This window comes from Mustela erminea, chromosome 12 (assembly GCF_009829155.1).
Source record: "Mustela erminea isolate mMusErm1 chromosome 12, mMusErm1.Pri, whole genome shotgun sequence".
In the NCBI taxonomy this organism is placed as follows: domain Eukaryota; kingdom Metazoa; phylum Chordata; class Mammalia; order Carnivora; family Mustelidae; genus Mustela; species Mustela erminea.
In genome coordinates this window covers 18,661,110-18,805,288 of record NC_045625.1, presented here as the reverse complement: position 1 = coordinate 18,805,288, position 144,179 = coordinate 18,661,110, and the positions used below count along the sequence as shown (strand labels likewise).

The window sequence follows — 144,179 nt, the reverse complement described above, 5'->3', positions numbered from 1 at the left end:
TCCTCATCATTCCCAGTGGGATGACAGCAATAGGACCACGTGTTATGCAGAGTCAATGACACAAGGCTCCTAAAGTGCTGGCTATGTTGTGTAACAGATATCCCTCATCCCTCTCTTTAACTGGGACACACACGGCTGGATTGGGTTGTGGCCACCAGGGGGACTGAGCCAGGATGCCCTCAACCAAGGCACCCCTCATTGGACCATCCTTTCTCCTTTTGAAGAGGCTAGAAAGGAATTGTCCCAACACTGTCCCAAAACAGGATGGCAGGAAAGGTATGGGGACATTCTCACAGTGAAAATTCTAGACATCCAACTCTGTCGACAGTGCTTTCTGCATCTTCCTTCAATCCCCCTCCAGGACATGAGTCCCTTTCCCCTTCTGGTTTCAATTTTTTCTTTGGTGAAATCCACAAGTGAGATTAGGTCATTCATAATTGAATGCATTTTGTCCCACCCCAGTTTAGGTAATTTGTGTTAAATTAAAGCAGGATTCCTCAACCTTAGCATTATTGATGTTATAGGCAGGTAAGTCTTTATTGTCCTGTACATTATAGAACATTTAGCAACAGCCCTGGGCTCTACCCAGTAGAGGCCAGGAGCAGCTCTCCTCCAAGCTGTGGCAACCAAAATGCCTCCAGACATTGCCAGATGTCCTGGGGCTGGGGAGAGCAAAATTGCCCTGGGTACTTAAGGCATAATAATAAGAATCACATTTATTGAGTACTTTTTTATGTTAGCCACAGTGCTAAGAGATTCCCATATAAGTATCCAAAGGATGTGCATGTCTTCTGCTTTGCAAATGGGGATGTTGAGATACTAAAAAATGATGAAGCTGGGATTTGAACCCATGTTTTCCCAACATCAGAGCCTGTAATGCCTCACTGCTTTAAAGGTTTCTAAATACAAGGGGGTCTTTTGAACAGCGAACAATACAGTTGATTTAATGAGAACACAGGACTCCAAAACAAGCAGACCTGTTTGGAATGTCAGCTCCACAATGATTAACTGGTCACTGTGTCCTCCTGAGCATCATTTCTGCATTGTTAAATTGAAGGTAATACCAATCTTGTAAGTTGCTGGAGGTCAAGATGAGGTAGAGAGATGCTTGGCACACCAGGTCCTTCTCTGGCTAAATAATGCGTTGGACAACATGAAGAACACTGCTGACATGCCTTTCATTCCTTCCCCTCAGCCCTGGGTGTGGCGTAGTGCTCCCGGGGTGGATGGAAATCTCATACCACAGTGTATCACCTCATCCCTGTCCCATACTGTCCGGGTTCCTGGGGATTTCTTTAAAGCTTCAGACCAACAGAGAGAGTGGTTGGTGGGAAAATCCATAGTCAGTACAACCAGAACTGAAACATGTTGCCCCTAATTGGCTCCACACTCTGTCACCTTTCTTAGTGACCCCAGTCACCCAAGTTGGGTGTCTGGGAGTCATTCTTGACTTCTCCCTCCTCACTTCCCACAGCCAAGAGGTAGCCAGGAGCCTGCCATTACACTCACCATGCATTTGTTTGTTTCTCTTCCTCTCTCTGCCTTGCCCTGGGCCAGTCACCGTACCTCTCCCCTGGGTGTCAAAAGATGCTCTCTGCTTCCACTCTTGACCTTCACAGTCTGACAGGGAGGCCAGAATGATCCTTCTCAGCTGTGCCTCTGACCAGGTCTCTACATCCTCCTTCCCAGAAAAAAGCCCTGTTCTTTAACCTGCCCTGGAGCATTTCTCATCTGGGCTCCAGCTTCTCTTCGTCCTCACCTTGGGCTTTTCTTCCCTTCTTTTTCTTGGTTTTAGCCATACTGAACCACTCAGAATTTCTGGAAGGCAATCCCCATGCTCTCCCTTCTCTTAACCATCTGAATATGTTTTCTCTTGGTTCCGAACACTGCCACTTTGACTCTGGCCTTGGTAACTCTAGCCAGCTTCAGCTTAGAGTTCACTCTGGGCCCCCCCCCCCCCCCCCCCGGGAAACTTCTCTCATCCCTAACCCTGGTCAAGCATCTTCTGGAGCTTCCCACTAAGGCAGTTACTCTGCTGTGCTGTGAGCATCTGTGGACAGGTCTGCCTCTCCCACTAGAATATGATTTTTTTTTGGGGCAGCAAATGTGTCTTTTCCTGCAACCCCCAGTCAGTGCCCAGTGTGGACCTTGTTACACTAGGAGTTTGTAGCACCAATGAATGATATGCTGTGTTGCCTCAGTATGCTGTGTTGCCTCAGTCAGAGAGTAGATGTGAGAAAGTGTGAAGAAACCAAGACAGTGACTTAGAGAAACTGACATATGAACAGTCCATGGCCAGTCCTGAACTGGCTTGGGCTCATCTTTCCATCTTGAATCTCTAGGAATTCAACAGGAAGATGATCTGATTCAGTAGAAATGTGGCTCCAGGTGACTTTGTCTTTGACATTAAGGTAGAGAAGAGACCATCTCTGCACCCAACAAGGAGCCTATATTGTTTGTGAAGAAATGTCCAATGAAGAGAGTCAAAGAACCAGGAACTGTATGACCTGCACGTCTCTTTTAGCTTAGCCATTAGGTAATTTATTAAGGAGGTTTCCTGATGATGTAACTTGAAAAGCCAGCTGAGCCTTTGGTGGGCACTAGAGCAGGATTTCTCCACCATAGATTTACTGGTGTTTTGGGCCAGGGACATCTCTGTTGTGGGCATTATTCTGTGCATGTTCGGGTGTTTCGCAGTACCCCCTGGCTTCTACTCACCTCAACCATGAGCAGTACTCCTCTCTCCTCAACTGGGATAACAGAAGTGTCTCCAGACATTGCCAGATGTTACCTGTTAGGACACAGTTGGCCAGGCGGAGAACCACTGCTTCAGAGGAATCGGAATTGGAGTCTCTCTGGTAAAGCTGAAGGAGCACTTGGATGAGGGTTTGAAGTTCATCTCCAACTTGGCAACTGACAAAAGATATTTTTTTGGGTAAGTTCTCTATAAATTCAATTTCAGGATGTTTGACTTGGGGAAATCAGCTTGACCTCTCTTTTCAGCCAAAGTAATAGAATAATGTAAGCCCAAGATGTTTTGGATACTTCTGAGTTGAGTGTCAATCTTAGGAGTGATCCAGGAAATGGGATGGGGATTGATGGCCCTGTATCTATAGTCAGACAATGAGAGTCAGGCCTCTTCTTGCTCAGGAAAGCCTGTTTCCAGAGGCCATCCCAGGTCTCTCCTTAACTTCTCCTTATCTTCTCAAGATACCCCAGGGAGCACCTACCCCATTCAGTCTCCTCTTGGCTGCTCTCCGGTGGCTTAGACTGTCAGTGCTTAGAAATATTTGACCTAAGCCCTTTGTTACAGAGGGGGAAACTGAGGCCTGAAAGAGGGAATAGACTTAGCCAAGATGATCCAGTGAGTTAGGGTAAGAGCACTTACTGACCCACGTTTCTTTCTTTCTTTTTAAAAACTGGGGGACGCCTGGGTGGCTTAGTTGGTTAAGCATCTGACTCTTGGTCTTAGCTCAGGTCATGATCTCAGTCTCATGGAATCGAGTACCGTATCCTGCTCTGTGCAGAGTGGGGAGTCTGCTTGCCTTCATCCTTTCCCTCTTCCCCTCTCCCTGCTCACCTCTGCCCCTTGCTCCTCTCTCTCTCTCTAAAATAAGTAAATTAAAATCTTTATTGAGGTGTGACTGACATGTGAAAAACGGTACATAGTTCATGTATATAACTCAACGAGTTTGGGATTGAGAGGTCATCACCACCACCAAGGCCACGAAAATGTCCCAAAGTTTCCTTCCATCCTCTTTATTATTATAATTATAATCATCATAGTAATAATAATGTTAAGAACACTTAGCATAAGATCTATCTTCTTAGCAAATTTAAAGTATACGGCACAGTGTTGTTAGCGTGGGCACTATGCTGTATAGCTTTTCTCTAGAACTTATTTATCAGTTATGACCCATGTCTCTTGACTAAGAGTCTCATTTTCTCTCTCCTGCTCTGTGCTGTCTCACTCTGGGAGCCTACCCCCATGTCTGTTCAACCAGTGGTGGAAGTCTTTATGGTAGTCTTTTCCTGATGTTTCTGTTTATTTTGTTCAAGTGTATGCCTTTGGTTTTCTACTTCCTGTATCCCACTTTTAGCTTGGTGATGGCCTTCAAATGCAAAGGGAGGTCCATAACACATTAGCAAGAACTAACATGCTTACCTTACCTCTCAAGGGAAACATTTGACTTTTCATTGAACTCTGCCCCAATGAAACGAAACTAGTAGTAAGAATTTGAAGCACTGAGATAGGTTTAAAAAGACTTTTTGGAGCAGCTAGATCCCTTTGGGAAATTCCCCATCTTTAGAGGTCATGTAGCCTACCATTGGGTACAGAGTTGCACACTGGGGTTGCTTCCCCATCATGTGATTTAGAGGAAAGAACCTGAGCTTTGGACATAGGTCCAAACTCCAGCTCCACCACTTCATAGTCCTGCACATTCACCACCAGGCCAACGTCATTTCTGAATGGGGGCTGGCGCCACGTTGCATTATGACATCTCATCAATTCTTTACACAACTAGGGGCAGTAGGTCTACACTTTATATGGGAACACTGAGTTTCAGCTGAAGACACGAAAACTACATTATATAACAAAGATTAAAGTAGTGGAATTAAGAGTTGAATCCAAGGCAATCAGGCTCCAGATTATGAATGAGCGAAATGACATTGGCGGGGGGAAGAAAAGATTAGGTATAATAACAAAACCTCAATTTCAGTTTCTTAGGTTGCTAAATTAGGATGCTAGTAACTCCTTGGAAGAACCATCGTGAGAACTAAAGAAAATAATTCCTTTTCAGCACCTGGTACTCACTGAGTGTCTAACACTTGCTCAGTCTTCCTCTTCACACAAATTGCTCATTTTAGTTGAATGTCAGCTACCATTTATTAAGTGTTAACCGGGTGTGGGCAAACTGCTAAATCAGTTCACATGCACAATTTCACTTGCTTTTTTTTTTTTTTTTTAGGATTTTATTATTTATTTGAGAGAGAGAGCATGTGTGTGTGCGCTCACGCGCGTGCACCCGTGCGTGAGAGATAGAGGGAAGGAGCACAAACAGGGAAGAGGGGCAGAGGGAGAAGCACACTTCCTGCTGAGCAGGGAGTCCGATGTGGGACTTGATCCCTGGACCCCAAGATCATGACCTGAGCTGAAGGCAGACGCTTAACCAACTGAGCCACCCAGGCACCTGCGATTTCACTTACTTTTGCAAAAGCTACATGAGGGAGGCCAATAATATTTTCCCCCTATTTCCACCAAAGAAATCAAGGCCCGGAGAGATGAAGGACATTGTAGAGCTCAACAGTGAGAAAGTGAGTCAAGATTTGCATTCATGCTGTGGCAGAGCTCTTGCCCCTTTGGCTGTGTTCACCCCTCTGCTACTCTAAGCCACATATGAACTTCAGAAACTCTCAGAGGCCCCAAGCCATCTCCTTGGCATGCTTTTAATCTTTTGAGACTAAAATAAACTAATTTTTCATCTTAATCAGTAGATCTTTTCCTGTCCTGGAGGTTGGTGCCTGGAGGACAATCTGAGTTCGAGTCAGCCTTGAGGATACTGGAGTCAATTCTTGCTTATCCCTTGTGAATTTCTTCAGACTCCTATTCATCTCTCTTCCTTCTTACCCAATACAGCCTTAGGGACTTCAGAATAGTCTTCAGACAAATTGTGGTAAAGCTGAGCATGGCTTGCTTCCAAAGCATCCAGCAAACCTCTCTTCCTTGGGTAACCCCCTTTGAATTACAGTTTTCTGGACCGTTTGCTTCCTTTAATCTTTCATGTCTCTATTCCTCTGTCTAGCACAACCCTATCTTCATCTGACTGGAATTTCTTCATTCCAAAGCCATGCCTGCAAGTATGAAAAATTTGTCTGGGTCAGAGTCATATTTTTTTCAGACCAAACTGATGAGATTGGAAACAAATTTCCTCTTCATTCTCTATCTCAAGAGCTCAACAGGGTGCCTAAACTGTAGGCCCTAATAGGGTGCCTGGTGATAAGACAGGAAACTTCACAGGTATAAAAGCAGGGGTGATGGAAGCAGACAGACTTGAATGTGAATCCCAGTACTTTAGTGGCTTTCTGGTCTTGACCAAGCTACCCTGAAGCTCTCTGAGACTCAGTTTCCTTATTGGCAATCTGGGGACAGCAATGTGGTTGTTGTGAAGATTCAAAGAGGCCATGTCTTTAAAAGCACTTAGCACTACTGAGTTTGGGCTAAGTAGATATTTGCTAAAGCACAGTGGACCCATAAGTTGCTTTCCTCTGATCTGATCTCTCATGACATTTTCGTCGTGTCTCTTCAATTCATTTATCCCTTTCTACCGTGGTTGTGATGAATTGGGTATGTACATATGTATGTACATAGTTCTCCTACTAATCTGAGCATCTTGGAAAGAGGTCTCATAACAGACTCAGTTTTGGATTCCCAGTTTACTAGGGCCATGCTTCATACAGAATGAATGAAAGAATAGTTGTTGCATTAAGGAACAGAATGAACAACCCATGTGAGAAATGTATAAGACAGAAATGCATGCTTCAAAGAGAAATGTGTAAGAATCAGCCCATGTAGGTAGGGACTGGGTCTGCCTCAGTCTCCTGACCACTTGGCCAGCTGATAACCAGTGTCAAATGAATCCCTATTGAATAAGCGAATGTGGGGTCCAGGAGTATTTAACTTATCAGAGTCCATAAAGCCTCCTTGGGCTGATGTCCAACTGGTCTCAGCAAGAGAAACTGAGGCTCAGGGAAAGGGAAGGACTGCCTATTTTGACACAGGGACTCAGCAGCAGGTATTCTATATTATCTAGTATAATTTTTTTTTAATAACCTGGTATAACCATAACCTTTGCTTGACAAAGACTGACTTGGTGTGGTTAGTCACAGCTGAATCTAGCCCTATTCTTTTGCCCTTAGTGACTGGCAGGAGCCCAAACAATGATAGAATGAAAGGAGCTAAAGCCGTCAAGGGGAATAAGCACCTGTACAGTAATCCATTCATATTTGTGTTCTTTTGTGCTGAAATTCAACACATTCCTAAATCAGGTGATGTGGTTTGGGAGGAAAACGAGTTTTGGTTATTTTTACATTGCACACCTTGACTTTTACCATGTGGAGTTTTACAGCCAAATTCTGCCTCTCTTTTTCCAAAGTTGTGCCAAGCCAACTAGTTATGTCTTCCTGGGAGGAATTCTCCATGGGAAGCAAAGTCTTGCTTTATAAAGCACCAGCATGTGTTGTGTGGCCTAGAACAATTGTTGGAATCAAATTCTCTTTGGTTTCCTGACTCTATATTCATTGCGTTTCCTTTTGCTCAAGGCTTCTTTGAAAAGTAAGTCTTTCCTGTGATTCAGATGAATTCATAAAAAATAAGACTAGGGACTACAGGGTGAGCTTCATGAGGACAGAGACTTCATTTTTTTACTGCCGTATCCTCAGGACCTAGAATAGTGCCCTGTTTATGGTAAGAACTGAATGAGTGAATGAATGAATGGTTGAATGAATGAATGAATGTTTGAATGAATTGGCTTTTCTTAGAACCTTGGGGGCTCATGAGGAGACCCTGAAGCCATCTCTAGTCTTAGCTATGACCAGCTATACAACTTTGGGTAAGTCCCCCATTCTCTCTGAATTACTGACTTGTCTGGAAGATGAAGTGGGATGAATGGATGTGAAGAGGGTTGAATTCAATAATGAATATGAAAGTATTTTGGGGAAAAAACTGGCTTCCATCTTTTTCCTTTCTTCGAAATCTCTCTGGGAGAATCTCCAGATGTGTTTGTTTTGGATCATAGTTCATAACCAGATGGAAAGGCAGAGAGAGCAGCACAGATGTTAGTAGTGTTGCTTTGGATGACTCAATCAGGGAAGCTTAAAGGTGAAAATTAGGGTTTTTGGGGTCAGTTCTCTGTGTTACAGAAAGATGGAAAGAAAAATGAGGAAAGATAAACAAAACAATCAGATCTGAGGGATTGAGGGAAAGCAAGAGAGGAAATGAGTTTACTAGGAACTAGTTCACACTTGACCTCTTTCAGTGTGGTGGCCTTGGGCAAGTCATTTCTAAAAGATCTATGTATTGTTTTATGCTCCTGGGGGATAGAGATGAATATGAATATAACTCAGTCTGCACAGCTCTGGGAGAGACATATAGGTAACACTGATGAATGAAAGATGAGAGTTATGAGAGCTGAGATGAAGGATGTACCAGATTCTATGGGAATGTGTAAGGGAGAGGGGTTTGAATCTGTTGGAGTGTCTCTGGGAAGGTATTCAAGGGGAGGTGGTGTTTGAGATGGGCATTAAGAGGAGAAGAGGTCTTTCCTTGGTGGAGTAGAAGTGATGAAGGATCAAGTGGCACTGTTCTCAGAGGAGAAGTAACTCGCACAAAACCTGGAGGCATGAGGCTGCATGGTGTCTTCAATTAATGAATTGTGATCTGCACCACCAAAGCATGGGCTATATGGTGAAGAAAGGGAGGGCACAGATCATAAAGACCTAATAAGTCAAGCTCACTAAGACTTTCAAGCCAGTGGACAATGATAAGCCATGGAAAAATTGTAGGCAGAGGAAGAACATGGTCACTTTTGCATTTCAGAATAGTCATTCCAGAGCTGTTAAGGGGATGAGCTGGAGGGGAGAGAGGCTGGTATAGGGTCTCCAGCAGAAGCCTAGTGCCCTTGTCCAACTGAGAGATGATTAAGGCAGGGGCCAGCAAGATAGGATAGAGCGACAGATACAAATAAAATTAAGAGGTGATCCTCAGGGCCTCAGATTTCATATCTATAAAGTTAAATATTTCTGAACCCAAGTTTCTATGATGGTCTCAAAGACTACTAAGGAGTGTAAGTATGGCTGGGATTTGGGGACACTGTGGGAAAGAAGTAGCCTCATGAAGAATACTGTTTTGTAGACTCCCTGTAATTTTATTGGCTGGGTGTGTTGAGTGGGAGAAGGGTTAACAATAGCCCTGCCAAAGGGTGAAAAAACCCTGCTATGAAACTTGAAGAACGGGACCTGAGGAAGGGTGTATGTGAATAGTAGCAAGACAATCTCAGGATTAGAAGAACCTTGAGAAGCCAGTGTATTGGGTGCTTCCAACACCTCTGCCACATGCACACTAAAAGATTGCCCAGTCTCTTCTGCATCCCTCCTGTCATGAGGAGCCATCCACTTCCTGTATAGCCTGTGTCATTCCTGAAATGTCTCAGCACTGAACTTCATCCCATCTGTTTACTTTCTGTCCCTCCTTGACCAGAGAAGGTAGTCTTTGAAAGAGACCATCAGGAGTCCTTGCACCACAAAAAAAAAAAAAAAAAAAAAAAACCTGATTAATGCAGGCATTATAGAAGCAAGCCATTGCCTTGATTAAAATTGATTTTTATTTTTTCTCATTTGAGGCTCAGCAGTATTTCAAGCCCCATGCCAGACATAGACAGAAAGATGGTTGAGTTCAAAAAGGATTTTTTTTTTTTTTTTTTTTTTTTTTAGTCAAATCGAGCACTGGAAGCCAGAGAATTCCAAGGCCAACAATGCCGTTGAGATGGCTCCATTGCGATGAGGAGTCCCTATGGACAGCAGGGGCACATGGTATATAGGCTGAGGAGGCATGAGGCATGAGAATCTATTCTTGGTGGTAGGGATGGTGTAAAAATCTTATCCTAGGATGATACAGGAACTGTTAAGAAATAAGGAAGAACCGACTGTAGTGAGTGTGACCAGAGGGCTGGACAAACACTGAGGCAATGCCTACAGACGCAATGGGCTACTCACTGCCCTCTCTCGCCCACTTCCCTTATCCTCCTCCTACTCCCAAACTCTTCTTCCTGGTTTCTTCCATTGTCTTCTTGAAATTGGCTACCTCCTTCCTCTTGTCTTCCCCACCCATCTCATTCTGACTCTAGGTTTCTGTATAATTCCCCACATAGGAGCAATGCCTTACATTTTTATGATGCTTCACAGTTCACAAGGACAATTGGAATACATGATCTCATCAGCCACATGTATAGGTAGGTGCTGTCCCCATTCTGCAGATGATGAAAATGAGGCCATGGGAGATGAAGTCACTTGCCCAAAGCTACAGTCACGTGACAACAGAGGCAGGTGATGGCCTGTGCCCTTTTCTCCAAATATTGTTCCGTCACTCCAACTTGACAGGTTAAGTGTCCGGTATTCCCGTGTCCTGACTTGCACTGAACTAGGGGAACTGAATGATCTCCTCATTGAAGGAGATTCTTCACTGAAGAAAGGATTCTTTCTCCTGGAGGTATTTTTAGAGGAGGTCCAAGGAGAATTTATTGCCCTGAAACTTTTCTTGAATTCTAGAGAAGTCTTGTTCTAAGTCATTGGAGTCTTTTAGTGTCCAAGCTTACTGCATAAGCCTGACTCCATTCTGATGACACTGATAATCGGGCAGATGTAGCTAGAATCAACAGTGTGCTGGAACAAGGTCATACCAGCTTGTTTGTTAAATTTTCAAGAATTTTGCAAGCTGGTTGTGAAACATAGCCATTATCGGACTTTATATAAACTTAGAGTCAACCGAACTATGATGAAAGCAAAGGTATATTCAAGATATCCTTTTAAATTATTTCACTGCATGTTATTATTACAATCATTTCCTTACTATTTATATCTATTGTATTGAGATTATTTACAGCTATTGTATCAGAATGGTGAAAATACACGTGAGGAAGTGTTAGTACTTGTCTCCTACTCCCTCTGTGTTCATGACATCATACTGGCTTGAAATTGGCCCCTGGGGGATTACACCATGGAAATTGGCAAAAGCTACAAATAAAGTCTCTTTTTTCCCTTTACCTTCGAATAGCCTAACACTGGCTAAGATAGAAAAAGGTTTGTGGTGAATGGACCTCTAGAATACTGAATTGCGTGGTCTTCCTTCTTGCCGGCATGAACTTGGGCAGAGGGAAAAATGTGTCTGGAAAGGGATGAAGATAATAGACATTGGGAAGTCACTCACTATTTGTCCTTGGTAGTGATGATCACACCAGCCATGCTATCTAACATTTAATACAGATTATGGGCTTGGTACTGTATTAGACATTTGACATGCCCTATTTGTTTCATTCTCACAAAAGCCATACAAAATAAGTATTACTGTTCCCATTTGACAGATGGACACCCAAAACGCAAAGAAGTAGAATGGCTTGCCCAACTTTACCCAGAGAAAAAGTAGTAGGGCCAGGTTTTGAGTCCAGTTCTATCTGATCCCAAATCAGTGCTTTTTCTGAAATGTTAGTGGAAAGTCAAGTCCCTGGAACCCTGTGGGCCATCCTACACATCTGTTCTCACCTTCAGAAGCTCTTTTGTTGGTGTGGACCAGTGATATGCCAGGTGTCTTTTGTTTAAAGTAATCACTAATTCTAAATAGAAACCAAACTTGAGGCATCTATTCATTCATTCAACTGATTTTTTTTTTTTTTGAGTGCATATTGTGTGCTAGATATTATCCATCGAGGGACAAGACAGATAAAATCTGTGCTTTTAAGGAGCTTTGGGACTAGCAAGGGATCAATTTTAGGCCTGGTGTGACACCAATAAGACACCTTTCCAGTGCATCCCAGAGCATATTCTGAGGTTAATATGCTCAGAGAACTGGGTGATAATCATATGCTCTCCTGCATCAGCAGGCCTTGCCCAGGCTTGGCAATCTCTGCTTCTGGGGTTAGCAAAAGTCCCTCTTCCTTCTTGTAAAACAAGATTGGTCACCAACCACTTCAGAGAAGGAAAAATAGCCTTGGACTCTGTCCATAGATGGTTTCCCCTTCCAGGGGCAAAAGGACTAGGGAAAAGGTATGCACATGGTTTCCTCAAATTGTGGTTTTGTATTTGGGTTTGTGGTTCAAATCCCTATTTTTGGCAGTCACCTCTGCTATAGACCAGCCAGTCACAAGGGTGGGTCTGTTCCACACCCTATGGGATAGATTTTGATGTTAGAGGGGAAATATCTGATTCATTATTATTCCATCCTCCTTTTGGAGGGAGGGAAAGCAAAGCTAGTAATTAGGGATTTTTGTTTTGGTTTGGTTTTGTTTCTCCAAGGGCAAGGTTAGCCGATTCTGAATGCTTTACTATAGCCAAACTCAGGTTGCCTAAGGGGGATATTGCCGGAAGCCCCTCTTTTGACTTGGCATCACACAATAGAACTCTTCGGGAGACTGAAGATGTGCAGTGCTTTTGATCTTTGTAGAGCTGATTTCCTTAGGCCATCTAGAGTTATTCCCTCTGGCACGATGGTGGTAGAAATGTCTTGCAAAGCCTGTCTGATCATAGCCTCATTCAAATGTGGTGGTTTTCAGTTATCTGAATTTTGGGCTTTTCATGGCTACCTTCTCTCTCCCTCTTGCTGTTTGTAAAGAGAGGTGAGTACTGATTCCACTTGAAAAGCGTGCCTGGAGGATGGCATTCATTCCAGTTGGGTGATGAGAGTGACGCAGGCACGGAAATATGGTAGCCTGTGAGTCTAGAATGAAACAGAGGAAAGTACCCAGCAGGGCTGGTGAGGTGTGAGCAAGCACAGTCCCAACCTGGCGGGGAGGGACTGCACAAACAGAGGTGGTCTGAGCCACATTGGTCTTCCAACTGGGACTGCCTTTCTCTCCCTTCCATCAGGGACATGGTTAGATCCCCTTCTACAGAGCACTGGCCCCCGCAAGCCCCAACCCCCAAAGAGGGTCCTGTTTGGGTCATTCAGGCAAATGGTGCTGAATCAAACACCTTTTTGTTCTCCAGAATTCTTGACCTTTATATTGTTTTTGACTGCCTCTATCCCCTCTCCTTTGAAAGCCCTGCCCATAGCAGCTTCATCTCTTCCCCATCACAGGTGGTCTTACCATTTTACAATTCTGCTGCCTGACAAAACTGTTTTGAAAGAGATTTCCTACTAGTAATTAATTTGCCTAGTTTACAAGAAACAAAGACATAGGAGGGGATGATTAGAGCTTCCGAAGTGCAATAGATAATCAGATTGACCATAGTAAGTTCATTACTTAATAACTGCAAAATCTTGGGCATCTCTTTCCAATTTAAGCTTCTGTTATTTAGGCGAACATAATAACAACATAATGATATACAGCTCAAAGAGTTGTTTGAGTGGATTTTAAAGACAATAAATGTAAGATGTTTAGTATCAAACCCAAAATTGCTGTGGTCTCTGATTATCTCAAACATGATGGATGAGTAGAACAATATTCTGGGAGAGCCTACTCTGAGCCTAACCCTGAGCTTGGCTTTGAAGATTCAGTGCTAAGCATTCCTGTTCGCAGGTTCTCTGCACTCTTGGAGCTTTGAGTCGAGCAGGGAAGGAAATAAAATCAGAATAAAATCAGTGTGTAAGAGTGCCTTCCCCATGGACTCAATGTGATGTGGCTCATGTGTCCCATCCCCCACCCCCTATCCTTGTGGACAATGGAAGACTTTCCAAAGTCTCTTTTTCTTACTGTGACTTATCTACTGAGAGTTTTATGCTTTCAACTTCCTAGTAAACATGTGCCAACATTTTCCTTAGCTGTGCTACCATCATTTTAATCTCAATGTGTTTAAAGGCAAGGTTTTTTTTTTTTTTAAGATTTTATTTATTTATTCGACACAGAGAGAAACAGTGAGAGAGGGAACACAAGCAAGTTTATCCTTTTCTTTCCCCTGTCTTGACATTCCTTCAGAATAGCACTTACGTTCCCCTGTTTAGCTCATTAGCTGGGCTCTTTGGGTTATCTTTAGTGCTTTTATCCTTTTTTTCTCTTTCTGTCCCAACATTCCTTCTGGAAGGCACTAACGTTCCCTGGTTTAGACGACTAGTTGGTTAACTATCTTGGTCATGTTTAGTCCATCCTCTGTCTTGTCCCAAATGTTCTCTTAATCACCAAATCTTGTAGGATTCCAAGCCATTAACCCAAACTTCCTGTATATTGTAATCATCTCTTTGCTTCTAATCTATCATGTGTACCCACTTCTAACAGATTACTTTTACCCAAACATGACTTTGTAATATGACTTGACAGCTACCATTTATTGAGTACCTATTATATGCCAAGTTCTATGCTAAGCATTATATACTCATTGTCTTTTAAATTTCGCTCTAATCTCTGAAGTGTATGTTATTATGTTCACCTAAATAACAGAAGTTTATGGGAAATGAGATACCTAAGATCCTGTGGTTATTAAGCAAACATATTTAATGTAATGTTTTCTTCGATTCCAAAGACTGTGTTCTTAATGTTCATGTTAAGTGGCCTGTAGATTTTTTTTTTATGTCTGTTATCAGCTAAAAAATATTCAGAGGCTTCCCATTGCCTGAAATTAATGTTCAAATATCTGGTCAGGTTCTCTTTTTGTACATTCTCTTGCACCATTTTATGGCATGAGTTTTCTGCTAGGGCAGGCCAGTGTCCTGAATTCCCCTTCAATGTCTGGTTCATTCCAGCCTTTCCATTTTTGGTCATGCTGAGAGCTATCTGAAAAGTCAAGAGATTGATAAAGGAAACTGATTTAAGCACCATTTGGAAAGCAAGGGAAACAACCCAACTCTACTTAAATTAGAATAAGAAATAACTAAGTTTAATGAAGATGATCAGAATGAATTGGCATCACATGCCATCGGCTTGTGGCCACATGAGGCTGGTCTGTCTTTTGAGGTTTGTGAGCTAATAAGATACTAAGGAGTACAGGGGCTTGTGACATATTACTTGAATGAACAAATAAATTTCAGTGTTGCTTGAGAGAATGAGAAAGCAAAAAGTCAAGACAAGAAAGATGGAGATGTGTATGGGGAAGAGGGGCTGATGTGGTAGGCTTTATTTACATGTTGGGGAATTTACTATTCAATTAAAGATTAAAAAACAAAAATACAGAACTTGTGTTATTTTAAATGTAAAGATAAATGTAAAGATTTAACAACTTAGAATTTGTAACACCATAGATACATTACAATATGTTTGTGCTATTCATAGGATGAAATAGATTTTATAAAAAGTGTTACTGTGTATGTCCCGATAATAAGGCAAGGTCTTTACCCACTCACACCCTGATGACCTCTAAGAAAAGGGTGTTTCTTCATCCTCAACTCCTCTTCTCATGGAGTGTAATAGATTATGGGGTGCTTTCACAATGTATTTTATTCCATCACCAATATAATAGTGGAGGAAGACAATTAGTCTGAAATGACCTCAAACAATGCAAATTTCAGGTGCTTACTGAGCTCTTTTAATGTAGTTAGTTAGAATCCAACCTAGATTCAAAAAGTTTTCTTGGATTCTCTTTGTCCAATGTAAATGATAGGAGAAAGTGCAAATGAGCTTTAAACAGAAGACCTCATAAAATAATAGAACTGAGAGGTTATGCTTTGAGTAACACAAATACACACCAGAAGACTGACAAACAAAATTTTTGAATGTTTGGAACACGGGAACTGTTGCTGTGGTTACATTTTCTATGTGACTATGATTTGTGGATTAACTCATAGCCCTTAAGCAGAAGTGTAGATGATATGCTCTGGAAAACTGAGTAAGGTAACTCCAAAAAATGGCTCTAGTAATAACAAAGACACTGATGTTGAAGATGCATGTGGGAGAAAACAGTCTTTCCACATTAATGGAATTTTATATATGAGACTATTTTAGATATATTGGTATAACTTAATTGTAATAATAAATATTGAGAACAGAGCTATGAGTCTTTCTTGTGTACCCCTAAAAGGTTATATATTCATTTTGGCTAAAATTATGTTTTTATTGGTATTTTGTTAGGAAAAATGGGGCTTCTCCCTGCACGTATGGTTGCCTTTTATTTCAACTTACACAGCATTCACCAAACTCTCTAAAAAGTGTGGTTTGGTTACTAGCACAAGTGAAAAGTTGTATAATGAACACCTTCTTTCAATCCCTACTGCACCAGCTTGTGATGTATAACTGTAATTGGAATTAAGGTCAAAGAGTCTACATGGGGGCATCCTTGGTGAAACTGGGGCCTTGATGTGATTTTCTGAAAGAAGAGAAACCATAGAAGAGAGTCAGGTGAGGAGATCACAAAGATCTTCTACTATTTAAAGTTCTAGATCATTCTTTTCCTTCCAGGCTTCAAATATCCAAGAAACCTTCCTTCTTATACCGTGTATCTAGGAATCAAGCTCTTCTGTTCTGCCTCTCTCAATTCCAGCCTTTCTCAACTGGGAGCCTCATCTGAGCCAAGGAACACAGAAAATGATTTGAGTAACTACTTTCTCATTTCTTCCAAGGGTGCTTCATTACAAGCACCATCTGGATGTAGAGGAGAGAAGTTAATGGATTATGTATAATGGATACCTTAGAGGGATTTCCTTCTTTCCTAGGATGTATGAAGACCCCAAATCCTCTTTAGATGAGAGATACTGCTCATGCAGCTCTTATTGTGGTCTAGGGTTATGGAGACATTTCACATATATCTCATTTAATCTTTCCAATGAGACTATGACTTATGTACTATAAATTGCATTTTGTGACTAAAGAGACTGGGCCCAAAGAAATTAAATAATTTGATGATGGTAATGGTTAGTTACAGAGCCAGATTTTGGTTTAGGGTTATCTAGACTCCAAAGAGAGTTTTTAACTATGGCTCTATCTTGTCTGTAACTTGATATTTTTATTGATATCTTTATTAATGATAAGAGTTTAAGAAGACTAAAGCTTATAAGAATCATAAGCAAACTCTCAGTCCATTGCTTGGTCTTCATTGTCTGTCTCTTATCTCTTATCTGAGTTCCTTCTTACCCAAATCTATCTACATGTCTCCTGAAAATTTGACTTAATTTGATGCCTACAGGTACTGGTCATGAGCTGGGTGTTGTGGTGGCTAGTAGTATAAAAGCAATAAAAACCAGTCCTGAAATTACCCCTAGGGAAGGCACTCCCTTTAAGAAGTATCACTTGGGGGATGCCTGGGTGGCTCAGTTGGTTAAGCGGCTGCCTTCGGCTCAGGTCATGATCCCAGCATCCTGGGATCGAGTCCCACATTGGGCTCCTTGCTCAGCAGGAAGCCTGCTTCTCCCTCTGCCTCTGCCTGCCACTCTGTCTGCCTGTGCTCACTCTCTCTGACAAAAATAAATAAATATACAAACAAAGAAACAAACAAATAAATAAATAATAAAAATTAAAAAAAAATGTTTAAAGAAGTATCACTTGTGGTTGTGAGTTAGCCCTCCCCAAAGGGTCTAGTTAAAGATAAGGGAAAAGTTAGGAAAAGGTTTATGTGTAAGAAATCAGCAGGAATTTGAGCATGGAGGGTGAGAAGAGAAAAGAGGGATAAAGGCTGGTGCTGTGAGAGAAGCAGCAGCTGAGGAATTTTTTGAAAATCAGGCTTGCCCACTATAGAATTCTAGCATGCTTAGGCCGCTGTACTATAATACCATCTTCACTGCCATAATCTCCATAAACCTCTCATAAGTCGTCTTTCTGTACCAAGTGAGTTCATGCATTGCAAGTAAGATTCATCAAATTCCAGATCTGAACCAAATTTTAAGGAAGAGAGAAAGCATGTATTAGAAGAGAGGACAAAGTATAAAAGGAATTGACTCAGTTGGTAGAAGCTGGGACTCAGAGGTTTCAATTTCCCACTTTCCTGGGAATTGTCCCCACACTTTCCTCAAGATGAGTGTTGGAAGGTCAAGACAATCTCATCTAGATCTTAAGAGGCATAGTGCCTATAGCTCTGAAGCTGCTATTTGAGTTACTCAGAGGACAGCGAGGTGGGATTCTGTCCTCAAGAAACTTATGGTCTAGAAGGAAAGGCAATTACATAGAGAGATCATCTCAAAGTCATGTCCCAAGGCTGAGGGGAATGGAAAAGTACTGGGTCCTAATAGTGCAAAGGACGGACACAAAGATTGGCTGTCCTAGGGCCAAGAAAGTCTCCTTGGAGGAGATAACAAGAGTCTTAAGGAAGAATTAAAAATTATCCAGGTGAAGAAGAGTTCTTTTTTTTTTTTTTTTTTTTTGGAAGAAGTGTTCATTTAGCATTCTGGGTGGACAGGTTAGTCTGAGAATACCACCATCACCACCACTAGGTATGACTACAATGACTACTACTACTGCTACTTCTACTACTACCCAAACTACTAGTTAACATTTACTGAGGGTATACTGTATGTACCCGCCCCTGTTTAAAGCAATTTATACCTCATTGGAACCTCTCGACCTTATGAGATAGGTACTACCCTTGTCACCATTTTACATATGAAGGAGCTAATCAGGTGATTTGCCAAGTCAGGGATGGTGAGTTGAACCCACACAGTCTGACATGAGAGCCTGACAGTGAAGAGTAACTGCCTATACTGATAGGGAAATTTAGGGAGTATGGTAACACTGAGAGTAAGGATAAATGCTGGAAGTGGTCAGAGATGAAGCTGGAGTTGGTAATTAAAGTCCAAGTCATGATGTCCTATGGTTTTTTTCTGTTGGGGGTAGGGGTTCCCAGGACTTTTCTTTCCATCTCTACCAAGAGATTTCTATTCAGTCGAGATGGACTAATATTTGTGTATTAGTTGGGTGTTGTATCAGTCTTCTATTGCCACAAAAGTTCAGTGTAACCACCAACCATTGAATACTACTTTAGCTCAGGAGTCAATGGGATTCAGATGATCTGGGTTAGACTTGATCTTGCCTGGACTTGCGCATACATTTGTGGTCAGCTGTGAGTCAGGTAGTAGCTCTGCTGATCTTGGATAAGTTTGCTCACATGTCTGGGAGTAAGACGACTGTTAGTTGATCAAGGGTGGGTGCCTCTGCTTGCTTCCACTCCACATGATTTTCATCCTCCAGCAAGCTAGCTCAGACCAGGTCACATGGCAACAGCAGATGTTACAGAAACAAGTTGAAATGCTCAAGCCCTTTCTCAAGCCTCTGATGGCATCCTGTTTGCTAACATCTCCTTAGCCAAAGCATGTAACTAGGCCAACCCAAATTCAAGGGGTGGGGAAATAAACTGAGAAGCACGTGACCAAGGGCTCAGTCAGTATATGAATGCAGGAAGAATTGGATCATGAATCCAACCGGTCTACCATATATACTCTCCTGTCATCTTTCTGCTACAAGACATTTGCATGATCACTTACAGGAGTTGCTTGAAGACTGTGCTTATTAAAGCAAAGAAAGGAAAAAAGAGTGGAGAAAAAAAAAACAGTATAGCATTCATTTTGAGAGAAGAGGGAAAGAAAGGACATATTATGGAAAGAAGTTATGATTCTACATTGTTTTTTTTAAATAAACCTTTTATTTTAGAGATTTTAGAATGGTTTTGATTTATAGGAAAATTACAAAGCTAGAATAGAGAGTTCCCACATACCTATAACCAATTTCCCCCCATTATTAACATCTGACATTAGTATGGTATATTAATCATAATTAATGAACCAGTATTGTTACAATATTATCGAATTCTACATGGATTTCCTCAGTTTTTCTCTAACGTGCTCTTTCTCTTCCAGGGTCCTACCCAGGGGGTCCCATTACATTTAGTCATTTTGTGTTAGGCTCCTCTTGGCTATGACAGTTTTTTGGACTTTCTTGTTTTTGATAACCTTGACAGTTTTGAGGTGGATTGGTCAGATGTTCTGCAGAATACTCCCCAGTCACAGTTTGTTGACATTTTCCTCATGATTAGCTTAGAGTTATGGGTCTGGGGGAGGAAGGCCACAGAGGGAAAGCATCATTTTCACCCTGTGATGTCAAGGAAGTACAAGGAGACTCTCAACCATTTCAGTAAGACTAAATACAACCAGGAATGTGAGATCTCAGGTCAGTGAGTTTAAATATTATATGCGTGATAAATCAGTTTAATTTCTCTTAACAAGTATAAGGTGAGTCAAGACAATTTCCCAAAGTGAACAAAGTATTTCAGCGTCAAGGTGATTGTTGAACCATTGTAGTGGAGGGAGTAAGTAGCTCATGCAGAAGTTTCCTGTAAATAAACAACTTCTCATGATGACTTTGTATAGTAGCAGGGCTTCAATTTTCAGGAAGATCTTTCTTTCCTTCTCTTGACTAATGCTTCCCTCCGCCCCAAGTTACTTCTTATTGTTAGAAACACAGTATCGTCTAGCCAGCATGTTTCATTCTCCCATCCAAGTACTAACCAGGCCCGACCCTGCTTAGCTTCCGAGATCAGACGAGATCGGGCGCGTTCAGGGTGGTATGGCCGTAGACAGCATGTTTCATTCTCAAAAGCACCTCTGGCAAGGATTTCTTTATATTCTTCCAGGATTCTTCATTTCCTGCCATGAAAGCATGGGACCTCCTGTTTTAAGACAATACTAACCAAAGCTGAAACAACACGTTAGAACGCATAATTCTCAAGTTCCTTAGTCTAGGGGCACAGACCAAGAAGGATGCAGGCAGGGTGAACATTCACTGATTTAACAAGTATTTATTGAACATCTCTTATGTGACTGGCTCTGACCCAAGGGACAATGAGACAGTCACCACCCTGACAAAGTTTGATCAGGATGTGGAAGTAAAGACAAACCAGTATGAAGTGTGATAGGAAGGAAGCCCTTGTGTTGGGGCTACGAAGCAGAGAAGCCACCCTCTGGGGAGGGGGCTCTAGGCACCTAACAGGGACGCTTTCTTAGAACACTTGACCTCTAAGATACCTGAAGGATGAGTAATATTAGGGGAAAGAGGCATTGGTGTGCACCTGTGTGAGTATCTATGTATATGCATGTTTGTGCCTGAGTGTGTGCCTGTGAATAAAGAATATTTTCAGTGGATGGAAAACCGTATTCGTAAAACCGAGAAATAAGTATGGTTGTGGCACATTCAGAGAAGGGCAACCATATCTCTGTGTTTAATTTTACCCAAAGAGCCTGAGGTTTAGGAGGTTTTCCTGGAGGCAGTAACTGCTGAGCTGGCCTTAAATGATGGGCAGGAATGCAGGGAGCCCAACAAGGGGGTGGGAGGGCAGGGCTCTCTGAGCAGGGACCACGGCTTCAACAAAGACGCAGAGAAAAGAAATGCCTGGTGTCTTCAGCAAAACCTGCAAATAGCTCAGCCAGACTAGAAAATAGATTGGGGGTAGGGAGGAATGTCCCAAAAGAGAGACTGGGGAGGTGGCAAGGATCCCAGGTCTGCCACTCACTAGCCTTGAGGTCTTGCATGACATCACTGAGGCTTGGGTTTTTTATCTTGAAGTGGAGATAACAATAACCACAACAGCAGCAGACCTGCTGCCCACCGTAGTTGTAAGGATGAAATGAGATAAGCCTGCAGACCACCTAACAAGGTGCAGACCACCTAGCCAGGTACTGGCCCCTAGAGCCGAGAAAGGGCAGACTGGATTGTCATTCATTGCCTTTGAATTGCTAATACACTGATTAGTGACCACTGCTTGCAGTTGAAGTTTTCTGAAATTCTCTGCATTTCCCCAGGGTCCTCCTTGGAGAGAGCCTCAGCTGGGCTGAGCACAGTGCCTGGCACATTGTTGGCAGTGAAGGGCAAGGCATAGAAGTAAAGTAAAATTATTCTTTGGGTTTCAACCACAGGAAAAAACTGCAGCCCTACCCAGGCTCGAGTTAAATACACGGAAAGGGCCCTCCTCCATAGGGTTTTTGTTCTTTCTCACTGCAAAATTCCTCATTCTTCACAGAAATTTCAAGCAGATGTGACTCCTTGAATGCCACTCTGGGTTCTTGTACACAGTTTAATCCCCTCTTCCTGAGTTTTTACCCCCTGAAATAAAAATCTGCACGTTAAGGGTGATGGAGGTAGGAAGCAGTGTTACGCACCACTTTTTCATTTGGCACATTACTGCTCTGCCAAAGATTCTAATTGTGGTTTTCCTCTTTTCGATCAAGTGGCTGACTCTGGCTGTGCAGCATGTTTAATGAAACAGAAAATTTCGTGCTTTTTAATCTTTACAAGAGCGAAGGAACCTCTGGAGGGAACTTATCTCCAGTGGACTGAATGGAATAATGTTTGGGTCCCTCCAAATTTCATGTTGGAATCCTAAATCCTAACCCATAATGTAATGATTTGGGGGTGCTTAGGGGGTGATTGGGTCCTGAGGGTGGAGTCTTGTGATTGGGATCAGTGCTCTTATAGAAGGAATCTCAGAATGCTCTGGCCCTCTTTCCCTCATAGGAAGACATGGTTAAGTCTGAAACACAGAGGATCCTATGCTACGTATCCTGTATTATGCTGGAGTCTGTGTAACTGTATATACTGCCAAATGAAAAATCTTTTAATCCCCCTTGCTAGTTCATGACAATGTTTCCTGCCATCAAATATTTTTTTTGTAATAGCTGCACTATACTAAAGATGAATTACAATTTATTTAATGCTTCCCCTGGATGCTGATCTTTTAGATGGCTTCTATTTTTTTCTTTCTGTTTTGTTTTTTTTTTTCTATTTTGACTAGTGCCCTAATGAGCATTTATAAAGAAAAATAGTTGTGTATGTTTATGTTTTTCTTTCCTTCTTTAGGATACATTCTCAGAAATAAAATAGTGGGGTCAAAGAGTATGCATATAATTTTTAAGATTTTTGTCATATCTTATCTCTTTGCTATTGAGGAAGTTCATACTATTTATACTATCTTTGAAGCAACCTCTTGTCAACACTGGGCATTGCCATTATTTTTAATATTTGGCAGTTAAATAAGTAGAAATGGATCTTATTTTAAGATGCATTTCTTTGATGATTGATGAGGTTCAACAGCTTATTTTGCTGGTTGATCATTTGCTTTTCTTCCTTCCTGTTTTACCTGTTAAATGATCCCTTTCTTCTTTCCAACTGCTGGGTTCATCTTTTTTTTCCCCCTAGTTATCGATCATGATACTAATATTTGATTGGAGTCCACTATTTGCTAAATGTCTTACAGCAGTTCTCTTAGAACTCTGGGGGAGGTGAGAGGCATTTTCCTCCTGGCACCAGATAGTGTCTTTTCCAACACCATTTCTCGAACTTTCCACACCAACCAGGTGTCGTAAAATTCAATTCAGTTCTGACACTAAGCATCAGAGTTAGCATCAGACTTAGTAGGTTTGAAAGCTTAGTTCCAGATGAGCACCTTCACTTCTGGCACTAGTCACAAGTATCGAGTCAACTGGTAGACCTACTATAATTGGGGCCTCCCACTACTACCTCCTCAGGTTTGACGATTTGCTAGAATGGCTCACAAAACTCAGGGAAGCCCTTTACTTACAGTTACTGGTTTATTATAAAGGATATGAGTGAGCAGCCAGATATAGAAGTGCATAGGGTGAGGTTCAGAGGGGTCTGGAGTGCAGGAGCCCCTGTTCCTGTGGAGTTTTTTAAGTGGGTGTTCCTGTGGGTGTTTTAGGCTCCCAGCACCTTGATGTGTCCACCAACTGTGAAGCTTTCAGAACTTTATCATTTAGGAGTTTTCATTACTACACGTGATTGATTAACTTATTGCGCATTGGTAATTAACTCTGTCTCTAGCTCCCTCCCCTCCCTAGAGACTAGAGGCTGGGGCTGATAGCTCCAAGCTTTGAATCAAGACTTGGTCTTTGTAGGGACCAGCTCCCATCCTGAAACTATCGAGGAGCCCACCAAGAGTTGCCTCATTAAGACAAAAGATGCTCCTATTACCCTCATTACTCAGGGTTTTAAGGAGCTCTGTACCAAGAGTTGGGGACAAAGACCAAATATTTTTCTTATTATACCACAGAAGAGCATCATCCTTATTTTTCAGAGAAAGAAACTGAGGCAAAGAGAGAATATGGGGAAGTCATACATTTGGCAAGAGGTGACTTGACCTCTCTGTCTGTAAAGTCCATTTTTTGAGCCAAAGTCTATGTGGAATTATTAATATTCATTAGCTTTTCATAAACTAAATACAATAGCTTATGTATGTAGTAAATGTTGCTAAATATATTTTCCTTTTGGTATATTATTTGTATCTTACTCTTTTGAGTATAAAAGTTTAAATTTTTGAACTATTATTTTCTTATTTCCAAAGCTAGCCTACAGACATTAAAAAGCACAATTACAAGTTATTTGCATTCTTACTCCTGGCCTCCAGTTCAGTTTTCTACTCCAGAAGTTAATTTTTTTTTTTCAGCAAATCCATTTGTCTTTTCTTTTGTGGCTACTACTTTAAAAAGTTCCATATTTAGAAAATATCTCATTACTCTAAGATGTTATGAATATTCATTTATTTTTCTCACAGCTTTTATAGTTTTCTAAGATCTAAATTTTCAATCTTAGGGAATTTATTTTTACTTATGGCATGAAATAAGGTCCTTTTTTTTTTTTTCTGAGTAGTTAACCAACATTTGAATTTTAAATTTGGAGAGAAGACAGAGCATATTTCATATCTGATTGCAGAACCCAAGGGAATTAATGATGCAGCAACAAAAAGAGCAGATGCTTCATCTAGAGGGAATGAGAAGGAGCTGCTTCTGTGAGAGAAAGTGAATGTCCTCATGATCTCACCAGCAGAATCCACAACTTTTAGCAGGACTAGTTTGAACAAACTTATGTGTTGAAAGAGGAATCCACAGGGCCACTCCCAGCAAACTCGCCCACTTGGACTTCTGCCACCATGTTCTACTGCAACACCCAGGGAAGAACGAAAGAAGGGATTCTCCTGTGCATACCAAATTTGGGGAATTTCTCAGTTCTCCTGGGTGGAGATCCATCCCCTCTCAGGATTAATGTCATTGCATCCTTTGGTGAAGAGCCAATCCTGAGAGTCATTAGGGGAGACCTTGACTTTGTAACCTTACGTGGTTCAGCCCATGTCAAATGAGAGCCAGGACTTGGGGGAGCAATACTCTTGGAAGAGAGTGATGAGTTAGTTGGAGACTGGTCTGGAAGTCCCAAAACTGTTCTAGTTTCCATTTTCTCACTGATTCCTTGGGTGAATTTGAACATACTAAAAAATCTGTGGGATCTCCAAGAACTTCCCAATTTGAAGTTTATGATCCTTCTGGGAACTTCCTATTGTCATTCTCATAGGCTTCAGGCATTCATTCATTCACTCACCAAATACTAATTAAGTAGCTACAGTGTAGGTAGAAATTTGTTGTTACAAGTAGCTCAAATAGTATTGAGAACCATTGAGAACGGAGTTTCTTTTCAAGAAACCAAGACTCCCAAATAAAAATGACTTAAATATTAACACCAAAAAAAAAAAATTCTTACAAGATATCCCAAGATAAGAAATTTCTGAGATAGGTTAATTCTGATGCTGAATGATAGCAAATACTAGGTTCCTCCATGTCCTTCTCAGCATGTTCCTTTGTCTCCTCATTTTCTCAGCACAGCTGCAGCAACTCCAGCCATTGTTGGATCCTCAGGGTTGTAGGGGCAAATAGAGTGGGGATTGAAATGCCTTCAGCTCTCTTTTTAAGATTTAAGAGACTATTTTTAAGACCTTTCTCATCCACCTCAATATGTTTCTGTCACACACCATTACCTAGAATTAAAATATATATCCTCTCTCAAGCTAGTCACCAATAGAGAATGGACTCATCAATTTTGGCTCAGACTAATCAAAGTTTTTCCCTATTGGGGGAGGGGGATTGGATTAGGGCCTAGAAAAATAGAGCTAACTGGAAGAGCCTGGATAAATGAAAAAAAAAAATCTAGAGTTTTGTTGGCAAGGAAGGATGCTGTTGTGTAGTCTACCTTACCAAATATTAGAGGTAAAAAGTGATAGCTCATATTTTTCTTTGCTCTTCAATCCAGCTAGACATTTTCTTCCATATTTCTTGACCATTTTTTATTTTTTCATTAATGAATTCCTGTTTCTGTCCATGACACATTTTTCTATTGATACATTCCTTTTTCTTATTGATCAGTAAATTTGTTTATTATTTTTCTAGTGGAATTATTTCCTTCCCTATTCCTTTACTCCAAATCAGGTAATCCTGAGTTCTTGCTTTTCCTCAGTCCAAAGTACTTTCCAAATTTACCTTTTTGGAGATATCTAAAAAATTTTTTTTATAACACAGCCCTGGTCCAGCATAGCGTAGCTTCCCACCCACATCTACTTAGTCCCTAGTCTTCTGGATTCTTCTTTTAAAATAAATGTCATATTCCCCTCTCCTCTTCCCATCACAAATGGCTCCAACCACTTCTCCCTTTGGACTGTTGTCATGGCTTCATAATTGGTTTCCTTTCCCTTAGTGCCTTCCTTTTCACCCATCGTGCAGTAATTAATGATAAAACACCAAGGCGTAGATGACATAGTTTTATACCTATTGTTGCCCAGGCTGCTTTTTTGCCTGTTGAGTGAAGTCTAGACCCCATAGCCTAGCATGTAACACCTGCTTCATTCAGTTTCACTCTGGCCTTATGCTCTTATTAAATCCATCTGCCATGCCCACTCTTGCTTTCTGTTAGCATGGTTTCCCTTTCTTTCACACGTTTTTGGTGAAATAGCATCCATCTTTCAACACCCACCTCAAAAGCTATCACCTTCGCAAAGTCTTCCCAGATTCCTCAAGTCAGAATGACCTTCTCTTTCCTCTTTCATAAGAATTTTTGTTGTCTGTGCTTGAGTATTTAGGACATCTTGTTTGTATCACTGTTCGATACACATGGAGCTCTCCACCAGTTCCTAAGCACAGGACTCTTGTCTGCTGCTCTAAGGTGTCCTCATTACCTTCTGGGGTTTATAGGGAGTGATGTTCAATGTGTGCTTGTTGAATCTGTTAGTGCTCAGTAAATGCTTGGCATTAACAATTTTTCTTTGTGTACAATTTAAGTTAACCCAAGGGTTAACTTAAATTTAATTGCCATTTAGCATTTGCTAGAGCAAGGCTGATTGCTAATGTAAACACAGATGCTTTGGGGAAAGACAGTATTTTTCCATTGTTTGTTTATAGTAGTATGGATTTTCTAGCCCCCTTTTTTTATTTGTTAGCATATGACTCCATAATGGTGCCTCAATTAATTGATCTTTTTAGGGTAAGGTTATTTCAAGTGCGAATTCAGCCTTAAAATTACTACTACAAACAAATCTTTTTAAAAGTTACACTGAATTGGGGCGCCTGGGTGGCTCAGTGGGTTAAAGGGTTAAAGCCTCTGCCTTCAGCTCAGATCATGATCTCAGAGTCCTGGGATTGAGCCCCACGTCAGGCGCTCTGATCAGCGGGGAGCCTGCTTCTCTTCCTCTCTCTCTGCCTGCCTCTCTGCCTACTTGTGATCAATGTCTGTCAAATAAATAAATTTAAAAATCTAAAAAAAAAAGTTACGCTGAATTATGGAGAAAGAAGTTAACCACAGAAATTTACTTTTCTTGTTCTTTTTAAGAAAATTTAAAAGACATCTAATAACCAATAGTTATTGACAATTTGCTATTTGTCATGGTCTGTTCTGAGCACTCTACATGTATTAATTTATTTAATCCTCCTAACACTTACAGGAAATAGCTATCAAGACCATTTTCATCTTAGATGGGGGAAACTGAGGCAAGAGAGCTTAAATAGTTTGCTTTAATTCAAGCAGTTAGTAAGTGGAGAAACCAGGATTTAAATTCAGGCAGTTAGATTTCTGAACTTCCATTATGTGGTGAGCTCCAAGCTGTATTTTTACTGACTACCAAGGAGACAAGTAGTCAGTTCGAGGCCATTCAATATAAATTACCTTTTCAACAACCTTAGGCTGCAAGGGACAGGATGACAAAAAGGAGAGGAGCTAGATGGTGAAAGCTTTAGGCTTCATCTATAGCTATGGGAATGAAAAATCATATTCATTTACCATTTTAGGCCATACTTGCTTTCCTTGCTAGAACACCTGCTGATTTGGGAGCCCCAGGAAAAGATGCAGAAAGATGATAAAGTATAAATTAGAAGGGCATTACAGAATCTGTGGTTTTGTGCTGCTGCTATAAATATTCTGTTTCATGAAGTTAAGCTTTTTGTGAATTTTATCATCTATGGTATTTTTGTCATTTAATGAGAATGTTCATTTGAATCTCTCTGCTATGACATGCTCATATATAAGGATTTATCCTAGTAGAATAAACAGATCCTTTGATTTATTTTCCCTCCTGTGTGTAGACCTTATATTATGAAATGTGTGGGGCAATGGTTCTCCAAGTATGGTCTGGGGATCCCTGGGGGTCCCTAAGACGCTATTGGAGAGGCCAAGAGGTCAAGGCTATTTCCATAATGGCATTAAGATGTCATTTTCATTTTCCTTTGTCACTCTCATTTTCTTACAAATAACTAGTGGAGTTTTCCAGAGGCAACAGATTGAATGCAGAAACAGACCTGAAAATCCAGTTAACTTCCATTACATGGAACATTAAAGAGATTTGCAAAATGTAAAACAGTGCCACTCATCTCATTAAATTATTTTTGTTTTTGAAAAATAGCTCTCTTTTCATAGAAATACGTTATTTGTGTTAATCCATTAACATGTAATGGGTTTATTACTGTTATTTTGAAAGAAATAAATATTCCTAAATGATCGGTTTTAATTTTTAACACAGCCCATATCAACAGGTATAATCCACATAAGCAAAAGTTCTTTAAGATCCTCCATAATTTTCATTCTTAAAATTGAAACCCTTAAAAACAGGTTCTGAGAACAGAGGGTGAGGATTGCTAGTGTAGAGAGACTAGAACAAACCCAAATCACAAGTTATACCTAGGTTAGCTTCTAAGATCTCAATTTCAACTCTGTATGTGCTGAAGTATTTATAGCTTGAAATGTAGTCATTTATTTATTCGTGCATTCAAAGGGTATTTATTGAAGAGCTGTATGAAGCATTGGGGAGCAAGACACCCTGCCTTCCCAGAGCCTAACCTTGGCATTCATTCCTGTAGATTTCCCTTTAGCAGTTACACTCAGGGTCCACTTTAGTCCTTGCACAGCCCCCAAGGAGCTTGTAATTCAGGGAGGCAAGAGACATGTATGGAATCTTTAAGCAAATCAGAGTGAATGGAGTTAAGATGTCACCATTGGCCATTCTCATGAGCAGGAGCTCAGAGAAGGGATCCATCGCTTGAGATGGTAAGATAAAGGATTCTGGGACTTGACTTTAATCCAGAAACACAGGCGTTTAGGACAGCCAAGTAGAGTGGAAGGGGGCAGGCTGGGTGGGGAAGAGATGAGCAGGCTTGTGGAGTTAGGTCATTCATTGCTTACTGCATAGGGTGTAGGGAAGGGCAAGGGCCTGGCTCCATGCAGAAAGATGCTTATGGCTAGAATCTCCTGGTCTAAGACAGAGTTTTATTCTGTACTGACAAAGAGCTCCTATGTGTTCTAAACTATTGGTAAGTGAATGTCTCTCTTGGGTGTGATTTAAAGCCCATGCCATCATTCCGTGTTTCCCAAACTTGCCAGATCCTAGATTTCCCCAAATAGCCAGAATTATCTGGAAATACTTGTTAAGGACACAGATTTCAGGGTTCCATCCAAAATATACTGATCTGGGGAGGGGCCTGAGGTTCTGTACCTTTAAGTCATGTCGGGTGATTTTCTTTTCTTTTTTCATTATAGGTAAGTTTGGGAAATACAACTCAACCCATTACTGATCGTTTCAATCCTAAAGCTGCATAATGGAAAACTCAAACAAACAAACAAACAAAACAATAACAACAAAAACCCACTGCTCAGGCTTATTCATAATGACCTAATTTAATTTAAAAAATGATAAAAATGAAGATAACTAACAGTAATCAGAATGCAATTATGAGCAATTTTGGTCCACAGTTATTCCTTCAATTGTACCGTATTCTCCAAAGCCCCAGAATTAGCTAAGAAAATAACATCTAGCTCCATTAACAGTATTTTTCTTGTTCTAAGATGTTAAAGACTATGGCATTGCAAACTAAGGGTATGATTGCTGGTGCTGATATAGGTGGGGAGTGACATAGCTTGCTTTGGAGAAAAAGAAAAGAACATTTATGGTTATTCTGGGCTCTCACTACCTGTTCAGGTCAGAGCAAATGTTAAGAGCAGCCCACTGGGACCACATGGGAAATCATCCTCTTGTTTCCACTATAGGAGGAACCTAGAGGAGGAAGCAGAGAAACAAAAATCACACTAGAATTCTCATTGTTACTGAGAACTTTCTGAGTAAATTCAAAGCATGTGCTGTTTCATCCCACAGGAAAATCAATTCTGTTTTTACTGGGAAAGAGTTTATGTTTTTCCATTTATGAAATCATGGACTCCCAAGTTTTGGGAAGTTGAGAGCCAGAAGACATTTCAGAGGCCACTTGGCTCTACTGCTTACATACTCTCTGTCTTTCCTTGTGTAGGCTGGATTGGGTACCAGGAGATGCGAACTTTGAATTGCATCTAGCACTGGCTTGCTGCGGGATTTTGGGCAAGCCTCTTGCCCTTTCTGGGCCTCAGCTTCCCCATCTGTTTGAAGAAAGATGTGCTTCAGTTTGTTGATCTCTTCTAGCTGGAAACTTGCAAAAATACAAGACTCTGTCATGGCTTTGTTTTTGCACTTTCCTAGACAAAGGACACCTAGTTTATAGAGGTTCTACCGCATCTAGAAAGAGCTATATTTGTTATGTGGCCAAACTGAACAGGGTCTGCTCGGGGACTTAGAAAACACTTTCATTATTCAGGAAACTTTGTCTGATACTCTTAAGAAAGAAAAGGTCTGAAGTTTGGTCTTCTTTTTTTTTTTTAATTTTTAATTTTTTCAGCGTAGCAGTATTCATTATTTTTGTACCACACCCCGTGCTCCATGCAATCCATGCCCTCTCCAATACCCACCACCTGGATGCCCCAACCTCCCCACCCCTGCCCCTTCAAAACCCTCAGATTGTTTTTCAGAGTCCATAGTCTCTCAGGGTTCACCTCCCCTTCCAATTTCCCTCAACTCCCTTCTCCTCTCCATCTCCCCTTGTCCTCCATGCTATTTGTTATGCTCCACAAATAAGTGAAACCATATGATAATTGACTCTCTCTGCTTGACTTATTTCACTCAGCATAATCTCTTCCAGTCCCATCCATGTTGCTACAAAAGTTGGGTATTTATCCTTTCTGATGGAGGCATAATACTCCATAGTGTATATGGACCACATCTTCCTTATCCATTCGTCCGTTGAAGGGCATCTTGGTTCTTTCAGCAGTTTGGCGACCGTGGCCATTGCTGCTATAAACATTGGGGTACAGATGGCACTTCTTTTCACTACATCTGTATCTTTGGGGTAAATAGCCAGTAGTGCAATGGCAGGGTCATAGGGAAGCTCTATTTTTAATTTCTTGAGTAATCTCCACATTGTTCTCCAAAGTGGCTGCACCAACTTGCATTCCCACCAACAGTGTAAGAGGGTTCCCCTTTCTCCACATCCTCTCCGACACATGTTGTTTCCTGTCTTGCTAATTTTGGCCATTCTAACTGGTGTAAGGTGATATCTCAATGTGGTTTTAATTTGAATCTCCCTGATGGCTAGTGATGATGAACATTTTTTCATGTGTCTGATAGCCATTTGTATGTCTTCATTGGAGAAGTGTCTGTTCATATCTTCTGCCCATTTTTTGATATGATTGTCTGTTTTGTGTGTGTTGAGTTTCAGGAGTTCTTTATAGATCCTGGATATCAACCTTTTATCTGTACTGTCATTTGCAAATATCTTCTCCCATTCCATGGGTTGCCTCTGTTTTTTAGACTGTTTCCTTTGCTGTGCAGAAGCTTTTGATCTTGATGAACTCCCAAAAGTTCATCTTCGCTTTTGTTTCCTTTGCCTTTGGAGACATATCTTGAAAGAAGTTGCTGTGGTGATATCAAAGAGGTTACTGCCTATGTTCTCCTCTAGGATTCTGATGGATTCCTGTCTCATGTTGAGATCTTTTATCCATTTTGAGTTTATCTTTGTGTACGTGTAAGAGAATGGTCCAGTTTCATTCTTCTGCATATAGCTGTCCAGTTTTCCCAGCATCATTTATTGAAGAGACTGTCTTTTTTTCACCATATTTTTTCCTGTTTTGTCAAAGATTAATTGACCGTAGAGTTGAGGGTCCATATCTGGGCTCTCTACTCTGTTCCACTGGTCTATGTGTCTGTTTTTAATGCCAGTACCATGCTGTCTTGGTGATTACAGCTTTGTAGTAAAGCTTGAAATCAGGTAACGTGATGCCCCCAGTTATATTTTTGTTTTTCAACATTTCCTTAGCAATTTGGGGTCTCTTCTGATTCCATACAAATTTTAGGATTATTTGCTCCAGCTCTTTGAAAAATACCGGTGGAATTTTGATAGGAATGAAATTAAAAGTATATGAGGTAGAAACCAGAGATACAGTAGAACGTATCAATGAAATTAGAAGCTGGTTTTTTGAAAGAATCAATAAGATTGATAAGCCATTGGCCACACTAGTCCAAAAGAAAAGAGAGAAAGCCCAAATTCATAAAATTATGAATGAAAAGGGAGAGATCACAACACCAAGGAAGTAGAAACAATCATCAGAAGTTATTATCATCAGTTATATGCCAATAAGCTAAGCAACCTAGATGAAATGGATGCATTCCTGGAAAACTATAAACTCCCAAAATTGAACCAGGAAGAAATGGACAACCTGAATAGACCAATATCTAGTAACCAGATTGAAGCAGTGATCAAAAACCTACCAAAAAACAAGAGCCCAGGACCTGACGGATTCCCTGGGGCATTCTACCAAACTTTCAAAGAAGAAATAACACCTATTCTCCTGAAACTGTTTCAAGAAATTGAAGCAGAAGGAAAACTTCCAGACTCTTTCTATGAAGCCAGCATTACCCTGATCCCCAAACCAGGCAAAGACCCTCAGAAAGGAGAATTTCAGACCAATATCACTGATGACTATGGATGCTAAGATTCTAAACAAGATCCTAGCAAACAGGATCCAACAGCACATTAAAAAGATTATCCACCATGACCAGGTGGGATTCATCCCTGGGCTACAAGGATGGTTCAACATTCTGCAAATCAATCAATATGATAGAACAAATCAATAAGAGAAGAGAGAAGAACCACATGGTCCTCTCAATTGATGCAGAAAAAGCATTTGACAAAATCCACCATCTGTTCCTGATTAAAACGCTTCAAAGTATAGGGATAGAGGGAACATTCCTGAACTTCATCAAATATATCTATGAAAGACCCACAGCAAATATCATCCTCAATGGGAAAAAGCTTGCAGCCTTCCCGTTGAGATCAGGAACATGACAAGGATGCCCACTCTCACCACTCTTGTTCAACATAGTATTAGAAGTCCTAGCAACAGCAATCAGACAACAAAGAGAAATAAAAGGTATCCAAATTGGCAATGAAGAAGTCAAACTCTCTCTCTTCACAGATGACATGATTCTTTATATGGAAAACCAAAAGACTCCACCCCCAAACTACTAGAACTCATACAGCAATTCAGTAACGTGGCAGGATACAAAGTCAATGTACAGAAATCAGTGGCTTTCTTATACACTAACAATGAAAATACAGAAAGGGAAATTAGAGAATCGATTCCATTTACTATAGCACCAAGAACCATAATATACCTGGGAATAAACCTAACCAAGAGGTAAAGGAACTGTACTCGAGGAACTACAGAACACTCATGAAAGAAATTGAAGAAGACACAAAAAGATGGAAGACCATTCCATGCTCTTGGATCGGAAGAAAGTTTGGCCTTCTTGATTCAACTCTCTGTTGGGTTATATTGTCTTGGGCTTTGGAATTATTCTCATGAAATCCATCTTCTTCATTCATGAAATGGGAATAAAGATAATAATATCTGTCTCATGAGGCTGTTCTGAAAAGTAGATAAAATAATATACTTAAGATTTCAATAAAAATTTGATGTCATTATTTTCCCCTTATAATTTTTGTCCCCATGGTTGTTTTCTCCTTTCCTTGGTATATCTCTTAGTACTGTTCTAGCTTCATTGTGTTAAAGTATCTTTATTGCCTTTCTATTCTGTTATTATTTAGGCTTGGTTTACCTAAGGGAAAGAAGAAGGGAAATGTTTTTTAAAGAGTCAGTTGTTAAAAAAAAAAATAACTAAGAGTCAAAGCAGGTGACAAATCACCAGTATTTTATTCTGTCAAACAAAGACAGAGGTGAAGTCCAAGATATGTGTGGGGGAGCAGATTTCTGGATGAAGGCACTATACTTTATGACCATCATTTTCTGAGTAAGAACTTCCTGTTTAAACCACTGGCATGAGTTAAAGGACATTCAGGTTCTCTCCAAAGTGGCTTCCTAGAGCAAGGCAGCAATCAAAACTTTCCGGTCTTTCCCTTCCACCTCTCATCTCCCCAGCACAGTCCTTTGGAGAGGAACAGTGCTGATGATGAGTCCACAGCTGGAACACAGCTGCCAGGTCTGGAAGTCCAGATTTGGGATCTTGTTCTAGTTCTTCTGCTGCTTATTCACCGTGGGTCCTTGAAGGGGTCTCTTGCCACATCAGCCTCACTCAGGATCTGCACCTATGAATGGGCAGGTTAGACTGGATGCACAGAAGTACCTGAAGGCATTTTGTTAAAAATACACAGGTCCAGACCTCACTCTCAGAGGTTACAGTTCAGAAAAGCCAAAGGTGAGTTGTTCTTATGAATCACTACTGCTACCCTTGATCTTAGCCAAAAGGCTGAGATCACGACTTCTGGCCAAAAGGCTGAGATCACGACTTCTGGCCCAAAGCACCTGCACATAAAATCCTAGATGTCTTCCATTTGTGGTATGTGTGACAAGACTCACCCACCTATTGGAATATGAGAGAACTCAAGTAAATTTTCTTTTTCACAGGATTGTCACCCAGGCTGTGGCTCTGGAAGTGTGGTCTATAGGTCTCCAGTGAGCCACGAGGATCTGTCTGAATGTCTCAGAGAGAAACAAATGTGAGTCCTTTCTTTATGTTAAGGAAGTTAATGAAGATGTACATTTCTACAGGTTGATATCTTTATATATGATCCAGGGCTACTTTCCAAGAAATCAGTATTTGAGTTTGGGCTCTTCCTGAAAGCAAAGCCCAAGGCAAAGGCAGGTGAGTTTATTTGGTACTACCATTCCTTCTTTGGTTTCATGATGTGTGGGTGGCGAGCAAAGATGGCAGAACTTAGAGAAATGAATTTTGGTTCCAGGCTGAGTTTTGTCGTTCACTGGTTGTACATTTGGAAAACCACTTTTCCTTTCATTTTTCACATTTATGAAGTGAATATAACAAAGTCTTGACTCACTGTGTTGTTATGAGAATTATATGGAGTGGTAAAAGCAAAAATGTTGTAGGAATTGCTAAGTATGCTAATAGTTTATTGTTTTACTAGAATGTCCAGTGTTCTCAACTCCATTTGGGACTATGGAGCTTTAGAACATTAGATTTCTGGGTCTTAGACTATGATTGTTGGGTGTGCCAAGGGAATCTGTAATAAAATTCTTTCTAGTCAATTGTGATAATCGGCCAAATTTGAGAACTAAACTACACCATAAATACCATGGAGCAGAGATTATGTATTATTCAACTTCATATTCCTACTGCTTGACATAGTTCCTAGTATACAGTGTAATCAATAAATGTTTTTGAATGGATAAAAGGCCAAACCTTTATACTTAACCAAAAAATGAGCAAAAGTACAGCTCTACAGAAGACACCTTGGTCCCCTGATCTGCATGTCTGCCTGACCTACCTTCCTCCGCTGAATTAGTCTGTTTGCCCCAGAAATACCTGGGCTAATTTATACCCATTACTATAATACTTGAGCAGCTTGTACTACCTTATACGTAGATTTACCATGGGTGACAGTATCTTCTTTTACTATTTCAAAGGTGGTTGTGAAGTGTAAGTGGATAATATATTAAAAAGTGATTTTCAGGTTGCAGTGCTATGAATATATAGGGAATTAATGTTATTAAGAGGAATATGCTAAGTAACTTCATCGTTCTTCAAAGCTCAATAGATAATATGGCTATAGAAGAGAAGATTCTTTCATCAGAGTGTCTAGGCCCACAGATTCACTATTGAGCTCACTTTCAAGTAATTTAAAGAGAACAGATTTAAAATAAGGAAACATGGGGAATTGAAATTATAAGACTAAGTGGAGATATACAAGCCAAGGCAATCCAAAAAAATACAGGAGGATCTCAGTATTAATAATAATAATAAGTGTAATTCAAAGCAAAAGATACTTAATAGGTCAAAAAGGAACCCTTTATAGCAATGGAGTATGTGATCCATAGGGGAATATATTGTCATTAATAGTTATGCACCAAAGAACATAATACTAAGATGTAGGAAGAAAGATCTTCAGAAAATACAAGGAAGAAGAAGAAGAGGAAGAAAGAGGAGGAGGAGTAAGAAAGGAGAAGGAGGGGGAAAGAAGAAGGAGGGAAGGAGAATGAGAAAGAGAGATGGAGAGGGAGAGGCAGAAGAAGTTGAAGAAGAAGGAAGAAGGAAGGATGGAAGGAAGGGAGGAAAGGAAAGGAAAGGAAGGGGGGAAGCAAGGGAGGGAGAAAGGAGGGACCCTGACAATCAAACTTGTAGTGGGAAAATTGTTACACCTCTTTGGAACATGGGCAGATCCAGCAGATACAAAGGTAGGATAAAGAGTGTGAACATAATTTACAAGCTATTTTTAGTACAAGTGTATTGAACACTACAAAGAACAAATTCTTTATGAAAACATCCATGGAGAAAAACCTCACCATATTTTTAAACCTAAAAAGACCCTAATAATTTCTTCAAAGTAAAAGAATATTGACCCGGGCTATCCAATAAAGATAGCCTGATTCATATCTGGCTATTGAATACTTACATTAGAAAATAAAGTAGAAAGTAGAAAATAAAGAAATTCAAAAAAATAAAAAAAAAACCTATGCTGTCCTCAAGATCTACAGTCAAACTGGAGAAAGACACCTACCACTGTACAATAAATATCTAATCATTCTTAGTATTGATCACCCACTGTGGGCCCAGCAGCAGGATCTCCCCTATATCACCTGTAATCCTTTCAAACACACTACAAGTTTGGCATAATTATACCCACTTCTCAGATGACCAAACAAACTCAGCCAGGTTAGATGGCTTTAAGGCCTCAAAGCAAAATAGTAAATGTGTGATTGGAATTCTTGTTGTAATGCCCATGCCACTTCCAGGCCCTCACACTGGTCCCATAAAATGGGCAGCTACGTGATTGAAAGTCCACAGGTTATAGGATAGACATTGGGAGGTGAGATAATTGAAGAACCCAAAACATTACATTTGCCTTGACTTGGTTGGCATATCTTGGTTTAGTTGGAGGAACTTCAGTCTTCTGCTTTAGGAGACAATAACAATAGGTGATTGTTTAAGTCCCCTTTCAGAAGGTGGCAATGAGAAGCACTTTGGGCAGGTCAGCTTTTCTAGCATGTGATGGCTACCACTGGTTACTGCTAGAAAAGTCCTCTTGTCATGGTTACAGCATGCACTTGCATGGAAGAGGCAGTCCTCACATGTGTCCCATTAAGTTTCTTTGAGTTTGGGTTGTATGTCCAAGGAAGACTCTACTAGTGACTTCACATTTGTATATTTTGCAGTTAAATCTTCATTAGCTACAAAATAAATGTTGCCAGAATTTATTCCCTCTTATTTTAAGAAAAGGGGGGAAATCATACAAAAATCCAGAACTAATCAATTCCTTGGAACTTTCTGGTCAGTCGAATTCATTTCAACATAGCTTTCCAAGATCCTGGAGTGTGTTGGCCCCAGGGACAGAGTTATGAATGGAACAGAACAGTCACTCAGGGAGGGACCATATAGACTCTATCAGTGTGTTATTTTTCCAGCTGTAAGAATAGGTTAACTCAGGAGATAGTCAAGATTAGGGTACTCCTTGGATAGACAACCCAAATTCAGTAAACTCAGAAGATCCTTCAGCCTGCTATAGGAACATGCATAGAAATCAGGAAGAATAGAATCTAAGTCACATAGCTGACTCCTAAAAGACTGGCTCATCATGAAAGTACTGGAAAGGTCAGGAGCTTCCCAGAACAGCACTTGACCACCTCTGCTGTTTCAGCTACCATGTACAAATTTTTCTTGAATCATAATCTTGTCTGCTAAGGGTCAGGCACTATGCCAAACACTTTCTAATTCTGATGATTTCTCTTTTTCAGCTTGTTTGCTCGTTCTTGGTTGTGACTTTCCTTTACATATGTGTTTTGGTTTCTGGTTCTATTGTAAATTTCTCAGTTCACTGTGCCTGGGTTTCAGATGATCATAGAATTCCTTAATAACTTCACTTCACTGCTTTGTCTAACCAATATTTATGGCCCTCCTGTTAAGTGCCAGTACGGAGCTGGGTTCTGGAATTTCCAAATTTAATGGTCCAGTGGTGGGTCCTAAAGTGTGTGTGTGTGTGTGTGTAAGAGAGAAAGAGAGAGGAAGAGAGAGACCAATAAGCCCACATGATCCAATTTTTATTTTGTTTTATTATTATTATTATTATTATTATTATTATTTTTTAAAGAGGGAGGTGGGGAGGAACAGAGGGAGAGAGAGAGAGAGAGAAACTTAAGGAGCTCCTTCTCACAACCCTGAGATCATGACCTGAGCCAAAATCAAGAGCTGGATACTTAACCGATGGAGACACGTAGTCACCCCGGATCCAATTTTTATCTTAAAAATATCCTTTTTCTTAAGTGGAGGATGCCTCAGGGCTCGGGAGGAGGCAGCAAGGAAGAGGTGAGAACAGGCAGGAGCCTATTCTAATAATCCAGGTGAGAATGATGGCTTGGATTACAGTGCTGACAGTAGAGATGAAGAAAAATGTAATGACTCACTATGGGATTAGTGGGTAGCACGAGCCACTTATTGGTTGCTTGGATGTCGAATATTAGTGAAAAGGTGATTTTTTTGTTTGAACAATTTTGCTGACAGGATAACTGAAGAAGTCTAGAGAATGGGAGTTGAGGTGGGGAAAAGAAGATGTGGAGGAATTTGGTACATTTTATATTTGAAATATCAGGGAGAAGCTGTTAACTAGTCAGTTGAATTTGTAAGAGTGGATCTCAGAGGAGTTATCTAGAGTGGAGATATAAAGTTAGTAGTCTTAGCATATAGATGGCACTTGTAGCCATTGTCATAAAAGACATAACAGAGGGAAGGACTATAGATGAAAATTATCTTCTGAAGAATGACAAGGTCAGGGAGTTGAGGTGAATCCAACCAGGTATCTGAATAAATGGAATAGTTGCCAGAACCTGAGTGTTTCTCCCAGGGAAGTGGGAGAAAAAACCTAGGTGATTGGTGGTATTATGGAAGGTGAGAGAGGAGCCATCGGATGGAATTCAGAACAAAAGAGGACGGTTTAGCCACCATGGTAGGCTAAAAGAAGGAGAAAATGATCATAAATACTGTAGGCTTGAGCATGGGTGGTGAGAAGTTGAGAGAGTTTGCTTCTGGTAATTTATATTTTTCTCAACTAAGTATGAGGCAAGGTCATCAGAGGAAATTGTGGATTGAGGAGGAGGTGTGGGAAGCATGAGGAGAGAGAAATCATTCACCTCAGTGAGTGGGAAAGTTAGCCTGTGAGAGAAAAATGGTCAGCCCTCTGGGCCATTGTGAAAGCCTATTCTTACCTGGGATTGTTACATTAATGTGAACCCTGTCAGCTCAGTTGTGTGATTGTTTTCTCCAGCAACATACAGCTTCTTGGGCACACCATAGAGAGAGGGATGGCTGGTGTGTGCAGGCCAGAACAGTGGAGGCGGTTATGGGAAAGGAAGTTGAGGAGATTTGCCAGGAAGTAACTAAAACAAATGATGTACTCTAGGATGAGCAAAGAGAGAAGTCAGGGTGGTCAGAAAATGGTAAGGATTAAAGGATAAGGTCAAAGAATTATGGTGAGGGGAGGGGGCTGCTGTGAAACATGTGATTTGGAATGTTGGGAAGTGGGTGGCCAGGGTATGGGGTGTATACATTGGTATTTTACATATGATATCATTTCTGTTGGTGGTAGAATCCAGGATGTGACCATGGCTGTGGGTAGACTAGATAAAAGGGAGGAAATGGTGAAGGACTATAGGAGACCAAAGTGCTGAGTGGGCTCGTGTATGGATGTTGAGACCAGTGAAAATGATATAGGAATTGGTGTGAAGAGGAAAGCAGTCCGGGGCTCAGGTCTTTAAGGATTAAGGGAGTGATTTGGAGGTCAGTCAATAACAATAAGGTGGTGTGAGTTCACCAGAACCTGAGTGTTTTGTAAGAGTAAGGAGAAGAAACGATATGGAAGAAGAAATGGGGAGCAAGGAGGACACCTACTCCACCTTAAGACTCTGATGGTGTGAGGTATGAGAAAACAAGGCACCTTTCATTCAAGAAGCTATAGGAGAAATGGTGTCTCAGAGAATAGCCTGATTTCAGCTAAGGCAAAAGGCAAAAAGAACTTACTAAGAAAAGTGGAGATTTACAGATATCTGTTGGCCCCAGAGTGGGATTTTTATAGGGTTGTCGTGGAAGAGTTTGTTGGGGAGAGATTGAGTGAGATTGAGAGATGTACAAAGCAGCATAGAGATGTATACCCAGTCAAACTTGCAAACCGTAGGTAACCAACTATTCCGTAACCATATGCAAACCATAGGTAACCAACTATTCTGTGGTTGGCTCAATAAAGGGTAACCTGTCCCTAGTCAAATCCCCTAAAGCCAAATGGCAATGAACTGGGTACAGAATATGGCTTCCTGTGCTTAAGAAGCTACCAAGAACTATGTTCCTCAGCAAAGGCTAATGACAGGACAGATACTGTGAGGGCAATGAATTCCCATAGAAAACCTTATCTAATCCCAACTGCTTTTCAAAACAGAAGCCTTCTCTATAGCATGGTCAGTAGCTTATGCTTAAGCATGTTTCATTAATATGGTAATATTTCTAGAGTCTAGTTTGTATTAGCATAGATATGTGACTAAGCTATTTTTAAATGCCAAATAAAATGTCAGTGAAAGGTCATATAAACCCTCTTATATTAGCAAAAATAATACAGATTGGTTGTACTCGCAGCTGGTGTAAGTGAGGGAGGTGGGCACCATTCTATACTATTGGGTGGAGAGAGCTGGTTTAAAATTTGTGAATGATAATTTATGATATCTTAAAATCTTAAATGCCCATATCCATTGACATTAAATTCCACTTTCAGGAATCTAATCTATGTGGGACACCTGGGTGGCTTGGTCAGTGAAGCATCTGCCTTCAGTTCAGATAATGATCCTGGAGTAATTTATATTTTTCGCAACTGTCTGGCTCCCCATTCAGTGGGGAGTCTGATTTTCCCTCTGCCCCTCCCCCCACTCGTGCTCTCCCTTTCTCTCTCTCCCAAATAACTAATTAACTGAACTCTTTAAAAAATTCTTACTGTAGTTTAGGTAGATAGTGATATATTTTTCAAGGATGTTGATGGCAGGTCTGTTGAAATAGCAAAAGCCATAAAGAAGGTATTCATCAATGGAGAAACGGTTTGAAAATTACCTTTTCACAAAGAAATACTAGATAGTCAATTTACAAGAATAAAGAACAATGACAGCAAGGACAGATCTGTCAGCACGGCTGTGAAAGGATGTCTTTGCTATATTCTTAAGCAAACAAAGTAAATTGCAGACCAGTATGCGTGGCACGATTGCATTTTTGTAAAAGAAAATGTATATGTGCCATATATATATATACAAACACACACACACACACACACACAAATGTGTTTATGTATATATGTGGATACGTATGTTTATACGTATATTACCAATTCTAAGACTTAACTTTTCATATTTTTCATGTCTCTGAAATCGAGATGTATCTTATAATGTGTGCTATGTTACAGTTTAATTGATAGTGATATTCCTTTCTTTCTTTCTTGGTGGTACAGAAATTGGTGGCACACTTTACAATTGACAGAGATTTGAGTGTTATGAAATATGGCAGGTTAAATAGATGAATATAGAGAAAGAAAGATAAAATTGTATAAGCATAGGAAAAAGAATACACATCAGATAATTACTAGAGTTATCTTTAGGGATGGGGTTAAAATGATGGTAGGTGGGGTTTTTTCCTTTCCTCTTTTTACAAATATTTCTAAATTTAATTAAAATTTTCACTTGTGGTAAAAATGCCTAAATTTTAATTGAACACTTTGATGAGTTTTCATAGATGCATATGACCTGTATAACCATTACTCAGAATAGATTTAGACTATCTTCAACTCTCCAGAAGTTTCTTTCATACCCAAGCAATCAATACTCACCCCTTCTCTCCACAAACTCTATTTTGTCTTTTGTCCACACAGATTAGTTCACCAATTCTGAATATTATATAAATGCAATCATACATGAGTGCATTCCATTCGTCAAATGCAATAAAATGAAATATACTCTTTTGTGTCTGGTTTCTTTTCGCTTAATGTAATGTCTTTGAGATTCATTCATGTTATTTGTTGGCAGTTTCTTTCCTTCATTGATGCCTAGGATTACATTGTACGAGTATACTGCTATTTATTTATCCATCATTCTGTTGAAGGACATTTGAGTTATTTTTGCTTTTTTGGGACTATTACAAATTAGGCTAATGCATTCATGAACCTTTTTCTGGACATACTATATGACCTTAATTCCCTTAGGAATGACTATGCCTAGGAATAGAATCATAGGATCATAGGATCATAGGACAAACATATGTTTAGCTTTCGTAGATATTGCCAAATAATTTTTCCAAAGTGATTTTACCACTTTTACTTTCCCCCTGTAATCAGATTTCCAGTTACTTCACACCATCACCAACACTTGATATTGTCCACCATCCTAATCTTAGCAATTCTGGTGCATGTATAGTGATATCTCATGGTGGTTTTAGTTTCCGTTTCTCTGACTATTAATGATATCAAACACATTTCATATCCTTATTGGCCATACAGATATTCTTTTTTCTGAAGTTCTGTTCCATTCTTTTGCCCATTTAAAGATTAGATTGGTTTGTTTTTTTCAGTTGATTTATTGAAGTTTTTATATATTGTGGATGTGAATCCTTTGTCATATATACATAACAAACATCTTCCCAAATATCTGTGGCTTTTCTTTTCAATTTTCTTTTCTTTTTCAATATATAATTTTATTTCAATCAGAATGCTTTAGGTATATACAGCTTATTTTCCAAATTAGTTTTTAAGCTCTATAAAAGCAAATCTGAGTCTTGTGCTTTTCATTTCCTTTGTGCTAATCAAATTTACCGTCTCCAATAGCACAGCAAAATCAAAGTATTGGGATTTTTTTTTCTATGTGTATTTCTGAAATAGCACTGTCCTGATCTTTGTTGAAGTGGTGATATTTTGGGTATCATAGTTACCCAATCTCTAATATGCAGAGATTTTACTTTCTGTAAGTATTCAGAGAAAGAAATGAAGAATACTTTCAAGAAATAGAATAAAACTAATTCATTTGCTGAAAATCTGGATTAGAGTCTTGGTTTTTCCATTTATTTATTAGCTAGGTGATTTCCATCTCTGAGTCCCAATTTCTCTGTATCAATAAGATGTGCCTAGTGATACCTCCTTCTTAGTGCAACACTGAGCTTTCTTCCATATTTCAATATTAAGATTAAAATACCAAAATAATAATATTTCTTCAATAAAAATATTACTTAAAAGTGGCTGAGCCACTAGAGTACTATAAATCTGTACTGCAAACGTGTGTGTGTGTGTGTGTGTGTGTGTGTGTGTGTGTATCTGGCATTGTTGAATTAATTGCAGAGAAGGGTATAGCCCAATGTTCATCAAAGAAGTTTCTCTGGAGATGCTAATAGATGCTCCTGGGTTGGGGAGAGAGTTACAAATAGATGAAAAACTTGCAAAAGTGGTCAATAACCACAGAATGATAATCAGTTACAGTGCATGGGAACCAATTTGCATCTTTATGGATGAGAATTATTTGCATTACTATCAATTTTTGCCAATTTCAGGGTAGTAAAATATCTCAGACACAATGAAAACTTAAAATAGTCTGAATTCATAAACTAGTCAGTAGTCTCTCTAAATTTCAGTTTTTCACAATTTTTCCCTATACCACATCTTCTCAAACAGAATGCTATTCCTTCTAATCTTTCATTTAAAAGGAGCCTGGCATTAATTAACTTAAAAATACATGTACATATAACTCATTTAATGAGTATTTGGATAGAACATCTTCAGTTGGAAAGATACTGAACTAAAAGGGAAAAATTCAACATAGCAATTTTTTAAAAAGGTGATTTTAGCTTCTATTCAAATCAACAAATTTTTCATAAGTACTACTTTGTGATTCAAAGAAGAATAATGGTACCTTGTCTTTCAAGGGAACTTACAATGTCCTACCATCCGTGGTATTGGGTTTCACCCCATATTTGCATAGGAACCCCCATGCCTGATAGTATATTTATGGAAGTATAGATTGTTCAGGCTAGAAAACATCCAGGAAGAGGGTTCCATAATTCAAGGAGAGGTCATTTAAGTCCCCTTTACTAAAATAAATGGAAGACCCTCCACCTATCATCTTGCCTTTGCTTCCAAACTCCCCTGGCAGGCTGATGGAAGAAAAATAGACAAATCTAAAGGCAGACGATTGTCCTGGAACAGTACATTCCAAATCCATAATTTAGAAAGATACGTCTTCATTAAAAATATGTTCATTATTATAAAGAAGCTCAGCTCCTCACATCTCAAACCACTTTTAATTAAAACATGGTCTTTGTTTTTGTGTAACTAAAAGGTCAATTAATGTTTTTTTTTAAATTTGTATTCAACTAGCCAACATATAATAGTATAACATTGGTTTCTGGTGTAGTGCTCAGTGAATCATCAGTTGCATATAATACCCAGTACTCATCACATCACGTGTCCTCCTTAATGCCCACCACTCCGTTACTTCATCTTCCCACTCACCTCCCCTTCTGCAACCCTCTGTTTGTTTCCTAGAGTCAGGAGTCTGTCATGGTTTGGCTTTTTTCCTAACAACAACAACAACAAAAACCCCCTTTTGTCCTCAAAGTTTAACTTAAACTTCTGATATCAGGAAGCTCTTGGCAGGTTTAATCATCAAGATTAAATAATAATAATAATAATAATAATAATAATACAAGACCTTGTTTCAAGTTCAGCTACTCTATTATGTATAATTAGACTGCATTGGGTTATTATAATGGTGTGCAGTAATTTGCTGGAGCTAAGGGGTCCAAGTTGTGATTTTAAAATATTCTGTTTTATTGGAAGTGATATCTTCTCATTGCTTTTGGCGGACTTGAATCTAAGACCTTTTTTGTGTGTGCCACTTCTTTATACTGTTAGGGTAGATACTACCATGGCCAAAGCCCATGCATTAGTCCATGAATCTATTGCTTGGCACTTACGGACATGGTCTTTACATGATTCCAAAACACTTCACATTCATTTCTCACAGACAACATTGAAAGGTTCAGGTCAAGGCAGTGGCCAAATGTTTCTTTTTGTGGGTGAGTTTAGGATGTATGGTATGTAAGTGTGTACGTCTGAACATATATGGAGCCATCAGTAATATATAGTAGAGTCTACAAACATTTTAAACAGTAAACATTTTAGGCATGGCAGGCTATGGGGACTGCTCTGAATTCTGGCACAATTGCTTCACTTGTTGTCATCATAGCACAAAAGCAGCCATAGACTGTAAGTACATGAATGGACACAGTTGTGTTCCAATAAAACCTCATTTATCAAAACATGCAGACGCCCCAGAGGCTATAGGTTGGTGACCCCCAAATATAGTAGAATCTGGACAAGAAATCATAATGCCAGGGGATCCTAGCTTTGCCCCTTACCAGCCTAGTGAACAGCTTAATTCTCTCATGTCACTTGAAATCATCATTTTTGTAAGATCTAAAATACTATACCAGCATCTAAGATGGTATTCACTCAATCATTCATTTATTCAACAAATATATATCAAATGCCCACTGTGCGTCCAGAACTGCCCTAGAACAACAAAGTGGTAGTAGGTAAGAATGAGTCACATAAATTTTGGGAAGGGTACCAATATCAAGCTGTTGGGTGATTGTCAGGTTGAGGTCATAGGGTAAGATGACAGCCTGGTGGGAGTGGGGGGATTCATGTTCACACAGTCACTCATTTTGGGAAGTGGTTCATTCTGGGCAGGAAATGAGTTGGCACTTTGGGTTAGGGGAAGAGTTAGCCAAAGAGTCTCTTTGGGCCTGGGAAGAGTTGGGCCAGATCCTAAGTACAGAAAGTCTTAATTAAATCTCACTGGGAAATGAGATGTTTCTTAGCTATGTGGAGTTAGGCCTCTACTGATTGGTATCATCAAGTTCATGATTTTTTACTTAATGGAGCCTGCGACCAATGGGAGAAACAACCAGAACTTCTGGAGTAGCCAGTGTGAAGGCTCAGGGTTGGAGAGTTGTTGGCCTCCAAAAAGCAATATCCCATCCAGTATCCAGGATAGGGTGTATATGGTGCAGGACCAAACCAAAATAACTGGGAAGCGAGAATCACTTTATTTTATAGATACTGGCAGAAAGTGAACAATGTGTAAACATTTTTCCTACAATCAAACAATTTTGGTACAGGGTGGTAAGTGTTTAGATAGAAGAGAGATGTCAAGGCAGAAATCGGATGCTTAGATTAGCCTGGGAATGATTCTTGAGCCGTAAGGTCTGAGTTGAGATTTCATGAATGGGGTCAGGTTAACCAAGCAGAGAAGGGAGGGCAAGGATGGGGCAGACAGAGGGATCAACATGTGCAAAGTCAAGTGGCTTTGGAGGGAACAGTGCAACGTCATTAGGCATGTGAATCTGGAGTCAGACAATGGGCATTAAATCCTGGCCTCTCAGCTCCTTAGACATGCTAATGCATTTCTCTGAGCCTCTGTTTCCTCATCTAACATGGGAATGGCACTCTTGATCTCATAAAACAGTGCTGAGGATGAAATAGACAACAGTATTGAAGGCTTCAGTTTGATGCCTGGAACCTGGTAACGAAGCTCTCAGTCAGAGCTGGCAAATATGTAATATAAAGCTATTTAAGTAAACACACTAGAATTGATGAAGGAGCAATAATGAAAAGGTCACGTTCAGTCGAGGGCTGTGTATTTGAGTGTATGAAAGTAATTTTGGCCATAGGAATTAAGCTTCCTTAAGCATTTGCTGGCTTTCTCCTCATTGCGATGTGTCAATCCCATGACGGGTCGTGGCCTTTCTTCCCTTGACTGCTTCTGCGCCTGATGCTGACTGCACCCGGCCAGCTGTTAAAATGAAACTAGTTGCGAGAGCGGAAGGCGGACTCAGAAAGGTCATGGCAGTTATGTTCTTTGTGTGCCCAGCAGTGGGAATGGAATGATGAAACACCTCAGCTGGTTTTCCCTTGGAGCTTTTTGTTGACACAGGGGGATCAGACTCCAATTCAGCATGATCTTAACTAGTCTAACAGATACCCTTGGCTGTTAATTCCTTATCTCGCTTGTGAGTGAGTCTACACGTTTCCTGAGGGCTGACTCTGTGCCAGCTTCCAGTCTGGTTGCTGGGGCTCTGAGTGCATTCTTGCTTCTAGGCATGCCACTTTAAGTGGAAAAAGAGACATGCCAAGGCCAACATTTCACTGTGTGAATAAGGTGGCCATGAGGAAGATGCAGGGACGGGACCCCCAGTACTCCATTGCTCAACTATTGAGTAAGCTTATTCAGGCTAGTTTTCCCTGAAGTATGAAAGCATTCATTGGGCATTTGCCTCATGAACACCTTTGTTCGTCCAATGGCCAGTTTTTCCAGATGCAGATGACGCAGGCTTTGGTGAGTTTGAGGAAATATCATTCCTCTTGTCTTTGCCCTTGAGTTTCTTTCTGCTCCTCTCCTGCAGTGAAACTCCTTTGCAGATATTAAATGTAATATAAGACCTCACATTTGTATGCTTTTCAAGCTTACCGTATGTTCTTCCCACAGCTTTGGAAAGGATTATGCTCCTTATTTTACAGTTGAGGAAATTTAGAGCATCCGTGACTCATCAAGAGCCTCCTGTTAATCACTGCATGAGCTATGATTCAAACCCAGGTTTCCACACCAGCCATTTCCATCCGCCACCTCCAGACGTGGTTCTCTCTTTCCTTGGCCATAGGGAAAGTACATCCCTTGCTCTAGACTACATCCCAAGCTTTCAACATATTGGTTACAGTCTTGTCCCAGCTCTTGCCCAAGATACCCAAGGGAAAGAGCTGGACCAAAGGCAATTTTTAAAAATTCAGCGATAATTACAAAAGAAGACCATCATGGTGACCTAATGACACTTATGGTAGTGTCTAGACACTCATGTCTACAGAAAGAGTAGAAGAGGAGGGAGAATCCATTTCCCCAAGTCACCTGGGAAGAAACAGGGAAGCCTAATGGATTCAGAGAAATCATCAGATGATTTTCAGGGAAAATCGTCTGAACCAGTAGCTCTCAAACTGTTAGATGTCTATGAATCTCAGTCTTGTAGATTTTATCAAAATACCTATTTTGTTTCAGTAGGTCTGGGTAGATGTGAGATTCTGCATTTTTAGCAGGCTTTCCGGTGATGACAGGGCTGCTGGGTTCAGGACACAGTATGGATAATGAGGATTTAAACCACTGGCTCTTGAAGCTGGAGAGCTTATAAATAATCCTGATGCCTGGGCTCGAACCTCAGAGATCCTAATTTAATTGGTCTGGGCTATTTGCTGGGGACCAGGAATTAAAAAGTCTTTCAGTTGATTCTAAGGTACACCAAAATTGGATTTAAACTCTAGGGAGAGTATACCCACCTACAAAATGATTAGAACTACACAGAAATGTCTTATAGGGACAAGAGGGAGAGAGATTATATGGCAAATATACTACACCTAGCTCATAGAGACAGTTCAATAAACCAAATGAAGGTTTGGTTTTTTCCCCCTTTCAAATTCTCAGATGGCACAGATGGGTTCTGGCATCTGGAAACATCCCCTTTCTTTAATAGCTGTCTTACTCTCCTGAGTGCTAAAAAAACATTTCTAAGAAAAAAAGGTGGCTTTCAATTCACATTTCCACACTTTTTAAAAAATTCGTAGTCCTTTTTTTTTTTTTCTCTTTTGAGTAGCTTATTTGGTGTCTTTCCTCTAGAATGTGGCCTGTGTTTAAAGAGATTTTCTTTGATTTTTCATTTAAGAAATAGTTATTGAATAGCTGTGATGTCCCAGGAGCTGTGCAGTGCTGTGAAGACCCAATGCCCAATAAGATTGATAGGATTTCTGCTTTCCAGGCCTTTGGAGGCTGGAAAGAAAGTATCGAGAGGGCTAGAGGGAAGGGCATCATGTACTAAAGAATGGGACAAGTGGGGAAGAAGACTGCAGGGTATTAGGTGAGGCCAGAAGAGTCAGGAAGACTTCTTCAAGGAGATTGGAACAGTGACAGGAGTCAGCCAGGCAAGGAGAGAGAAATGAGCATTCCAGGCACAAAGAGGAACACCTGCAAACACTGAGTGGCAAGGCTGAGCACAGGTTTCAGGAACTGGGAGAAATTCAATGTTATTTGACCATTAGGCATAAGGTGGGAGGGGGCGTGAAGCCAGAGAAGAAAGAAAGATCTTGATGGGGAAGGAGAGAGCTTAGATTTCAGGAAGCCTGGGTCCACAGTGGTTGGAGAATGGAATGTCGGAGTGGGGATGTTTACACAGCGGGGCTTGAATTCCAGCTCTACTACCCATGGGCTGTGGGATGCTGGCCATGCTACTCAACATCTCAGAGACTCAATGTCACTGTCGGCAATGTGGGGAGTGGAATACCTACCTCCCAAGCTGTTTAAGATCAAATGAGTGAGTGAGTATGTGAGAAGTGCAGAACATGTAAGAGCTTCCAAAGTGGCCATGATTGTTCTCAGTACCCAGAATGATGGTGCCATCTAAGGGTGGGATTTGTGAGGGGTAAAAGAGGATCCAGGTTTTGAGTTAGGTGGTGACAAGGGTAACATAGTAATAGGGTAACAAGGGTAACAGGAAACAGGGGTAATATGGTGACAGGTGACATGGTGCTCCCGGGTCCAAGAGAACTAAGTGAACTGAACAAATGTTGATTGAAAGGGAAATAAGAAAGAAGGATTATGAGAGACTCAGATCATCCTTGAGATTTAAAACATAGCAATAATGACAAGTTTGGGATGAGTCTGGGGAAGTCAGCTTCACATGTTGGGATTGTATCAATCAGGGATCATTTGCAGAGAACAGATGTCCCTCTAGCTTGTTAGCAGGAAGGCACTTATGCCAGCATATTAGGTGGCTTACAGACTTGCCAAGAGGTCTGAAGGAGGAGAATCCAGGCTGAGCTTTTGGGAACAACCTCTAATGCTACCCCTCACAATGGGGCTGCTAGGGTAGTTTCTGTCTTTTCAACAATCTTGCAATCAGGAAGCTGCCCCTTTAGAGCCACAACACGGCTGTTTCAAACAGGAAACCACCATAATCAGGAAGCCACCACTGCTGTCAGACCTAGAACCACTGCATAACTCCAACAGATCATGTCAGGAGAATGAATGCTCCTGTTCCTACAGCAGACTCCCCACGCCTCCCAACCTAGTATCTGAATGCTGGGACCTCTACAGATGCACCTGCAGAAAAACCAAACGCCCCCCACAGCTGGGCTTGCTGGCAGACTGGACAATGGGCTAAAATCTTGTTCATCTTGGACAACACACTTCTAGAGAGTTAGGAAAGTATATTTTAAGCCTTCCAAGTTCTGGAGCAGGGAAAGTCATGCTAGAATCATACTTTGCCGACTGTGGGTTGTGACTCATGACAACATCGTAAAAATCAATTCGGATGGTCACGACAAGAGTTTTTTATTTTTTTTTAGTCACAAGTAGTTAAGTATTACTTAATGTAAGCTTTGTCTTAGGTTTGTGCGTGAGTGAGTGTGTGTATGTGTGTGTGTGTGTGTGAATGTACATTTGTTTGCAAATAAAGCATTTCTTCCTCTGAGCCACGGTAAAAAACAAAACAAAACAAAACAAAAACAACCAAAAAAGCATTTAAGTCCCTACCGTAGATGTGGAGTGCCAATCTTCTGTTGCAAGATCTCAGAAAGAACTCATGGGTTGAGCCCAGCAGCCACTGAATATATGGGGTTGAACTTTAGGAGCAATCAAATCTGGAGATCTAGGTTACGCAGTCCTGGGCAAGAAAGTATCATTGGAGCCAAGGGGAAGTTGAGTGAGCCCTTCAGGGAGACCGGATGGAGAGTGAAGAGAAAGGTGGGGGACAGACACCAGGAAATAAAGACACTTGATCTTGAGGGAGAATTTTCTATTTGGGGTTGTGCTCATCTTCCTGCACTCTGGTATTTTTCATTTGCTTTCCAGGAAGAGAACTGGATCAAGAGAAGCCCCAGAATGCTCTGGAAAAACCTGCACCTGGCATGGGGGCCTGGCACCACACTGGCCCTCAGGACTGGTGTGTGGAATGCATGTACAGAGCACAGAAGTTCTAGGAAGGAAGGAAAGAGTTTTTTGGATTCCCAAGCTCCAGCTTATGCGCTGTGACCACAGAGGAGTCTAGCCTCGCTAAAAGAGGATGTAGCTTTAGAATAATAGTTATAATTTTCAGGGAGTATTTCTGCTCTACAGAAAAATGGCAACAAGGAGTGGTGGCTGTACAGGAAGACATGCTCATTGCAGCAAAATCGGGAGGCAAACTAAGTGTTCCTCCATAAGAGCATGGCCAATCCAGTATATTCAAACCATGAAATAGGATATCGCAATTAAACAAGTGAGCTAGATCCACAGGTGTCAGTCTATAAAAATCTCAAAGAATTTATGTTACCTGAAAAATTTCAAGTCACAAAATATGATATGAAGTATGATATCATTTATTGAAAAAAATTTCATTTATTGAAATTGTTAAAGCCATACAAAATTGTACTATATATTCTTATGGGAAAACAAGTCTAAAATTATCCAAGTAAAGGGACTGGGCAAACTTCTAGGTGGCTGTCTCTGGGGAGGGTGGAGGGAAATGGATGGAGGAGTGAGGCTTTGCCCTATCTGCCGTGTTTTATTTTTAAAAGGAAGCAGAAGAGAACATGGCAAAATATTAATATTATTAAATAAGAAGTAAAGCGTGGGAGAAATGCTACTTTCTGTTCTTTTCATAATTAAAAATAAATACAACTGTACATACATTTTGCAATGCCCAGAGCAAGAATAAAGCTTCCTCCCCAACTGCAGGTTAAGCAGATGACCTGAAAACAATTACTAGGTGAAAGCGGGGACACCCTCTCACACACACACAGACACATACATGCATGTGTATACACACATAGTACACACATGTGTATACAACACACATGTGTGTACACACATATACTGATATAAACATACACAGATATATACACACATATATGTATAAATTCAGATTAAAACAATAAACTTTTATTTTTAAATTATTTCTTCAGTTTCTCAGAGATTAAACTTTTCCATATGGGGTCCTGGCCTTTTTCTGTGATTTGCCTATGTACTGAATCCAAAGACTATCTGAGTCTCACATTTGAATGATAATCTTGGAGGATCTGTGTGGGGGAAAAGAAGAACAGAGAAAGTCCCCGAATACTGGGGACCACCCCAGGGCAGGGGTAAAGAAGTGACCTGAGGAATTACAGGAAGGCTACAGAATGAGACCAGTAAAGCCTGGTGGGAAATCATGGAGAAGGGAGCCAAGAGGTTGGGCTCCACTGCTAGCTCAAATCCCAGCTCTGCTCTAACCACACAAGAGGACTTGACAAGTCTCTGCCTGCTGTTGGGCATGCATTCAACCACTGGCTTAGCTCATCAATCAGCATCTTTCCGGAGAGGACACAGACTTCTCAATCCTCTTAATGCAAGCATCTTTCCAGAGACGACACTGACTGACTTCTCAATCCTCCTAATCCAAGTTCTAGAAGGCTCTCATGTTTGGTAGATTCTGCACAACTTCCTTCAGCACTTCCTCCCTTTCAGGCCTGTTCCTGTCAATCCTCCTGGGGGTGCAGGGACCTCTTCTGAGCCAACCTTTGTGTGGCTGGGGAATTCTGAGAGGAAATAGGGTAGGTTAAGGAGGCATTGGTAGGTAATAGACAGACGGGGTGAACAAAAAGTTACTAAATGTGGAGAAGGAAAGTCTTAGGAATTCCCCAAGGGCAGGAACACATTTTGTCTACACTGACTTGTTTCTTATGAGTTTATGCATTTGCCCTTTTCTACACTTTCTGCAAGTATACTCGTGTGTGTGTGTGTGTGTGTGTGAGAGAGAGAGAGAGAGAGAGAGAGAGAGACATTCCCAGGTAGAGAATTATTTATTTTACTTGCACAGATTCTACCACAGTCCCAGGGGCCTGGTTAACCCTCAGGGAGCAACAGAATCTGGTTTTGGGGCACCTGGGTGGCTTAGTCTGTTAAGCATCTGCCTTTGGCTCAGGTCATGATCCCACGGTCCTGGGATTGAGCGCCGCATCAGGCTCCCTGCTTGACCAACCTGCTTTCCCTTCTCCCTCTGCATATTGCTCCCACCGCTGTGCTCTCTTTCTCTCTCTGTGTGTCAAATAAATAAAATCTTTAAAAAAAGAAGAATCTGGTTTTAAGCTTTCCATCTTATCCATGCCCTATTATTTTCAGTTGAGTTACTAATGACTATTCCCCTTTATTTTTTTGTCTTGCTAGAGGACTCCTTAATGCTGTGCCCCCTGTGTCTTCAGCTGTTGGCTTGCAGGTCACTGCTTGACAGAGACTGAGAGCTGGAACCACTCAAGTATAAAAGTCAGGTGCCTCTGCTCAGAGAGATGAAACCTTTCTCAAGCTTGAATATGAGACAGTAGAAAATTTGCTTAGTGCACACAACCTTAGATTGTGGATACCTTCTCAAGAACGCCGGAGTTGGCTTAAGCAAGGTTCATTTGTCCTTCAGAGTTTGGGTATAATTCAAATGCCAGGTGCTCTCTTACTTGCTGGTTTTGGGTCCTCAAAACCTGTCTCTGCGTTTATTACATACTTGGCTTGCTGAATTCAACACCTCTTCCAATGCCCGCTCCTCCCCAAGAATTTACTCATAGAAAGCGTTAGGAGAAATGCAGACTTTACTGAATGTTTCATAGAGGAGGCTGAGGAGGAGTTTGACATAGCACATTGCTCAGCAAATGACTTCAATTTTTCTTCAGCTGTTTTGTTTTTTTGAGTCCTTCTCATCCATACCAACACTGCTGGCTTTTTTTTTTTTCCTTTTCTTCTTTAACACTTTTTCTAGTTTTTCTCTGACAGACTTTCCTGATTTCCTACATTTTTCTTTTCCCTGCCACCTTTCTTGAGAAAAATGCAAATTTTGCTCCATTCTTTTGGATGGCAGTAAAGGGTCCCTTTTGCTTCTGAAGCAGAAACTCTGGGGTATTATACTTCAAGCTCAATGGTCCTTTTCAACAGATAAGGGGCTCCTTCCAGAAAAGATGGATGGATGTAAAGGTAGGTTGGTGTAGCTAGAAAAATCTCACAATTACCCCAATCAGGAGAGGAGGTTGCCATTTTTTAGAAGTCCTCACCATGTTCAGGGACATCATCTTTATCAATAACATTCGGGGCCCTTAATGGCCCTCCACAGAAATGGCTCCCTGAGAGGCATTTGAAGGAGGGAGCAGAGAGAGATCATGTGAGAAAGGACAGCAGCTGGTCCCTGACCAAATGGCCATATCACCATGACCAGTGCACGCCAATGGAATGTGTGCTGAATGCACAGCCCTTCCCTATAGGAAATGAGAGTTGTATGTTGTTGATGTGTTGTCAGTCTTAACTTGGATGGAGTCAAGCCTGGTCAGAAGATTTTCCAAATTCCAGGAGGCCTCTTAGATTTGTATGGTCAGTTGGGCAGTCGTTTCTTTTACACATTTCAGATCCCACAGTTCACTTCATTTGGGAATGTACCTTGAACCTCCTCCCCAAATTCCGACTCCGTTGAGGTGACATGCAGCCAGATCCTACTAGTACCATCAGATTTATACTGGCGTGAGGCGAGGGCCGTCCCTTTGGCTGGGGGCTTCTACCTGGAATCTGAATTCACGGGTCTGGGACAAGACATCCTGGTCTTCTGAGATGGAAGAGATTTTGGAGAGATTCAAATCCAGCCCATTCATTTTCCAGACATGGATCCAGAGTTCCAGGGAGGGGAAAGGAATAACTCCAGGTCACACAGTGAGCCAGATAGTGGTTGGGTCAGGGCATAAATCCAACCCTTCTGATGCCCATGTGGGGCTTTTCCCACATACTGCCTTGCTTCCCTGCTTTCTGTTTGAAAAAACACTTCACTCAAAACTGTTTGTTTGTTTGTTTTTTAAACCCTGGAGCTGTATCTCTCCAAGAGACAGAAGGAGAAGCATAATATTTAATACACTTTGTGGTTTCAGGCTTGGTCTAGAGTTTTCTTTTTGCCCAAGTGTTTGGATGGATGAAGTACTGTATGGTAGAGAGTGGTTTTCTTCCTGAAGGCCAGAAGAAATGGTTCAGTCTGAACTACTGTATAAGAAGATAGACAACACATTCTCAAGGGGAAAGGTGTTTGTATCCACATACTGGAATTTATCCACCTTGACTGATATGGTGGTGTTGACCTGGAGGTACTCCAGCAAGAATTGAGAGAGATTTTGGTATATGTTTTTCGTTTGTGCTCCAGACTCACACACTGTCACCAGAGTCTGCTTTTTGACGTCTTGGTTGATGAGAAGCTCCAACTTCAGGTCAACAGAATGTTCTGGGCATTTCACGAGAAATTGTAGTTGGCAAATGATGACATACCAACCTGGGAACTGGATTACCAGATTCCCATCCTGATATATGACTCCACGAACAACGCCATCTTTGTTCCAAGACAACTTAGATTTATTTATATGCTTTGACACTGGAGAGAGAAAGACAAAAAGAATTACTGGGCAGATCGCAAAATGGGAAGTTTTTATTCAAGGTTTCCCATTCAAGACCCGTGTTTTCTAAAACATTACCTGCTGTTCTAACCATCTGGAATCTCTTCCATGTTACTTATTTTAGATGCTGCTTAATATTCAAGGCACAGGTGCAAAACTACCCCTGTTTCTCTTCTCTAATGCTTTAAGCTGGAGGGTCAAAACACATATGGAAATGGAATACTACCTCTTATAGAATTATTTTTCACTTATATATTATATTATTCTATTCTATTATTATTCTGTTATTATAATTATTAAACTTCCCCTTTTCAGACCCTGTGCTCCTGGACTATATTCCCCACAAGTTCTGGACTATCATGTTCATTCAATCAATCAATCAATGTTTCATCACTAAGGGGCTACTAGTTTATAGGCATTGCATCAAGTATCTGAGATAGGATAATCAGTTTTGTTCAATTAGTAACGAATTTAGGCATCAAGATATCCAGGAGAATTTCAGTCTTTTGATTTTCATAGCAAGATGCATCCTTTAACAATTCATTGTCTCATTTTTTTAATGTCTTCCTTTGGGCAGCCAAACATAATTGTGTAGACCCCGCCAGTGTTCAGTAAGGGGCTCTTCCCAGCTGGGGTTTTTAGAAAGCAGAGGATGGGCAGACCGTGTGGGCCACTATGTTTGCATGGAAAGCCAAGTCTCTGTGAGTCCAACAAGTGAAAATCAGCACTGATTAGTCAGGGTGCCTTTCAGAACTGGAAAGCTGGCCTTCGTTTTAATTGCCTCCATGCCTTCCCTTTAAACCTTGTTGCAATTCAACTGAAGGGTGAGAACTAATCTAGCTGCAAAATTGAATTTTTAAAATGGGCAGAATGGCTATTCAGAGAATCTTGGCCATCCTCTCCGTATCTCGGCTTTCCCAGCCTAAGTGCCTTGAATTATTTCCTTTAGAAGTGGCCTCTTAACTGAAGCACACAGCAATATGCAAATAGACTGTGTGCCGACATGTTCATTAAGTTGTCAATCAGGGGACAAGGCAAGTTCATGGTTCCCTTGTGAAGAACCTGACAGAGGCAGAGACAAAGAGCTTGTTTCTCTTCCATGAGGAAAAGTACTGTGCACTTGGCTCCAGACTTAGACGTGGCTGAATAGAGAGGGGGCCCAAGGGTCCAACACAAACGTCTTTGGAGGCCAGGCTGACAACACAGAAAAGTGAAGGAAGTTTTAGAAGGCCACAGGAAGTGGCCCTCAGATGGCTAGAGTTTCTGGATTCATTACTGACCTTGGAGGTAGGCCCATGACTTCCTGAATGGAGACCTTTCCAGTACACATGAGATGTCCTCTGAGCAATTTCCTAAAAGTAAGGAGATTACACATTAATTGTCTTTCTCTACCCTGGGTACTGGGGACACCAGTTCTTTTTCCATGATACTTGGATGGAGACAATTAGTATTCTGTTTCCATTCGGGAACCTGTTTGTTTCTCATTTTGTCATCACATATTTTAGGGTTCTTTGGAATTGGCTGCTTCCACAAGGACTGGAAGTTGGGGGAAGGAAAGCAAAGATGACTTGAGCTCCCCTAGGTATCAGGTGCCATTCCTGTGCCTACTTACTTCACTTCACTCTTGCAGCAACTCTACGAGAGTGGTATTATTAAGTCTTTTTTTACAGATGGGAAAAATTCTGGGCACCAGACAGATTAAGTATACTGTCCCACCTTACTCAGCCAGGCAGTGGTGGTCAGAATGAAAGTTCCAGTAGTGATTATTGCAATCCTGCCTTCGAGAGCACACCAGATACTAATCTGTGCACTTTTACATGTTTCTGCTGATCGAATTCTCCAGCTAACTCTGCAAAGTGGATGTCCTGATGCCTAGACGGAGTCAATGACACAAAGTCAAGCAAGTTGGTGGTACTGTTGAGATTCACCCCCATGTCTGTCTGATTCCAGAAGCCGGTTTTCTTCCTCCAAGCCACTTGCTTGTGGAGATAAACACATTCTTGTACTCAATTTTAAAAGGATATGGGATTAAAGAGATCTAAGCAGGAAGCCTGCTATCTGGAGCTTCCTTGGCAGGGGAAAAAGATGGTGTTTATGTCATCATGGTATTTAAGAAACAAAAATATTTTTAATATATGCACCAGTGATACTGGCTTAGGAGCTTCTTATTATAGAAACTATTTTATATGCAAAGAGCCAAGTTATACATTTCCTGTAGTGACTCATGAGTTCAACTTACTCTGGGTGAATTCCTACTTCTCTTCGGATGTTGGTTTCCTGTCTATGCAACTGGGAGGTCTAAGACCTGACATTGACATCTTTTTGATGATGTCATCAGAGTGACCATTCATTCCATCCATCAGAGACAAGGCAGCCATGGGCCTGTTGGGTTGAAGCAGCCACACCGTGATGTGTTTGCTCCCTGGATCTCTGAGTGGTATCTATTGGGCTCACAAGATTCCCCCCACTTGCATCTCTGCCCCAGGCCTGAGAAAATCCCTCCCCGGCCTTCCTCACTTCCCCACAGGAGCCTTGGAGAGGTTGGAAGTTAAGCAAACAGTTCCCTCTGCTGTCTGAACTAGCTCACTGCTAGCAGCAACCCCTGCAGAAGCAGGCAGCAGTTTTGATCCTTGTCTCTTCTCGACCCATAGATGCTCTGGCCCAAAGTGTCTTCTTGGTGATGAGGGCTGGTAGACTAGTTGCCATTTTTTGATCCCATCTCTTTACCTGGCATTCTTGTCCTGCCTACTTCAGCTGCAGCCCACGCTCTTGAGGGATTAGATTCAGGGATACAACATGGCGGCGGGGTGGGGGTGGGGGCAGGCTCATTTTCTAATGCACTGTGAGAGCTGTTAAGAGAGTTCTCCCCTGGCCAGCCTCCCCTTTTTAGGGATGTAGAACATAGAGTCAGAAAGCATTGTTGCAAAGGCAAATGTGGCCTTATCTCTTTTCTGCTGGGAGTCCCTTAGGGACTTTGCTATGCCTGCTGGATCTGGACCGGATACTCCATTGAAGTTCACGGTCCCTAGTGTTCTGTCCCTCCTGCATTCTCTAGTCTTACTCCACCTTCCCTCCTTCCCTTGAACTCCTGATCCCTACAGCAGTAGCAATAATGCAGACAATAAAAAATTGCTAACGCAGACTGAGTGATGGCCATTTTCTGGGTTCTCTGCTAAGCATGCTACATTTGATCTTTCTCTTAATTCTTATAGCCACCCATGAGAAGGGTACTACAGTGATTTCTTTCTTTCTTTCTTTTTTAATGGATGCACATAGATTTTTAAAAAATTATCAACACATATGTATTATTTGTTTCAGGGGTACTGGTCTGTGATTCATAGTCTTACACAATTCACAGCACTCACCATAGCACATACCCTCCCCAAAGTCCATCACCCTGCCACCCCATCCCTCCCATCCCCCCTCCATTCCAGTGATTTCTGTCTTGTACTTAAGGAAACCAAGGCTTTCAAAGGTTAATGACTTGTTCACATTTGCACAGCTCATCAGTGAGAGAGTGAGGTTCAAACCCAGGTTGTCTGACTTGAATGGCCTGGGTCGATTGCTGACGACTATACTGGTGTTTGGAGGCACCATGGCCCCCAAACATGCATATTGATTTGCCTCTCCACCTGGAAGCCCCCCTTTCCTGGGGAAGTTATTCCTTATTTAAAGCATGGCCTCGAAGTCATCTCTGACCTTCCCTCTGTTTGCCTATTTGCTTCCTCCATTAGACTGTGAACCCTCAGAGCAGAGACAACTATTTCTATATCCCCACTGCTCAGCCCAGAAGATACTCTGTAAATGTTTATTGAATTGAATCATCTCTTCTCTCCCTCTTACTTCCCTCAGTGGGTGTCAGCTGCGTTCTGGCATGAGTAAGGCTAAATGGGGATGCTTAGTTTGTCTTTCCCCTCGGGCCAGAATAACACCTTGCCTCATTCCCTCATAGTTCTTCAGATTAGCGTAGATTAAATGGGAGGAGAGGACTCATGCCCTAGGCTGAGGCCAACACGGATGCCAAGACCAGGTTCTGCTCATTGGCTGGAGGCCCCCATCACATCATGTCACTTGTGGTGGCATCTGTCAGGTGAGTTTCCATAAACAGGCAGGTGGCCGGAGAAGGACAAGCCTGGGCTTGCCTCTCACACATGCAGGTTCTGTTTTTCCTTTCCCCTTTGGTCTTTGTATGTTTGGTTGGTTGACCTCAGTTGTAATTCTGAGAAACCCAAGGATGGAAAAAAAAAAAAAGAACAGGCCTCATTCTGAAGCATTTGCATTTCCTGAAGTCAAATGGCAAGGTGTATTTTAATTCTCCTTTAAGAATCTTTTTAAGCAAAAAGTGGTTTCAAGCAACAGGAAAAAAACAGGTAACCCTCTCCACGAATGGCGTTGCTGAAGCTGCCTGAGGGCAGGGGGCTGGGAAAGGGGACACTGGAAGAGCTGTTGGTGGAAGGGGGCGGCTGAATGTGGAGAGGAGCCGAGAGGAGGGCATGGCTGTTGGTGATTCACATCTGACAGACTGTCAGCAGGAAGGAGCTGCAGCCTGCTCCGTGGGGCCCAGACATCAAGGCTTTATGCGGAGGTTTGAAGAGACGAAGCACTTGGTTCCTGACTAGCATTGCCCGCGTCCCCATTTCTTAGACGAGGCAATAGGAAGACCTTCTCTAAGGACACACACCACACTGTAAATCACAGGGCTGGCCGCTCAACTCCTTGACCAGTTAGTGCTATTCAGAGCTGTGCTGGGCTGTTTTGAGGGTCATTTTGCCAGCCATGTGTCACCCTCTAGGACGGTGATACAACTTTCTCTTTCGGTTATGAAAACAGGAAGGAGTGATTTGTAAATAGGTGGTGGGACCTGCGGCAGGAAGCCTGTGATGTGCCTTGCATTTTTGAATGCTTGGAGCATGGGCAGCAAAACATCTCCTTTCCCAGCTGAGTGTGTTGTCTAGAGGGGTTTAGTTGAAAGAACTTACCACTCAGTGGGGGATAATGAGAAATGTTTGCAAGTCAAGGCTGAGTTCATGGCCTGGGAATTGGAATCTAGGAATCTTCCCTCTTTGGGTCCTAGTGTCCTTAGCTAGATGAAGAGCAGTGTGGGTTTGATGGCCTAGAAGGGCCGTTCTAGTTTATTCTAGCTGGCTGTGTAGACTCAACTGTACATGGTCAGGCTTGCTGCAGCAGGGGGAATGCCAGTCCCAGTTCCAACAGTCTGTCCTTGTGGGCACGTTGCTCTACCCCATCTAGGAGACTCTCTTCACATATTTAAATCTCCAGACACCCACAGTGGTGTCTGGAGAGTGTTTTAGGTCTGGGGTCAATTTAAGTTATGAACAGGCTGGTTCTGTAAGGCTTTGCATGGCTGATAGAAATGGAAGTTCCTGGAGAGGTTAACCAGTCCAGGCTTGGTAAACATATAACCTATGTGCTCTTCAATGTTACCCCCATGGCAGGCTTGTCCTAGGTCACCCCATGAATTAGTGACAGAAGTAGGACCAGAGCCTGGACACTTTACCCCTTCTATGGAACATTCCATCTTTTAAACAACTTAAGTGCTCTGTGAATTTCTCTGAGGACCAAGGCCTTTAGATGGGCAAGATTTATAAGCCCAGACTTGGCCTCCTCTAGGATCATGGAACTTTTCTGGGCATTGTCTGGAAGCCTGAAGAGAAGCATGTGTCAATAAAATCCTCTTGGCCACTTCTACAGAAGAGAGAGCAAGAGAGAGAGATTTTGCCTAGGATGCTCGAACAGACCATGTTCTAAGGGCACCTGGATGGTTCAGTCAGTTAAGCAGCTGCCTTCGCCTCAGGTCATGATCTCAGAATCCTGAGATGGAGCCCTGCATCGGGTTCCCTGCTTAGTGGGGAGTCTGCTTCTCCCTCTGCAAACCCTCCCATTCCTGCATTCATGCTCTTTCTCTCAAATAAAATCTTAAAAAGATAAGAAAAGATCATTTTCTAGGAAGCAGCATAATGGCAACCTGAAGACTGGTCACTGCTTTGGGATCTTAAAATGTTAGACTTGAAAGGGCCATTTGACACAAACTTAACCAAGACCCTGTTCTATGAGTGGGGACATTAAGCCCAGAGGAACTGATGGTCTGGCCCAAGATGGGTTCAGAGGACTAAGAGTCTCCTGATTCTTAGTCCAGCCGGGGCTCTGTCCTCCGGTTAGTCCTTCCACAGTGGAGGAAGGGTTAAATGTAGGAAGAAGTAGGTTTGCAGTCACCATGCACACTGGTCTGAAAACTGATGAGACAGCTGGAGGTGCTGGGAAAAGATGGCTAATGAGCCTTCTGGACTCCCTCTTGCAGACGAATGCCAGCAGATGACTTTAGGACCATGTGCTGAACCCTGCCAAGTCATAAGTCATCAGCCTTGATTGGGCTTCCATCAAGATTCAGCAATTCTCAGAGTGGTAAAACAAACCAGGCCAACTATTCTGGCCAGACAGTATGTGGTCTGAGTGCCAGGCACCTTCCAAGCAAATATTCAGACGAGACAAGACAGAGTGCATTTGGGCTACGGTCAAGGTTTTTAGCTGTTACTTTTCCTTAAGGACCCTCAGTTACCGCATCTATAAAGGTGGTTGATAATACTCAATCCAAATGAAAGGTTGTTGCAAAGACATCATGAATGTAAAGTGTCCAGTGTAGCATGGGGCTTAGAGGAGACATTCAGGAAATGGTAGTCCCTTTCTCCTCTACTCTTCTTGTCCTTGTCAGACAATTAACCATGCCCCTCGGCAGAGTGAGCTGGCTGATGAAACACTCATTAAAGCAAAGCTCATGGCATTATCTGATAGACTGAAGTTTCTCAACTAAGCACATAAATGTTTGAGGCCATCTGATGGCTTCCAGATGAGTGTGTAAAATGTTCCTTCCATCTGTTGAAAATATTTTAAGCCTTCCAAGAAGGAGAGGAATTACCCTAATGATGGCATCTACCAAGGTCTTGGCAGTCCCTTCCTCTGGCAGGAAATCCAGGAGAGTCCCAACAGTGACATCTAGGGGGAAAGTCTCTCCAGTAGAATTTATCAGTAGAATTTGGAATCAAAGGGAATCCTTAATCTAAGGATCATTTCAGCAGGCTTCAACTAGACCATTTCCTCGATGCCACAAAGCCAACTAGTGATAGAAGTTAGTGATGGGTTATTTGTTCAACAAAGCACAATGAGGTGACTTGGGATTTACAAACAGCACTCGGGGAATAGTCATCCCCACATGCTCAGTGTTAAGTACAGGGAAAGACCAGTAGGCATAAATGGCAGTCAAGCTGGAATTCATTTGAATTTCTTGGCAGTTTTTTAGAATTTTGGAGTCTTTTCAATTTTGAGCTGTTGTAGTTTGTAAGATCAACCTATCTGACCACCTGACTTAATATAAATGCAAGTGGCATTAATTTTATGGGGGGGGTAGTTATGAGGCATATAAAGTGTGTAATCCAAAAGGTAAAGTGAATCTGAAATCACATGGTGAAATCTGCTAATGTCTTAAATACTCTTTTTAAAAAAACACCTCCTAGCTATTCTAGATGCAAAGGTATGACAGTGCACTTGGGAAGTTGGGCTTAGGATCAAGCAAGCTTGGCCTCCCTTTCCTCCTCTGCTACTTCACTAAGTTGTGTGGCTTTGCAGAAGTCACTCAGCCTCTTTGAATCCTCCCCCCAAAGGGAGGATAGTAGCAATCTGCCTTGATGAATTGCTGGAGGGTCAGAGGAGATCATGCATAGCTATGAGCCCTGTGCCCACCACCCAAAGGACACCAGGTGATGGCTGGCTCCTGCCCCCTGGTGCAGGACTTGTTTTGCTCAGCTGGTAGGAACTCAAGCCAACACAGGTGGCGGCCAGAGAGCTTGGGTGAAATGCATCATCCTACCTTCCCTCTCTCTATCTGTTTCTCCCTCCATCCCCCCTTTCTCCTCCTACCTCTTTTTCTCTCCCCTTTCCTTCCCTGAAGTATTGGAAAGATGGGGATTTCTTCTAGATTGAGAGATTTGTAATCTGTATATGCTAAGCTCCAATACAAATTTTCATATGTTTTCCAGTGATCTGAGTGTCTTTTCCTCTCCTCTCCTCTTGTCTCTGGACCCCTCTCCCGCCTCCCTCACCTGTCCTCTCTCTTCCCCCTTGGCTTTCCTTGGCAGTAGGCAGTGGGGATGAGAGTGCAGGTTGCTCTAACACTCTGCATGGCCTCTGCAGGACTCCATTCCCCTTCATTCTGACCGGCCCTTTTTCTAGTTTATTTCTTGCGGAGAGATTCCCGACTCCTGTTAGCTCTGCCTTAAGCAAAAGTCAGTATAAGAGTGTGTTTTGCATTTAAAGTAAATGGAGAAGCAATAGGCTCTTTAAGGCCTGTGACTCTCTGAAAAGCAATGTGCCCCCTGAGCAGAAGTACCCCCTCATGCTGTGAAAAAAAAAAAAAAGAAAAGAAAAGAAAAGAAAAAGGCTCACCACAACGGGTGAATTGGGCAATCGTGAACCAGGTCATTCTATCTGGTAGACGTAAGGCAGGTCTCTGCTGTTTGCAGTGGTTCTGGGGATGGGGGAGGCTGCTGCTTCTCTGCCAGCCTCTTCTGCCCTCAGTGTGGCATCCTGATGGGGACGGGACAGCAGGGGTAGCTGGGGATCCTGAGCAGAAGGCCTCCAAGGATCAGTTTCATTGCCTTCAAAGACAGTTTTTATTGTCTGTGAGTGGGTAGGTTCACCAGGCACAAAAAAGCAAGCAAGCCTTACCTGATCTCTTTTAATGCCCACATTTTCTTTTTTAGCAGAGAGGGTGTGGAGGAAGGTAATCTGCCAAGCCACGTAAAAATTGTCCATTGTTAGAACTCTAAAATACACCATTTGTCTAATTCCAGGAATGTCAGCCTCAAAACAAAATCCATGCCAGGCTCAGGTCATCTGGCTGGTTCTCCTCACTCTTGACATTTTAGACAACAGGACATTCCAGGCCCCTGAGAGGGAAAATGCATGGCTTCGAGTCCCAGGACCGGAATGCAGGTATTCCAAAGTTCGTCTTGTTCTCTGTCTTTGCTCCTGTCTCCTGCTAGTTACTGGATTCAGGAGAAAGTTTGCAGAGGAGGGCAGGGAATTGGTCTATTCACTGGTTCCCTTTCCTCAGGGCCTCCAGGAACCTGTGGAGAGGGGGTACCCTGTGACACAGGAAAGGCTGACTTCTTCTAACTGGAGGCTGTAGAGAGGGAAAGAATCTCCCAGTCTCACGATGCCTTAGCCGCAAAGCAAGGGTTTCAATTCTTGGCTTCCAAATTCCCTACGTGGACTCTTTATGACCCCTACTACTGCAGAACTCCATAACAAGAAAACAAACAGCTGTGGGAACAGGTGATGAGGAAGCCATAGTGTTGGAAGGGTGCCCAGCCCAGGGGAACCAACTGGTACGGGTATTGGAAGGAAACACAGGGTGCTGTCCTAAGCACCTGGCAATACAATCCTGGATAAGCTAAGACGGAATGGGGCAAGACCTCCAAATCCAGGCTGACTCCCTACTAGTTGTGTAATCTCAGGCAAGTCAGTCAAGGTGGCCAAAACCATTCTATGAAATAGATGTGGAGCTTGTGGGGTGGGGGGTGGGGAATGAAAATGGGGAAGAAAAAGAGGTAGAAGAAGGTGTGTTAATACACAGGACGGAGGGCTGAGCGCCCGTGGGGAAAGCTGTCCTTTGAGAAATTCCTGGTGGCTGGAGGAGCAGAGGTCTGACAAGAACAGAAGGCTCTAGTACTCTATCTGCATCATCCCTGGGACGGAAGACACTGCCCTACTAACTCCGCTAAGTACCCTAAATCCTACGGCAAACTTGGCTTTAGCAAAGGTGGGGTGCTGTTGGAGCTCTGGGGGAAATCAAGGCAAAGGGCCTGCGTTCTGTGATTTGGGCAAATATGCCCCCTAACATAAGCACCTGTGAGATTCAAAATGTGGCAGAAGTGGAAAGTTAGAGTAAGAAGTGAGGAGAAGGCGGCCAGCCATCCCTGGAGCCCGACCTTGGCTGCTCACCCTGTGGGGGATGGGACAGAGTCATTTGATTTGGGGGTGAAAGAAGAGTGGACTCCGTGTCCAAGGGGCATAGGCTCAGCCAGGTGGCAGATGAAGGTCATGTTTGCCGTTCCTTGTCACCCTTATGGTGACTCGGGGTGAGGGGGGGCGGGCATCCTTATTAACTCCATTTTCTAGATGAGAGGAGAAAGGCGTGGGGCAAGGGTCTCCTCCCTGTGGTCCTCCTGGCCCACAGTCCCTGCTGAACCCTCAGAATGGTCCGCTGTGCCCTAAGCACTGTGGAATGAGGGTGACGTAGCAGTCTGCCAGTCACCAGGCTCCTGGCTGGTATACAAAGCTCATGCTGGGACAAAGAAATCCTTCCATAACAAAACAAGCTGGTTTTTCTGTGGTTGTCGTGCAGCCAAGTGTCGTCCTGTGTTAGGGTACCTTCGTGTGTGTACACGGGCCTGCCTCCTGGGCTCTGGGCCGCTGCCTGCCGAGGGTGTGTGATTTGCTTCTGCTAGTGGCCAAGGGCTCCCTAGACCATACCTGGCTTCTGCCCTTGTCCACTCCAGTCACAAACGACATGTGGCCCCTGGCACCCCTTCCCAGGGCTTTCTGGGAGATGGCTCCCCTCTGCCAGGTGTCTCTCAATGGCTTTTGAAAAGGGGCAATTGCTGCTTGTGTCTGTTTAAAAGGGGGTTTACTGGGGAAGGAGGCTGTGGATATAGATTCCCTCAAGACTATTGTTGGGCTTTTTTTCTTTTCTATTTACATACTGAGCAAAAGAATTGGAGGGTCATAACGTGTCAAAGTTGGAAAGCCCCTTTCATTTAATTTTAGTACACTGGTACTACGTTACAGGTGAGGCCCAGAGAGGAGGAAGACTGGCCCAGAGAAACACAGCCAGCTGGCAGGAAAATCTGTTCCGCAGCCCTTGCTCCTTGGCAATGTTCTTTCCATCTCACCCTAGAACGGTGTCTGCAGTTGGCCAGGTTAGGAGAAAGGTAGATGTACATTATATAAATAGGAGACAGTCAGGGAGCATAGCAACAGCCGGCCATGAACATTTCATGGCTGAGGAATGTCATTCAGGGAAGAGAGAGGACTGGATTCTGATCCCTGCTCTGCCATCAGCTTCTTGGGTGACCTCAGGCAAGTCACCCTGAGAGCTTGGACCTCAGCTTCTCATCTGCGGTAGGGAAATACGAACCCCCACGTTGCTTGCTCGCAAGGTTAAGGTGAAGATCAAGCCAGGGGAGGCACGGGAAGATCCTTGACAAAAGTTTCATAGCCCTGGTGGAGATGACTGTTAGCATTTCTAAAATCTGGCTGCAGAAACGCTGAATTGCCGGCGGAGGTTGGTTTTGGATTCATGCGTGTTCTGATACAGCGATGGCCAAGATAAGAAGGGATTTGATGAGGGACCTAGCCCACGGCTCCCACAGTTTTGGGTTTCATGGACCAGAGAAATTTACACCCAGAGGAAAATTCAGTGGCCAATACAGAATGGGCAGCTTTTGATTTAGTCTCTTGTGCCCATTAAAACAAAACAAAATAACTCAGACAAAAAGCAAGTGAACTTAATTTGCATCTGTTCCAGCTTCATGTTGTAAAAGAAAGGGCAGTTCTATGCTCTCAGAAAGGAAGGATGTACTCTCAGAGGAAAAGAGCACCCCTTACATTAAAATAGTTGTTGGCTATGGAAAGAAGGGGCTACCTTCTTCTTTTTCCTATTTCACCCTGGGCTGGTGAACACCAGCATAGGGCCAGACCGGCAGTCGGAGTCTCTGTGCTTGGCCACCTGTGAAGGACGGACTCTGCAGGTACAGGAACAGAGATCCAGACTCTCTGGGGTCCTATTGCCTCATCAAAACTACCCTGGTCATTGAATCGTGTTCCTGTTAAAGACTGCCTCTCTCTCTCTCTCTCTCTCTCTCTCTCTCTCTCAAGACATGAGAAGTTCTGGTCTTAACTTGGAAGATCTGGGGGGTATGTGGTGGTGGGATAGTGGGGGTGGAGAAGGAAAAATGACAGTGACTCAGTGTGCCGGGATGTTTTGCAAAGCTCCGTGAGAACGTGCGTTACACGTTCTGACTCCCAAACCTGTGCTGTTTCCTAAACAGGGCTCTCAGACTCCGTCTGCTCTGTGCGTCACAGCCAGCCTCTCGCCTCATTCTAGAAATAAAGTTGCATGGACCCACAGCTGTGCCTGCTGGTTTTCAAAGTCTAGCGTTACGCTATACCACAGAGGCATTATGGGAACTGAGGTCATTGTGAAGTAACTCCAGCCAAAGTTATAGCCTATTTTTACAAGGCTGTAGTTATTAGTCTTCCTTGAAAGATCCAGAATGCTTGTGTGTTTGCGGCTTTTGCTTCTACTGGCTAAATGTCTGTGTGATAGATAGCAGGAAAGGCCTCCTGAAGAAAACTCCCTGTGGGAGGCTGTTGGTATGCGGGGCTGTGTTCAGACCCTGTGTCCCACAGATGCCCTGGTGTCTCTAGCGGGGTGCCCACCATATCCCACCCTTTCTTTTTGACTTTTTTCTCTGAGCTGTCCAGTTATCCAGCTGTGATGCTATCTAAGTTCTAAAGGTTATAAGGCAGAGATGGGTTCATGTTCTGGGGTGGAAAAAAAAACAACTAAGAGATGGGGACATCTGGGTTCTGGCTTTGGCTCCATATGACCTTGGACATGACACTCTACTGGCTCTTATTGTTCCTTTTCTGCGTGAGGAAAACATTCACCAGATGATCTCTGGTGTTACCCTCAGTGTTAAGCTACCTCTGCATATCCCCTCTGGGCCTCATAGAGACAAAGCGTTAACTAGTGTGTGCAATGGTAGGACAGGTGAGGGGGAAATCTGTTTTTACAATCTCACCTTCATTAAGGCTTTTGGATACTACATGTTACTTAATGATTACAATATGCCAGTGGCCATACCAAGCAATTTATGGATGAGATCTGCTTGCCTTCTCCAATTCCTTCATGAGGTAGGTAGTAGGTAGTATTATTCCCATTTTATAGATTAAAAAACTGAGGTTCCGAGGCAGGACGGAGAGCCAAGATTCATACCCACATTTACCTGACTCCAGATCTCAAGCTCGTAACACAACTCTCCCTTGCATGCCTGTCCATGTCCATGCGATGGCCTATGGCACAGGTGGAATTGTCATAAACCAGAGAGCTGCGGGCACCAGGGTACCGTACGAAGGCTGTTGGGATGAACGCAGTTACACCAGCTCAGCTCTGAGCAGCCTTCACCTTTGCCTCCATTGGCTTTTCTGCTGGGCACTGCTAGGATGCTTCTGGGGGTTAGTCCACTATGATGTCATATGGATGATTTAATATACATCTACTCCCAATTCCAAGGTCTTACCTCCTTTAAGGGGGAATTTTCCTGGTGGGTTGGGAATGGAGTCCTGGAAGAGAAGAAAGGAAAAAAGAGGCAGCGTGAGATCATCATCCAGTGGAAAGGATTCATCTCTTTCTTTTCCATTTTGGTTGCCCTCCAAGTGCGATGCAATTTAGAATTCATGTTCCATTTGACTCTTTTTTGTTTTTTAAATTTTTTAATTTTTTTTATTAAATTGATTTATTTATTTTCAGAAAAACAGTATTCATTATTTTTTCACCACACCCAGTGCTCCATGCAATACGTGCCCTCTATAATACCCACCACCTGGTACCCCAACCTCCCAGCACCCCCCCCGCCACTTCAAACCCCTCAGATTGTTTTTCAGAGTCCATAGTCTCTCATGGTTCACCTCCCCTTCCAATTTTCCCCAACTCCCTTCTCCTCTCTAACTCCCCTTGTCCTCCATGCTATTTGTTATGCTCCACAAATAAGTGAAACCATATGATAATTGACTCTCTCTGCTTGACTTATTTCACTCAGCATAATCTCCTCCAGTCCTGTCCATGTTGCTACAAAAGTTGGGTATTCATCCTTTCTGATGGAGGCATAATACTCCATAGTGTATATGGACCACCCCAATGTTTATAGCAGCAATGGCCACGGTCGCCAAACTATGGAAAGAACCAAGATGCCCTTCAATGGACGAATGGATAAGGAAGATGTGGTCCATTTGACTCTTAAAAAAAAAAAAAATGAATTCGCTGACCCAGTTTACATAGGGCTTTCTCGTTCATTTGCTCAATAACTTGCCTATCGGAAATGCAGTCTGAGGGTTACTATCCACATTTTACAGGTGATGAACTAGGGGGCCAAGCAGGGTGAAAGGAAAAGTTTCTGGCGGCTCTGGGGACCGGAATCTGAAACTCATCGCCCTGTCCAGGCCTTTTTGTTTTTGCTTCCACATTTGATATTTTCCCCCCCTTCGGTCAACAAAAGAACAAGCAACTGTAATATATAAATATATGTGGGTTTTTTTCCGTATTTGATTCATCAAACGGTGAAGTATGCTGAAAACATACCTGGGAAGGTACATCTCTCCCTTTCCTGTGGTTGGAAATTCTGAATTAATCGAATGTTTATAGGCCAAGCGTTGTGACGCAACAGTAAATAATGAAATCGGGTCTCTGCCGTCAGGACCTTATTACACATTTATATATGATTATAATATCCAAATATTTATAACTATATAACATAAATAAGCACAAAGGAATGTTATATATTTATAAATTCACATTATATTTCATATTATTTATTTTATAATAAACATAAATATATAGAGAGATATTTATACAGATATGTAGGGGGTTGATAGAAGTAGATTGTCTTTTGAAGGGGGGCTTCCTGGGCTGGGGACTGGAGGGACTGATAGGGAGGTCTTGTTGCGGTGCTCTGAGCAAGAAGGCGATAGAAGCATATGGGCACACTTCTTCACCCCTCACAAATCCCTCAAACACGGACGTCCTCAACCCTAGCCTCCCTCCCCTTCTCCCCAGCTCAGCCATGGAACTGCACCTCAGGTGTCTTGCCAATATGGAATAAAGTATCTTATTTCTCTTTTGACTTGTCTAGGTTGGGGTCATGTGTAATTCACTGGACTGAAATACTAATAAAGACCTAGAGAGGGTGTGACACTGACGTGAATGAAAATCACTCCCACATCCAGAGCAAGAAGTTAGCATCTGTGCACATCTGACTTCCTTAGAGTTCTGTCTGAACACCTAGGACCATCTGGAGTTTCCCTTATATTCCGCCATTTCCCTGGGGGCTCTGTCCTTTGCCTTCCACTGATGGCTCATTTTCTGATAAGTGGATCCCTCCTCCAGCCTAAGTGTGTTGTAATGAACCGAGGAAGTCTCCCGAAGGCAAAGCCTTGGCATACCCCTGCCGTGCAGATGGCAGAAGTCAGTATTAACTTTTGGCCTTCAGTTTTTCAGGGCAAAAGAAGTGAACTTGGCTTGGACGCTCCTTCCCTCTCGGCTCTAATAGTCTATGATTTTATTGCTTTAGCTGAAAGCTCTTAACCTGAGTAGTAACAACGTGCATTTGTGGTCTCTCAACTGTGCCTGCAGTTCATAGGAAAACCTGACATCACCAAATTCCCCTCCGTGTTGCCTCTGTGAGACTGTGAAGAGCGTTTCGAAATCTAATGAGCAGCAAGCTTACTACCGAGTATGATCATCAATTAGTGTGATGTGCAAATGGGCGAAGAAAAGCATCTATGTTTAAATGTGGTGCTAAGATGGTTGAATTCGTCGAACCCCCAGGAAAGGGTCCGGAGAGAGTGAGAGGAGGCTAGCTAGCACAGTAGAAGCACTGGGAGCATCCCAGGCTCCATGAGCCATCCCGGAAATACCAGGAAGTCAGACATTCAGCACCTGTCAAATGAGTACCTGGTCTGGTGTGTGCCAGGAACTATGTTAGTCACGGAAGACACCCTGTGGATTTTATGGCTTAGTCATTAAAGCCGTCATTTAAGATATACAAATAAATATAAGAATTGAATTGCAAGTTGAGGCAAGGACAACAAAGGAAGAGAGCCGTTCAAGGTAACCTTTCTCAAACTTAACGCATATACGCAGATCACCCAGGGTGGCGGTTAGAGCGCAAATTCTGATTCAGCTGGTTTGGCTGGAGCCTGAGAGTCCGTATTTCTGACAAGCTGTCAGGTGTCCCTGAGGCTCCTGGCCCACGGAACACACTTTGTGTACGTGGCAAGGTTGTAAGAGATAATATCTGGGAGGGGGACCTCATTTATATGGGGGTCAGAGGAGGCTTCTGTTGGTTATTGGAGGGCTTCCTGGTTTCCCAACTTTAGGCGGGAGCATGTCAGAAACAATGTATCTTAGTACAGGGGCCCAGGGCATCCAAGACATAAATGCGATTATTCCTGTTTTAGAGAGCTCCTGGGATGAGGTTTGCCAGAGCTCCTCTGGCTGCCTCTGGTAGAAAAGATCAGGGAAGCAGAGCCAGAGAGGGACCTAGACATCATTCAGTCCATCAGGCTATTTAACAGAAGAGGAACTTGAGATATTCATGAGTCAGTGGCAGATCTTGGATTCAGATTCTCTGGTGGTCTTTCCACTGCCCCAAGAGAGACACTAGCTTCAGAAGGCCAAGGTTGCTGATGCTCATTCTCCCCTCCCTTTAACAATCCTTGCATTTGGAGGTAGAGGGGCAGGGTGTAAAGAGATGGTGACTTTTATAGTTTGCTGGGAGTTGTTTATGCCCGAGACACTATGTAGTGCTATCCATCAACTGCTCTTTTGAAAGGTGCTTCTCAGTCCTACCATTCTCTCCCAAATCTTGCCTGGGGATCTGGGTCCTGGCTGGGGAAATGTGGACCATCTTGCTCAATGACTTGGCTTTGTGGTCAGTGGCACGTAGGTTAGACACAGACGGAAGCTAATGGACCCTCCCAGGCTGTCATTCTCAGCTGCCACTAAGTAGCTCAGGAAACTTCATCTCCACAGTTAACAACCAGAAGCTTCCTTCACTGTAACTCTTTTGTTTCAGACTCCAGGTGTCTGATGGGTATTTCCAACAGTGTTTCTGTGGATGGAGGGAGGAACCCTCACATTTAACCTACTTGTCCCCAGGTGGAATGACTCAGTTGCAATCATGTTCCCTGCCCAGGACTCTGTTTTCCTCTTCCTTTTTGTCACTGTAATTAGAGGGCTAATCATCCTTCCCTCCACTGGCTTGTTGCAGACACAACAAGATATTGTATATAAAGTACTGAAAAGTGCTCGAAATGATAGCTATTTTGGTTGATCCTGATGATGTGCTTAATTTGCCCCCAATACCTTGAAAAGCTCGTTTCTTTTACAGACCAGGGCTGTGCAGAAGCAATCAGATACCAAGTGTGCTCTGGATCCAAATGTCCTTTGAAACTGAAAATGGCCCAAGGCAACCAACATTTAGAATATACCAGGGCGATTACATATCCCCTTCTTTGCTGGCTTCATATTGTCTTGTAAGGTGGGTCATGGAGATTAGGGGCCAGGAACGTTTCCCTTACTTTCAAGCTAGCATGAGGAAGCCCTCCATGAGGCTGCTTAGTCCTCCAGGGATAACTGCTTTCCATGCATCATTTCACTTGGTCTTTACCCCAGGAGTTTGTGACTGATGAAGCCTTGGAAATTTCAGAAGGTCCTACAAATGGTGGATAGCAGGGAAAAGATTCACATCAAATGTGTTGAATTGGAAGGCAATGCTCTTCAATGCCATGCTACGCTGCCTTGCTCGAGTAGGGCAGGATGGAGCTGGGGCAGAAAATTCTCCTGGGACTTAATGAGACAGTAGGTGGAGGTCATAGAAAATCCTCAAGAGAAGACTTTTTTTTTTGCTGCCTTGGTTTTGGTATGGTTAATCCAGGAGGAAACTAGAACAGAGTGGCTTAAAGCAGTGCTTTTCCCACTAGGGATCTTGTTAAAATGCTGACTCTGGTTCAATAGGTCTAGGATGGACCCTCCAGGTTTTTCATTTCTAATAAGCTTTTAGATGATGCCAATGCTGCTGGGCTATGCACCACACTATGAGTGGCAAGGGCTTAAAGACATTACTCATTAGGCCATCAGAACACCTGAGGTCTTCCTTCCCTCAAGGAATTGGGAGTGGGTGTTGGCTACAGGCTGGGCTCATACATAGGTTTAAGAAATCTTCTTACTCTCCTGATGGACATAGCATCCTACTCTCTTACCTACCTCTATCAGCGCTTCTTGCCAGCTATCTCTGCTTCCTGCTCTTCCCATGTGCAGTATGGACTGACTTCTGCTCTGGCCCTGCCACTCCTCTCCTGACACTTGGATTTGCCTGCTTCTGGGCTGTGCCTCTGCTCACTCTTCTGCCTCACCTGGAAAGCCCTGCCCCAGCTCTACCTGCCACTCTCCTTCCTACAGAGAGCTCTTCTCTACTGAAGAATAGCAGTTAATAAATGCAGAAAGAATGACAGGCTTTGGCAATCATCATTCTCCGACCCTTGGCTCATTCCCCGATTCAGACAAGGATCGTGCCCAAACTGTGGAATGGAAGATATTTATATGTTTTTTAAGTACTACCCCAGAGATTACTTATTAGTAAGAAAGACAAAAGTGTTCACCAGCAGTCACCACCTTAATCAAGTAACCATATATCATCACCAATAATGGGATAAATTGACATACGCCCCTAGGTGTGCTATAGTAGTATGTAACATTACCTATGTACTATTCTTGCCCCCAAAAGTTTCATCTGAATATAATCATAATGAATATGAAGCCAAATCCAAAACTTGGCCAATTTTATAAGCACACTGACCCGGACCCTTTGAAAAAGTCAACGTCCTGAGAAACAAACAACAAAGGGCAGAGGAAATTGCTAAATGATTGCTTCTTAATCTTTAGTGTGCATAGGAGTCACCCAGGGAATTTATTAAAGGGCAGATTTTTATTCATTTGGTCTAGATTTGGGCGTGGGTTTCTGCATTTCCAACAAGCTCCCAGGACCACCTGACATAACCAAATGCGGTGTGTGACTGGAGGGTGAATTCAGGATCCCCAATCAAGACACGGCACAACAGCTGTAGAAGATACTTTTGGACAAGTAGGGGGCATTGATACATGGACTATGCATTATTATTAGATGGAACTGCTGAACTGACATTGACTCCCTGGCAGTGATAATGGCCTTGCAGTAAAGAGGAGATGAGTGCTGAGACAGGTGTAGGTAAAAGGCCACGCCACCTGCACCTTACTGTCATTCACATAAGAAGAGCACAAATAGAGCAAATGTTAACCCAGCCAATTTAGGTGAAAGGTTATATGGGTGTTTACCATCCTGTTTTCTATTGGTTTCAAAATTTTCAAAATAAAACTTCAGGCGTAAGATATCCTTCTAATTCTTGGAGGAGGCTCAGATTCTGTTCTAGCTCTTCTGCAAGCCCCGTCCTCGTCCCAAGAAGAAATTCTTCCTCCTGCTCCCACTGATGGCATTCTGTGCCATTCTGCCCTGAACTCAAACTCTTGGGTATTTGGGCCTTACTTTGAGAATCGTCAGAAAACGGCGGTCCTGCTCTGTCGATGTGGGTCCTCCCTTCTTACCCTAGCAAAAGGCTTGCCCCTGAGAAAACTTTCTGTGGTTTTCTTTTCTTTTCTTTTCTTTTTTTAATTGATAAATTGAATGCACTGTAGAGAGTAGTGTGGGTAGAAAGAAGCATCATGGGGCATTTCAACTCACCCCTACATTGTCTTTGAAGGTCAAAGCAAACCCCAAATCCATATCACTGCCACCAACAATCTCTATGCCTAACCGAACGCTCAGTCCACTTTTGATGGGGATGTAGAGTGGCACTGGAAGGATATGTTTGTTTTCTTTTGTTTTTAAAGGCATTTTCTTTACTTACAAAGGGAAAGGAGGCAGCTGCTTTCTCTTTCTAGAAAGGGTCTTCGTAAAAACCTAATGATCCTGAACTCTTGCTCTAACATTTTGGAATGTAAACAAATCTTTTCAGGGACTGGTAAACCCAGTCCCTATGTTTATAGAATTGGCTCGTAGACTGAAGACCTTAGAGCCTCTTGAAATTATGCCTCTACCACCAGCTTTGCAGACTATCTCTTTGTATAACCCCTCCTTTCTGGACAAGATAAGCCACATTTCATTATTTTTCATTTGCTTTGCTGTACAAATTGTGGGAAGTTTCATCCTGATGCATATACGTGTACTCTCTCGGGCTTACTTAATAACAGGTCAGTTTTCTGTTTTTCCATATGGTCATGAAGAGGTGTCTCTTTGTTGGTAGGACTTTTGCTGACTCGAGAGTATATTGGTACAATCTCTTGTATTGATGATATTTACTGAGGTGAAAAATACACATTCTATTTCCCTCACTAGGAATTCTTCCTACAGATATACTTGCAGATATGCACAGTGGGTAAAAATTCTAGAGAAAAATAGAAGTATCCTTCATTAGGCACAGACAAAATAAGTTATGAAGCAGTCGTATAACAGAATACTTTCTGACCCTCCCAAAGAATGAGACAAACTTTCATGCATTGTCATGCAAGGGTCTCCAAGATACACTGTCACCTCAATACAGCAAGGTGCAAAATTATGAGTCTAATAGAACAGCATGTTATGCTATCTATTTGCAGGCACACTTATTTCTGGAAGGACGTGGGAGAGTCTGTTCATAGTGGTCATCTCAGGGAAGAGAGATTGTTGATTGGGTGGGCATGGTGTGATTGAGTTTTAGTTTCTTATGTTTACTGTTTACTTTTCTTAAACCATATGAATATAATATTTTATAATAAATATACTGGCTTAAATATAAATTAAGAAAAACTACCACAGGGACTCCAAAGACATTATTAGACAAGTAGTTCTACAAGAAACACAAAAGCGGGAATTTTGTTGGCTTTTTTCAAGCTCTATCCCCACTGCTTGGAATGATGTCCCACACACAGAAGACGGCCAATAAATATTTGAGATTGAAACCTAAGTTTCTTCTTTGTGTCTCCCAAGGAATTTGACCTTGGAGTTTTTTGGTCTTTAGGCCAATCTCAAGGTAATTTTTGTTGGTTTTTCTACATTCTCTGTGTCTTCTCTTTTTCCATCACTTTCTCGTGCTTATCCATTGGCGCAGAGTGCCCCCTCTCCTCTAATTTGCCTTTCCCACCTGCTTTAAATTTCTCAAGCCAGTCTGGAACTCTAATCTCCAGTGAAGTGGTTCTTAAACATGGGAAAACACCCTGTCTCCTTAATTTGTGGAGTCATGGAAACCCTATGTGGCTACCTTCCATCACTTATTGTTTTAAATTTTGTGCTCATGTGCTTCTTACCCAGAACTGTGACTTCTTAGGCCAGTAAAACCATTCTCATGCTACTCCATCCCTGCCCCTTCCAACCTAACACAGAATGCTATGTAGTCATGGACCCATTCCATTTTTTGATAATTGGGATGTGAGTTTAAGTTTCTTGGGTCTCTCCCATTAACTTCCTTACCAGAAGTCCTGTTAGGGTCTCTCCATTTATCTAAGTTCTACCTTTCCTAGAGTCAGCCTGCATTCCCACTTCTTGCAGGAAGCCTTCCTTGATAACTCAAGGGAATAACTCTTCTCAGCTCTTGCAGTTGTTAATGTCTGGATAATTTACTGGAAATGATGTATGTGCAAAACACTGAACACTTAATATCATGATCAGTATTACAAGCCTTAGCTTTTAAGCAAGTAACTGATATCTGCCAGACTAAAGAAACCATAGCCCACCAAACCCTACAGTTTGTGAAGTGAATCTTTTCATATCCTAACATGAGGAGTAAGTGAAGGAAATGGATGCAGGAGAAGATCAGGTTCTTGAGAGAGGCGCAGGAACGAACTTTCTAAGTGCTTCTGTGGCTGGCTGTGTTAGTCAAGGGAGTGCTGTTCTCATTAAACAATCAAGCATGGTCTTGATGCCATCACTTTCTCAGGATGACTTAGTGCAAGCCCCTTCTCCTTTCTGTTCCTAATTTTCCACATATACAAAAATGGGCCAGAAGAATCCACTATAGTTCCTTCCTGGAAAGAATGGGTTTGAATAAGGACCCTCCCCGAGCTCTCTCCGGCTTTATATTTCACCATCACCCCCCTCTTCCTTCCTTCCTTCCTCCCTCCCCTCTTTCTCAGCAGTTCTAGCTACAGCATTTAACTAAAAAAACTTAAAGACCGCTTCAATTTCTTTTCTTTGGCCGTTGCTATAAAATGATATACTTCTGGTTTACTTCAAATTAGAATTATAGAAATTATCTAGCCTCTACCCCCCCGCCCCCCAAAAAAATGCCCTAGAATATTTTCAGGAGTATTACTCGTAGTAGCTGTAGATGAGCCCATTCAAGGATGCATTTTATAAGTTCCACTATGGAAATCAAATGTTAGTAATTCTTTTTTCTTTCACTTTTATGAAGATATGAGCCTCCAAGCTTCATTTAAATTTCAAAGTTGATGACACTTGAGAAACAGATACCAAAATCTTTTAAAGCTTTGTTCTTTTCAGCAATCCATATGGTATAAAACATTCAACCTAAGACAATGGAAGGAAAACTGGGACAAGTTCTGCAGGGTTGTAATGAAAAATGGGAGCTGGGAAGGAATAAACAGAAACATTCTCACTTTGGCAGGGCATGGAGAGGGAGTGAGTTCTCAAATTACCAATATTAAAACTTTACTTCATTAAAAAATCCATGAGCAATGTATACCATCAATACGGTATTTTCTACAAAAAAGGACACTGGCCGCATTCTCTGTAAACACCAATTTCCTAAAACATGAAGAAGTGCCCTCCTTCGTCCCTTCTGCTTTTGCAACAAATTGTACCATTTCCTCCAAACAAAGTAAATTTCCTGAGACCCCTCTGCCTCTACAGTGGGTACCCATGATTGCTTGTCTGATTGCTTGTTGTTTTAGCATTCTGAGCAATCTCCAAGGGAACAGGTGTTAAAAGCATTTCTATGTTCTGCCTCCATGCTCTAGGTTTCTCCTGACATCCTAAACTCTTCCAAACAGTGACTCAAGAGGAAGCTTTCACCTTTCCCTAGAGGCTTAAATAGCTCTAAGGAGTTAAGCCTGGCCTCCTGTCTTACTCCTTCCCTCATACACTCTGGGCACTGAAACTTAGCTCCTTGTTGTGAAAGCTCTTGGCAACGGAGGAGGCCCCAGAGATCTGAGCAATGTTCCGCCTGAGAACAGAGAACCCTGGAATCTGGTGGCAGACCTTGAAGACATGGTCCTGAGGCGTGCAAATCGGTTATCAGATTTCCTTATCACTTCCTTCTTTGATACGACTCTCCGGCCCAGCAAAATTGAAATCTTAATATCTTAATACTAATTGCTCCCCTCTCTTCTTCTGGCCCACGTGAGTCTGGAAAGTTTTGAGGTGATGGCCGGCTGAGCACACTTTTCTTTTAAAACCTAAATTAGTTCAGAGCGCTGAGTTTCTGTTTTCTTTTCTCCGTCTTTCTGCATGATCTAGGTACTTTTTCCTCCCTTTCTTCTCTACTAGTTTATTAATTTATTCTCAAGGCTCTCTCTCTCTCTGGGGAAAACTGAACAAAAATCGGAAAGGAAAGGCGACCAGGAGTCCACTTACCGTCTTCTGAACTACCAACATCATGATGGTTGCCACAGCAAAGACAAGACACAGAGCCAGCGCCGTGGTGGTGAAGTAGAAATAACCACGACTGGTGGTTCCCAGGTGGCTGGCCACGGAGCCCGCTGGCACATGCATGGCTGTGTCTCGAGAAGGGGCCACTCCGGTGAGTGCTTGCTGCAGCCCTGGGTCCATTCTTATATAGTCTTCCCGCAGCACACCTTATCTCTCCTCATCTGATTCACTTCTGGGCTCATCTCTGTTCCAAGAAGGATTCTCCCCCTGCATCCTGGATCATGTGACGTGGAAAAAAACCTTCATCGGCTGCCACACGGAGACACTCTTCTCTGGGGGCGTGAGGCGAAAGGCGGCAGCAGGGGTGGGGGAGAGGCTCATTTTTCATTGCCAGGGATGAATTTGAGTGCAGACAGAGAAGGTGGTTAATGTCAGAGGGCGAGTAAGAAAATGACGGTTTCCCTACTCTGGGGAGTGTGTGTGTGTGTGTGTGTGTGTGTACAAAGCAACTTCTGTTTCACTTAGACTCAGCCACAAAACGCCTTCCTGCTTGAGAAGCCGCACATTCTCTGTACGAGGCCTGCAGCTCAGAAGACCTCGGTAGAAAATGTCTCTTTGGGGGAGAAGTTGGGGTCCCTGGACGGGGCTAGAAGGACTCCAAAGGATTCAGTCTGATCGTATCAGCTTATGCTGAAAACTGGAGATGCCACCAGCTCCCTGGGAAGGAAGAGCCCACAAATGTGGAGATTCATCCCAAGAGGGCATGCCGGCGGGAGGATGAATTGTGGGGGCGAATCCAAAGAGCAGAAATCTGGAAACACTGATCTTAAAAAAAAAAAAAAAAAAATTTCCTGCTGGCTGCACTGAGGGGGTGTCAGGCGTGCAGAAACCTGGGTTCGCCAGCACGCTCCCTGAAAGGGGAAGGGCCTGGCGATCGGGGTGGGGGTGGGGAAGCAAGTGGAGCAGAAGGTGGGGGTGTGTTCTGTGAGGGGCGCAGGTGCAGCGTGCGGGGCGGTGGGCGTGTGGTTTGCATGCATGGCGCATGTCCGCGTCGCATATGTGATGTGGGGCGCGTGTTGTGTGTGTCTTCTGCTTGGGGTAAGGTGTGTGTGTGTGTGTGTGTGTGTGTGACTATTGCAACTGAAGATCAACCATCTAGTGCGGGGCGCCCGGACTAGCAGAACTTGACACCTTGCCTCACTCCGCTCTCACCTCTGCCCTCTGACGCAGCTCACATTTCCTTTCCACCGAGCGCAAAACTGAGGATCAGAGAATGTGAAAACTGTTTCGGCCAAAGTGGGACATGTCGATCAATGACATCACCCCGGTGCGTAGACATACCTGTCCACCGCCCCCCACCCCCCCTGCCCTCACACCCTCTGCCCCTCTGCCGGTGTTAAATCATTAAATCATCACTGGGCTTCAAGGCTGAAAACCTGAGATCTGCTCTCCGCCCTGCCCCCTATTGGCCTTGGCACCTTGTGGGGGTCCTTATACCCTTCTCCTTCCCCCCATGTGTGCACAGCTGCTGTGCATTTCACATGAGAGTCCTGCCAGGAATGGGGATGGACTTGGCCAAGGTGTTGGCCCACCTGGGTCAAGCACGCTAGTGGTCCCCTGGGCGGAGCGGAGCATTTGGACAGATACAATAGATTCTCTAGGGGACAGCGTTGTCCTTTTGCGGTTACTAACGGTCTCTACTTCAACACCCCATTTAAAATATGAATCACTGCAGAGCTGGGGCCTCCAGCTGTAGCTCTGAAAACTTCATTCGGAAGTACCCAGTCCTCTGTAAGCGCCCGCCCTCCCCTGCCTTTCTGCTCATTTTTGGTGGCACGGTATCTCAGAAGGCCAGCAGGAACCCCAGCTCCTCCTAAGGAAATGCCCTGTATTCAAAGTCAAGCTTGGATGATTCTTCCTGCTGCAAATGCAGTGATCCCAGACAGATGAACACCACTGGAGTTGGGTCAGACTCTAGGGATTGGTCTGAATATTCTTTTCCAGTGAAACCCTAAAATCACAGATCCTGGAGAAGGAAGAGCCATCAAGAGGTAAATTGCTTTCTTGCACTACCTAGAGTGTTATAAATTGTAACTGCATCACGGTTAAGGGAGCTGACCACCTCCCGCTCCGGACCCCAAGTCAGGCTTAGTTTTGGAAGCAGTGGGTGCACGGGTTCCTTTGGTCTAGTAGCTGAGGTGGGGCTGAAGCCAGCCAGTGTCCTCTGGGGTGTGTACCTAGCTGATCTGGTGAGAAGGCTGTGGCCGGCGGTGGACACGGACGAGAGAGTAGCGGGGTCTCTATAACGGGCCCCACGTGCTGAGAACAGATTTGCTCCCTTGGCCTCTATCTTCAGTCTCTTTGATGAAAGTGGAAAACTTCTGATTATGGAATGGAAGCTGTGGGTGTTGATAAAACGGCTTTGCTTGAAGTGCAGGTCTTCCTGAAGGCCCGTGGGGCTGAGAAGGGCAGTGGAAAAAAATGTTTGTCTTACAGTTACACGTTTTGCATACAGTACAATGTCCTGAGAGGGAAGGCTGACAAGGGGGAAAAAAATCACCCTTTGTTTTTACTCAGAACCTTCTGAGCAGTTGAGATTTTCAGATCCGTTTGCTTCTCCAGCAGCCCGTGGGCCCGATCTCACTGTTGTCCCCGTGCCTCTCCTCTACAAGCCTGCAAGCTTCCTGGCATCCCACCCCACGGGTCTGAGCCCCCCTCGCTGCCCAGCTGCTCTGGGATCCAGCCCAGCCAATGGAGTGGTCCCATCCTTTGTGCTTCCTGGCTGCTTTCTCTTTTTCATTTGGTCACCTGAGATACAAATGGAAAGAGCTTTTACAGAGTTTCTTGTTGAGTGACTTTCAAATCCCTTCTGGAAGCGAAACTGTGCAGTGAGTGCAGACACATAAGAAAGTGGAGTTTTCTGGTTGAAGCAGAGGCAGGGCGACGAAGAGGCAGGCTGGGCCCAGCATGTTCATACACCTTTTAGTGGCCTGGGGTCTCTCCAGGCTGGAACAGAACTTGCAAACTTGCCAGTTAGCTCAAAACCCATATTCCTCAAATCAGGAAACTGAGGCAGAGAAATGGAGATGAGTTGAGGGGGTAAAGTCATGCTTAGGAGCCCCCTGTGCTCACTCTTACCCCTCAGGCACAGTCTTGCTTCCTGCCTCACTGACCTCACCCTTCCACTGCCTCAGAGCCTTCCTGCCCCTGCCGCCTGCTTCCGTCTCCCAGGGAGGCCTGCTCAGGGCTCTCAAGCCCACCACTGTCCTTTCTCCAGAAAAGTCCATGGTCATGCACACACTATTGTATCCTATTAACTACTTGTTTTGACCTCTGTCAAGTGTGCGAATACGGTGTGCCTTTTGCCTTCCCCGTTAGACTAAGAGCTCCTGAGGGCAGCCTTCCTTGCCTCCTACCCTGCAGTATTTGCTGTGGGATCCATGTATGATTAACCTTCAGTCAATGCTTGTATTGACTTTGTGTTTATGGAAAGAGAAGGTTCTAGAAGGTTGGTTTATACAAAGGAGTTGCCTGATGGTGTATTTGTCTCTCACTTCTCAATGGTCCCCGGTTTCCCTGTCCTTCTCTAGGGCTTACCTGGCTACCCATTGGCCTTTATGTTCTAGCATGACCCTGCAAAAGTCACCACTAGCCTCCTTTCAACCTGTAGTCAGCTGAGGTGTGACTGTAGCATCTGAGACTCGGTGAGCAAACAGGTCTAATATCTCACCCCTATGGGAGGGAACAGCATTTGAAGAGGAACCAGCTGTAGGACTGTCCCCCACTGTCCAGCCATTGCTTCCCTGTGTAGAGGACTGTGAGGTCTCTATCGTGGACTAAAATTGTCGTCCCTGGGCCAGCACTAACAGAATTTGGTGGCTCTGCAAATTCTTCGGCTCCACCCTAGGATCTACTTGATCAGAAACTCACGCTGGGGTCTAGCAATCTCTGTTTTAACAAGTGCCTCAGGGAACTACAATTCCTGAAACCATTTGGAAATCATCGGTTTAGGAAAATAATCTGTCTAAATCCCAGAAAGAGTCAAGGGGGGGGCATCTTGTCCAGGCTATGGCCCTTTGGGCAGGTGAAGTCTTAACCCCACTGTGTAGATGAGAAAACTGAGGCATAGCACTGTAGCGATCAGGGTGCTGGAGATTGTTGGAAGGAAGCTTTGTTTTTTTTGTCTCTTGTTTGGGCCCACTTTCTAAACCCCAATATAGGCTGAAAAACGCTATTGTAGATGGAGATATATTTATAATATATATCTGAAGTTCTCTTGTGGTGAACACTGTGGTAGAAACAAATATTTTTTAAAAAAATTTTTGGTGTATGTGAGAGAAGGGCGAACTCCTGCAGGGTATTTTCAAGCAATAAAAGATGTAGGATGGATCTCGTCCCATTAACTGGAGATCCCTCTGTTTTGCAAAGTCTAATTTGATAGATTGGACATTGGAGTTGGTCAGGGTGACACTGAACTTAGGATCTAGTGGCTGCAGGTACAGTGGATATGGAAGGGTTAGGGTTACAGTCATGGGCCAGATCAGCCCACCACCTACTTTATGAATAAAGTTTTATTGAAACAGGGTCATGCTCATTTGTTTATGCAGATTATAGCTATGTTTGTATTGCAATGCAGCGTTGAATAGTTATAGTTGCAACCCAGACAGATCTCATGGCCCACAAAATCTAAAATATTACTATTTAGCCCTTTGCCAGAAAAGTTTTCTGACCCCTGATTTAAAGTATCAAAATAAACTCAATTCAAGGCAGGATTACAAAAGAAGGGATTTGGAGAAAAGAACAGAAATGCGTTTTTCTGAGATTCCTCCATAAAATCTGCACTTATATTTTCATCACTAACTCACGTTTTCAGAAGAGAACTTCCTTTCCTGGGATTCACTAATTGAGAAGGAGCTAGATACCCTCATTTGTGCATGACCACATAGACTACTGGAGAGGCCCCAGGAGCTGAGAGAGAGGCTGGCAGAAGAGATCTGGGAAATATGTAGACAGATATACTTTCAGCATTGGGAATATGTGTGTGTGTTCATAAATTAATACATAATAGACATATATATGAATCTATACATTACATGCACAGGCACACACACATGTTATTCCTACCTACTTTAAAGAGGCATTGAGACCACTTAAAATAAATGCACACGTATATTGGAACTCAAGCCATTAAGACAAGGCACCAGGTAGGAGCCACGATGTAAAGGGAGAGGTTAAGGATTAAGAGAGGGACACACCCTGGCAGAGGACTGTGTTCAGCGGTTATGTACAGCATGTATGCTTCTGATGAGATTCTTGGTAATCAGGGCAAAGAAGAAAACATGCTGGGTTGCATAGCTCTCTTTGATGGTAAAGAGCAGATGAGTTCAAAAGGAGAAATGGACCCTTTGCTGTTTGTACAGGTGCTTTGAAATACATAGCATTTTATGAAATGGCTGATGGTAATCTATGAATTTAAAGCATGGCGTGGCAATGAATCAGGTAAGAACTGATGTGAACAAGTGAAAATCCTGGAATATTTAAAAAGAAATATAGTCTTGTGATGTTCAGTGATGCAGAATTAAAGATGACCAGACGCTAGGGTGGTGGAGGAGTCAAGACCAAAAGGGGAAAAAAGAAAAAAAAAATAAAGAGGAAAAAAAGAGCATCACTTTCCTGGCATCTAGGAGCCTCGGAGAGGGGAAGTACTAGAAAATCCTTAAGCTAGATGGTCCTTAAGACCTGCTTTCCTCGGAGTTGGTGGAGCCCAGAAGTCCAGACCAGCTGGCTGCCTCCTGGAAAGGTCTGCATTTTCTCAAGCCTGTACCTGCAGTCTGTGTTCGAGGACACTGAACCCTTGCAGGGCAGGGTCTCTGCCCCCACATGCCCTGCTACCCTCTTTCCTCACTGTAGGACTGCAAAGACCATTGCACAGGGCCTTTCTCAGGTAGCAAGATAAGTCTTGCGAAGAGGCAACATTTTCAGAAAGAACTTGAAAAAATACATTTCCGGGAAATTGCCTTTGACATTTCAGATCTGCTCCAGGGAAAACTGCTACAGAAGCTTTAAGCAATGAACTGTCATCATTTGGATAATTGCCTTTCAACCATCGTTGAATATCCCACCTCACAGACTGAATCAGTTATAAAATGTCGGGGCTCTTAACCTTGAGAAGCCCACAGGGATATGCAATCCGGAGCCAAACACCAAACAAATCACTTTAAAACAATTTTTAGTAGTTGCCCTCTAGAGAAAGTTGGGGGCAGGCAGCTTTGTTGTCTTTTTTTTTTTTTTAGTAAGGTTTTCCAATTTTTGAGTCTTTGAACTGTTTGCCTTTTTAAATGATTTGACTTTTGAAGGGTATTTGTGTATAATTATGGTAAAAAATAAAAATGAAATAGAAAAAAAAAGAGCTCTGTTGTCATTCAAAGAAGGGAGGCGAGTCTGCATTTTTTTGCAAAGCTGGAGAAAGGTCCTTCCATATCAATAAAAGACAGAGAAGAAGAGACAGGATGACATGTTCTACGGCATGCCACCCATCGAGCATCTGAGGGCTACTGTGTGCTGCTAGGCACTGGCATTGTAACAGCGAACACCCTACAGACATCAGCCCTGACTCCGAGAAGCTTACAGTTGGGGGAGCCAGATGGACAATTAAGTAGTGAATACAATATAATGTAATGGGTATTCATACCAGATGATTCAGGGCATTCTATGTGCACAGCGGGTAGGAAACATAATCTCATTTATCATTCTCCAGGGGGGCTTCCTGGTGGCGACATCTTTGATGTGTACACTGGTTTACTAAGTAAAAATGCACTCAAATTCTACTAGGTTGCTTCCCACCCTTCCCCTTCCAGTTTAACATCTTTCAGTGTCTGTCCTTGCCTGTGGAGTCCGGGTCACAAGTCCTTGCACGGCCTCACTGGCTGTCCCCTAAGCTTCATTTTCAGCCTCTGATCCCAGCTCCACTCCAGGTGCCCTGTTTATTCTGAACCCCAAGCCAGCTAATCCCTCTGCTGACTGCGTTTCTGTTCAGGCAGCATCCTTGCTGCAACATTAAATGCCTTTTCTTACATCTCTTGCTCTGGCAATTCAACACGTTTGTTTAAGTTGCTGTTCAAATATTGTCTCTGCTCTGAGCGTCCACCCCCGACTTTCAGAAGAAATCTATCCCTCCGTAGGGTTTCAGAGCACACGTCTATCTCTAGTCGATAAGGATGAGAGTAATAGTTTTATGATTACAACCACCACCTGCATTTAACGAGATGAGCTCATTGTGTGCCAAACACATTACATTCATAGTTTCACTTAATTTGTGAGGGCTCTTATTGCCCTCTGGCAGATAAAGAAAACTAAATCTCAGAGCTGCCAAAAGGCTCTTTCAAGGTCATACTGGTACTGAGCGATGTTCTGACCCAGGGCTGCCTGACTGCCAGCAGGTTGCTGTAAACATCATGAGATTCGATTACCTGTACTCTAGGTACCTACCTAGGGCTCTGTCTCCCCAAAGGCGCGGTAATCACTCTGAGAACACAGCATATCTCTGGAGTAAATAAATGGCTTGCACATGTCCACACCTGGCAGGCTCTTGATAAATATTTAAATGATACCTTTACCCAATAAGACCACTTTAAGGACACAATGTTGGAAGAAACATTTGTTTTAAGACACCATGCCATCTTCATAAATGAGGTCTAAATGTGAGCCCATTGCAGACAAGAGATCCAAGGCCTGATCCTCCCTCTAGCCTCCCCTCTTGCTGCCGTCCATTCTCCAAATTTCTATCTCTCTGTCAAGTCCGGTCCCTACCCTAAGTATATGCAAACACACAGTCTCCCCATAAAACAGATACCGTGACATATTAAGGAAATCTGTGTCTTCTTGGAACATAACGGGTGGGCAAAAAATTCAAAGAACGAATGTTATTTGGAGAAAAGGAGAAATAGAGAAAGGAGGGGGCAGGGGGGAGAAAGAGAAATTTGGAAACTTTTCAGAAGTTTAGGGTCTGTTTTGTTTGAAGAGAAGAGTGGCTTATTTCTGAGTTGCTCAGACTTTTTTCGTGTAGAGTACAGCCTGGATCTCCTGGGCATGCTAGATCTGGGGACTCCGTGAGGGGTGGAGATTGACATTGAACGATGTCCTATAGTGTTTTTTCCTGATGTTAGCAAAATCAGGAAATGACCTTTTCTTTTCTCTTTAAAGTGGGCTAGGTTTTTTTTTTTTTCCTACGAAATATGAAGTTCAGTGAGTCTTGCTTTTGAAGTAAAACTTGATTTATCCCCGGAGTAAATGATCTCAAATTGAACAAGTGCTTTAGCTGTACCATGTTACCTATTTTCAGTTGTGAAGCAACAAGCCAAGGAGAAAACATGTCAACCACAAGAGAATGCACCAATTCACTTTTTGTGGTTGTTACTTTTACTGGGAAGAAGAACAAAAAAGTCCCAACCTAACCTTGCCTTCTTACCATCAAAATTTCAGCCGTGCAAAGAAAGGGGGTTATTGGCAGACAGAGAGAATGGAAGCATCTGTAGAGGTGTTAACGAATGGAAGAATGTGGAGGGGAACACGTGGCGGGGAGGTGAAGCCTAGAAGAGTGTACAGAGAAGGAGAGAGGTCCAGACCAGTGTTCTGGAAACACAGGCCTGACTTCACATTCCTCGCCCTTCCTTCTACTTAAGCAAACATCTGCTGGACACTCACTGGGAGGTGAAAGACCAACACCTTTGGGAGGTGCTTCTGGTCTCACTTGTCATTGGCAATGCAAGAGCGATAATTTATTTTCACTTTTAGGATAGTTAAAAGATTGATACTGTGTTTAAAACGCCTTAGAACACCTCCTGGTGCATGGTTAGCACTTGGTTTACATTTGTCAAAGGGATCAGATCCTGCCTTTTGTTGACTTGAAGTGTTAGAACATAAACCATTAATTTAGGCCACCAAACTCCTCTCTGGGCCACCAGACTATCTAGACAACCAAACTCCTCTCCTGTCCTCTCCGGTCCAACCACCGAAAACATCATTCCCCCTTTCCAGTCTCCTCTGTTTCTCCTCCCAAGCTGTTTCCCGCCATCTTTGCTCATTTGTCCTTATTCCCGTTTTTGTGCCTCTGTTCCCTCCTGCCAACTTCCCAGTTGCAACTTTACTGAGTATATTTAGCTCTTCTATTTTCATGTTATATATGTCTTTGTTTGTCCCAAATTGTTTACTATGAATACGTATCACTTTTTATACAGAAGGTACTAGAAACAGCCCAGAATCTATACCCAGAGTGGTGACCACAAGTAATATCTTGGATCACACTGGACATCTAATGTTGTTTTCTTTTTAAAATATATGTAGTTTCCTATAGGTCATAGGAAAATCTATTATTTCCTTGTCTGAATACCATGTACTACCTTTCACTACCTCTTTCTAGGGAATGTGGAATATATAAGAATTTAAATTTCTCTCTCTGAAACCAGCCCACGGTGTGGTTGGCACAGTCCTGTGTGCCCTTTTCTCCTTTCTCTGTGAAGTTGCTTTCTGGGGTATCCCATTCTGTACTCCACATCAGAAAATGTGAGAGTAGCAAAACCTGGACAAGCTCGAAACCCTTCATGGGAACTGAAACAGCATAAGGAATCAGTCCAAGGAGCTCATCTGCCCATTTGGTAAAACCTTCTCTTGCTTTGATGTGATGGAACCTGATAAGCATTTTGGGGAAGAGGAAATAATCCTTCAAACTTAATGCACGTGGAATATTGTGGAAACTGTTGCCGCTCTGCTACATTGGGACGGAAGGCTAATTGATTAATTGTAAATTAAAATAGAAGGACCTAATCGTTCTTACAGAGCCCACTGAAGAATATCAGTAATTTTGTGATTATAAGTGAAAACTAGAAATAACAAGAGGAAAATACACATGAATATTGATTTGAGCTAGGAATTAGTAAGAGTGGCAGAGATTTGTGTCCACTGTTATGCCCGTTCTTAGTGACCAGTGATTCTGGTCCTGGGTTCATATATACCGCCACCTCTCAAACTTCATGCAGAAGAACTGCCTGGGCATCTTGTGAAAATGGGGATTATCAAATCCACATGACTGCAGTGGCCCACTCCACTTGGAAAGACACAGCAGAGGAAACATAGCAGGCCAAGACCACCATGCCAAATGAGTCTCTCAGTGGGCCTCTTTGCAGCAGTCTAGGGTCTATATTCTTTCTCCCCCGCAGTAACACAGGTGCTATCCTTGTGATGAGACTACACAGTTGGGTACAGGGGCCAGTCTGGTTCGAGAACCCAAAGCGCCATTGGAACCAATATCTGTTTTCACAGATTCCAGGTCCCAAATCTGTGGCTTTCCACCGGTATTCATAGTTCAAGTACAGTTTGCCCCATCTAGAGGCTGTTTACCAATCAAGAGTCATTTTCCCCATGAGCCGTGCCATTCCACCTTTATCAAGGAAATAGTGCTTTGAGGTTGACCTCTTGTCATTTTCCCACAGAGAAGGTGAAGGCATTTTGTTAAACCTTTACTCATACCCACCCGTCTGTTTTTGTTTCTGAGCACATAAGATCACCATGGAGCCTACAATAAGCTTTTCTCCCTTGCCGTTAAGGAGGAGTCATATGACTAGTTTGAAGTAATGAGATATGATGCGGAGTTATGAGTTGGTGTGTTTCTCTGAGCTCCTTCTCAGCTAATGAGCTAGGTGCAGAAAATCCAGTGAAAGACTCCAGGGAAGACATGCAGGGGATGGTGGAGTCTCGGGGTGGAGAGAAAACAACAGAGAGATGTTGGGTTAGAGTTGCTGTATGTTGTGTGTAACATAACTAGCTTAACTTATGATGTTATTGTTTAAGCCAGAAAGCCCTAGAGGTCAAGAATTCTCTTATACGAATAATTACACCTATTAAACTGGGACAATGGATCTAAATGGGCACTGTCCTGGCATAGCACATGCAGTGACTCTAGATATAATCCATCTTATCACCCAACAAAGTCTTCAGTAACGCCATGTGTTTTGCCATCACTTTCCGAGTTGTGTGTACGTGTGGGTGAGAGGGATGTATGAAGTACTGAGTCCAGTTTCCAGGTAATATGCAAAACCTAGAGCATCCACTGTGATCTATTCCTGTTTGAGTAACATGGATGAAAATTCAGAGCCAGAGAGACGACTTTCAAATGTCTTATTAGAAGCTGATGCCAGAGTTGGCCTCAGACTCTTGTTGTCTTCATTTCTCTCTTTAGTTTTCCACTCTGCCTCTTCGTAGTAGTCAGGATACTACTAGGATATGTAGCAGTGGCAGGCTAGTCTGAAATATCAGGGAATTAATAAAACAAACATGTTTTTCTCATTTACATGGAGTCTAGCAGGTGATAGGCAGCCTTCGTGGCCTCCAAGGTGGCTATGGAGAGGAAGGACAGTGTGAAAGATTGCACATGGATATTCAACGGATCAAGCCTGGAAATGGTTTATACCATTAATGCCTGAATTCTGTTGGTTTGAGCTAGTTATATGACCCCAATCCAAGAACAAGGGAGGCTGGGAAATGCACCTTTTCTATGTGTCCAGGAAGAAGAAATAGCATGGTGAATGTAAGCATTTTCTCCACACACTCTCTTGGAACTATGCCTTCACAGTTGGCTCTAACAACTATATAGGAAACTATATGAAGAAGACCGAGGGCCTCTTGAGTACAGCAAAGTATCCCCCTGACTCCTCTCCTCCACAGGAGACTGTATTAGTCTGCTTACACTGCTATAACAAAATGTCATAGACGAGGGGACTTAAACAGCAGACATTTATTTCTTTTGGTCTGGAGGCTAGGAAGTCTAAGATAGGGGTGCCACCATAGTTGGGTTCTGGTGGGAGTTCCTTTTCTGTGTTGCAGATGGCAGCCTCCTTGGTGTGCCTCACATGGCCCAAGGGAAGGAGAGCAAGATCTCTAGTCTCTTCTTCTAAGAACACGAATCCCATTACGGGGGAGCCCCCCGCCCCCAACCCAGCCCATGACCTTATGTAAACTTAATTACCTCCAGAAGCCTCATTTCCAAATACCTTCCCATTAGGGATTAGGGGCATCAACATATGAATCTGGGGAGGGGACCAACATTCAGTCCATAACAGAAACCTTCTGCCATTTTCCACTTGTACTCAGGATGCTATATGGTTAGAAATATGGATATTTGGCTTCTGGTCTACCTGTGACTCTGGGAACTAGAATCTCTAGTCATATGGCTTCTTGATGCATCCGTTTCCTCAAATGTTTACCTTTACAGCTCTTTAGATAGTGAATATGAAGGAAATGTATGGAAAGAAGTGGTGATTATTGTGTCACAATCAGAGAAAGAGATGATGTCTGTCCATCTTATTTCACATGCATTTTGACCACTAAGTGTGAAATACTTTCCTAGAAACGAGGGATATAGTGGTGACCCATAAATTTACTTGCTGCACAATTTCTCATCATTGTTTGTTTGTTTTTTTTGGTCTAGTCAGGGACATATATATTATTTTTAATGGTAATTTGAGTCACACCTAATTATGGATTGTAATTAGTGCTATGAAGGAAAGGTATGCAGTCACATGAATGGGCATGATTGGGACATCCAATCTAACCTGGGGGACATAAAATCTTCCTGAGCAAATAATGCTTGATAGAAGATCTGAAGATTAATTTAGAAGTAATCATAATGATGTTGTTGATGATTATATTTATCAAGACCTTGGGGTGCCTGGCTGGCTTATTTGGAGAAGCATGTGGCTCTTGACCTTGGAGTTGTGAGTTTGAGGCCCATGTTAAGTGTAGAGATTACTCAAACAAATGAACAAACAAACAACAAGATGGTACTATGTGCCAGGAGCTGTTTTACTTGTCTTACGTGTACTACCTTATTAAATTATTATTGCAATGGTTCTTCACAACTACACTGTGACCTAGGTCCAAATATTAGCTCATTTTTGCAGAATTAGTTGGAGAAAAGAGGTATGCATCTTCTAGTGAAAGGGAGTGGCAAACAGGAAAGTCCTATGGTTGGGGAGAAGATGCCCAAGACACATTTGAGGAAGTGAAAGAAAGATGAAGTATTTGAAATCATACTGTGTAACATGCTGTAAGGAAAAAGACTTTTCTCCTCCTCATCAAAGTGTGACTGTGTTGGGGGACAGAGGACAGAAACAAATGTGGACATTTTGGTTGGGTATCAACTTCAACTGTCTGTAAAATACACTTACCACGTAAACAAACTTATGTTGAATTTGATTTAAAAGTTTTGTATTTGTATTCCTCATAATGTTACCACAAGAGTTCAGAGAAACTGAGACTTTGGGGAGATGCATTAAAACCCAAGACCAGGAAGAGGGGTTGGAGGATTTGCTAGCACTTTTCCTCTCTTGCAACTGTAAATCCGGTGTGAGATCTGCCGAGGTGTTGCTGGAAACAGAGTTCAAGAGAGAATACCACATGCCCTTGACCTTGTTTAAATCTGCAGTGTGGATTGGGGAGGAGGATCATTTTGTATACTATAGCAATAGCTTATCTAGTCTGGTTCAGAGTGTTTTCACAGCAGGTTAATAGGAAAGACTTTTTTCTTCTCTTCTTAGAAAATGATCGGCTTTTTTTTGAAGTTAGAGTTTGATTTTCTATGCTAGGCAGCATTTTGTTTTCATTGAATTGACTTTGATGTGAAATTTCCTGGCATTTCTTAATTCTGTAGAGGAGGTTTCTCCCTTTGAAACTGAGATGTGTACGTGTATAATTACATGTGTTACTGTGTCTGACTGATCTACATTTGTTCATGTGTTCATTAGCAAGTATTCTCTGGCACCGACGATAAGAGAGATTCTGGGGATGCTGTACTGAGCACATCAAAAAAGACTCCTGCCTCCATGGCCATGGGACTTACAATTTGAAGGTGTTTATCGACAGTCAGCAAAAAGATACAAGAGTGAATGTTTGTTTGTTTGTTTTTTAAGATTTTATTTATTTGACAGAGAGAGGGAGGTCACAAGTAGGCAGAGGAGCAGGCAGAGAGAGTGGGGGAAGCAGGATCCCCACGGAGCAGAGAGCGCGATGCGGGGCTCGATCCCAGGACCCTGAGATGATGACCTGAGCTGAAGGCAGAGGCTTTAACCCACTGAGCCACCCAGGCACTCCAAGAGTGAACGTTTTATTAAATGCTAAGAAGAAAAAGAACAGGTTGCTCGGAGGTGGGCTCGCAGGAGGGTCTACCTGAGCATGGTGGGTATTCTGCGTTACTTCTGTCACCCTTCTTCCCATCCTTCTCCACCCTTCTGGGAGGCTGACCTGGCTGGGCTGCCTTCAAGGGCTCCTCTGCTCCCAGTAGGAGGTTGGCCTTTGGCGCAGTGGGGTAAGCAGGAGGCTGTGGTATTACTTCCTTAGTCGTATTCTATAGATCTCACTGCTCAGTTGTGAGCCACTAGTGAATTCAGGTGGCTTTCTTCTTGCACCTACTGTCTTCAGGTTCTGGTACACATTCCCTCCCTTCCTGCTTCAGGCACCTGCTGGTGCCAGCTGTGGTGTCCTGGGCTATCTCTTGTTGGTGTCCCTCAACCCTGGCCATACCTTTGTACATAGGCTTTTTATTAAAATATTACCCCCCCTTGGTAGGTGACATTTGTTTCCTGCCAGGCCCTTGACTGAAATATCCTCAAGAGTGTCTTTTTGAGGATGTGGCTTTTAAGTTGAAATCTGAAATGTCGGAGATTATGGACTAGAAAATTAATGGGAGGAAGCAGGTTTTAGGAAGAGGGAAGGGCATGTGTGAGGGGCCCCAGGCCAGCAAGAATTTTATGTGTTCAAGAGACATATGGGAGAGAGACGCCAGGTAGCCTATTGGAAGAATTAGGATATGGGTATATAGAATGTTACTATAAGACACGATAGTCAGTAGCATAAGAGGGAGTGCCAATGATGACTATTCTCAGTGGTGATGAATAGAGAAGACTTCCTGGAGGTGGCAGCATGTGAGTAGGGCTTTAAGGATAGATACATCTTACCTTTGGTGGTGGAAGGCATTCCGGGGAAAGACATCTATATTAGGCAATGGTATTCAAAGTAGCTGGTCTGTGGACCATGAGGTAAGAAACCTGTGCTTGAATGTATCTCAGTGCACTGCTCCCTTTATCAAGGCAGTCTTTGCACTGGGCTACCTGGCATTCGTAGGTAGGAGATGGAGTTGCAGAGAGAGAAAGAGAAGTTTGGTGAAGTGAAATGCAGACAGAAGGAGACAGATAGCAGCGTAGGGAGCTGAGATTTTAGGCTGTGGGCAGTGAAGGGACATTAGACATTTTTGAGAAGAATGGCAAGGTTAGCACTGTGGGTTTTTTTAATGATTATTTATTTTAGAGAGAGAGAGCATGAGCAAGTAGGGGCAGGGGCAGAGAGAGAGAGAGAGAAAGAATCTCAAGCAGACTCCCCACCAAGTGCAGAGCCAATGCGGGGCTCCATCTCACAAGGCCGAGATCATGACCTGAGCCCAAACCAAGAGTTGGATGCTTAACTGACTGAGCCACCCAGGTGCCCCTCTAGCTGTGTTTAAAAACATAATCTCGCAGGACAGGGCTGGACAATCGAAGGGGGAAAGTGTGAGGCAGGGATGAGAAAGTCACTGGGGGAGCCACCGTGGAGACCCAGTTCTCTCTCTTGTGGATTCATCAGTTTAACAGGAGCTGTTTTATTTTTGAAATGATGGCTGTGGTCTAAATGTGCTGCTATTCCCCTGTTCCCTTTCCGTGCTAATTCTCAATATACCAGAGAAAGCCAGGAGGCTTCAATGAACTAAGACAGAAATCTTGAGAATCAAAGCAAATTGCAGTGTGCTGATTGTCAGTTTGCTGATGGGTGGGGGAGGTGAGGAGGACTTGCCATCTGCTCTGTGACCTGTGGGAACTGGGGCAAATCACGGAGTCTCACTCAGTATGGCTCTTCACCTTCAGAGTAATGTCTAAGAATTATGCAGAGAAACTCGTTGAATTATCAGCACGCTCTTTGTAGGCAAAAAAGATTGGTCATTTTAATTAACAAAGGTGTGAAATTAGAGTTACAGAAGAAAAATGGTAGCAGGGAAGGGAAACCAAACCTGAACCATGTTGGGGGGGTGCTTTCTGGGAAAAGGGGCCCTTGTGCAGATTTTCTGGGTAAATGGATTGGCTGATATCAAGCAGATCGCTCGGGAGACTGGAGTAGGAGTGTCAAGAAAGACTTTTCTAGACCGTGTCAAGGGAGACTTTTTTGTTGATGGATTCTCTGGAACACCTGGAGAGCTTTGCATTCAGGAAAATGCTGGAGGGAGCAGGAGCCCATCGTAACTGAGCATCTGTAAAATGGCTCTTGTAGCTCCAACACGGAAGGGAAGGGAGGCTGTGGCTTCGCATCAAAGCCCCTCTTTGGGTCCTGAGTCAGCCGGCTGTGCCAACATTGGGGTGTTGCTCCAACCCCTTTCCCATGATCCACAGCGTCATGGCTGGCATTTGTGGAGCCCTCCTTCGGCATCAGGAACAGCGGTAGGTACTTTCCACACATCACTCCATGGGAACTTCCTAGCCACTCTGGGAACTGTCATCCCCATTTTATCAACAGAGATACCGAGGCTCACAGAGTCTTGTGACTTACTTGCCCAAGTCGCAGTAAGTGTGACAAGGACTGGAAACCAGTTCCATTTCAGTGCACAACTTCAGTCCTGAGAGCGAACATATCACTTCTTACCATGGTCCTCTTTGCTCTCAACTCCAGTACTCAGCAAAGGGCATATTGCTTTCCCCTCAAAAGTGGCATCAATGAGAAGATAGGAGGCACCAAAATAAGATACCCTGCTTCCTGAAATAAGAATGTACAAGTTGCACAGATAACATAGAATTGGGACGAGTGAATTAAATGAGGGAATGAGTGAATGATGGATCCAAACAAATTGCCCTCAATGACTATTCAAGAGCTACTTACTAAGGTGAGCCCATCACCTTTGAATGACATCACTGTGGCCATTGGCTGTCCACCCAAAGAGTCCCACAGACCCTGAATCATGGCTTTTGCATCCGAATGTTTAAAAAACAAGTTCACCGATGTCTTTACTAACAAACACGTTCTTCTGTGTAGTGGAATAGAAACCTTTCTCCTCCCTGTTTGGTTGGGAAGATGTAGTGAAACCCATCATGTGAAAACACAAATGTTTGAATAAATAAGTACATTTTGTCTTTTTTATTTTAATTACACCAGCATTTCTTAAAATGTGGTCCAGAGACCCCCTGAGGATCCCCAGCACTTTTTTAGGGTGCCTGTGAAATGAGGTCAAAGCTATTTTTGTGACAATACAAATATGTTTTTGGCCTTTTTCAAGCTCATTCACTTGTGAGTGTAAGTGGAGTTTTCCAGGGGCCGCATGATGTGGGGTATCTGCCAAAGACTGAATGAAGAAGCAGATGTAATTTTCTAGCTGTTTGTTACTAAGCCAGGCATGAAAGAGATTTGCAAAAAAGTAAAACCAATGCCACTCTTCTGTTTTTTGAAAATATAGTGTTTTTTTAAACAAAAAATGTTATTTATGTCAACATGTAACTTACTGATATTTTTGAATGAATACATTAGGCAAATTTCTCAGTTTTTGTTTCAAATGATACTTATTGATAAATATGTACAATCACAAATTTTGGAGTCCTCGATTTCTAAAGGGCTGAAAAGCTTTGAAACCAAAGTGACTCAGAACCTTTGGCTAAACACATTATTGAGTCAGTGCTGCCTCATCCCAGCACAATAAAAATAATTTGTAATTGATTCTTAGGAATTCCTACAAGAAAATGCCAGCTACAATAACACAGAGTCTTTCTGCTACTTCTAAAGGAAGTAGGAGTTAATATTCAGTCTTAACTGCTATTTCACAAAAATAATTACATCTGGGTACTCCTTAACCCAAGTGCATGAATTGTAAAATATAACCTGAACACATTTCCCCAGATATTAATTGCTATTTCTTTAATAGAGGAAAAATTCTCTCTTATAGAGGGGGAGAAAGAGGAAACTCACCTTTGAGAATTTCCCAATCTCAGGTTCTTGCCTACTGGTGTGTAGGAGCACTTTTCCCTGAAGTCTTTCCTTTTCTTTTTTAAAAAATTTAAATTCAAATTAATGAACATATAGTGTATTATTAGTTTCAGAGGAGGAATTTAATGATTCGTCAGTTGCATATCACACCCAGTGCTGATTCCATCACGTGCCCTCCTTCATGCCCATCCCCCATCTATCCCATCCCTCTACTCCCCTCCCCTGCAGCAGCCCTCCGTTTGCTCCCTAGAATTAAGGATCTCTTATGGTTTGTCTCCCTCTCTGTTTTGATCTTATTTTATTTTTCTCTCCCTTCCCCTATGTTCATTGGTTTTGTTTCTTAAATTCCACATATGAGTGAAATCCTATGGTATTTGTCTTTTTCTGACTGGCTTATTTTGCTTAACATAATACACTCGAGTTCCATCTACATCATTGCAAATGGCAAGATTTCATTCTTGCCATTGCGTAATATTCCATTGTATTATATATACCACATCTTCTTTATCCATTCGTCTGTCAATGAACATCTGGACATTCTCCATGGTTTGGCTATCATGGACATTGCTGCTGTAGACATCGGGGTGCATGTGCCCCTTTGGATCACTGTGCTTGTGTCCTTTGAACAGATACCTAGTAGTGCAGTTGCTGGGTCATAGAGTAGTTCTATTTTTAACTTCTGGAGGAACCTCCATACTGTCTTCCCTGAAGTCTTGAAGGGAGGCCCTCACAAACCAAAAGTGATGCAATCTGCATTGTGATCCTGATTCTGTGCTCAATTTACTGCCTGACATTGGGGAAAATCCTTTCTTTCCCTGGGGTCCCTTTTCCTCATGAAGATAGGGAGAGAGCATCTCTGGGGTCCTTTCTTGAAAGATTCAAGTTTGTTTTGAGACATCTGGAACAGACTGATAAAGGAATGTGGAGAACAGGGCACTTAGGTAGTCAAGCGATGGCAAAGACCAAGATTTTGGATTTGATGGAAGAGTGGCAAGTGGGAGCTCAAGAAGAGACTGAAGGGAATTCTGCCTCCAGAATGCTAACAAAGATTGAGGGGATGGAGTACTCAGGTGTGGGAGCAAGAGTTTCCTTGGGAAAGGCAGCTCACTTCCAATGCTGGCAGGGACATTGGGAGGTCCCCTTGATGCTTTTAGAAGAATTTGTCATAGGGTCTTGAAGGAAACAGATACCATCTGGCTCAACAATACCAATTGGCTTTCTGATTGTCCAGTAACTTCTTTTATTAGGTCATGGATTTGAGTCTGTTTCTTAAGCAAAATAATTCTTTATGAAAGGAAGAAATGTGCTCCAAATATTGATCACAGTCTTGTGAATCCATTGATGATATTATCAGCCAGCGATTGAGCAATGCCTTTGAGACTCTTCATGGTGACATTGTGGTCTCTTTCTTGCTGTGTTTGCTAGTTTGGTTCTTAACCTTTCCATATCCACTCTCTTCTCGTCAGCCAGTCCCATCCATTTCCAGTCCTCTAAATCATCATACTTGATGTTACCCCTGCCCCTTTGCACATGCTAATCTGTCTGTCTGGGAAGTCCTTTTCACCTAAACTGGCTAGCTGAATAGCTTTCAACCTACTGTCTTTTGTAATTTTTGAGATCATGTATTTTTGAAAAATTGTTACTTCATCCAATAATATGTATACACAGTTAAAAAAAAAGCTTTTGGAAGATTTATGCTGAAAACAGTAGTGCCCTGCTTACCAATCCCTACCACATATGGTCCTTCTTACCAGACAAGTTACTTTTAACTCTTTCATTATTTCTTATGGCATAAACCTCTGTATTTCCAGCAAAGATGCTTACACTGTTAAACTCTTGATTTATAATGTCAGTGTTCTGTTGACTTCCTGCTATAGGAGATGACAGTTTAGGCCTTTTGTATGTCTCATTTCTCCTCTTCTTTTTCCTTAATATTTATGTCATAATTTTTAGATGAATCAGAATCAGTGTGCATGTTTTTATGATCATGCAACTACTACTCACTGCAGAGCTCAAGTACCATCCTAGGATCATTTCTTTTCTAAGATCATTTCTTTTCTCATACAACTTTGATATCCTGAGTTTACAATGGCCTCTTTACCCCCAATTTTTGTGGGCTTTTTTCTTTCTATACCTACTCTTTTTATTAAAAAAAAAAAAGATTTTATTTACTTATTTATTTGAGAGACAGAATGAGAGAGAGAGAGAGAGTGTAAGAGAGGGGCGAGTCAGATGGAGAAGCAGACTCCCTTCTGGGGAGAGTTGGAGGAGGGACTTGATCCTGGGACACCAGGATCATGACCTGAACTGAAGACAGTCGCTTAACTAACTGAGCCATCCAGACACTCTCTATACCTACTCTTATCTTTTTTTTTTTTTTTAACCCAGTCTATCAAGTCAGTAATTTTTTTCCCCCTTTTAAACTGGGATTGATGGAATCTTTCTATAAAGGGTCACACAGTAAAAATTGTATACTTTTCAGTCTGGACAGTCTGTTGCAATCACTCGGCTCAGCTGTTGCAGAGGGAACTCGGTCAAGGACAGTATGTAGCCCCTGATAGGACTTAAATGAATGGGTATAGCCATGTTCCAATTATATCTTAGGGAGGAAAGCAAGCGGCAAGCAGGATTTGGTCCACGGGTGGGAGTTTGCAGACCCCAGTTCTCAATGATAAAATACGTCAGATACTAATGCGTACTATTTTTATTCTCCTGCGTCTCCTGTCCTGCAGGCCTCCATTCGGAGTAGAGACACTCCTCCACTCCACTGCCTTTCCTCGTTTGTGTCCTGTCTGCTAACATCCTGGAATTCCCCTTCACGGCTTTCCTCTTTCAGACCACGTATGTCTTGGGTTTCTGCATCTTCCTCTTTCTGGCTTTATTCCTTTGCTCCACTGGAGGACATTCTCAAGTAACTTCTCGAAAAAGAGGGTGTGTATGAGAGGTAAATTTTCCAAGTCTTCCTATGTCTGAAAATGTCTATATGCACACCCTGTTTGTTGGTAGTGTTGTGAAGTCATGGGTTTGAGATTTTAAAAAGTTTCCCCAGAACTTAGGAGGCTTTCTCCAGTTATTTTCCATCTTCTCGAATTTCTGGTAGTGCCTGATTGCAATTGCGTTTTTTTGTATATGTGGGCATGTGATCTTCTTCTCTCTCCCAGCCCCGCATCTACAAACTTTTACAATCATCTTTTTATCAGGGCAGTCCTGAAATGTCATGGTGATGCCCCTCGACATGATCATTTTCAGCTCCTGCCTCATCTTTGTTCTGCTCTGGACTTGATGTGTGTGAGTCTGGAGCTTCTTCTGACAATTTCTCCAGACACTAACACCCTTCTTTCTTCTGCCTGCATGGTGGCCATCAGGCTCTGTGGGACCAAGGGGACAATCTAAGGGTTTTACTCTTCCTGTGTCCAGATAGGCAGCCTCACATCTTACCCCTTGTTTCTGTGGGGGCAACAGGTCTCTGAGAGCCTCGCCTTCCAGGTTTTCAGCAAAGTGCATGATGCACTTTGGTCAGCATACATGTCTCTAGGCCTTTATGTTGAAGTTTACTCTATTCTGCTAACTTGATCATTGCTCATCTGTCTATAGCTGTCTTCCAAAATTTCATTATATTTGTTGTCCACTTATATCCTACACTTTTTTCCCCCCATTTCATAGAGGAAAGGAAAACATGTAAATGCCGTGGTTGAACCACGAGTTGAACCAGGAGTTCACAATTTGTCTTGTCTGTCTGCTCCACTACAAAGGGTCCATGTCAGCTAACTCACCCACTGTGTTCCTAACGCTTGGCTCAAAGTGGGCATTCTGCAGATACTTAGTGAATGGAGTGAATGCATGCATATTCAGTGAGTGATCTTATGGGAACGGACGCCTTAGGTGGGGGAGCTCTGGGAGATGATGCTGGAAGAAGAAGCTGAGCCCAGATTATGAAGGGTCTTGAGCGCCAGTCCAAGGACTGTGTCCTGTTTTCTTGGTTGGAAGGCCATTGACGGTTTTTCAGTGGTGACAGAAGGGTATTCAGTCAATGTGATTTTTCTGGCTATGGTTTAAGGGCTCATTTGAAAGGAGTATACAGGCAGGGGAATAAAATGCCATGAACTGATGAGAACCCGTGAGGAAGGAAGGAGTGCATGGCAGAGCTCTGGGGGAAGAAATCTCAGGGTTTATGTTCTGATTCAACATCACTGGGGCTTCCATGGGTCAAGAGAAAGAAAAAATAGTATAAAGGGTATTGCGGGCAGGGAGAGAGTAGATAATGGTTTTGTCTGTTCATATGTGAGGCATGAAGGAAACTCCAAGTGGGTGTCTTTAGCAGGCAGTTGGCTATGTAAGTAGAAAAGGAAGACGTTGATCAGGGAGTCGTTCTCACAGAGAAGTCAAAGGAGAGAGAGCCATGAAGGAAGACTAGTTTGCACAAAGGCACATGGATGGTGATAGACCCAGAATTTGAAGTCAGCTCTAAGCCTATAGTCCATCCTCAACCACAGACTGTACTCACTCTAAAACTTTCTCAAGAAGCAGGAGATTACAAGCTTAGTTTTGGCCTTGGGCAAGACTCACATTTAATGGGATATGTGAGTTCTTGAGAATGAAGGTGCAAAATGCAATTGGACACTAATGGGGTGTGAGGGAAGAATGCCAATACTGCGAGGCTCCCCATCGTCTGGTCGGGAGGGAGGCCAGGCAGCTTCAGTCAGTCTAGTCTTGGCCAGAGCTGAGGTCTCCCACAGACCCCACCTGCTTTCACTCTGATGGCTTCCCCGAGAACACTTTCTTCTCTAACACTTTCTACCCTTCCTGCTGCTCCGGTTCAAACCAGAGAAAAACTATGGTCAAGTAGCAATTCTCAGAACCCAGGCAGGTCTAACTAACATCCTGCCTGGTTTCCTCCTTGCATGGTCAGGACAGAGCAGCCTGAGAGAATCACGGGAAGGAAGGCTCTGGAGATTTTCAGGAGTGCCCCATGCCGGGAAGGAGTCCTGGGCTCCTCTCTGTGGAGCCCCCTCCCGTAGCATGCCTTCGGGTTCACCGCTTGGGCTGAGGGAGGAAGAGGAAGCAGACGCCATGGGAGTGGGAGTGTGGGGCATGTAGGTTGTGAAACAGCTTGAGAAACCTCCACAGGCAGCAAAGAAAGTATTGTTTCTGGAATTTGGAATTCAAAGTTTTTCACACTCAACGTTTCTGTGACTAGAAGGTGAGATAAAAATCTATGTCATTCCATTGGTTTTCACCTTCGTTTTAAATGATCAGATTTTAAACAGAAATTATTATCAGTCCGATATTGTTTCCTTTTCTGAAATGTGGTTTAATTTCGCAAAGAGCCGAGTAAGACGGCAGAGCTGAATCATAGGAAATGTCAGCAAGCAAGCGCTACACCTGTTCTTACAAAACCGTGGCCCAGGATTTGCTGTTTGCCTTGAATAAAGTGTTCCTTAATCCTAGGTTTTTGTTTTTAGCTGGGGGGCATTTCCTCTTCCTTTTCTTTAACAGTACGGTCTCTTTGCATTGAGAGAATGTTTACTCCAGTGAGAAAGCATGGCTTTGAGTTGGAATCCCACCTCCTCCTCTTCCTTACTGGTTAATATTTCGACAGTCACTTAACCTCTCTGAGTCTCGGTTGTCTCCTTATAAATGGAAGTAAGAAGAGGGAGAATATATATTATATAAGAATATACCTGTATCAATTATATATTATGATACATTGTACATATAAATGTGTAATTAATGAATTATATATTATGTCTATGATTAATTATCATATGTATATGATTAACACACTGCTGTTAATTCCTAGGTATTGAAATCATGTAAATCTCTGCTATTGAACAGCGTTGGATGCTTTTTTTTCCTATTGACAGTCACTGACTCACCAAAAAAAAAAAAAAAAAAAAAAAAGGAAGGAAGAAATAATCAATTTAGTGTATGCTCTTAATTCGAGGGAGGGAGTTGTGGGTGTTTGTGTTTTGGATCTTATTTTTAGACATTGCAAAAATGTTCCATCCACTGGATTTTGAAATTAAGAATGGGGAACATTATTTATATCTGAATCATATATTACAACAAATGAAAATATTACATGTATGGTTTCCGTTCTGTATTGCAGGCATTTAAAGGGAAGAGGGACACAAAGAAAGTGAGGTTGGGGGAGAGAAGGAGAAGAAAGAGAAAGCGGAGAGAGACAACAGGCAGAAATGGCAGAGGCGAAAATGATGCAGCAAGAACAAGATTCCCTGCGCTTAGGCACCTGTGTTTGCAGATAAATGGCTTTGGTTTTGCCCTAATTAACTCTGGAGCTATTGATACTAGAGTCATATATCTGCTGCTATCACTTTCCTTTGAAACCCACCCACCACCCACCCATCCATTCATTCTTTTTTGAAGTAACAAACAAGTACTAACTGTATCCCACGTGTTTAGCCCTGTCCTAGGTGCTAGCAAGGCAAGCCATGAGGTCAGTCCTGCCTTCTAAGAGCTCAGAGTTTCATGGAAGAGGCAGACAGGTAACCAAATAATAGAGAATAAAATAAGGGACTGCTTCAGGAGTTGGGGTGCAGTGGGAAGACTTCACAGAGGAGGTGACCCTGTGTGGGGTTCTCAAAGGACATGCAATAATGTGTTAGGTAGACAAGATTGTTGGGTGGGAGATTAGGAGTGTGTTCTGGGCACCCCGAAATTCAGAATAGCTCTTGGAGTGACCCATTCCTGTCTGAACTGGGAGCTGGCTTATTAGAAACCTAGCTCTGTGTGGTCATGGAGCCCTTGTGGCAGCTGGTTAAGATCATAGATATTGCAGGATAGATATGGTGAATTCTGACTTACTAGCTGTGTGGCATTGGTCAATGGTTTGGTCTTTCTGAGCCCTAGCTTCTTTGTATTTAAAAGGAGGTTAAAACTCAGGAAGGTTGTATCTTTTAAGTGAATAGACATAATATACGTAAAGGTTTGCACACTGCTGGGCACAGTAGTGAGGCCATTATTCTCATTTCAGTAACTGGATCTTTGGAACAGTAGAATCTTAGCAGCAATTGGAACAAGTTGGTTTAAGGGTAAGAAGTAGTGCCTTTTGGTGGGGGATGGGGGAGAGAAACAGGTTATATTTTATTTATGACTTTTCACCTATTCTCCTGCAATGTCTCAGAAACTTTTCTGAATCATGGCAACACAGATATCAACGTCACATCCCCCTCCCCACCCCGCCCTGGGGCTCCATCCCCCTCTGTATTTTCTAAGGCTGGAACGAAGTCAAACCAGAGGTGAGAAATTCACTGTCTTCATTGTATGTGACCTTTTGGTGAAAAACCTCAGCTTCTGCTCCTGGAGCAAAGCTCTTTGGAAGGCTACCAGCCACACCTGCAGCACGAAGCTCATTTCCAGCCTGTAATTATGAGCAGCCCCAAGGATACCCAATGGGAGGATGACAAAGATCTGGGTAAACTGCCTTGGGATAGATGCTCATGTACAGGAGGTTGCTCGAGCTAGTAAAACCAGGAGGGTAAAGCACGAATGGGGGGAGGGGGCCATTTTTAACACAGACTGATTTGAGGTGAGCTGTCTCTTCCATCAGAGTACTATTAATTACTGGGAGTTTAAAGTGAGAGACGAATTGAGCAGGTCTTCAGTTTACAGTTATTCTTTCTCAGGTAATATGGTGGACTGCAACACGGAGGCCAGATTTGCTTTTCATCCCTCTGTCTCCTCATCCATACCTGCTTCTGGGGCGGTTTTCCCCACACTTGAGTGTGTATCAGAATCTCCTTGTTAAAACAGGCACTGTTGGGTCCTCTCCCAGAGTTTCTGATCTAGTAGATCTAGGGTGGGGCTTCAGGATTTGCTTTTTGGAAAGTTCCAAGGTCTCCTGATGCTTCTGGCCTGGGAGCATATGTTGAAAACCACTCACCGAGGAACAGGCAACGGAGCCATCTCTGAATTCTCTCTTCCCGTGCATCCTCAACCTTTTTTGTGTGTGTTTGCTGGGTATAGTTTCCATTGCTCACGAATAATTTCATGAATACTGGTGGTGGGGGGGTCCTTGTCTTTATCTTGGAGAAGAGAGGAGTCAGAGGGGGAAATCAAGGTTTTCTCTAACATCTTAAGATCTATTGCATCTAGATAAGAATGGGAAGTGAATCTTAGCAATTTTCCCATTTCATCTCAAACTAAGCAAGACTTTTTTTTTTTAATAACTATTTAAGTTATGTAAAAATGGGCAGCTTTTGGTTGATGATGATAGATTGAACATTCTCATTTATCCGTGTTCTCACCTGAAACACCAATAAAATGACAGTGACTGGGCTTTTAGCATAATGTATAGCGTCAACTCTCAAAGACAAAAAGAAGGGAAGAGGGAATGGTAAGAAGACTGGAAGCTGAAAAGCTGGTGGACAACTGGTCCCAGTTGATTTTAGCAGACCCAAGAAGTCTGATTCGTAAGCAGGCAAATGCAGAAGACCAAAGAGATTCACACTCTAAAGCCCCCAAAAGATTCTGGATTCTGAAGCTTCTAAACAGGATGAAGTTGAGCCTTACAACAGGCAAAGTGGCTGAAACTCTGTAAAAGCAAAGGGACCTCTAGATCACCCACCCATCACATCAGCCAACATGTGCTCCTAGAGCCTGGTGCGTAGTGGGAGGTTTACTTTTGAAGGAAGCCAATCAGGGGACTCTGGACAAGTTGGTATCAGGTGCAGTTGGAAGAAGGGGGTACCTCATAGAAAATGGGTGGGGGATGAAATGAAAGTCAACATATGGAACTTTTATACCTCCAGTCCTCTTCCCACACTGAGATCCCAGAATCATGGCCCTCAATTGTGTGCCTTCCAGACAGCCATCTGGTCTTGGGCTTTAGAAGGTCTCAACAAAGAGAGCTATTACACAAAAAGCCTGGGAAGGCATGAAGGTGGTTTGGGATGCAGGGTAGGCCTGATGACGGTGCCCAAACTGAGGTCAAGTGAGCACTGTTTACTGAGCAGCCCCCCCCCCCAACCCCCCCGCAGCAAGTAGCAAGCTCGGAGTGCTAATGATTCAGTAGTGTGATTCAGTGTGCCCATCCCCCAGTGAACTAGGGGACGGGTAGGGGGAGGAACAGCATGTACAAAGGCTAAGCCAATAGTGAAATAGCATGCTGAGTTGGTGGAACTACAAGCATTCGGTATTGTTGGCGTGGAAAGTATAGACACACCGGGAGTGTGGGAGGAGGGACACCAAAGAGATGCTATTAAAGTTTATGACCCTCTCTTTCTTCCTATGTGTTCTCTCAAAATGTATGTGCATATTTTGAATCTCCATAAGTGTATCCATTCTGGTTTTCCTTTTTTTTTAAATCCCCATCAAGGGCAACATTTTTATTTTATTTTATTTGTTTTTTAAAATGTTAATTCCAGTTAGTTAAGGGCAATGTTTTTAAGATCTGTCTATGTTGCTATGACAATAATCTAAGCCATTCCTTTGAACGTCTGCCTGATACTTTGTGGTATTTTATGGCATGTAGTTACCTACTTTTACCTACCCATCGTCCCAGGGAAAGACATCAACATTATTTTCCAGTCCCTCCTCCTTCTTGCTCTCCTCCCCCCCCCCCAAGAAAACCCCCCAAACCCAGCAATAAATATCCCTAGGCATGTTCTCTGATGAACCCGTGTGAGAACATCTTGTGCTTTATACCCTGGAGAGAGAGATTGCTGGGTATATTTATATGTAATGGGGTGAATATTAATACTTTGCCCTCCAAGATCACTGGGACATTAGTATTTTCACATTCCTGTTAATCTAGTTTATTTTCTTTCTTTTCTTTTCTTTCCTTCTTTCCTTCCTTTCTTCCCTTTTTCCTCCAAAAGTTTTCTTATGCCTCTTTGGATTATTCTTACTATTATTTTATAAGAACACTTACAATGAAATGAGACCTATTCTCTAAGTCCACAATATGTGTTGTTAACCATAGGCACTGTGTGTTACAGAACTCTAGGATTTACTCATCTTGCATAACTGAAACTTGATCCCCCATTTCCCCTCCTTCCAACCTCTGGCAACCATCATCCTATTCTCTGTCTCAGTATGAGTTAGACTGTTGTAGGTATCTCATATACATAGAATCATGCAGTATTTATCCTCCTGTGACGGGTTTATTTCCCTTAGCGTAATGTCCTTCAAATTAATCCATGTTGTTGCATATGGCAGGATTTCTTTCTTTTTAAGGCTGAATAATATTCCATTGAGTGTAGACACACACTCATGCACACACACATACACACACACGCACGCGCACTCATGCCACTTTTTTTTTTATCCATTCATCCATCGACGGACATTCGGATGTTTCCCGTCTCTTAGCTATTGCTATTGTGAATATTGCAGCTGTGAATACAGGAGGGCAGAGATTGCTTTGAAATCCTGATTTCAGTTCTTTCGGATATACGCCCAGAAGTGGAATTGCTGGATCAGACCGTCATTCTGTTTTCAGTGTTTTGAGGAACTTGCGTACTGTTTTCCATAACAGCTGCACTGTCTTGTAGTCCCACCAACAGTGTAGAGGATTCCAATTTCTCCACCTCTTTTGCCAGCAACGTTTATAAAACACAGTTTTATCGTCGTTCCTAGTGTGAAATGTGTATCATTTTTCTTGGGTGCCAAATGTCATTTGTGTTTTCTTGCATTGCTGATGACTTTGAACACTTTTTTTTTTTTTTATCTGTTTCTGAACTTTGAGGCTTCCCCTCTGAAATCAACTGTTCACATCCTGTTGCCATATTTCTCTTGGGGCAGCTGTTTCTTGTTGATTTGCATGCTCTTTTAATAGATTTTAGATATTAATGTCTCGTTAGCGACTTAATGAATCCACCTGTTAGCTGGGGATTGCCCTTTCACTGTGAGCCCTGCCTCAAGGCAGAGTCATAGTGTCTCAGAAACAGACAAGTGACCTTGAGACGTGAGATGAAATAGACTGCCGGTGATCCTCTGTGTGACATATACGTGTTTATGCTTCCAGAGGGTCACTGGGGTCACCTCATCATTCAGCCTCCTAGTGTCTGACTTCGCTCACCAACTTTCCCTTCATCACTCCCTTCCCCTGCCTAAACTTCAGTTAGGCACAACATACCACTATCATTATCACTTTACCTTTATTACACAGGCGAAAAATGTTTTGCTGTTGGAAAATATTCAAACTGATAACAAATTATTAAAAACCACCCACAACTCTGCCACCGAGCGACGATGCCTGTTAATCTTTTAGGATGCATTCTGCTCCCTGGAGAGAATGGCTGAGAAGACATAAGCATCATGATAAGCCTCCTCTTAACCCTCTGTTGTATATAAGTCTCTCTTGTGGAACTTCCTTCATTTTACTATAATTATTTGTTCAATAACTACATGTAAATAACTGTTATAGCTATTTGTTCAGAGATTCTTGGGACAGGAGTCAGTGGACTTATGGTCTAGTTCCATCTTTGATTTTGCCAAAGCTCCCCCCACAACGCCGCCTTTTTTTTTTTTTTAAGAAGGAGAGCTTGAAAATCATACCAAGTGGTTTTCACTTTCTTCTGGAAGTGACTAGGAGCCATGGAAGGATTTGAAGTGGTGAAATTAGCCAGATTAATTTTGGTAGAGGAAGTTCTCCTTGGAAGCGATGATACATAAGTGTAAGCGAATGAAAATAACATTAATTGGGTACCAGCTGGGGAGCTCCAGGTGTATTATCTATGGCATTTCAGAGGATCCCTTTAGTACGGTGGTTTAGGGATAACCATCCACAAGTTAGAGATAGCAGTCTAACTCAGTGAGGCTAAAGCAGTGTTCTCAAGGATACACAGCTGGTGAGTGTGGGGTGCTTAAGTCCAGAACGATCTCCTTTTCTCCAGCATGATCTCTTTCCAGGCACAGAAGCTGGATCAAAAGGTCCTTCAGTAGTTTAGGCGGCATCAGTTCCCACTTAAGAATGGAGTTTAAATGCCTAGCCAGCTACATTTTCATAGCGGCAGCCTTAGTTGGTGATTGTCCCCAGGGGTTTTTCCCTATGACTCATGCACAGCAGGGGAATCCTGAGGGAAGCTCAGCTTTTACTTCTTGAATTTCAGTCTTGACAGAAGCCATAGTAACTTCAGATAGCCATCTGAGTTCTTGCCAACAAAGAGATTGGAGGAGGGACGTTGGGTAAGTCCCTTCCTTTCTGGACCTCAGTTTTCTTAACCACAAAAGATGAATGATCGCTGAAGTGTATTTTAATTAGAAAGACTCTCTCATAGTGTGATGCTGAGTTCTTGTGGAGCTTAATGATATGGGTGACTTGTAGGGATTAGACCAACAGCATATCAGTACTCACAGAAGTGACAGAAAATACGCTGTAGGAAGGGCGTAGAAGACGCACGTTCTTAGTTACTCGACTTACATACATTCACTCGACTGTACGACTCACGTGGGAGGGACGTTCTTAGTTACTCGACTTACATACATTCACTCGACTGTACGACTCGCGTGGGAGGGACGTGCTTGGATAGCATTCTTGCTCATCCTACATCTTAGAATCTGTCGCTAGCGCCTTATATATACGTGGCTACACTATTTTGTTGAAGGAAAGAATGGAAAGCAGAAAGGCTCTGTGTCTCCTAAGATCCATCCTCCCCTTCTCCCTCAAAAACGCAGTACATAAAAGTTACCAGAAACTGTAGCCCAGGACAAAACCTCCATCCCCAGACCTCCTTGTAAGCTGGGATGTGGCGACATTATTCAATTCTTACTGATGGAACATACGTGGAATTGGTGTTGACATTTTTTTTCAGGAAATATTCCTGAAGAGAGAGAAATGATTTTCTCCTTCCCATTTGTCCTTCTGGATGACTAAGATAAAAAAGATATCTGGCAAAAGGTTTGGATCTTAGACCACAGGCCAAGAGCTTGATGTTGAAAACAGCAGAGCAGTAAAAAGGAAGGAGTCTGGGTATCTGATGATATTCAAGCCTCTGTAGGAACCTTGAAATGCTCTGTTCACATAAGCACGGAAGAGAAATATATTTCTATATTTCCGAGTTATTTGTTGCCACTGAGCCGAATATAAGGGGACATTAAAATGACACATGGTCTTCATAATTTTTCTTTCAAAGAGCAGCTGGTCAAAAAAATATTTTGAGCCTGGTTCCATAAAAGTCATGATTATCGATGGCTTATCTGCTTTGGGGGATGGCTGGGGGGTGCCTTACCCAGTTGGCCAATAGTTAATTTTAACAGGGCCAGTAATTTTTGTACGAATACACAGAAGTTTTGCTAAGGCAATAACTTCAATATTTTATACTCAGTTTCTAGACTGATCCTTTTACTTTCACTGAAAATTTTTTCTGTGCCTGTTCTTTACATGAGGTTGTTAATATAAAGCAACTCCTTTGCTGTGAGTCATGTGGGGTTGAGGGAGCACAAAAGGACAGCCAGTGTTCTAAACCATTTACTTCATAGAATATATGTATATATACGTATATCTATCTATCTATCTATATATATATATATATATAGAGAGAGAGATTGATTTACCATGGATTTGAAAAACACAATTGTCATATATTAAATTTCTATGTATTGATAAACATTAGAAGAATAATGGCTGGGAATTTTATAAAGTTAATAAAAATGTAAGCCAGAAATCTAAGATGGTCAACACATCTTAAGCTGGAAAAACAAAAGAAAATCACACAAAGAAACATAGTAATTAAATTTCTAAAAACAAGTGATACAGAGGAAAATCTTAAAAAACTGCCAAGAAATATGCATAGCGGAAAACAAATATATAAATCCAGTTTCTCATCTGCAACTATGCATGCCAGAAGAATGGAAAGTGCTGGAAGAAAACAAAGTAAACCTATACTTCTCTATGTGACAAGAATATCCTTCAAAAAGTGGTAGGTCTAGATTATAAGAAATGTTAAAAAAATAAGTTCTTCAGATTGAAGGAAAATGATAACAAATGGAAATTTAGATTCACGGAAAGGAGTGAAAAGCTCTGGTGAACGGTAAATATAAAATATATTTTTATTTGTGAAGTTCATTACATTTCTATAAAAATTCTCAATGAGTGAAAGCAAAATCCTACTAAATGCATACTCTAACCCAGTGAGCTTTATATGTTCCTGTGTCTTCAGAGGGAGACTATATGGAATAGTTAGCCAAGGGGTAGTCATGGGAGTGTCCTTGCCTGGAGAATTTAGACACACATAATGGCAAAACTGAATTCTGAGTGTTTAAGGGAGAGACCCATTAGACTATCCTACAGCACTTCAGCTTCCTTGTGCCAAGGGACCATCAGGCAAGCAGAGGAGTCACCATGATGGGGATAATTATTTCTCATCACAGGAGAAGGACTTGTTCAACGGGGTTGACAAGTCCACTTTGGCATTCCCTTCATGTTCCTCTGCCCATCTAGATAGTAAGTGGGCAAATGCAGTAGTCCCAGTAAGAAGGGCATGGTGGCCATGGCCTCAGACCCTTCCAGAACAAATGTATCATGCCATTAGCTAAGCCACCAAGAGTAGTAGATGTCCGAGCTGTGAGGGGCATCTAAAATGCATGGAAGAGCAGGGAATGATGAGTATCACTTCAACTCCCAGACAAAAGGTGGTAAGTGGGGACTGTAGTTTTCCCATAACCTTTTAGAATCCTGTGGTCCTCAGAACCTACTTGAAGAATTGGATCGGAGCAGCATGAGCACCAAAGTCTAATGAATGCCGTAATACACTGCCATCCAGATCTGCCAGGACGGAAGGACTATTTCCTCCCAAGTGAGGGATCCTGCTAGGTGACAGAAACTCAGCTGTCAGCCATTGCCTGCGATTCCCCCCACAAGAGAAGCTGCCTCACCCAAGATCAGGCTTCCTTCCCAGGGGCAGACTGCATCTACAGTGCTTGGTAGGAGCTCAAGCAAAAAACAAAACAAAACAAAACAAAAAACCAACCAAGCAAGGCTAAGCTGTGCAGACTGGGAATTTTAGAGGAGTTTAGAGGGCTGTCTCCATTGCTGTATCAGTGAGGAAGAGGAGAGGTTGGGTATAAAAAGGAGTGGGGGAGGAAGGGCTGGAGAGACGGTCTGTAGCTGAGGACTATGGAGCAAGAGCCGTTGGCTGCAGGTTCTGCGGGGTGCCATTGTTGATGCTGGCTGGCTGAGGGGGCAAGTTGGGGCCGTGATGAACCAGGGCTCTGTTCTCCAACTCATGCTCCCTTGGTTTGGGACACATGGAAGGGGTGCCTCTCTGGCCCAGTGGTGACCCTGGGAAAAAAGCATCCCAAGGGAATTCCCTTGGGGCGTGGGGTACCTAAGAAAGTTTCACAAGGGACACGTCTGTGTTTGATCTGAAGATGTTTGTAAGTCACCCTTTGCTTATCTCCTAGGTAAATCTTTTTTTTTTTTTTAAGATTTGTATTTATTTACTTGAAAGAGAGAGAGAGAGAGCATAAGCAGGGGGAGGGGAGCAGCAGAGGGAGAGGGAGAAGCAGGCTCCTCACTGAGCAGGGAGCCTGATAGGGGACTCAATCCCAAGACCCTGGGACCATGACCTGAGCTGATGGCAGACAATTAACAGACTGAGCCACCCAGGCACGCTCTCCTAGGCAAATCTTCAACTAAGTGTATCATGCTTATCAGCCTCTGTACAAGACATCGTGTGTGGTGTGTGTGTGTGTGTGTGTGTGTGTGTGTGTGTGTAAATAAGAAAAATTTGGATTTCTTGTCTGGGTTGTAGCAATGTAGAATAAGCAGCACTTGTAGAATCAGAAGCCCAGGCTTGGAGACATCAGAATACAATCCCCTTCCCCCTGCCTACCCCTTCCTCCCCAGGAAATCCTACAGAAATTTTAGCCTTCACTTTTCCATGGAAATGATGATTCGAGCCACTTTATCTGGATTTTTAAAGGGCAAGGAGGAAGCAAGCAATATGAAGATTACATTCCATTGTTTTGGTGCCTCTAGCAACATGCCATTGTTAAGTGATAAGATTATTTTATGGCTGCCTCTTGCTCAAGTAAGCTGATAGGGCATTACTGGTACTTCATACAAATCATTGAGGTGTTAAGGAAGCAGTTTAAAACAGCAATTATATGAGCAAATGGAGATTTTTATCTCTGGATATAATAGCAAATAGTTCACTTACATACTGTATCTTCTGGAATGCATTTTTATGGGCTGTAATTGGATGAACCAGCTGAGTACAATGCATGGTATGGAAGGGTAAACAGTTAGAAGCCGTGGGTTCAAGACTCAGCTTTCCTACTAAGTTGCTGTGTGAATTTGGATCCTTTAACCCTCTCTGTTATCTAGTTGTCCTGTGATATAGATGTGTTAAAGATGTGTTAAAGAAAAATGGTCTTCAGGATCTGTATTCAGACTAAATCAGTTGAACGAAACAGTGATTTAAATAGGATAGAAGTTTCCTTTTTCCTCACATAAAGGTCTCAAGACCCTTGGTTGCCAACCCATGTATTCTGCCTTTGAAGATGCAATAATACGGAAAGTCACTGACTTTGAGTATGCATTTCATATGTACTTGCAAAGTGTATGCATGTGTATGCGAAGTGTCTTTACTCAAGAAATCCTCAAGGACCCAGGAGCCTTTTGTTTTTCCAGAAAGAGGGAAAATAAAGAACAAAGGGCATACCACCTCTAACGATTGAATGTCCAAGCTGGAGCCTGCATATACCATTTCAACTCACATCCTGTTGGTTGGACCTCTGTCACCTGGTGTCGTCCAGCTGCAAAGTTGACTGGGGAATAGTTTCGATTCTTACCTGCTACAGTGGCAGCTATAACTGAACATAATAAAAAAAAATAGATAAGAGGGAGACAAACCATAAGTGACTCTTAATCTCACAAAACAAACTGAGGGTTGCTGGGGGGAGGGGGTTTGGGAGAAGGGGGTGGGATTATGGACATTGGGGAGGGTATGTGCTTTGGTGAGTGCTGTGAAGTGTGTAAACCTGGTGATTCACAGACCTGTACCCCTGGGGATAAAAATATATGTTATAAAAAATAAAAAATTAATCAAAAAAATATATATATTAAAAAAAAAAGAAAAAAAAATAGATAAATTAAAAAAAAATTAAAAAACGAAGTAAAAATACTTGAAAAAATGTAAAAAAAAAATAAAAAGCATGTGCAAATTTGGTATGTGAAAAAACAAAAACAAAAACAAAAACAAATAAAAAACCCGGGATTCCCTTGCTCTGAGAGAAGAGGAGAATGGATATTACAGAACAATTAGAAGTCTCTGCCAAAACTTCCTTCCAGAATTCACAAACTAGGATTCTAGGTGTTATCTATGGATTGGAGGATAAAAAATCAAATCATCCTCCCTTAAGGGCCTTCTCCACTGACCAGTAGAGCATAGCAAGAATTAGCGAGTAGCGTATAACCAGGGCTACTGCAGAGGAACAGAACGTGAGCCACAAAGACATTTAAATTTCTAGTGGCTGTAGAGCAAAGATGGCAAAAGCAACTGGTGAAATTAATTCCAATAATATATTGCATGTAACCCAATCATGCAATCAATGGGGAAAAGCTATTCATGCGATATTTTACATTCTTGTTTTCATACCAGGTCCTTCAAGTTTATAGTTTACACTTAGAGCATCTCAAATCAAACCAGCTGCATTTCCAGTGCTCCAGAACCACATGTGGCTATTGGCCGCCATGCAAGACAATAGAGTTGTAGATTGCTTCTGCTAGAACAATAGCATCATTGTATGTCCACATAAACTACTGTTCTAAAAAGACTCTGCTAGTTAATTCATGCAGATTTAACACAGTATTACATCTCCCACCCCCCACAACCCTGAGGATTTCCATGGATAAGTGATGGTAGCTACTGGCTTTCTGGAGCATCAGAGGTCTCACAGATGACCATACCAGTTACCCAAGTCAGGTCACATTGGCTGGAATCTGGCTTTGCCACTTACCAGATATGTCACCAAGATTAAGATGTTGAATTCCTCTGAGCCCAAGTGGCCTACCTATAAAAATGTTGATGTGTCTTTTCCTTCCTTCCTTCCTTCCTTCCTTCCCTCTTTCTTTTTAATTATCTCTTGGAAGCTGGACCCAGCAAAAATAGTACTGGGCCAAGAATAAAGAATTTGGATTTGCAGCTTCACCTTTCCTCTGACTCTGAAACTGTCCATCTTGTTCTTCCTTTAGATCTTACCTTTTTCTCGTTTTGGAAGCTAGAGGTGGGGGTGGTATTTTAGATGCCCACCAATCTGTCTTTTTTCTTTTCAGATGAGTCACTTCAATTTGAAATAGAACTAAAATAGTCACATTTCTAGGATACGACTAGGGAGATGGTTGCTTTCTTAACTTGTGATGACTTCCAACAATTTCGTAAGAGAGAGAATTGAAATTTGGAAGGTCGAGACATCCATAGTGGTCCAATGTTTGTAAACAGACAAATTCTTTGGAAAAAGAAGGGGGAGAGGTCAGATAGAACTATTTCCATGGTAGTAACGGAGGCTTTAGCATAAGGGTGGCACATACACTCTGGGTGCTCTCAGCAATATACACCTGCTGGTGAAAGTGTATATTGAGGAATCTTTCTGGAAACCAGTTTGGCAACATGTATCAAAAAGACATAAAATGTGTACATCCTTTCACGTAACACTTTTGTGTTTCAACATTTAAGGAAACAATCTGATTTTCACAAAGATATGTTTGTTCAAGTGTTCTTTGCTCTGTTACTGACATTTCCATAAAATGGAAATACTCTGACTGCAAAAAATAGTCAAAAAGTTATAGTAGAGACATATGTGTGGATATTATTAAACCATGAGAAGTCATGTTTTCAAAGAATATTTAGTGATGTAGAGAAATGTTTCACTACAATGTCGAACCAAAGAAGATCACTAACAGTTGCACACAATATGGTTCTAACCCCCTTTGAAAGTTGACTCCTTCCCAGAGGGCTTCTCAGAAACCTTGTCCTTGTTTTCCTGCCTTCTGATCCCCCTTCTCCTCTCCTTCCTATGCCCTCAGCGGAATCTTCTTCTTCTTCTTCTTTTTTTTAATAGCTCAAGCTTTCTTAACCTTGACACTCTTGCTAGTGGGCTAGATGATCCTTTGTTGTGTGTGTGGGAGGGTGGGGCTGTCCTGTGCTCTGTGGGGTGTTGAGTGAGGTCCCTGATGTCTCCTTATTAGAATGCCAACGACACCCTTCTTCCAGATGAGATGACCAAAATGTCTCTAGACATTGCCAGATGTCCCCCTGGGGACAAAACCACACATCTCCTCCTCCAGTTTTGTGGTTAGCCAGATTTGGCAATTTATTCACTCTTCTTGCCAGTGAGAGGTGGAAATTGAAGGTACTTTTTGATTACTACTCCCCCCCCCAGCTGTGTCCTTGTCTCTCTCTCTCTCTCTGTCACACACACCCCACTCAGCCCATGCCTAGACTCTCATATTAACACAAATATTAATTCACTAAGACAGTTCCGTCTGTGAGTACACCTTGGCATTTCCCTCCATGGCACCTTCCCAGCATGGATCCCTTTCCGCCATGGGAGGAGAACTCTCTCGGAGCAGCCCTTCCTCTCTTGGATCAGCCTCTGGTTTCCAGAGAGAATGGAGATACTTGGGCTCCTAGAGCTCAGTGATTGGGAGGTGAAGCTGAGGCCCAAGGGGACTTTACCATTTGTCCCAGTCGATTCTTGTCTGAGCAGGTAAAGCTGTAAACCAATAAATGACTTCATCATTAACCCCAGGCACCTCATTAAAACCTACTTATCCTGTTCTGGACAACTGGATGTTTCATCTGGACAAACACCGTCCTTTTAGGACAATAGACAGCTGAGCTGGGCCAAACCTCCTGCTTATTCAACAGCTGGTTTACTCATCAGCATTCCCCCCAGGACACGAGACTTTCTATGGCCTCTAATTCTAAACTATGAAGACAATCTGCCTGAAACACTCAAATCTGGATCCCCAGACACTATAACCTCCCCTTTCGAGACACACAAATACTGGCCCAAGATGGCATTCTCTCTTATTGGGACCAGTAAATACTCAGCTTTGCCGGATAAGTAGAAGTCTCTTTGGTGGGGAAAGCAGTCGTCCGGGGCCTATCTACTTCAAAGACCGGGGCAAACATCATAAAGCATGACCCAATGATGCTTACAAAAAGCCCAGGGGGAAATTTTGACCTAGAAGCTTCTCTGCAGCTCTGGTCAGATAAGATTCCTAAGCGCTGGTGTTGTACTGCACTCCACGGTAGATTGAAGCCAACCGGAAGTTTATGGTCTTCCTGCCCACAGCATGTGAGTGCAAGTGGAACAGAGGGAGGGCCACAGGTTTCAGAAGCAGAGAAAAGAGAAAGCGCAGAAATACACACACATACCGTGAAATTGTGGCTGATTTCATTTCTGTGCTTTTCTGTATTTAAAATTATTATCTTAATGAAGAGGTCTTCCTGTTCATCAAAGTAATTACTTCTCTGATTTTAGATAAAATAGTAGGTTAGTAGGATTCTCTCCTAGAATATAGTGGAAGATACAGGATATTGGCTTCAAGGAAGGGCCAAAGAAGTCAGAGACTTAGTTCAGGAGAGTTCCCTTTTTTCTGCATGGTTTAGAAGAGCACTAGCAAAAATGACTACAGGCTTTGGGTGGGGGGTGTCATTTGGACAAGAATTACTTTGAAGTATGAATGAAAAGGATTGCAATTCCTTCTCCTCCATATTTAATCATCTCATGGCTACCAGGAGATGCTCTCATCAGTGAGATGGGGTAGGTGAGCCATGGGGGCATATGACAGGATACAATGATCAGGCACTAAAATAAATCATATGGCTGATATCCAGAAATCTGGTTGGATACATAAACTGAGAATGTCCTTGACCCCATAAGTACCTATAAAGGAGAAGCCTTTAGGTTTGGCTTTAGTCGTATTACTTAATATTTTGACCATGAGCAAAATGTTTTACCTTTGACAACAGTTTCTGCACCTGCAAAGGTGAGCTACCTAGACCTTGTCCAGGAAACCTCATGAGTTTGTTACAGAGATCAAGAGTGAGAATGGATATGTACATGTTAGGAGACAGTTCAAATGCAGGGCATTCTGAGAACATCTCTCCATTTTTCAAATGTCTCATTGACTGATATTAGCACAGATTGAGATATTCAGCCCACACTCAACGTAAACACCAGAGCTACTAGCTCTATGGGACCACTTGAGACACAGAGAGGCATTTGGGGATCTCCACCTTATCTCAGAGCACCCTGGCCTGGCACGGCAGCAGGGACCTGGCGAGAGGCTCCCAACGTGGAGCCTAATTCCTACAGGGCTGTGTGGGGGCTGGTATGCCGGTCAAGAGCATACCTAGAGAAGGCTTCAGTTCTTAGGAATGCCGGCCACAGCTGCCCACCATCCATCATTAACATTTCGTGCCTAGCATGTAATCCACAAATCAGACTTTCCAGGGTGGAGTCAGAGAAACGAGAAGAATGAGGAGCGGCCGATGGGGAGGCACATTCCCTCCCTCTGCCATTCATTTATTGTGTGTCCGCCAAGGTTGAGATCCACGCTATCTCATGGACTACCCAGAGCCCGCACGGCGATGAAGTCCACGTGGTGACTGTACCCATCACGAGCTTTAAGGGCTTAAGCGATCTGTCCCAGATCGCAGAGCTCACCACTAGCACAGCAAGGACTCTCATGCAGCTGCCTGAGTCCCATTCTGCCTAAATCACCTGAGCTGACTCATGGTGACAGCATCAGCACTAGGTTTCCTACTATAAATTCCCCCCATCACCTGCGCATGGCCTGAGGGCAGAGGGCAAAAGAAGGTATGAAGAAATGAGACCTTTAACGTTTAGCGCTCCTGTTTCTCCCACAGAAGCAGAATTTAAGCCTAACTATGCAAAATGCATAACTCTGCAAATCATCCCAGAAGTGGGTTAGATTTTTTGTTGGACAAGGCCTGGGGCTAGATGCTTTTGACGTTTTTTCCTGTGACCCTCTCCACATTTTGATTTTAAGAATCAAATACTCAAGAATGTCACAGTCCAATGTTAACTCAGTGACACACGCATGACATTTCACAAAAATGACTAAATATCCTTTTTCAGAAAAAAAACTTTATTGGGGTGGGATGACTTGAGGCCATGACTTCCCCCTTCTCTTTGGCTTTTGAAATACAAAGTGGGGAAAGTCTGTCGAAACAGAGTTTGATGGGTTGGAGGAAAGATTTTTCTAAAATCCCTGGCATGCTTAGGATATGAATAAGGTCACAGTCATTATTGCTTCTGAACCCCACATGTCTAGAAGGAATTGGAGCCTCTCTTTCTTTCCTTCCTTCCTTCTTTTCCTTTCTTTCTTTCCAGACTCCCCCAATTCTCCAGATTTTCCAAGAACCTTACATGCTTATTCAATTCCAGTAGGATTAGTTCTTTTCCTCAATTCCAAGCCCCGTAGGAGAGCTGGATTCGCAGTCCCTGCTTCTCCCCACCTCACGGTGGCGCTGTGGTCGCTCAGGCCTGCAGAGCCCCGTGGTGCTTTCCCCTGCCTTCCAGGTGCTTGCTGGTCTAGTTCCTGGTCCACGCTGCAAATCACGTGGTCTTCAGACGGAATCGTTCTCTTCAGTGACATCCACAAGCCTAGGCATTTTTGTCCATGTAGCTATGGTTTTCCCCAAGTGCCATACCCGAACTCGCTTTCCCTGTGTTAACTGTGAATGTAGGCTAGCTTGTGTCTCACGTTTCTAAAGATAGCTTTGTTTCTGGTGCCTGTGGCTTGTCTCGGAACCTCTGATGAGGTATGGGCTTTCCTGGCCTTACCTTCCACTTCTTAGTGTTCTTTCCCAGTTTGGATCTGAGCAATACGGTCCTCTTGGCCCTCTGCTCCCAGGAGACCTGCCCTCAATTCCTCAGGTGGACAGACCCTTCTGCTCCTGAGTTAGCTGCTCTGTGGAGTTAGCTGCTCCTGAGTTAGCTGCTCTGTTAGCCTCCATAAGTGACAGTTCTGATGCCATACACGAGATCCTGTTCCCGGTTCCCCTTGCCCCCCAGTGTTGTCTACATTTACAAGACTCAGGGAGCCCAGAACACATTTCTTCTTAGGGATTTCTTTCTCCATCTCTAAAGAGAAGAGTGACTAGCATAAATACTGAATCCATCCCTTCTGTTGGATTCGATCTGATACCCTGTTTGATGTCCTGACAGCACTGTGTTGGTGATATATTCCATGACAGTGTGAAGAAGTGTGGCGTCTGCCCTCCAAGTGGTCGGCCTTTAAAGGCCGCCTCCCATCATCGCTCTGTGACCGGGTCGCTGTTACCTCACAATACCATTATCTCAAGGATTTTTCTTTTGCCTCCTGTCTCCCCCTCATGGATCTGACCTCCATGCCACAGCTGGCTTGATTTATCTAAATTACTGCTCTATGTGGCAGGCTTCTAAAAAAAAAAAATCCCCTTTCCTATATTTTGAGTTTTCTGCACTGATCATGCATTCTTTTGCGCTTTAGAAAATAAAGCAGGGAATGCATCAGTAAACCACGAGGGCCTACCTGTGGCAGTTAAAGCGGAACGAACTAGATGTCAATGCGTCATCAAGGACAAACCTCCAGATCTTTTGGATGAGTGAAAAAAGTTGCGGAGCAGAGACGTTCTGACCGGTCGTACGTATGTTCAATTGTACATACACAGAGAGTGAAATGAGTTGAGATTTGAAGGGCCCAGGAAACAGGAATTTCCCTTCCCTGCCAGAGTTCAGAACCATCCCCAACCGCAGGGGTCACAGGTCAGGCTCTCTGGGTCGCCTCTTGAAGGGCTTTTCTTGGGGGCTGCGGTGGGGAAAGGACATCTTTGCCCCTTCCCTGTGATGGGGGACGGGTGAAGAAGAGGGAGAACCCTGGCAAATGCTTTCTCTAAGAAGTCCCCAATTCTTTGATTTTCTTTCTCTCTTGGATGAATTAATGATAAACTCTTTAGTAAAGACTGCAAGTGAGTCATAGGTATTCTTGGCCAACTGTCCTCAAGTCTTAACCTAGACTTGCTAGGCCTCAAAATATGGGGCGTTTGATAGGGTTGATAGGTATTGCCTCATAGGTGGTTTCTGCACAAACTCACGGACAGTAGGAGACAGTGATGTTAACATACACCACCTTAAGGCCCGACGTTTTCCCCGTCAGGACCCACTGGCTTTCATTCAGACCCCGCTCTTCAGGCTCCGGCCCTGTGCTGGGTGTTCAGACATGAACGAGGTCAGACTCCCAGCTTTGGGGGCATCCAAGCTGGTTGGAATGACCTCCCCGGTCGGTCCCTGTTTGGATGGCACCGAGTACGTCCCCACTTCCAGGACTTTGCCAGGTGTCACCTCTGCTGACGGTGACCTTTCATTCCCCAGTGACCACAGGCTCATGCCAAAGGCCAGGGAAGCTCTACTGATGTCTGGTGCATGGTATTTCCCCCGTCCTGACTCAAATTTCTTTTCTGTGCATGATGAACCCTTCTTTGCAGTCAGCCTGGGGTCGTCCGGGTCTCCTCCATGGACTAGGAGCTCCTTGGCGGCACAGCCCTGGGCTTTTTATTTCTGTGTTTTCTAAGATACCAGAGGCAGTGACTGGGCCTGGTCAGTTGAATGTGTGTCTGCTTGGCCCTTTGTGCACACCACTGCCTCCCCTCCTTCCAGAAGGCCCTGGATTCTCAAGGTGTCTCAGGAAGAGTGGCTGTCTGGATGTGTGGAAAGAGCACTGAGCAAAGCATAAGGAGGCTTGGATTTTCATCCCTGGCCCTTGAGCTTCCTGTTCCAGGGACATTTACTTTCCACGTCAGGACCCCAGTCTCTGCCTGCGGGGGCCCTGTGGCTCAGAGCTCTGAACATGTCTCTTGCTTTGTGTGTGCTGCTTTCGGATCAAAGCTCCCCTGTGTCTCTGTCTCTCTTTCCCCTCCGTCCTTCCTCTTAGGTGCGTAATAAACCAAGAATTTACAGTAAAAGCACAGGAAGAGCCGAATGATGTGTTCTCTTCAGGAAAGTACCTCGTCCCCCAGGGAGCCAGAGGCTGGCTCAGGAGCCCCCAGGCCTCCAGGCTGTGGCTACTGAGGGCTTTCAGCGTAGACCCGCCAACCCAACTCTAGCCTTTGATGTGGCTTTGACTGTGCACGATACACCAGCTGGCCTGATTCAGGGCTGTGGAAAGGCGTGCTGCTTTCTGCCACCGACCCCAGGGATCAGGTGGTGGCAGTGGGGGAGGGGGAGGGTAGAGAAGTAGGGAAGGGGGGTAGTAGACATATGAGGGCCATCGGGGAGTCGGCAGAGAGCATGATCCTCAGCAATCACAGCCCACCTGCCCCCCAGACTCCAGGCAGGACCAACCTCTTGTCCGCCGGAGACACACTCTTAATCTCTGTGCACTTTGAGAAGCCAGGCGGGGCTCCGAGGAAATCCCTGGAGACACAACGCGTTGGATAGTCAGCCCTGAACCTTCAGAGGTGTCTCTGCTCTTACGAAGAGCTGAGAATCCCCAGTTTGTTTATTCATGTCTTGTTCTTCTAGAAATGAAGGCGGTGGAGGGGCCCGAAGATACAGTTTCAATTCACGACTTCCATTCAGCCCATTCATTCATTCACTCACTCACTCGTTCGCTTACTTAGCAAGATTTGCGGACCTGAGTTGTACACGGCACCGTGCTGGGTACTGGGGACACGAGGGCTTTAGATGGATGCTAGATAGAGAGATGGGTGAATACGGATACAGATACAATATAGAGCTATAGATACAGATATAAGTGGGCCCTTGCAAAGCTCAGAATCCAGCAAAGGACATGGCATTCTACCAACAGGCACAAATAATTGTGGTCCCTGCCCACAGGGAACAGACCGGCGAACCAGAAACCTATGAAATGGGGGAATTGTGATTTATTCCGGGGTCAGGCAAGGCTTCCTGCGTCATCACTTGCTTGCTGAGCTCCAAGGAAAGGAGGTGGCCAGCCCCCCACCCTCTACCCCAAACACCTGTCAAACTAATTGTCCCGTGGGTTCTGAACTCAGATGGCTTGTGTTTCTCATTCTGTCTCCACTCCAAAGTAGTAAGTAGTTTGACAGAGTCCTGGCCTGGGTTCCCTCCTTTTCCCTTCCCAGCTCCCCACCTAGAGCAGTTTTGTTTTAGGAGACAAGAATACTGCTTTTCCAGGTATCAAGACTATTTTCAGGTGCAAAGAACGGACGGAAGGAACAGATCCCAAAGGGGGCATTTCCTTTCCCAGAGGTTACCCAGGGGGTCCCACTACTGGATTCTGCCTACCTCTCATTGGCCAGAACTGGATCTCACCACTGCTCCCAATGGAAGGGATGCCCAGAGTGGGGAAGGCAGGAGGAGTTTACAACCCGCGCTCTCCCTCTCTGAGCCGAATCAGAGGAGACTGGCTGGGAACCTAGCTGTGTCTACCTGAGCTCGAACTTCTTCTTTCTGGTAATCTGTATGTTTTCTGCTCTTTTGGCAACTCTGACCAGATTTTCATTCTGGAAATGAATCTGCTCACAGGATGAAAATTCCTGATGTTCTGCCTTCTGGAAACCAAAGAAGGGACATTCAGGACTTGGAATCCTGAGCAAAGAAGACCAAATGGAGAAAGGGTTGTACGTTTATTCTAAGGCCTGGTCAAAACGACTGGTTCTTTCCTGCTACGCAGAAACCTGGAACTACCCAATTTCTGTTCTTTTTACATTGGTTTTTCTAATCTTCTCTTAGATTCAGTGAGTCAAAGCCTCTGCTCCGTCTTCCTGGAGCAGAGTTGCCCTTTCCCCCCAGCCCCACCTCCTCCTTGCTTCCCCCTCCCCCTACTCCCAGCACCCAGCTCTACAGTCACGTTGGCTGGCTTTTCTGCTTTGGGTCATTGCCTAAATGTCTGTGCCCTCCCGGTCCTCCGCTCTTCTGACTGTATGCTCCCTGAGGCCAGGGATGGTTGAATCCATTTTCAGTGTCTGACACCTAGCTCAGTGATTAGCGTGCGGGGTCTCTTGGTATGTGTTGATTACAGCCACAGCAAGGCACTGGGAACTATTACAGAACAGGCAAAGCAGAAGACAAGGGTCTTGGCCATGTCTCCAGAACTTTCCCAGAATCCTACTAGCTGCAGACTTAGTGACTCCTTCTCCTTTGGTAAGTTTTGACCCTTGGAGTCACCCTCCCCTCTATAGTACAACAAGTTCCCCTCCCCCACCTTCTCTTCCTTTGTTGTCACCTTTACCTTCACCATCATCATCATCATTGTTGACTTATATATCAAAGCATTTACTATGTGCCAGACCTGTTCTAAGTGTTCGGTAAGAGGATGAGTCTTCTCCCCCAAGATTATAGCTAACTCAGGGCAGGGTTAGGACTCAAACTTTTGGGTCAGTTAGGACTCAAACTTTTGGGTCAGTTTGACCCAAAACCTGAATTCTCATCCCCTCTCTCCCTCGGCAGCAAAGGCTCTGGGGATGGTGGCTAACTTCTCTGGCCACGCTCCACCTTAAAATCTTCCCATGAGCTCTGCAGGGCCATCTATGGAGCACACACACCCTGAGCCCAAGGACACGGGCTCCCGTCCATCTGCATGGAGCCATCCATCACCCCACCCTGCCTCTGTTCCACGTCACTTGCGGACATTCCGACCCAACCACCGACCCATGCTCCAGGCGTGTGCCCTACGTTCTCACTACCCCAAACGCCCTCCCCCATTCCACTTGTGGAAAGTACACTCTTCCCTTAAGACCTCTGTCAAGAGACAGAGGCATGTAAAAGCCTCTTGGATTCACGCTCCCTTGCAAAGCTGGGCTTCTCTCTTTTCAAACCTCACCCAGAACGTTTTGCTTTCTTCTTGGGTCTAAGGAAGCCATGCAGGGAACAGACCAGGGCCTGGGGAGCAGACATGCTGTTGGAACCCCTTACTAGCTTGATGAATTTGGGCAAGTTACTTGGTCTCAATCTCTTGGTATCTGTAAAAAAGAAGATAATGGTATATATTTGGAGAATAAGAGAAATATTCTCATAAAAGGGCTCATGCCCTTGCCCACCTCACAGCTTCTGCTGCCTCTGCCTCCCACCCTCTCTCTGAGGCCAACTTGCTAAGCAGCCCACAGGTCTGATTTTCTATTATCTTCGAGAGAATAGATCATCTTGGTGATAATGGCATTAAGAAATGACACCACTGGCTGTTAATCACTTCTGTGTCCTCTGCGAGGGCACTATTGACTTCAGAGTAATTTCCTGGCCTCCTGATGTCTTGGTGCCCCAGTGGCTGGTGAGAAGCACCCTGGCCATGAATGTCTTCTCCACCAGGGGTGGAAATCCTATCTTGGTGGCCTCTCCACTGCTTTATCCGTAAGTCAGATAAAGGGCACTACAGACCCTATGTGGAGAGGGAATGTGTGTGCATGTGAATGGGGAATGACCTGGGTTGAGTTACGGGACTCTCTCTGATTCACTTTATGCTTCTGCTGCTCTCTGGCCTCAGGTTCCCATCTGTGCAAGGGGATGGAGGGACTTAATTCCGAAGCAGTGTCTACCTGAATCAGCTCCTTAGGGATTGTGCATCCGTTTTAGGGGAGAATGCCTGGCTATAGAGGTCCCTTGGTTTTGGAGGAGGGGTGATGATTGGTGGTGGAGAGGTGGTGAACTAGAGGAGTCCAGGATGTGTGTGGGGGTGGGTGGGGGGACCATGACCAGTTCAAGGGTCTGCTAAGGGACATCTATGTAGGGACAGTCCCTGGAAATTCAGCACCACTTTGACTTCTTGAAGACACTCTAGATAGCCCTTGTAGGTCACCTGAAGGTCAAGCAGCTGATATTCTCTGAATATCTGCTGTATACCTACATGACACTGATAGGAACTTTACACTCTATTTAGATTTTTAATAGGGATAGTTGAGTCACTCAAATACTTTATCTTAGGGCACAGTATGATTTTTGGTCCCAACAACCTTTCTTATTCTAATTTTTATTTTATCAATATTATTTTTCTTCCCTGTACACTCACTCCTCTCCCACCCTCCCCACACCCATCCTAAAAATGTATCCTTGTGAGCATATGTAGGGTTTACAGTGAATGGGTAAGCTTTTAATTTATATATATTTTATATATATATATATATATGATGCTGTGTTCTGTATCTCATCCAGTTTCTTCTACTTTCAACATTTTAAGACTCTACCCAAGTCATTGGATGTCCTTCTAAGTTAACATCTCTCCCTACTATGTTGTATCTGCATGTGGAACCCTACTTTGTAGGCTTCATTCCCCTAGGGACTGTGAGTGTTTCACCCCTCACTCCCAGAAGCAGTGGTGCAGTCTTCCCTGCTCGGGTACTCATCCTTTTCCCAGTGCTTTCTAAAGTCAGACCCTTGTTGCTAAAGGACATAGTTTTAGCGGCTGCAGAGTGGGACCGTTCATCACATGGGATTCTGTACTATGTTGCATCATGAAGATCCTATCAGTTTGATGCTAGTAAGTTTTGTGGTTTTTGTGTGTGTGTGTGTGTGTGCTCATAAGTTATTGATGACCCTCTTTGCTTGCTAAATTTCCCTCTTTTTAATAGAACAGGAGCAGACCTCAGGCTAACATATTTGCAAGCAGCACACTCCAGCTGAAATTTAATTAGAATGTAATTTTAAAAAATATATTTGTTTAAATGGACCCTTCTATTTTTAATAAGCAACTCTGGTTTTCTGCTTAAAGAAAAGATATTCCATAGTTAATAGAATCTAAAATGTGGCTGATGATAAAACAACATTATTATAGATTCCATTAAGAAAGGAAAAATAATTCTACTAATTAAACCATCATACATCACGCCGGGTAAGAAACATGCCTGCTTTCAAAGATGTTAAAATGTGAACAGATGTGCATCTGCTTTTGTTTCCGTTAGCAAATAAGGTTATTTAAGCAGAGAAGAGACTTTACTGAGTGAAAAAATGGTACATAAATAACAATAGTCGTGGTAAATGAATTTGGTCGAAATGCAGATGTATTGGTAGGAGGGAGCAACTGGAGTTTCGGAGACACTTACTGGCATCATGGAGGTGGTCCTCATACCAACTTTGTAACTGACATGGACTTATGTCTGACCAGCAGATGAGGAGGAGTGGTGACCTTCCCAAGACCACAGGGTTAAGAGTAAAGCTTACTCAGGCAGGTAAGTCAAAAGCCCCACTCCTGGGTACCAGAAGTTCCTAAGTCTTGTGACCTGACTCTAGTGTGGCCTCTCTCCTGTCCCTCCCCTCTAAGTGGCCTTGGGGAGGGCCCAGATCTTGTCCTGCTTCCCTTCCATCTTGAGTCCTTCGAAGGACCTGGATGCTTCTGTGTTAGCAACACCTTCGCTTCTGCCTGGGTATGAAGGAGTGGTTTCCGGCACTTTTCTCACAGTAGCTGCCTTATCCATGACGAAGTCCAATGATGAGAAGTGGACATTTCTGACACTGAGGCACCCACTAGAAGAAGTAGGTTGACATCAGAGAATGTTCTAGTAATAGGGGCAGAGGCAGCAAGTGCTTTGTTAGCTGTAAGCTCTCTCACTTTTATTCTTATTTGACCCTTACCACAATCATGAGTACATATTCGCCCCCCTTTTCAGGTGGGAAAACTGACGATGTTCACTTGCCCTGAATGACACATGAATAATCTGTAGGACTGTAAGTAGAACCACAAAGATGCTACTTTTCTATTTATTTATTTACTTGAAAGGTTTATTTATTTGAGAGAAAGAGAGAGAGAGAGAGAGAGAGAGAGAGGAGGGGCAGAGGCAGAGGGAGAGAGAGAATCCTCAGGCAGGCTCTGTGCTGAGCATGGAGCCCTTCACGGGGCTCGATCTCAGGACCCCGAGATTGTGACCTGAGCTGATGTCAAGAGCCGGCCACTTAAACAATTGAGGCACCCAGGAACCCCTCTTTTTTTTCTCTGTCTCTCTTAAATTAAACTTCTATTTTGAGATAATTTTAATTCACTGTTGTAGGAAATGCCGATGTAGAGAGCTTTGGATATGCTGCCTTACTGGGTTTACTGTTCTCTCCCATTAGTAACACCTTGTGAAACTGGAGTCCAGAACCCCCACCAGGATCCTGGCACTGATAGAAACAAGAAGCAGAGCATTGCCATAGATCTGTCACCCACCTGGGTTACCTTTTTTTTTTTTTTTTTAAGATTTTATTTATTTATTTGACAGACAGAGCTCACAAGCAGGCAGAGAGGCAGGCAGAGAGAGAGGGGGAAGCAGGCTCCCTGCTGAGAAGAGAGCCCAATGCGGGGCTCCATCCCAGGACCCTGGGATCATGACCTGAGCCGAAGGCAGAGGCTTATCCCACTGAGCCACCCAGGTGCCCCTCTTTCTTTTTTTTTTTTTTCTTCGTTCGTTCCTTCCTTCCTTTCTTTCTCTCTTTCTTTCTTAGAATTTATTTATTTGATAGAGAGAGTGAGAGAGCACAAGCAGGAAAAAAAGTAGGAGAGGGAGAAGTGCAGGGAGCCCGATGCGGGGCTCGATCCCAGGACTCTGGGATCATGACCTGAGCTGAAAGCAGATGCTTCACCATCTGAGCCACCCAGGCACGGGTCTATGCGTGTTTATTTCTTAAAAGAAACTGCCAGACCGTTTGCCAGGGTGGCTGTGGTGTTTTATATCTCTTATCAGCAATGTGCAAGTAACCCAAATTCTCTACATCCTCACTAACATGTGGTTTTGTCACTAATTTTTATTTTGTCCAATTTGATAGATGTGTAGATAGCTCTCACTGTGGTTTTAATTTACGTTTCCCTAATGGCTAATGATGTTGCGCAGCCTTTTCATATGCTGGGTTGTTGTCGGTATATATTCTCTGGTGACATTCTGCCCTTCTTCTTCTTCTTCTTCTTTTTTTTTTTTTTAAATTCTTGAATTGTCTTTTATTTTTCCCCAATATCCTTTCTTTAAAAAAAAAAAAAACCCGTCTTGAGATAATTATAGATTCATGTGCACATGTGCACTTGCAAGAACGGATACAGAGCTCCATAAGTCAAAGATGAGTAATGCAGCCGGTGGGCAAAATATTTGAATAGACATTTCTCCTAAGAGAATACACAAATGAGCAAGGTGCATGTGAAAAGATGTGCCACTTCATTAGCCATCAGGGAAACAAATTAAAACCGCAATGAAATAGCACTTCATGCGTCCTAGGAGGGTTATAATAAAGAAAAAGATACAAAATAGCAAGTCTTGCTGAGGACGAGGAGGAATCGAAACCCTCGCTCACTCCTGGTGGGAATGCAAAATGGGGCAGCTGTTTTGGAAAATGGTCTGGCAGTTTGTCGAAGGGTTAAACATTGAGTTACCGTATGATTCAGCAATTCCATTCCTAGGTACGTACTCAAGAGAATCGAAAACGTTTGTCCACGCAAAAAGCCGTACATGAATATTCCCAGTAGCATTATCCCTACTAGCCCCAAAATGGAAATAGCCCAAAAGTCCATCAATGGATGAACAGATAAAGTGTGATCTATCCGTGCAATGGAATCTTGTTCGTCAAAAAAAGGAAACAAAATATTGATGCATGCCACCAAAAATGCTAAGGGAAAGAAGCCAGTCACAAAGGACCACCTACAGTATGATTTCAATTACAAGAAATATCCAAATCACACGGGTCTATGGAGAAAAGAAAGTAGAGTCGTAGTTGCCTAGGGTTTGGGTCATGGGGGTTTTAAGAGATGACAGATAAAGGGAGCAATAGTTTCTTATTGAGATAATTAAAAAGTTTTAAAATTATGGTGACGAATGGACAAGTTTGTGAATGCACTAAAAGCCACTGAACTGTACACTTTGGACGGAGTACTTGTATGATCTGTGAATTATATCTCAATAAACCTGTTTTTATTCTTTCTTTTTAAAAGATTTTATTTATTTGAGAGAGAGAGAGAGCACAAGCAGGAGAGAGAAACAGGCTCCCCCCTCACAGGGAAGCCAGATGTGGGTCCCGGACCCTGAGATCATGACATGAGCCCAAGTCAGACACTTAACCGACTGAACCACCCAGGTGCCCCAAACGCGTTTCTGTTCTTAAATAATACCGAGATTCTGTGGACGCTTTACCCAATTTCCCCCGGTAGTAATATTTTGAAAAGCTGTATAATAGGACAGAATACTGAGACCAAGATGTGAAGATTGATACAATTCACGGTGTTAGGTTTCCCCAGTGTTACTTGTGCTCGTGTGTGTGTGTGTGTGTGTGTGTGTGTGTAGTTCTACACATTTTATCACATCTGTATGTTTGTGTATCCATCGTGTTGGTCAAGACACTGAAGGGAATAGTGCCTTTAAAGCCGGGCTCACCCTAGATTCTGTCTGAAGCCATGCTCCAAAGACCTGTAGTCTGTCCTTCCTGTTACTAACCCAAACCAAGGAAGCTCGCCTCCGAGCATCTCCTCCTTGCTTGTCAAAGGGCAAGAGTCACAGAAGGCCATGAATTCCCACCCACACCGGAAGAACAGAAGGTTGGGATCCTGGGCGCCATTCACCCAGATTCTAGAATCACCCACACTTCTGAAAAAGTAGGAAATGATCTTACCAAAAGAAGGTAAATTCTGGAAGGGGGGGGGTTACGCCTCCGTGTCTTCACTCCCCGCTTTCTCCTCCCACCAATTTCAAAAGCCATCCACCTCCCAGGCCTGGTGGGTAACTCGTCAGCGCTTTCGGAGATCCGGTATTTCTCGGCTCGCCCCTAGCCAGCGCTGTCAGGGAGAGGACTGGCAATGATTCATCGGTACTAATCCCTGTGTTTTCATAAGCCTCGCTGCCGTTCGCGGGGACAGCCCCGGCCGTTCTTCCACATCATCATCACTTTGGTTTCTCTCAAAATGTTTGCTCAGAAAAAGCCCAGAGTTTGGCCTCGGTTCTTTCTGGGCTTCCAGGGGAATTTCCCGTCCTTCTCGGACTCCAAGGGTGAAGTTGCTAGAAGGTTTGCTTCTTACCTGGCAGGGCAGAAGGTGAAGTCTGGCTCCTGTGAGGATTGTTGTTGTTGTTTTTAGTCAAAGACAAGCTTGCTATGATCACACCATTTGGGACAAAAGGCTGTGGGACCAAAGAACAGATAACTTCTCTCTGTCTCTCAGCTGTGATCTCACTGCCTCCAAATCACTGGGCTGGTCATCGCTGACCACATGCTAGTCTGAGTTCTCTCCACCACCTGGATTTTATGACACAGCCATGATCTAACGATCTAAAACTTAAGCTTATACAGATGTGTTCCATATAACCTTGACTGTGGCCCATGAACACTGACTTCATTACCTCCACCCTTGCAGAGCCTCAACTCTGACACTTACAATCTCTGTCATCTTCACACTGTGGGACTAGAAGAATCTCCAAAAGTGAGTACTACTACTAACGATAATAATAATATCTTGATTGAGCAACTCTGTGAGACAGAAGCTCACAGATACCAGAAGACTTGTCCAAGATCACACCCTATAATGGCAATAAAAACTTATAATAATAAATGTAAATTTTTCCCCTTTAACCATGGTTTCCTTGTAGCCTCTTACCTCCAACAAGTTAATTATCCCAGAGGACAGGTACTTGACCTCCTCAGTAAGACCACAGGCTTGCAAACTGGACCTTATAGAGAAGGAAAGGATGACCAGCAGGCTGGAGATTCAAGGAAGAGTTGACGTTGAAGCTTGACACTGAAGGCAGTCTGCTGGCAGAATTCCCTCTTTCCCGAGGGAGGTCAGCCTTTGCTTTAAGACCTTCAGATGATTGGATGCAGCCCACCTACATTATGGAGAGCGGTCTGCTTTAATGAAAGTCTAAATGTTAACCTTATCTAAGAAGTACCTTCACAGCAACATCTGGGTGTCTTTGATCAAATATCTTAGTACTGTGGTCAAGCCACACTTACCCAGACAATTAATTATCACACCAGCTAAGGGTTTTATGGAGAGAAGACTGGGAGGGGAAAAGAGAGAGGACTGAAACATTCTATGGGGGCATTTGGCCAAGAAAAGCACTTTAGATAAATGAGAAAAACATCCAGAACACAGGATGGTTCTTGCTTCCACTCTCTGCTTAGGGAGCCACTTAGTAGAGCAACCTCACAGGACCTGGTACCATCAGGGCAGTCACCTCAAAATAACCATGGCAGTGTCATGTCTGTGAGGCCCAGGGAGGCTTAGAGGGTTAGCCCTCTCCAGCTGCCTTTAGTTCCTGTGTGCTGCAGACAGCTGGGTGCCGGGTAGATGGTCTATCATAGTAGGACCAAGGTGGTTCTGTATAGAAGGCTACAGAAATAACCATTTGGGCTGAACCTGAATGGATTCACTGCCAAGCGTCATAAAGCTCTATTGTTCTGAATCAGCCAGGCAGCATCCAGACTTTGCCCAACAGAGAGAGAGACACATACACACACAGCAGACCTCAAGTTTCACTGGTTGCAGATTTCAGATGCCAGCTCTAGCAGGTCAGTCTGCAATTAGGTGGATCATGGCTGTTGCTTTTGACACCAGCACTGACCTGGCTTTCTGCCTGTGAGCCCTGGGGTTGCCCTCCCATTATGAGGTTGCATAAACCACGCCCGGGCACCATCTTGGAGAGGAGTTGGGGATGGTAGGCGGAAAACCATGACTTAGGGATTGGCTCTTTTTCTCCCAGAGAGACTGGGAAGTTCCTAAAGAGCCTGTTTAAACCATTGGCTGAAATGGAAACTATATAGAATTTAAAGTGCACCTTTTATCCGTTAACTAGCATGAGGAACTAGCTTCATGAGAGATGGCGATAGATTTCAGAACTGATGTGTGATTACAACCTTGTTATATTAGTAAGTGGTAAATTCAGGAAAGCTAGCTCTTCATTTCTCCAAACCAAAGTTTCATGCTGATCCCCAGACAATGTCACCGTGATCAATTGATATGCACTATGAGCCTTTGCGACCACTGGCAACACCTATTGGCCTTGATCTTGTCTTCTGGACACCCCCTTCTAGCGTGGACTTACTCTAAGGTCAGCTTAGAATAACTGAGGAAAAGATATTCTCATCATTCTTTGTACGACCCCCTTCTATATTCTGATTACTTCTATCTTGACAAATTTAAAAAATACGGAAAGGTATAAAGAATAGTATCACATGTATTAACACTCTCCAAAGAATCAGACAAATGCTAAGGTTTATCATATTTGTTTCTGGTTTTTTTTTTTTTTTTTAAACATGAGCAAAACATTACAGATGAAATTACTGTCCCCTTTGACCTTTACCCCAGGCCCATTTCCTTCCTACTTTCCCCAGAAGCTACCAGGTTCATGACTTTGACGTGGATTCTTGTAGTCCATTTAAAAAAATACTTTTATACACCCAATTGCACACATCCGTGAAAAATACAGAATATTTGGTGTGTGGTTTTAAAATCCAGCCAAAGGATACCCAAATGTATATATAATCTGATAACTACATTTTCCACTCAATCTTCATGAGACTCCACGTTAATGATTTATGTGCTACATTTTACCTGCTCTCTTACTGATGGACTTTTAACTTTTTTTCTACCTCTTAAATTTGTAACCAAAATTTCAACAGGCATCTCTGTTGTACATGTTTCCATGGGCATCCGTGGACGTCTCTCTGGAGCATGTTCTAGAAGGGGTGGTGTTGGCTTCCTTACACATGTATGAGGCAGTTATCACACTGGGGATCAGTAACTTGTGTATGCATCTGACTTTCCACCCAGATGTTGAATTTCTTGAGGTCAAGGGCTATGTTTTATTCATCTCAGCCCCTGATACCCCGTGTTGAGATAAATGATTCGATGCATGAATGAAAGAAATGTCTCCATCCCTCCCCCTGCTTTCCCAGACCAGCTTCCCCCTTGCCCTAGCTTGATGACAATACAGGGAACTCCCTGCCACAGCTTACAGTGTGTGCCGCTACCATTGTCTCATTTAATTACCACAACTTTGTGCGAGATGCTGCTTTGCCAGTGATGACATGGAGGCTTGGAGAGGTGAGTTCCCGCCAGCACAGTCATTAGGGGTAAAGGCAAGATTTGAACAAGATCTTTCCAGGTCAGAACCTGTGGCCTCTCCATTCCTTGTGGCTATCTTGCAAACAACGGGATGGGCTCGTCATGGAAGCAGTCTGCTCTTTTGCCTTCACAAAGGTGATATCTGCCTAAAGAAAATCTTTGTTCCCTTAGACTCTGGGGAAGTCACTGTCTTTAATTATCCCATAGCTTTGAGTAATTAACCCGGTTTTTCTCTTTCAGGCCTTGAAGGTACATGTTAGAATCCTAAAGTGTGAGCAGTGGCTTTGGTGTCCTTGAGGGCAGCCCCATAGTTCTCGAGGTGGGTAAGCGTGACCAAAAACTGAGGAAATATGCTCAAGGTATATAGCAAATAGCAAATTAGAAAATTAGCAAATTAGAAATCCAGCGGAGGTCAGTCAGTACCAGGTCTTCTGTGACTGGGTCTGGTGCCCTTTGATCTGGCTTTTGGATTATCTGATGAGGCTGGCACTTCTCCACCAGAGAGGAGAGCTGAGTGGTGCTGGGCTTTGTGGCCTCGCTGATTTTAAGGGCAGTGGGCAAGGACTGGGGCCAGGAACAGACATCCCAGACTACCCAAGAATGTGCAGTCAGTGAAGTCCAGCTTGGAGAGCTCCAGATGGAGGCTCCGAATGATGCTGAATCCACTGGACTGAGGTCAGAGGAGAAAACCGCCTTGAGTGCACAGGGACTCCATGAGCCAAGGTTAGCTACTTGCTGTAGTAAATGAGTCCACGAGCAGAATGCTATAGAAATGCATTGCCTGCTCACGTCACGGAACACTGCCACTGGTGGATTTGATCTCTGCTCTGTGGGCTTGTTCCGGGAATCAGGCTCCTTCCACCTTTGCACTATTGCCTCTCCAACACCCAGCCTGCAAAGTCAGGTCCAAGGTGAATTGGGAACCAGTGGGGAGATGAGGCCAGTCAGGGACAGATCTCAGGCTAGAGCAGGCATTCCCGAATCCAAGGCCAGGGGCTGGTATTTCGACCACACTGTCCTGCTTCTCAACCCCGCTGATCCTGTTTGCTCCTCTCTGGAACTCGAGTCATACGTTCTGCTCTCCCCAGCCTTGGTGTCATGATTTTGAGGACTAGAATATGTTTTATAAATGGGAGTGTGGACTGCAGAGATAAGCATGGCTCTACGTTCTTTTCTAAATGACACAATAAAGTAAGCATCCTGTCCACCCCAACCTGGAGTCCTTTCCCTTTGGGCCCTGAAAGCAGATGACATGTCTGAGAAACACTGTGCACGAATGGAAGGACATTTTCCACGTGACCACAGAGGGCACGGTCACTGTCGCGGTGAGTCTCAGGCACCGGCGGCGTCTCTCCTCGGGCGAGGCCAGTGAGTCCAGGCTACGCGTGCGTTCTGATACCTCTTTCAGTTCCTCCCTCCCACAGTCCTCAAGCTTCCATCTGCAAGGTCACTTGCTGACCTTGAGCCTGGACTGCATGCAGCCCCATTGGATCTCGGGTGGGTAGTTGGTGGGCTGGGGCCTACAGTTCGGAATCCAAGAACTCTGGATTCGAGTCTTGGTTTGAGGGCCTAATGAGCTCACCTTCCCCATCTATAAAATGGGGAGAATGACTTCTACGGTTGTTTTAAGAACGAAATGAGCTCATTATGAAAACTGCTTAGCAGGTTGAAAAGAGGCAGCGCTCAGGAAAGCTGCGGTTATTTTCATGCCAAATCCAGTGTGCTAGTTCTGGGCCCTGGCAGAAGGGTTGAGTCAGACCTTCACCTTGTGGCTTCCCTGGTGGCCCCATTTCGGTGAGTGGCCCTTTGTGTCACTGTCCCTGCCCATCCCAATCCTTTCCCTGCGCCGGCTTAGTGGAGGTCTCAAACCTCCATCTAGCCCTGGTGAGGCCAGACCCCGCCCGCCACCACCGCCACCCGCAGGCCCACTGGCAGGCTTCCCAGCACCTTGACCGCCCATGCAAGGGAGTCTGAAATCTCAAGCTTTTCCGTGGCCTGCTCGCCCTCTGGCTCGTCTTAACCTCCTGACATGATCTCATACAGGCCTCCCGACTCTCACTGGCAACTATTGACGAGCGTCCCGCTCAGCCCATCAGGCTACAGCAGAGACTGAGGCAGGAGCCGCGGGAGCGAACCCCCCCGATGCTGGATGTGAGGGCGAAGGCAGGGTGAGCCAGGGAGGAAGGACGGCCAATGTGGGCTTTGCTGTTCGGTTCCTGCACGGCGACTGCAGCTTCGTCCCCTTGGGACCCCTCCGTGGGAATGGCCGTGGGAAGGCCTGCGGAATGTGCCTCCTGCTGTGAAGGGAGAGGGACCTGGGGCATTCGTCCAGTCGTTCATGGCCTGTCCTTGTCCGCGGTGGAGGGTCCCCACGCCTGGCCCACCTCCCACTTGGAAAGTGTCCTTGGGTGAGATGGGAGTGGCTTCCCAGGCTCTGAAGAAAGGCCTGAGGCAGAGAAGGGGAGGGGCGGAGAGGCGAGCTTGCAGGACAGCCCATGACCCTGCAGCTGTGCTGATGTCAGGGACCAGGGAAGACCCTGGAATGTCTGCAGAGGCCATGTCCCTCAGCAAGCTGTTTCCCACTCCCCGCCTCTTTGCATTGACAGTCGCCCTGTGCCATACCAAAAGGTGAGGTGCCACTGTCACCTTCCTATCTGAAGGAGCCTTCCTGTGTCACTCCTTCCCGTGATCCCGTGACATGTTCCTTTCTGTGAATCTTCTCTGGTAGCCTGGCCAGGCTAGCTTAAAGCCTCCCAGCTCGTGCCTACATCCTGGTGTTGGGATCTGTTCAGACAGACCCATCCTGGACCTGGGCTGGGTTCATTACAGAGAAAGAAGTTCAAATGTCGACACCTGTCCAGGAAGCTGGCACCAAAGGCGAGCCATAGCTTGGGTTGCCTGTCAGGTGTCGGGGTAGAAGGTGTCAGAGTCAGACACAACAGAGAAGGCAGACAACAAGGGGAGTGAACCCGGCAGCAGGACGTGGGTGCTCAGGAGGGCGCAGCAGGTCCCCAGTGATCTCAGCAAATAGCGTTGGGCTGGCGGCATGCTCTCTTGGGAACAGACAAGGCTCCCCTCCTGGTCCTGCTTGGCCATTTCAAGGACACTGCCGTGTATGTGAGTTCCACTCCCATGGTGGCCACACCGATGTTTGGGAGAAGTGGTGACCTCCACGCACACCGCCACGAAGTTGCATTTCCACCAGCTGTCGCTCATGCCGAAACCCTGAGGGCGATGGGAATCTGGGGACTGGGAAGGAGGCTCTTTGGGGTTTTGGTGCACAGGCAGCGCAGCCTGCTGTGGCCCCTGGGATTCTGGAGACTCTGGAATGCAGACCAGCTGGGCAGTGCCTTCTGCAGACCATGGTTTCCGAGCCACAGGTGGGAGCAGCCACTTCTCTTTGAGAGGAGCTCAGCAGGACCAGCTTGCTTGCACAGCATGAGTCACCCTCCAGCCTGTGGGCAGGAGCAGGGGCTGCAGGTTTTCCCTCCTCCCCATCCCCGTCTCCGTTCTCCGCACTTCGGGAGAGGACCTGGGTCGGAGGGAGCTGGTGGAGTGCTGTGTCTGCCTTGCAGGCAGAGAAACCATTAGGGTGTGTGCCCTTTTACCTTAACCGGTCTTTTCTCATTCCAACCAAGTTACAGCAATAAATAACCTCTTGGCTTACATTGTTGCTGCCGTCAGGTTCTGCTGTTCCTGACAGTGGAATGTGCAAGGTGGATGGAACATGGAATTTTTCCTGATCACGGCAGTTGGTGCTTGTGCTGGGTGGGCTGACTTCCTCTCCAGAGCCTGTAGTGTCCTCAGGATACTCAGTTCATCTTCCTGGGTCCTTGGATGACGAGGTTCTTAATGAGACGTTCCGTTTTTATTCTGATCACCTTAAATAGAGCACAACAATGTGGTTTTTGACATCTCTAACCTTCCCTTGCCTCAGTTTTCTCGTCTGTGTAACGGGTACAGCGATAACCCTTACCTCGCAGGATTTCAGGTACTGTTTTCAGACTAGGAAAGTCCAAACTGGGAATCTGTGAGCCTTTTTATCGTTGATGTTCTTCTTGCTTACCTTCTTTTTCTTTCCCCCAGAAAGACCTGTGGATTAAACAGAAGGCAAAGTCAGACCGTTCGGATGAAAAAGAGAACAGAAACCAGTGGAAGAAACTGGAAGGAATAGACTTGCCACAGACCTGAGCCATGATGATTGGAGTAAGGCGGCAATGAGGTTGCCCCTACTATCCTTGTAGCTAAGGCAGTGAGGGGACACATTGGGTGACGTGCAATTCACTTCCCAACGGCAGCATCAAATACACACTCACGTGCAGAAATAACTTCTTGGGAGCAGAAAGAGGGAAGGGAATGCAGTAAGAATTTATTATGTGGGTCCTTTAAGGATAAATGGCTTTGAGTATTGTTTGCCGTGTCTGTATGTCCGGCTTTACTAATGAGAAGCTGCTAAAGGCATGACTCTTTGGTGAATCCTCCAGAAGATCTGGGGACTTTGCCTTTAGCAGCCGAATGTCTAAGAGGAAATCACAGTGTAAATGAAAGACAAATCCACGCGGATTCCCTTCTCTCCTTCTGCCCCAAACCCTGCCGTGGGGCAGCCACGTGACCCAAGGCACATGACCTCAGCTGCCTCTGCTTCCTCCTCAGTTAACCGAGCTCATTCATATCAGTTCCAAGTATGGATCAGTCAGGCAATGTTTTTGTCACACAGATCTCCTTTGTGTGAAGGATGGTCCTAGGAAGTAGAAGGGGTGTGCTGGTTTGCTGAGCACCTACCATATGCCAGTCACTTTCTGGGACACTTAAAATTATTTTATTTTATTTACCTTTAATGATTTTTTAAAATATAAATTCCATCAGCCAACATAGAGTACATCATTAGTTTCTGATGTAGTGTTTAAGGATTCATCAGTTGCATATAACAGCCAGGGCTCATCACATCATGTGCCCTCCGTAACGCCCTTCACCTGCTTACCCCATCCCCCAACCCACTTCCACTTCTGCAGGTTTCCTCTTCAGTTAGTTTTCTGGGACACTTTATTTATTTATTTATTTTAAAAGATTTTATTTATTCATCTGAGAGAGAGAGAGACAGAGATAGCGAGAGAATGTAAGTGGGGAAGAGAGGGGGAAGCAGGCTCCCCGCTAAGCAGGGACCCCGACGTGGAGCTGGATCCCAGGACCCTGAGATCATGACCTGAACCAAAGGCAGACGCTTCACCAACTGAGCCACCCAGGCGCCCCTTCTGGGACACTTTATACGCATCATGTCATTTATTGAAATCATACAAATCATTTCTGATTTATGGATGAACACATTTTAAGCTCCAAGAAGTTGTACAACTCTGCCGAGATCACATCGCTAGTTCCTAGCAAAGCCAAAGCATGAAACCATCCATGGATGGATTGATTCATTCACTGATTTGGCATAGAGCTATCTTCCTCACCAGGGGCTGTGGATCCAGAGTTTGCTAAGAAGAGATTCCCGCCTCCAGTACACCCAGAGTCTGGTCAGGTGGGCACTCTCTTGGCCCCGTGTCTAGTGTTCTCGTTAGAACCAACCTCCAGCCTTACCATCCAACGCATGCATTGTAGGATGCCCATGAAGTCACTCACGCTCCCCTTGAATGCTCTCGGCATTTACATTAGTGGGAAGAAATGGTTAAGGTGTGAATGAGATTGGGGGCCAAATGATAACATGACATCCCTGTTTACACTTAAGATCTCCTTTCTAGAGACTGCTGCTTTGTGCAAACCTACCGGGATTCCTGAGTGACGTTAGGACGGGGACCCTGATCCTGAGTATTTTCTCACAGCCAATACCCTGGCCCAAGAGGCATTGAAAGTCTTGGGCGGTGTGCCACGGTTGGAGTTGCAGGTTTCTTTTTCTGTAAGGAGCTGGCTTCTAAGAAACTCATTAAACCTACAATTTTTAGGAGATTTAGGGTTTTGCCACCTTGCAGGGGTGGCTCCTTTCCGGCGCGTTCCCTGGAGGACGGGCTTTGAGGGAGCAGTGAGCACTGGGTTTATCTGCTGTCTCCCGAAGGGGCTGTCTTTTTTCAATAAATCTGTGTTTCGTGGTCTCTTAACTCTGTCATGATGGACTTTCCTTGGCTGCATTTGAGATTCAGGCTGGAGGCTGAAAACCCAGAGCAGAAGCGTTTCAACAGGTTGGATGACCCAACTAGCTGAGCCGGAGGGGAGAATGGGTCCATTCTGGGGCTGGAAGGGACATGACAAGGCCGCTTTTTGAATATGTGAACCTCAAGCCCTAGGACCCCTCCAGGGCCGGGAGCTCTCTGCTTCTCCGATGGATCGTCTGTCCCCTGGAGGGTTGTGGTCACGACAAGCTCTTTCCTCGCTTGGGTTCCATTTGTCCCCATGTAGATTTCATCGGGGGACCCTAGTTCTTCCTTTGGTCACCCACCAGGACGAGTCTGCGTTCTCTCGTCCAGGACGTGCCTGCAGAGATTCTGAGACCGAAGTGATGTCCCTGCTGGTCATCTCACCTAGTTCTCTAGAAAGAGGGTGTTTCCAATCCCTTCACTCCCCGATTGTCTACGCGAGCGCCATTCTGAGGATGACAACTAGATGAAGACGACATCTCTTAAGTGAGGACAACTCTCTTTCATGCTGGGCCTGGTTATGCCCTGAGATCCCTTCCTGAGAACTCACCGGCAGTTACTGTGAATTCATACCGTAATACAGAGACCTTAATGGTGCCGCTCCCGTGCTCCACACTGTGGATGTGATGGCGACACAGCCCCCCAGGCCAGGCTCCCCAGCAGCGTGGAGTCAGAACTAGGCTTATGCTGCACTCAGAAGAGAGTTCTCTGCTGCCTTAGGACTGGGCTTTTGGGTGGAGGTGGATGTTTTTTCAAACCCAACTCTGATGCTCCCCTGAAGGGGGTCCAGGAGGAGGGCCGTCCTCGGCCCCTGCTGAGCAAGGTCTGCTGTGTAGACCAAACCCTTCTCACCCACCTGGGGCCTGCTCCACCGTCTCCTGGGCTCACGGCTTAGAAGGATGTGGTTGTCAGGAAATAGATATACTTCTTTTTGGAGAAGCTCTTGAACCTACAACTAGACAAATTTAGTTTATGAGGCTTCTACCATCCCTGGAAAATTCTCTCTGTGACTCGGCCTCTGTCTCTATTTCTGTCTCTTTCTTTGTCTTTGTTTCTCCCTCCCTTTCTCTCTCCCTATTGTTTCAGTAAATTTTTAAAGCTAATTCTTGTAAATAAAAGGATTGACAGGTCACTAATTTTACTCATTCCCATCAACACTTGCAAAATGATGGTGTTCACTGTGTGTGTTGGGGGAGCAGGGGAGGGCAGAAATTGGAAGGTCCAAAATTGGGAGGCTACCCTTGGACAGTACGTGTGGACCTCGTGTGTGGAAAGTCCCTGGACAAGCGACTTCGGCTGGATACGCACCATGCTTGCCTTTCAAATCCCTGATATTTATGGTGCTTTCCATTCAACTATCCTGCTGGATTTCTCCCTCCTTGGCTGTGAGACAGTCCCAGCCCCTAGCCCATCCCTCCCTAGGAGTGGCTGCTGTCTGGGGTTTTCTATAGAGCAATTCTTCTGCTGTTTCTTTAAACCACGAGTCAGGTTCTGACCCACTGTGGTAAGGGCCTGGGTAAGCAGAAACTGGATTGGAATCCATTCTGGTCGCATGAAGACTCTGAGAGAGAAATCACTTCTCTGAGTTTGTTTCTGCTGAAAATGATGATTTGGGGACAGAGTGGATACTCTATGAATTAAATAGAAAAAAAGGTGAGGCGGATAGGGCCTGCTTGCCTGTCTTCCTAGGTCTGGCCCTGTATTTGGTCAACAGGTAAGGACCGGGAGACCACGGAACCGGCCCCGTGCCAGGTGCTGGTGGGGCAGCAGGAGGCAAACACGCATGAAGTCCCTGCTATCCCGGGGCTTAATTTCTAGAAATCATACATGTAAGTAGGTAAAGCAGCAGTGAGTCGGTTAGAAATAGGAGCCCTGGAGAAAGAGAAGAGTGTGGGGGCTGGGGGAGGCTGGTGTGCGTGTGCACAGGTTTGCACGTGGGTCGTGCACATGTGTGTTTAGGTGGAGCAGTGAGGGAGAGTCTCATGGAGCAGATGACGTTGGGAGGTTGCCTGAAGGAGGTGAGAAAATGGTTCTGAGTGTGTGTGTGTGTGTGTGTGTGTGTGTGTGTGTGTGTGTATGCGCGCGCGCGCACGCACAAGCATGTGTGGTGTGAGGGTAAGAGCCTTCCAGGGGAAGGCACTGCCGTGGGAGAGTGCTGGGTTTGAAGAACAGCAGACAAGCCCATGTCCCCGGATCGTCATACATGGCAGCTGGCGTTCCAAGCAGTATCGACAGATCTCTCTGGGCTTCCAAGGCCACTGTCATGTCTCGGGCTTTGCTCTGAGCCAGAAGGCAAGCTTGTAGGGTTTGGAGCAGCGGAACGAGATGATGTGACTCAGCATTTTGAAAGGATCGCTCTACACCTCGTTGGGAGTATAGACTGACTCAAGGAGCCAAGCGTTGAGGACGCAGGGCCCTTGGCTGTGTTTCCGATGTCCAGGCTACTCTGGGCAATCCAGAGGGTCACCGTCTAAGCCAGGATTTTGAGGAGAGAAAGTCAAACAGTAGCAATGACAATAAGAACTAAGTCCCATTTCCCAAAGGGCTTTGCTCTGTGCTGGAGCATTATGTACGCTGTAGCAAAGGAGAAGTCGTGAGGCTGAAGGGCCAGGGGAAAGCCAGGGGAGTCAGCATAGGACAGAAGAAATTGTGGGGGCTTGCCCCTCCCTCCCAACGGTAAGGGTTTCGTAACGGAAAGTAAGTTAGTGAGGAGACATCACTACAGCGGAGCTGTTGAACATGCTGGACATGTGGGCCAGAAGCCTGCCCTCCCTGACCCCCACATTCCTCTCCCCACAGCCTGATGTAAAAGGTGGTAAGCAAGGTTTGTGGTTGTTGACATAAGGTTTTGTGTAGCCGAGGGGGAGACAAAAACAGAAGAGACAGCCTGCCAAGCCCTGCTGCCCCTGGGCGGGATTTGAACCTCTTATGGAGCAGGTGATTGGAGTGAAGGTGGAGGTGTTTCCTTGGAGGTGTCTGTGGGAGCCAAGGTCTCCAGCCACCTGAACACATCTGCTAGGAGTGCCTCATGGGGTGCTCTCCGAAAGCCGGGGGAGACTGCCATCTGCTGGCTGACTTGAGTAATTACCCTGATGCTCAGCTTTGAGCAAGGGTCTATCCACGTCAGAGAGGGAAGTGTGTGGTTGGCATTTTCTCCAGGTCAGGCAGCTGTCTATTTTTTCTCTTACAAAGCATCACAGCTTCTCATCAGTGTATATCGTCTTCATTCTAATGTTTCGGGATACTCAGAAAAATTAAGCTGCTCGACCAAGATCTTTCGGTAATTGGAAAACGGAATTCAAGCTCAGCTCTAACTGCAAAGATGACTTTCAACAATTACAATCACACTGGCTTTGCAAACTGTCAAGTGTTATGAGGGAACCAGCTTATGATGGGGGTTCCTTGTGTGCCGAACGGAAGAACGGAGAAAGGAATAAGTACGCCGACCGATGCTTCTCCAGGCACTTGGCCTAAGGAGTCAGAAGATCCAAGATTTCAGTCCTGGCTCTGGCACTTCAAGGTCAAGTGAACGTCAGAGAAGCCATTTCACTGCTCTGAAACAGTTCCTTTATCTGCAGCTGCACATGTACTGGGCTAATGGGAGCTGCTCGTATAGACTCGTGTGTGTGTGTGTGTGTGTTTCTGCAACACACGGAAATCTGTTCTCCAGT

The 144,179-nt window shown here is 43.5% G+C and overlaps 1 protein-coding gene and 3 long non-coding RNA genes across 11 annotated transcripts; 3 read left to right on the top strand and 1 right to left on the bottom strand.

Annotated features, from left to right (window-relative positions):
• Positions 1–33,982: 33,982 nt before the first annotated feature.
• Positions 33,983–79,574, bottom strand: TNFSF8 (TNF superfamily member 8). 2 transcript variants are annotated; one of them, XM_032306248.1, is made up of 4 exons: positions 79,360–79,574; positions 69,223–69,265; positions 57,124–57,195; positions 33,983–34,393 (listed from the first exon to the last, which is right to left on the bottom strand). In XM_032306248.1, the coding sequence occupies exons 1-4, from the start codon at positions 79,552–79,554 to the stop codon at positions 34,377–34,379; spliced, it is 327 nt and encodes a 108-aa protein (XP_032162139.1). In that variant the 5' UTR covers positions 79,555–79,574; the 3' UTR covers positions 33,983–34,376. The 2 variants fall into 2 exon arrangements, with proteins under 2 accessions (XP_032162139.1, XP_032162138.1); XM_032306247.1 differs by lacking the exon at positions 33,983–34,393 and adding an exon at positions 53,441–55,821.
• On the top strand, positions 34,713–74,743 carry LOC116569860. The gene is made up of 3 exons (XR_004277225.1): positions 34,713–34,804; positions 64,708–64,849; positions 71,331–74,743. It is a non-coding gene; the product is annotated as an uncharacterized LOC116569860 (long non-coding RNA).
• On the top strand, positions 76,603–139,248 carry LOC116569857. Of its 7 annotated transcripts, none has more exons than XR_004277219.1 (5): positions 76,603–78,635; positions 78,744–79,525; positions 79,900–80,701; positions 81,110–81,425; positions 81,997–85,772. It is a non-coding gene; the product is annotated as an uncharacterized LOC116569857 (long non-coding RNA). The 7 variants fall into 7 exon arrangements; XR_004277222.1 differs by lacking the exon at positions 81,997–85,772 and adding exons at positions 103,840–103,922; positions 104,411–104,465 and having other exon boundaries at positions 76,606–78,635; positions 78,744–80,701; XR_004277220.1 differs by lacking the exon at positions 81,997–85,772 and adding an exon at positions 138,468–139,248 and having other exon boundaries at positions 76,608–78,635; positions 78,744–80,701.
• Positions 127,370–128,536, top strand: LOC116569858. Its single transcript, XR_004277223.1, has 2 exons — positions 127,370–127,842; positions 128,419–128,536. It is a non-coding gene; the product is annotated as an uncharacterized LOC116569858 (long non-coding RNA).
• Positions 139,249–144,179: the final 4,931 nt, after the last annotated feature.

Bases quoted from the DNA above. Each gene is read 5' to 3' on its own strand.
- TNFSF8 (XM_032306247.1), bottom strand. From the start codon at position 79,554: ATGGACCCAGGGCTGCAGCAAGCACTCACCGGAGTGGCCCCTTCTCGA. The intron at 57,196-69,222 runs GTAAGACCTTGG...CCTTACTTTTAG, and splicing joins AAAATTCCCCCTTAAAGGAG to GAAATTGCTCAGAGGACATC. The intron at 55,822-57,123 runs GTCAGTAATGAA...TTCTCTCTCCAG, and splicing joins GTCATGGGCCTACCTCCAAG to TGTCAAAGCATATAAATAAA.